A 144,179-nucleotide genomic window follows, 5' to 3' on the forward strand; every position below is an offset into this window, starting at 1 on the left:
AATGACTAAAGCCTAGATACAAAAAGAATTCCTATAAGCAGTGGTGTGCTGAAAAGTGTTTAACAGCTTCTCCAGACCCAAGAAAGTCCTGATTTGTAGCATTTGCTGACCTTCATGACGTAAATACTCCCGTGTGACCAATTTCAAGCCACCAACATGAGGTCACGAAGCGAAGCGCAGAGATGGGAAGAGATGGGCACCCTTGGTTCCCATGAGCCAGTATAAGTATCTTCATCACAAAAGTCAGTAAGAAAAGAAAAATCGCCCAACAGGAAAATGTGCAAAAGACTTGAGAAGGCCATTACAAAGCCATAAAAGAGAAAACCTGAATGAACAATAAATATGAAAAGATGCTTAACCGTGTTACTGGTAAGAGAGATGCAAATTAAAACCACATTAAGATACCATTTCACACCCTCCAGATGGAGAGAAGTCTGTGAGTTTGGCAATACAGTGTTGGTAATGTTGAGCAATAGGAACTCTCACCCACTGCTGGTGGAGCCTGAGCTGGTACCCAGCACTGAGTCACAGTGTGGCATTACCTAGAAGAGGCGAACTGTGCATACTCTGAGGCCCAGCACTTTCTCTCCTCTAAATATACTGTACAGATATATGTATATTTCCTTCAAATACATATATACACACAGCCACTGGAGAAATTCTTGCCCATGTGTCCCATAGGGTTCATGGGAGCACTGTTAACAATAGGGAAAAAAAAGGGATAACAATCTGTATGCTCTTCAGCAATACATTAAATAAATAAACTGTAGTATGTAGACACGATGGGATATGATTTCACAACAGTGAAAATGAAGGAATTCTAGATAGCTAAGTGCATTAACAGAGATAAATTCCAAAAAAACTCATGGAGAGTGAGCATCACAAAAGAATACATATAATTAAATTGCAATAATATAAAGTTTATTATATATGCGAATAAAAGAGCAAAGATGTTTATCACCAGACTAGAGACCGTGGTTTCCTCTGGGAGGGGAGGGCCTATTCCAAGCTACCAGAAATATTCTATTCCTAAACTGGATGCAAGTACAGAGGTATTCACTGTACCATTATTACGTAAACAGTACATTGGCATTGCACGGATTCTTCCACATGCTTACTTCACATGTTGTTATAGCAAAAGGGGTGTGTGTGTGTGTGTGTGTGTGTGTGTGTGTAATCACAGTATAGCATGACCAGTGTGACAACTGGAGGAAGACCAGGATACATGGCAGCAGAGAAGGGGTACCTGTCCTACCAGAGGTGGGAGCAGGTGTGAGAGAAGGCTTCCAAACTGCAAACTGAGATGTGAATCCTAGATAGGAATTAGCCAAGTCAGGAGAAGTGGGGCATCTCTCAGATAGAAAGAAGATCCTGTGCAAAGGTCCAGAGGTCCTACCTAGCTGGTAGGTAGAACTGCAGTCTATCTTGTTCCACTTTCTTTAATCCCTGCCTCCCACTCCCTGACCTAAAACATACATGCCTGCATGAGAGACCAGAACCCTATGACAGACCCCAAAGGGAGCTACCTATGCCAAAGGAGAGAGACCAATGGGATGGACAGAGCAGGAACTTAAGCAACTGAAGTGCTCAGAGTCATTAAGGGAACATATTGGGAACACAAGCTCAAAGGCAGTTATGAAGGTGAACCAACTGGAGATGTTGGATGAGAAAAATATACTTGTTCAAATGGATTGAAAGATCTCACTGAGGGACACTTCCAGAAAGCATCAGGAGGGATAAGGGGGTAAAACAGAGGGGGAAAGTTAAGAGGTGTGGAAAATAGAAAAAGAAGTGTCCCCATCCCATACCAGGCAGAGGTCCTGGAAAGAGAAAGAGGAGTGAATGGGGAGAAAATATTTGAAGGAATGCTGACAGAGAAGATCCAAGAATGAAAGACGTAAGACTTTACATGGAAGTATTTGTCAAGTGTCAAACAGACCAACCCCAGAAGAGTTAGAATTCAGGGGTAAAAAGTGGTTACAGAGAGGCAAGAGTGCCCTCAGACCACTCAAGGCCGCATGAGAGGTTCAGTCCAGTCCAACATCAGGTCAGTGGCGAGGGACACACAGACAGGACAGTACAGCAGACAGGAGGTGCGATAGGGACACACAGGTGCCCATGAGAAAGGGAAGAATCAGGATAAGACCCACAGCCAGATACCATGAATGTGTACCACAAAAGTTCATACACTTGATATGATACTTTGTATTTTTTTAAATCTCCCAATAGTTGTAAATAAACATGTCTGTGAGAGGGGCTGGGGCACCTAAGGAGCTGGGTTAGAGACAAGAGTGAAAGGGGAATGAATGCCAACACCATCCAGTACTGAAGGGGGCCTGGTGTGGGCTGGTGATGGTGAGGAGGGGGCCAGGAAGGACAGAGGAGGGGGTGGGGAGCACTCCATGAACAGAGGAGTGCTTGAGTTTGTATGCCTGAAAGCCACTAATCACAAAAAATGAAGTGCAATCACAATAGAAATAGGTCTTATAACCTCTAGACCAGCAGGGAAGGGAAAGAGAATAAGAAAACTTAATCCACTAGGGACAAAGGAAAAAAAAAACACTAAAAAAAATATGGTAAATAGAAAATAAGACAGTAAAAGTAATTTGGAATATATCACTAAAAAACAGATTCTCTGGCTAGATTTTTTTAAAAAATTTTAAAGCTTATTTATTAATTTTGAGAGAAGGGTAGGGACAGAGAGAGAGAGGGAGAGAGAAAATCCCAAGCAGGCTCCCAGGGGTCAGCACAGAGCCAGACGAGGGGTTCAAACCCATGAATGGTGAGATAGTAACCTGAATGGAAATCAAGAGTTGGGTACTTAAATGACTGAGCCACCCAGGCGCCTCTGAAATGCACAATTTTTAAGTTTGACATACTGGGCAGATACAGAACTCTGCAACCAATGTGTTACACATTCACATTTTCTTAGCACAGATGGAATGTTTATAATAATATTGACCGTGTAGTTGGCCACAAAGAAAGCTTCAACAAATACCAAAGATAATATACAGAACATGCTTTCTCATCAAGACACAATAATATTAGAAGTCAATCACAGGACAGGACCCAGATCCAGATACATCTGGAAACCAAAATAATTCATGGGCCAAAGGAAACATGATAATGGAAAATACAAAAGACATAAGCCAAGCAATAATAGAAGCAACAGATATTGACTCTCATGGGATACAGGTAAAATGGCACTGGAGGGAGATTTATAACCTTAGGTGCTACATTAAGGAAAAGATAGAATGAAAATTAATGAGCTCTCTGTTCCACACCAGATGTTAGGGAAAAATGCACAGAATAAGCCAGGGAAGAAATTGGAGACAGAAGAGGGTGGGTGGATCAGGAGAAGGGAGAGCCCAGTGAGGCCCAGGAGCAGGTGTGGGGCTGGGCACCGTGCTGGCTCCCATCATCTAGCCTGTCTCCCTACCTCTTGGACGGTGCTGGGCCTCATGGGAATATGGGTCTCGGTGCCCCTTTGGCCTGCTACTCCCTCTCTGGCCCTCCCTCAACCCCCCATTTTTCTCTAACCTTGGCCTCCTCATCCTATTGTGGCCAACGTCTTAGCAGAGCCCATGCCAGCTCTTTCTGCCCATCCCTTGACTACCACTAACTCCCTGACTCTTGTGAGCCCAGAGCGGTGCCAAGGTCCAGCTCAGGGTGGTCAGCCAGAGAGGAGGCTTATCTAGCAAGATAAATTCAGCATCTCCAAACTTAACTGAGATCAGTGCCATGTCCCACATATCACTCTTGTGTCCCGAGGAATCCACTGGGGAAACCAATGTCTACATCCACTGTCTCCACTGGTTCATACTGATCTCCTCGTGAAGCAGCGAATTGGCAAAGCTGAAGGACACCCTTTCATTTGTTGTCCCTCCATGGCTCTCCTGATCCGTGGATCCAACACAGAGCTGCTCAGCTCCCCTGGGAGAATGGATCCCATCTACCCAGCCCTGGACAGCTAAGCCCAGGCCATGACTCTAGGCAGGGCCCTTGCCTCACCCAACACCCATTGGGTCCTGAGTCCCTGGTCTTGCCTCCTCCATGCCTCCCCTCCCTCAATGCAGCCCAGCTTAAAACCCTATCTTCTATCACCAGAACCCTCCTGACTTACCCCTGACTTCCCTTGCCCATTATCTTTGAGTGCAGCCACGAGAGCTTTCAGAAGTGCAATGTGACCCTGTGGGCCCGTGGATCAAATCTCTCAGTGGCTCCACACCACCTACAAGGGTCAAGTCTAGGCTCCTGGGTGTGTTTGTCACCCTTTGAGACCAGCCTGCTCTCCTGGCCTCTCCTCTTACACCCACAACTTCCTCCTGGGAAGACCAGCAGTCCCAATTGGGCCAGGATGGAACACTTTAGTGGCCCGTAGGAAGCTTTGGTGATAAAGGTGGGGAAGTCCTGGCCAGAAAGATGAGCTGGTCACTATGTCCCTGTCCCCTGGTCTCATGCTAGTTGTTGCCCCCTTTCCTTCCAGGCCTGCTCTCCCTGCTCCAGGACCCACTCAGGGAAGCTTGGTGCCCACCCCACCATGGGGGCAAGGCTCCTGTGTGCTCTTGCATCCCTGAGAACTCAGCACTCATCTCCATAAGTTTGGGCTCCTGGGGAAGGGACCACAATTGTTAACTGCATCCCCATCTAGCTGGCCTGTGGGCACAGGGAGGTATTCACTTACAGCTTATTTAAGAGGCACTTAGATGGGGCGCCTGAGTGGCTTAGTCAGTTGAACATCCAACACTTGATTTCAGCTCAGGTTATGATCTGGTCATGGGATCGAGCTCCATGTTGGGCTGTGTGCTGAGTGTGGAGCTTGCTTAAGTTCTCTCTCTCTTCCTCTCCCTCTGCTCCTCCCCCTCTAATGGAAGAAGAAGGAAGAAGAAGGAAGCAGGAGGAAGCAGAAGGAAGAAGGAAGAAGAAGAAGAAGAAGAAGAAGAAGAAGAAGAAGAAGCAGCAACAGCAGCAGCACTTAGATGGATCTGGTATGTCTCTGACCTCAGCCCTCAGTCTCTCTTGAGGGAAGCGGAACCATAGAGAACAGGGTAAAGATCAGTGCTGGGTTCACACAATTCACACACACAGAGAGGAAGAGGGCGATGTGGGAAAAGGGACAATGGTGATGCCTCTGGAGGAGGCTCTTAGACTGGGCTATGGAGTACGACTGCTGCCCCTGAGGGCCTGAGGAGGTGTGAAGACTGAGGGAGGAGCCCCAATGTCTTAGGGTCTGCCCTGAGTCCCTGGGCATGGGTGGACATACAGAGGACAGGGCCGCCTGCCTTGTCAGTGGGCGCAGTGACTCAGAGCTCCAGGAAGTAGTCTGGTGGGAAGTAGAACAGGGGAACTAGACATAGGGTTTGCATCTAAGGGGCCTCATCCTCTCCCTCTTGCCCTGGTCGCAGCCAAGGACAGTCCTGAATGGAGCCTGTGGTCAGTACAGAGGGCCCCTTGTTCCCTGCAGAGAGGAAGCATGTTCCCCCAACTCCAGACACCACTGTCCTCTGACATGAGAATGCCGCCAGCCATCCCAGAGGACACTGACCTTCAGTTCCTGCCACAGGCCCACCCACCGCTATTTCCAGCAGCCCAAGGACCACCTCCAGCTGTCACCACTTAACTAGTGAAAGAGGCATGGGGGCTTTGTAGGAGGAACAAGAGCTGTCCCATGAACCTCCCAGGGTTGATCATGGGCCAAGGGTGGGCCAGTCCCTAGGTGATGCCAATCAAGGTGGCCATTGGGCTCATCTCCAAGCACTACAGCTGCCCTAGGGGTCTCTGTTTCCCATTGGCCAAGGCCAAAGATCCCTCACCTGGCCCTCAGTGTGGCTCACACTCCCAACACCCACTGGGGCAAGGCAGACCGCAGGTAACACTGTGGGGGAGCCAGGTAAAGGAGCAGAACCTAGCACAGGCTGGGTCCTCTGAGGTTGGTGGGGGTGGAGTGTGATATTATCACGTGGAGAGGAACATGGAAGACACTGCAGGGATGGCAGGCTGAGCAGGTTGCTCCAGGCCCTCAGAGTCCCCAGGCCAGAGTCCCAGGCCCTGTTAGGGCCTCGGTGCACACCTGCCCTTCCCTGGGTGGTTTCTGCCCTCAGTGTCTTCTGTAAGATGGAAAGATGTAAGACTCTGAAGCTGAGCTCTGGCTGCCTGGCCCAGTGAGAGGTGGGTGTTGCTGGGAGCTGGCAGCTCTCTAATCCCCTATGGTTCCATGGAACTGCTGAGCTACCCCCACCTTCCCACTGGGACCCCCTCTCCGAGGGGTGAGCCATGCCCACAGTGCTCTGGCCTCGGTGCCCTGTGCAGGAGAGTGTCCGTCCATAGCTCTCACTGCCATGGCCCTGCCGTTGTCCAAATAGGGCCCACCCTCTGCGTGTCTCTACTCACCCACCAACTGACAGGCATATCCCACAGGTACCAAGCCCTATGAGGACAGAGAGGTGGCTGGTCCACCCCTCCAACCCTGGACCAGGGCCCAACAGGGCACCTGTTCATTGAGTATTTGTTAGATGAAAAGCGAATGATTAGTACTTAGAAAGCCTTTCTATTTAATTCCAACAGGGATATTTCATCTATTTGTTTTGATTGTTCCCATGACTGGCTGGGCTATATTGACCACCTTCATATCTATATTAGTCGGTGTAATAATGAAAAAGAGGTTTATTATGAGGAACTGGTTCATGCAATTACGGAGACTGAGTCCCACAATCTGTCATCAGGAGAGTCAGTGGTCTGGTTCTATTTGGAGTCCAAAGTCCTGAGAATCAGGGAGCCAATGGAGTAAGCCCCAGTCTAAGGGCAGGAGAAGACATGTCCCTCCACTTTTTGCTCTAGTCAGGCCTTTGACTTTATAAGGCCCCCTCACACTAGGAAAGGCAATCTGCTTTACTCAGTCTACCAATTCAAATGCTAATCTCTCCTGGAAGCACAGACACACCCAGAAATAATGTTTAATCTGGGTTCCCCGTGGCCCACTCAAGTCGAAGTATAAAATTAACCATCATGATATCTTGGTTAACCACACTCATGCATCACGCCTGGTCGAGTGTCTTGGTGAGACAGGCTGCTGGAATCTCAGGCACATCGACAACCAGAAGGACCCTTCGTCTATCAATCCAAATGCACCACACGTCCTAGGCTCAGGTGGCCCTGAGATAGGACAGCTTTGAGAGAAGAAGCCACGCAACTCGCTAGTGGGAAACTGCAGTGTGAACCCAGGTCCAGCCAGCTTCAAAGCCAAGGCTCCCAATTGCCGGTCCACTGACTCTCAAGGGACACACCAGCCCGGTCACCTGATGAGACTGTGCCAGGCACCGCAGAGCCCTGTGCGTGGGGGAGGTGACACACACCAGGGAACTCCAGTGAGTCTTCTTGAAGCCTGCGGCTGGGGGCTTAAATACACTTTCCACCTCTATTTATCTGAATGAACTTATGGCAATTCACAACAGGACACAAACATAAGAAAGCTGAAAACCACCACAGCTAGACAATGGCTGTGTGTTTACATAACTATATCACACAAATACCTATTTGTTGCCACACGTAGGCACACATATGCGTGTCATCCAACAGCCCTGCGCACACAGGCCGGCCAGGTCTTCTACCGGAAATGGTGCGGGCACAGCCTTCCGAACCACTGGGAACATGACCATCAGCATCCGACTTGCTTTGCATTTGGAAAATGTATTTGATGGGAAGGTCCAGGGAAAGCAAATGGCAGTATGAGGCTTCAATGATTTCTTAAGGACATGTTGCTAAATGATTTAATCCCTTCCTGAGACACTGCCCATGAATTGATGACCTCTGCTTTTCCTTTCTCCAGTCTGATGAGCAATGGCTTTTCTGACAGGCCAGTAAATTTCTCCCGTTGCTTTTGCTAAGAAAAATTTTTTTAAAGATGATGAGGAGAAAGTGCTTTATTGCAAAGCACTCTGCACCCCACCCCCTTTCCTCGCAGAGCCTGAAGACACAGTGGAAGGAAGGACAGGCCGGTGGCAGTGCTCCCAAGCTGAGCTGAGTCCTGCTAAATTAAAACAAATGAAGGCGACTTCCAGATGGTGACTCACACACAAAGGAGGCCGGAGACAAGGGGACGGCTGGCTGCCTTCCCGAGATTTGCCCAGGCTCTGCCACGAGGCAGGAAGGGAGCACCTCCCAGCTTCCCTCCCACCCCACCCCACCCCACTAAAGCACCCTGACACTCCATATTCACATCTGAAGGAGGCCCGGGGTTCCCAGAGGGAATCCTCACTTGTCTGCCAGAGCCTGGGGTCTGACCAGCCAACAAACACATTCAGTCTGACAACCACCTACTGTGCCTTTCTGGAGGCCAGGCAATAGCCAGCCTGTGCCTGTGGGGACACCTCTACTGGGAAGTCCTCGGGATGCCCCTCCAGGAAGTGCTGTGCAGAGGTCTGGAAACTGATTGCAGCAGGAAGCAAGGGAAAGCTTCTGGAGTGCATTATCAGCGGGACTGACAAGTGATCAAGGCACCCCAAGGGGATAGCACGGTGGGCAGGAAGCTGAGGAGATGCTGGATGTGAGGGTCTGCCGAATGGGAAGAGCTGGGAGGGGTCTTGCTGAACACCTGTGGTACAGCCCCTTCCCTACCTCTGACTGCACAAAACCCTCTGCAGGGGGCGGAGTGAGTGCTCCCATCACACCCCAGGGCAGCCTAGAACCAGGTCTCTAGGGGCTCACAAAGCACTTACCAGCGTAGAGGGTAGCATGTGGTCACTGAGGAACACATCCTTGGGGACCTCCCTTCTCAGGTATGGGTGGGTCTTGGAGACCCCCACAGCCCAGGGAAAGAGAGGTTGTGGACACCTCCAAGGCCTGAGTTGGGCGCTCGCCTATCTTGGTCCATCAGATCCAAGGCTGGCGCCCTGCCAGTAACCCTTGTCCAGGTGTTGGACTTGTCCCAGCTCCCAGGCCTCTGGAGCCCAAGTGAGAATAAAACACAACGCAGTGTCCAGGTACAGGCCTCAAATGCACAAGCTATGCCCCCAAAGCCCACTCCCAGCCAGGCCTGGCAGCCTCTTGGGATGGTGTCCAAACTCAGGGTGAGGAAATACAACCAGTCGGTTCTCTTCCACCAGCAAAATCAGGACCATGACTTGACTAGGAAACAATCTGAACTTCTGAGAAAAAAAAAAAAAAAAAAAAAAAAAAAAAAAAAAAAAAACTAAAAGAAGGAAAACAGGCTAGAAAGGTATTTATATTAAACATGACAATCTTAGAGCTACTATTGCATTTAAAAATTCCCTCAAGCATCAATTCCCTCACCAAGTCCTTGACTGATAAAGGTGCCATGAGTATAACAGATAGTTCATGAGGAGGAAACACAAAAAGCAAAAACAAACAAAAGAGAAAACAAAAAGTAGAGCAAACTGTTCAACCACAGAGAAACCAAAGAATGTCAGACGGAGCAATAGGTGCAGTCCTGTAGCAAATTAACGTCCTCATGGCAAACCCAACAGTGACAAGTTAGGGGTACGGGAGCAGGCGATGTGGGGCCGGTGGCCTGGGAACTGGCCGGGTCCTTCAGGCCAGCGCCCCACACTACCTGCATTCAAATGCTCACATTCTCGGGGCGCCTGGGTGGCGCAGTCGGTTAAGCGTCCGACTTCAGCCAGGTCACGATCTCGCGGTCCGTGAGTTCGAGCCCCGCGTCAGGCTCTGGGCTGATGGCTCAGAGCCTGGAGCCTGTTTCCGATTCTGTGTCTCCCTCTCTCTCTGCCCCTCCCCCGTTCATGCTCTGTCTCCCTCTGTCCCAAAAATAAATAAACGTTGAAAAAAAAAAATTCAAATGCTCACATTCTGGTGCGGCGGCTTCACATTTGGGAGATGACCCCATGGAAATGATTTAAGAGAAGGAAAAAGCTGCATGCATTCACAGGCTCACAGGGTGAGACATGAGCGCATGAAGAGCTTGAGTCTTCTTTCTGGTGCAAGGTCAGCGAGCAAAGCACAACACAGACACATTCAACACTGCCTCAGGTGCACGCCGAGACATCCCAGAAATATGAAAGCAGCGAAGACTGAATAAGGGGCACGGGGCTGTAGATGGGTTCTCCCTCCTGCACTTGTGAGGTGCATTGATGCTAACTTGCAACACTTCTGTTTATCTCAAGCATCCGTGTAATATGACATGCTGAGATGTCACCGTAGGTGCATGTTCCTTGACACTTGCTTCCTAGCTGCCACCTGAGGCCTCAGTCCCATGTCCCCCTTGCCAGCCCATATGTGAAACTCATCCTCAGCAGAGAGCCTTTCCAGGACACTGCTTTCTCACTCTTTATGCTCCACCTCTCTCTAGAAATGATGTCACACAATCAGCAATAATGGGAAATATGTACAAAAGTTAAACAACAGGGTCCCGGGGTGAAGAGGGGAAAGGGACCAGGGCCTGTGCCAAAGAACCAGACCAAGGAAAGTAGGGCTGGAGTTGAGCATAAAACTGAGCTTCCTGTAAGCCAAGGTGAAAAGGAAAATAGGATCTAATATAAACTCTCTTTTTCCAGGACAAAAAGACATAATCATTTTCAGGGAAAGACCAGTGTTTTCCTAGCCCTATTCCAGGAGACCTATTACTGTGTGTTTGCTCTTTTAAAGGTCCTGAAGACATTTCAGGGTTTCCAATGGTTTCCCAGCTAATACAGAAACATTCTTTGTGTGACTTGATCTCACCCCAGCCTCATCAAAATGCTATGTCAAGTTCGGGTTGGCTGACACATTTCTGTGGGAACTCTGTAAGGTAATCAAGACAGGTCACTTTCTGAATGAATCTAAAAGTGAATGCTGTCAGAAATGGATGGCAATCTTGGCTACCACCCCTGGTTTCCTGACACAGCTTTATTTTTTGTTCCATGAGAAGCATGAATATAAGGGAGGAATGAAATGACAAGAGCAGCAAACGGCACTCAGGCTCCTGGGCCAGAAGGTGGGTGGACGTCTGCCTCTCAGGGATCCTGGTCCCTTCTGAGGCACAGAAGTCCTTGCTGCCATGTGGCCTGAAGATGCCCAGAGGACTCAGGTATGCAAGCAGGAGGGAGAGGGGCTGACAGGACCCGGCTCAGCCCTGCAGAGGGAGGGCAGGGGCCCAGGAAGACCTGTTTCCAACCCCAGCCTCACTTCTAGTAGGCTGTGTCATCTGGGACAAGGCACCTGTGCCAGTCACCGAGCCTCCTGGAACCCCATTTCCTCCTGTGTCGCCAGGGGACAATGGAGCATAACCGGCAAGATTATTTTAGGCATTTGAGGGCATGTGAAGCTCCTGGCACACAGTAGCTCTCAACACATGTTAACGGTATTTTTTTTCTAATTTCCTGGATTACTCTGACACACAGAAAGAGCAAGCATCCCACTGCAAATTGCAGGTGGGGAGCTCTCAGGAGTATTAAATAGGAAAGGGAGGAAAGTTGCAGGTGGGCCTTGAATGGGGAGGAAATTAATGACCATGTGGCTGTGTCATCATTACCCTCCTCGCCATTATCTCCCCCACATCCAAGGCCCTGGTACTATGCATAGTCGGTTTATGGAGAATTCTGCTGAAGCCATGAGGTCTGTCTGGGGACCCGCAGCCCAGGGGGCAGATCCAGGCCCAGAGCCCAGTCTCTAAGAAGCCCCTCAGGGACAACTGATATCGCTGGGCATCTCCTTGCTGACAGCTCCACTCACAAAAACCACAGGGTGCTGGCCAGAGGGTATAGGAGTGAAGAGGCCAGGTTAATTCAGAAGGAACTACACTTGACCCCACGTGGAGGGGGCGCGTGGAACAGGTGAGGCCTTCTGTGTCCTCAAGAGCCACACCTAGCCACTCAGATGCACTTAGAGGAGGGAGTGGTTCTTCTGACCACCAACTGAGAAACCTGCCCTCCCCACAGGGACCAGTCTCCTGCAGCATCCTCACCTTCAACTATAGTCCCTGCCTCACTTGGGAAACTCAGGCCCTCAAGTCAGTTCCAGACCCTGACCACTGGCCACCATGCACCATCCCCAACACCCCCACTCACCCAGCCCAAACTCTGCCTGGAAGGCCCTGTCCCCATGTTTTCAAACTGACACTGAGTTGCCTCTGAGATCAGTCCTGGGTGCAGCCTGGAGAGGGCTGGAGGGGGTGCAGGACAACCAAGGAACAAGATGCACCCCCTACCCTGCCTGTATCTATTTCCTGGAATATTTGACCTCATTAGTTCCCTCACCCCAACTCCCAGGGTCTGTTGATAACACACTCTAGGCAATCCTGGGGAGAGAACCCATGAGAATTAATACAACTCCTTGGTTCTGATTACAGCTTATTACCATAATGGAGAGAATTTCTGGCCTCTCCCCAAATTTCCTCTGCCCGAAAAATTTTCAATTAAGAGCCTAACCTTAATAGAAAATGGCTGTTTTCTGGAACGTTCTCCAAAGTGCTGATTCCTCATTGATGAATACTTTTTCTAAACAGATGAAGGTTCTCAATGATTCTGAATAAAATCAGAGCCAAGGACCTCACTCAAAGAAGGGAGGAATGTGACAGCAAGACATTCCAGTGAGCCTGCCACACACCCCTCCCCTCCACTGTGGGCACTGGTGTGGTCAGTGGAGGGTTTCTGAGTCCCTTCTAGCCTGGAGAGAAGCTGTGAGCAGAAGAACAGTGTGGATGTCCCAGGAGCCAGGCCTGCCTGCCAGCAAAGCAGCTGAAGTCTTGAGGAAACTTCCTGATTGCATTACCGAGGTGGCACCACCAGGACATAATCAAATCTCCCTGGAGAACGTGGCTTCCAGAAGGGCTGTTGCTCACACGTGGCAGAATCGGGGCAACAAGGGCCAGACACAGCAGATGAGGGAAGTCCCATGCTCAGGACCCAGGGAAGGAGGTTGGATGGGCCACCTCACTGGGGCTTGCAGGTGGCACAGGGCCACTGAGCAGTGCCGGTCACCCAGCCCTGGGAGGCAGCCTTTCCCAGCCCTCACATGTGCAGGCACCTGGCACTTGAAGGCCCAGTTCCCCACCCAGTGGCCCCACGCCATCGCCCTCCTAGTTTTACAGGTAAGCAGGGGTGCCTAGAAAAGCTGCATGCTGCGGGTGGGGAGAGGTGCCCTCTCATAGCAGAGCATGGGCACCTTGCTCAGGGAAATGAGCTCTGGATCAGAGGAAGGAGAAAGCCAGCTGTCCTTCCAACTCCCCCTTCCCACCTCCAGCCTGTCTGCACCTCGGTGGGACAGGAGCAATCATACCTGCTTGTCAAAATTGCTGTGAGGAACACAGAAAACTCAGGCACAGAGATGATATGATTTGGGACTGTGGTTATAAGTGTCAGAGCTCCTTGGGCTGCCTCACCTACTGGCTAAGAGACCCTGGGGAGTCTATTTGACCTCCCTGGGGCTCAGTTTCCTTGCCCAAGAAATAATCATAGGGTTGTTCTAAGGTTCAAGAATATATGTAAGGCACTAAACCCAGCGACTGCCTAGAAAAAGCACCCAGAAGATGGTAGTGGACAGTGCCAGGTTTAGAAAAAGACAAGATCACTCCCACCGGAGTGAGTGCTGGGGCATGGCTGGTGATCTCAAAGCCTGTTCCCTCCCTTTGCAGTTTCAGCACTCTCAGGGCACGACTCCTACTAACCCAACCACAGAAGACTAAGGGATACACTCAAGGCCAACATCCTACAACGATGCCCCCTGGTTTCTTTTCTAAGAATATGTTTATAATAACTTCCAGGGCAGCTAAATATATTCCTATGTCCTGGACCATGGAAAGTAAGTGTATATGAGAGTTTCTCAACATAGGTTTGTTGAGCAAAAGTTCAAATGCAGGGATGAAGGAACACACCTAGAGACCATGGCACAGAGCAGCCCGGTTGACTTGCTGATGCACACGGGGGCAGCTCACTGTGGGCCTCCACACCCAGCAGGACTCCTAACTTCCCTGTCCTGTCCAGCACAGCCTCTGTCACCTAGGCCAGCCTCGTCCTGCCCCCAGCCCCCTTCATACCTCTTCTCTTCCCTCTTGCCAGCTTCTGCCCGAGGACTCCAGGACTCCTCTGCTGATGCCCACGGCTTCCTGCGGTCTGCTCCCACACCTCCAAGCCTCACACCTCCCAGAATGCCCACCTGAGTTCTCAGACAGGGCTCAGCTATGGAGCCTGAATGTGAAGCCGGCTCTGCCAGAGGGCCTCTCTGTGCCCGTCTCCTCATCTGTTTGATGAGGTTGACCTCACCCCAGACTCACAGAGGAGTCTAGGCTTGGCATACAGAATGCACTCAGTAGCCGCGGCTGGCACAGCACAGAAGGGCTGAGTGCCCAATGAATACTTGGTGACTGAGAAGTATACACTGAGTGCCCAATGAACACTTGGCATACCCTGAAGCCATGAGATCTGTCTGGGGACCCTCAGCTCAGGGGGCAGATCCAGGCCCAGAGCCAAGTCTCTAAGAAGCCCATACATACACTGAGTGCCCAAGGAATACTTGGTGACTGAGGAGAGTATTGCTTCTTACAAGAGGAGGAAAGGAAAGAGGACCAGAGATGCTGGGATAGGTTTTGAGTGTGGCCTTGAAGGATGGGCAAGCAGGCAGGGGGATTGTAGTTCAAGGAGCAGAGACAAGAGGTTGTGGTGTACGTGTGCGTGCATGTGTGTGTGCGTGCGTGGGTGTGCACATGTGCTGGGGCTGAGTGCCCTGTGAAGCTCACAGAACGAGATCTCTCTAGAACTTCACCCTGAGCCTAAAGCCAGTGGATGGGCATTCATGGCTCTTTACTGGCAATCAGGCCATGTGCCAGGCCCCGTGGAAACCCTGAAGACAAGACATGGTGGCAGTCTGCCTCCCCAGAGCCAGGAGAGCCGGTCAGCTCCTGTACCTCAGGGAAGCCCAGGGGCCGAGGGGCCGACGGAGCCCCCCGAGCCCCGGGTGGACCCAAGCAGGCTTCTGGTGGTGTGCCTGTTAGGATTGGACAGGAAGAGGGCTGGGGAGGGGGCGGAGGAGACGGGAGAGGGGAGGATGGAAATGGTGAGCCGTTGGTCTTGCTACTCAGCCTCTGTGAGCTGGGGTGAGAGTCGTGCTTCCACCTCTAGTAAGAGGGCTGAGAGGAAGTGCCTATAAAGCTCCTGAAACTGGGCTCAGCACGTGGATAGCTCCCCACCCATGCTGGGGGCAATGGGGAGGATGGTGAAGAGGGTTGGGATGGCAACGGCAGTACAGCAGAGAGCAAGAGTGGCTGCCTGTAGTGAGTGCAGGATGCTGACGACAACGGAATGGCCGGTCCCGGGGGACTCCAGCAATGGCAGTATCAGGACTAAGTGCCACCACTGAAGAAAGATCCGAGCATTCAAATTAAGCAGGTAAGCCAAGAGTACTTAGAAGCACACCTATCCACGATTGCAGCTATGGAAACACGAGCAGGCCTGAAAAAAACATGGAAGGGTCTAAGCAAGTTCATGTCGGTCCTTCGGCTTTGGGCTTAGGGGTTGGGATGCTTCTCTCTTCCCCAAACCTGTTTGTGCTGCTTGTGCCCAGGACAGTCTCAGGGCCCCTGTGATTTCAAATGTTCTGTGTCACCAGTGTTTCTCTCTCTGACTCAGGGAGCCTAGATGTGCAAGGCGCCCATATCTCACAGGAATTTCTGGGGGGCAGGGGCAAAAGTAGCCCCCCACCTCACCTATCAGTGTGTTCCGCGTGGCCCCCATCCAGAGGCCCTGTGGTCAGCAACTTATCCACCCCTCCCTGTCTCCACTCCCTCACCTCTGCTTCCTGGGATCTCTCTCAAGTTAAACACTTGATCATAAGACTTTTATGTTTTCCTCTCTTTCTCTTTTACATATAAAGTGCTAGAATTTATTTTGTGGTGTGAGGAGTGACTTTATGTTTTTTCAACGCACTAACTAGTTGTCCCAAGCACACTCGTTGAATAGCTCATCTCTCTCCCGTTTCAGTGGGGCCTGGAAGCAGCACCACCATTGTCATACGCCCGCTGGTCCATCCCCGCCGTGGGCCCCCGTGTGGAGCCCTGTTCCATCCCCTGAGCACAACTCTGTGACAGCCTCCTTCCCAGGGAACAGCCTCCACCGAGGTGCCAAGATGCCTGTGCGTTTCTGATGCCTCTGAGTCCCACTCGTGCAAGCACCCTCTCCTTCTCCTCCCTTATGCTCCCCCCACCTCTCCTGAGGCAGAGGACTGCCCTAGGCCTTCCCACAGTACTCCCTTCTCTGTACTGTAAAGGGGCTCCCTGGGCCTCTCTCTTAAAACACGACCCCCAGGATGCATCTGGCTCTCAGCTTCTGTCTTGGACACCAAAGTCCTGGTATCAGCTGCCTGCTGGGACTCTCTCCTTCACTCCTCAACTCCATCCTTGGGGGCTTTAATACACATTTGCAAGTGCACACACTCACACAGGCACATACGTGCAAACACATGCACGCATTCATGCACACGTTCCCACACGCATGCGTGAACACACACAGTTATGCTAAAAAAATATATTTTATGTAGAAGAACCTCAGGCTCAAAGATGTGCCCAAAGTCACACAAGTAACTACCGAGTTGTGGGACTCGGGTCTCTAGTGCTTTTAGCTCTACTCTGGGTGTTTTTAAATAACAGATTTACAAAATACAGGATTCCATGTTAGGGAAATAAAGTGAAAGAATCCACATTATGCAGTCAGGCTGAGAGTATAAATGCTAAATAAGCAATAACTGTAGTGAGTAATAATTATTATTGTCATTGTCAGCCATTGGCCTGGAACAGAGACCAGGGCTAACCACTCCTGCCCTATCAGGCGGAGGAGGAGCCTGGAGCCCACCTGCTGTCCCTCTGCATTTGTTTGTCGTTGGCGCCCCCTTCTGGCCTCTGCATGTAACTCCTGGTGATGAGCGACGGTAGGTGAGCCCAAGCATAGCAGTGCCCTTACCCCAGGACACCAGACCCCCACGGTCGCTCAGACAGGTGGGATGGTCCTCCACCTTTATCCCCTAGGATCATGAGAGAAACGAGTCTTCCGCACTGCTAGGAGCTGAGGCTGTCTCCTGTCTGAACACAAACCACACACTCTCTTGCACTCTCCCTCCCACCTGGGAGGGTCCCCTAGACTTACACCTGACTTGGCACTTACTACCATCATAAAAGCACATGGTCACAGAGCTACGGTGACCTCATTTGTTGACTGTATAGATGGGGAAACTAAGACCCCAAAATACATTTGCTGACCGTCCACCATGGCCAGGTGTTAGGGCAGCAAGGAACATGCCATTTGTGGTCATTTTCTGGTCCAGAAAACAGTACCCTGGGACCAGTAAGGACCTCCTCCAGGACCTTAGCATCCACTGGGAAAAGCAGGTGTCTCAACAAACAGATCCAATAAAGTGTTATGAGGATAGGATGGACACCTTCTCAGAGCCCATGGGAACCAGGACCCAGCAGTCAAGGGCTGGTAGAGGGGACTCCAGGGCTGAGTGTGAAACACAAGATGTTATTGGAGATCACGAAACAAGTAGGGCACAATGGGCAGGGAGAAGGGTTCTGAGGCTTGGGTGGGAGGAGAAGCATGGCAAAGTCCTCCTGGAAGAAGGCTGGGAATTAACAGGATGGTAGACCGATCTCCCTTTCCCCCAATCCCCACACATGCATCCAGGAAAGGCAGGAGCAGCCATCACCTAACACTGGGCCAGGCGCACTCCCACAGCTCTGCCAGTGTTAACCCCCAGAGCCATGCTTTAATATATCTAGTACTCCCATTGTACAGATGAGGCACAAGGAGATTTAGTAACCTGCTTAAGGCCATACAACTTAATGGCGAAGGCAGGATTTAAAACAGGCAGACTGGCTCCAATACCCTTTAAAAAAAAAAATTGTGGTCAAATATACATGAAACTTTCCATTTTGGGCATTTTCTTTTAAAAAAAATTTTTAATGTTTATTTTTGAAAGAGACAGAGAGAGACAGAGTGAGAGTGGGGGAGGGACAGAGAGAGAGGGAGACACAGAATCCGAAACAGGCTCCAGGCTCTGAGCTGTCAGCACGGAGCCCAACACGGGGCTCGAACCCAAAACCCATGAGATCATGACCTGAGCCAAAGTCAGATGCTTAACCAACTGAGCCACCGAGGCGCCCCTAGGCATTTTCAAATGTACAATTCAGCAGTATTATTAAGTAAATCCACACTGTTCTGCATTCATCCCAACCATCCATCTCCAGGACTTCTTCATCTTCCCAAACTGAAACTCCAAGCCCATTAAACTACAGATCCCCGTTCTCCCTCCCCATAGGCCCTGGCAAACACCATTCTACTTTTTGTCTCTATGAATTTGCCTATTCTAGGTATCTCCTGTGAATGGACTCGTGTACTATTTGTCCTCTTGTGTCTGGCTTAGTTTACTAAACACAATATCCTCAGGGTTCATCCATGTTGTAGTATGTCAGAGTTTCCTTCCTTTTTTAAAGGCTGGATAATATTCTATTATCTAGATACACCACATTATATTCATCCATTGATCCACTGTTGGACACTTAGGCGGTGTCCACCCTTTGGCTAGCGAACATGGGTGTGCAAATATCCTCGCTTTCAAAGACTCCACGCTCTTAGCGCCAAGCAGAATCGGCGCCCGTAAACCACAGGGAAAATGGGTGTCAGTGTGGAAGGGCAGAGAGTGAGAGGTGAGAGAGCCAGACAAGATCTGGTGCAAGAGAGACAGGTGGCCCAGAGAGCCACCACGAAAGGAGGGAAGACTGCCAGGGAACAGGTGTGGGGCCTACCTCCCAGAGCACCCTCCAGTCAGAACAGCAGCAGCCCCAAAGGTGGGGGCGGGTCTTGGCATCTTGTGGAAGGCTGTCCTCTTCACTCCTGCTCCGCCCATCTTCACACAGTGGACTGGCCAGTAGCCCAGGCCAGGTGGAAGGCAGCTGACCAGCAAAATCTATCATGAAGCAGAGGAGGGGGTGGTATCTCAGCTGTAACAACAAACAGAGACAGGACCCCCTCCAACCCAGGGCAAATGTACCTCGCTATGCAACTAATGGCTAACTGCACTCACTATGCTCTCCAAAACAGGGGAGCGCTTACCTGGCAAGGCACAACAAGAGCAAATGAAAGTGTTCCAGGTCTGGACAAACAGATCTCTAGCGTCTCTCCACTCCCTTCAGCCTAAGCAAACAGAAACACCATGGATACGTTAAAAGATTCATTAACTCCAGGGCGCCTGGCTGGCTCAGCCAGCAGAGCATGTGACTCTTGATCCCAGGGTTGTGAGTTCAAGCCTCCCATTAGGCATGGAGCCTATTTAACAAAACAAAACAAAACACAAAAAAAGTTAAAAGATTCACTAGCTCCAAAGATCTGGGGCATTTAAAACAAATAAGGCTGTTAGAAAACAAGAGACTATCTCTAACTTGTATTTCAGAAATAAATGAACTTCTATCCAACAGAGAATATGTGTTCTCATCAAGCTCCTGTAGAGTATTTGGAAACATTGACACTGTGCTGAATGAGCAAAGAAACCTCAGCTCATTCCACAAACCACAGTGTCTTACCAGGCTCAATAAAATTAGAAACAATATGAAGACAATGTCAAAAATACATTTTGGAAACAAAATTAATTTCCACAATGGAAATTATAAAACATTTGGAACTCAATGACAATAAAATGTTCATATACAAATTATGGCATTCAATGAAATTGGAATTTATTGAGAAATTTTTACCATCGAATGAATTTGTAATAAACAGGATGAAAGGGACAGAGGAGAAAGCTGAAGGCAAAAGGCCGATGGATTAAAAAGAAAATGAAAAACTAAGATGAAAACCACTTTAGAAACAGACTACTATAAGAGCATGACTTATCAAAACCTGTGGGATATTTCCAAAGAATATTCAGGGAAAAATGAAGAGCCTTAAGTATATATGCATCACCCTAATACTAAAAGAAAGATATAGCTAAGCAAGTAACACAAGATTTCTAAAAAAGGAATAAACAAGAAATAAAGTAATTTACCTTAAACACAACCATATAGGGGCGCCTGGGTGGCTGAGTTGGTTGGGCATCAGACTTCAGCTTGTGAACTCCCGGTTCATGAGTTCGAGCCCCATATTGGGCTCTGTGCTGACAGCTCAGAGCCTGGAGCCTGCTTCCTATTCTGTGTGTGTGTGTCTCTCTCTGCCCCTCCTCCACTCGTGCTCTCTCTCTCTCTCAAAAATAAACATTTTTAAAAAACATAATAAAACTAGACTTGATAAATAAAATCCAAAACTGGTTCCTTGAAAAGATCATTAAAATAAGCAATCCTCTGGTAACTCAAGCAAAAGAAAAAAGGAAAAGGTAGAAATCTGAAAACATTAGGTTAAAAAGTGACATGACTCCATATATTAAGGAGATATTTTAAACCACAAGAAGATAGTAGACACAGCCTCATTCTGGTTGATTTTATCTGGAAGCAGTGAAAGATTTTCTTGGAATGCATAAATCACCAAAATTGGCTTAACAGGAGGCAGAAAACCTGAAAATAACAAGAAACATAGAACAAACTAAGCAGGTAATGAAGGTATTACAGGGGCTCCTTCAGCCTCCAGAGACGGAATTGTCGTTATGGAGATTACCAAAGCACAGGAAAAAATGGGAAGCTCCCCAGTTCTTTCTATGAGATTAACAAACTTTCTACAGGAACACACACACACACACACACACACACACACACACACACACAAGCCTGCACACCTGAGCACACACGTACACATGTATGCACGCATATGCGCAAACACAGGTACACAATGCAATGATATAGAAACGTCCCCCAAGACGCTTATAATGGCTAAAAATAGAAAGTTTCCAAACAAAACAATTCTATGTGCCTGTTTTTTAAAAAACTGGAGACCACATGAAGGAAAATGGTATATAAATGTGTCTAAAGGAGAGCTAGAAGATATACATGAGAACAGCAAGGTCAGCTGTGGGGAGGATAATGAGATGAGAGATTTGGGAGGGAATTACAGAGGAGATTGGTTCTGTTTATGTTATTCCTATATTGGGGGAATGTTTACAAACTACATATATTTATATATTACTTCAAAAAAATTAATGAAATTAAATGTAAACCAATCCATAAAAGTAAATGAAACCAATAATTAATAACTTGTAATATTAACTTGAAAAGGAAAGTAACAGTTTAAACAATTACTAATTATTTTTAGGCTAAAGCATAAAAATTAAAAGTTAGGAAACACAGAAAGACCTTTCACAATAGGAGAATATTTAAAATAGAAGGTCATGTTTTTAATATATTTTTTAAATGTTTATTTATTTAGTTTTGAGAGAGAGAGAGAGAGAGAGAGCAGCACCCATGAGTGGGAGAGGGGCAGGGAGGGGGTGGGGGAAGAAGACCCAAAGCGGGCTCTGTGCTGGGAGCAGAGAGCCTGATGGGGCCTGAACCAACCACGAGGTCATGACCTGAGCTAAAGTTGGATGCTTAACCGAGCCACCCAGGTGACCCCAAGGTCATTTTTTAAATTAAAGAGGTAGGAATGGCTCACCCAAACAGGATACAAAACCTCAAAGCCATAGAGGAAAATATTAGATATGATTGTATGGACATTTGAAACCTTTATATAAAGAAAAGCATCAGGGACTTGTCGAAAGACAAGTGTCATATTAAGGAAAAAATATTTGTAAGATTTATAAGCAATCATAGGATTTATATCCAAAATATATAAGGAGCTTTTACAAAATTAATACAGCAAAATAACCCAACAAAAAAAAAAATGAGCAAATGATATGCACAAATCACAGGTTATGAGAATGACCAATAAACACTAGAAAACATGCTGCAGCCTTCTGGTTATCTAATAAAAATGCAAATTTAAACAATAATGACATATTTCTTGTGCTTACCAGACTGGCAAAAATTAAAAGTATTGAACACATTTATCACTGGCAGGAATTGGGAAAATTCTGTTATTTTTTAGGTAATTCCTCTTTATCTATTGATCTCTTCCTCTCCTTCTGGCGTTCATATTAGATGAAAGTGAACACTTCTTCTCACCTCTCTCTGTAACTCTCTACCTCCTTGGCCCCTTCCTCATCTTTTCCAGAAGAGCCCCAACTTGATTCATTCATTTTTTTTCTTCTGCTCTTTAACCTTCCCATCAAGTTCATCGTTTCAGCACTTAAATTGTTCATACCCAATATCCCCAGCTGGTACTTCTTCATAACTGCCTCATCAAGCCTCCTGTTTCCAATATCCTCCTGGGGATATTCATTATGCTCATGTAAATGCTCTTCCTGTCTTGCCTATTTATCTGCTCCCTCTGGTGTTCAGTTTGTGGTCTTTTCCTCTCTGGGTTTACTCTTCTCATGCTCTGCCTCCCCTGAGACTTCTCATGGGTTTTTAGCTTAGGATCTAGGCTCTATCAATTAAGTATCCTGTTTGTGACATCTCCAAGGTTTGGGTTCACAGGATACAGCTAGCAACCCATCTTAATCACCTTATTAGGATCCAGAAGCAAATTTATAAACAAAAATCTTAACATCAGATCTTTTCATGGCTAAAGGAAATGGACGCCTGAAGGTATTGCTGGTAGGATATGAAGCGTTGCGCCCTTTGAGGGGCAGATTTTGTGGCAGCATATCCCAAATGCCTAAAAACTTGATTGGATGTACCATGACAAGATGGTGTAGATTTGCCTGTCTCTGCTCCTTCCCTGTAAATATCACTAACTGTGCTAGAAATAATCTAACAGACAATCATAAAAGGACTATGGAAGAGGAAGGCAGACTGGCTGGAAGCCAAACTTGAGGAATGACTTGAGGGATAAGTTCCTGGGTTTTCTTTTTACTTCCCATTGTCTTAGCCCATTTGGGCTGCCATGACAAAAACACCATAAACTAGGTGGCTTGAACAACAGAAGTTTCTCACAGTTCTGGAGGCTGGGAAATTTAAGATGAAGGCACTGGAAGAAGGTGGGGGGAGGGAGGAAGGGGAGGGAAGGAAGGAAAGGCAAAGGAAGGGAAGGGACTAGGTAAATGTTCTTAGACTTGACACCAAAAGTATAATCCATAAAAGGAAAATTTGATAAATTGGACTACATCAGAATTAATTTTTTGTTGCTCTGCAAAAGATCCTGTTAAGATGATAAAAAGACAAATTACAGACTAAGATAAAATATTTGTAAATCATGTACCTAAGAACCTGTGCCTAGAATATAAGGAACCCTCAGAGCTCAACATGAAACAAATGAAATTGAAACTGTTCAAAAGAAATGAACAGATATTTGATCAAAGAGGATATATAGATAGCAAATATGGACATGAAAGGATGGTCAACATCATTAGCCATTAGGGAAGTGGAAAGCTAAAAAGGAGAGCCCTGGGAAATAGGAAAGTACCAGGGAAATCATGGAGTGGAAGGAGTTCAGGACAGTGAGTGCAGGAAGCTGTTTATGAGCTCCTGTGCTCCCTCTTGAGCTGTGGATGCATAGACCTGACCCTAAACAGCATATTACTGACTTTGAGAATGGACCTAAGAGATCAATATCCAGGCGACGTTGTACAATGTACAGGCCACTACATAATGCACATGTGAAACTGACCCAAATAACACCACCACAGCTTTGCACATGGAACTGACAACTGTCAGAACTCACAGAAGGCTGGTTGGGACTTGCAGCTAAACAGTGCTTACAGGGACATGTTTGGCATTAAAATGCTTATATTAGAAGCGAAGAAAGGTCTCAGGTCATTAATCTGAACTTCAACCTTAAGACATTACAGAAGAAGAGCAGAATAAAATCAAGGCAAACACAAGAAAAGAAATAATAAAGAGCAAAAACCAGTGAAATTGAAAATAGCAAAAGAATGGAGAAAATCAATAAAACCAAAAACTCATTCTTTAAAAAAATCAATAAAATTAATAAACCCCTAGAAAGACTGACAAACAACAAAAGTAGAGAAAACTCAAATTACCAATATCAAGAATAAAGGAGGTGGTATCACTATAGAACTCAAAGATAATAAAATGATGGTAAGGGAATCCTACACATAACTTTATGACCACAAATTGGGCAACTTAGGTTAAATAAATTAATTCCATTTCATAATCTACCAAAATTCACTCAAGATGAAATAATCTGAATAGCCCTATAACTATTAAATATACCAATTCATTGTTAAAAAAAATTTTTAAAAAATCTCTAGGCCTAGGTGGTTTCACTGCCAAAGTCTATCAAACATTTAAAGAAATAACACCAACTCCACTTAATCACTTCCAGAAAATAAAAAGGAAGAGAACATTTCCCAACTCATTTTATAAAGCCAGCATTACTCTCATAGATACCATCATCAGATAAAGACACAAAAACTCTACAAATCCATATCCCTTACAAACACAGGTGCAAAAATACTCAACAAAACATCAGTATATCAAATATAACAACATAGTAAAAGAAAAATATGCCATAGCCAAGTGAAGTTTATCCCAAAAATGCAATGTTGGTTCACTATTTGAAAAATAAATCCATGTAATCCACCATATGACAATCTAAAGATGAAAACCACATGATTATATAAGTTGGTACAGAAAAATCACTTGGCAAAATTCAACACCTATTCATGATAAAAATTCCCAGCTAACTACACACAGAAAGGAATTTCCTCACACTGAGAAAGGGGATCTACAAAAAAATTGGGAACAAGGCAAGGATGTCCACAGTTACCACTCCCAATTCCACACTATATGAGAAGTCCTAGTCAGTACAAAATATCAAGAAAAAAAAAGCATACAGTTGGAAAGCAATAACAACTGTCCCTAGTATAAAACCCTAAGGAATCAACCAAAAATAACTACCAAAGACCTAGAATAATAAATGGGGCTAGTAAAGCTGAAGGATATAAGTTCAACACACAAAAATCAATCATTTTTCTAAAAACTAGCAGTGACCAAATGAAAACTAGTATTTAAATAATTAATATTACCTGCAATGGCTCCTAATTATTATAAAACTAGACATAAAACCAATAAAACATGGATGGGATATGTAGACTGAAAACTATAAAATGGTAATAGAAGAAATCAAAGAATCCCTAAGTAAATGGAGAGAGATGCCACGATCACAGACTGGAGGACTCAACAGAGCAAAATTGTCAATTCTCTCCAAACTGATCCGTAGATTTTAATGCAATTAAAGTCATGGCAGGGGTTTTTTTTTTTGTTTGTTTTTTGTTTTTGTTTTTGTTTTTTTTTTTATAAATAGAGGCAAGCTTATTAAAATTTACACCAAAAGGGAAGGGTCCTAGAATAGCTACAACAATTTTGAAAAAGAGGAACATAGAAGAATCCCACTACACCATTTTGAGACTTAATATAAAGCTAAAATAATCAGTTGTGTGGCAAAGGGTTAGACATATCGATCAGTGGAACAGAATAGAGAACCCAGGAATATACCCTCAATATACCCTGGATTTTGACAAGGATGCAAAGGTATTTCAATGAAGAGTGGATAGTCATTCAACAAGTAGTACCAGAAAAACTGGTTGTCTCTAAGTTAAAAAACGAAAACAAAAAAGCCACCCCAATCCAAATCTTACACCTTATCCAAAAGTTTACTCAAAATGAAAATCATAAAGCTATAAAACTTTGAGACCAGGAGAAAATCTTCATGAGCTAGGGTTAGGAAAAGAGTTCTTAGTCATGATAACAAATATACAATCCCTAAAAGAAAAAAAATTAGTAAATGTTAAAAACTTTGTAAGACACTGCTAAGAAAATGAAAAGACAGCTCTATCAAGAGAAAATGTTTGCAAATCACATAGCTGACAAAGGACTTACTCAAAAATGTATAAAGAACTCTCTAAATCAACATTAAGAAAACAAATAATCCAGGAGAGGGGCCAAGATAGCAGAACAGCATGGAAGTTTTTTTGCATCTCTCATCCTTGAAATACAGCCAGATCAACACTAAACCTCCCTGCACACCTAGAAAACTGATTTGAGGATTAACACAACAATCTGCACAACCTGAACCACAGAACTCAGCAGGTATGCAGCAAGGAAAGGTGAACTGGAGGAGAAAGCCACAGAGGGCAAGGAGCTGTTTTGCTTGTGGAGAGAGGACAGAGACGGGGAGAGTACGGGAAAAGCACCCCTCCCCCCCCCCCCAAAAGCAGCTGGAAAGAAAGTAGAAAAGTGGAAACAGCCGCAGGGACCAAACAAAAAAGGGAGACAGGAGAAAGTAGAGGGTTTAAATTCCATTAAGATTCTATAAACAGGGGGAGTGCAGAGTCAGAAACTCTCCAGCTTGATACCTGGCAGAGCTCTGGTGGGAAGGGAGAATGCTCAGGAGCAGACGGTGAGGTCCAAGGGGTCCTCAGGCCACACGGGGAGAGGTAGCTCCCCTGTGGGGAGGACATTTGGTAAAGGCTATGCTGTCACAGCAAAGGTCCCAGCGGACCCTGGAGAACAACCACATTCACTGGTGCTAGGACAAGGATGTTAAGGGAGAAGCCTGGTGCCAGATGTGTGTTGTGATTTACCATAATCCCTGAAACACTGCTGTTACACAATCGTGTGAACTTTTTCTGGGGTGGGCTGGCACCCAGGCGCAGTCTCTGGGCCCTGGCAGTAGCACAGTCTCATGAACATTCCTGGGGGAAGACCAGCACCCAGCCATTGCTCAGTGAGACCCTCCCCCAGAGGGTCAGAACGGGTCAAAGTGGCAGTCCCTCAGAAGTGAGGGGTTGGGAAATATAGCCACATCTGAGATAAAACTCAGGAAGGTGGTGCTGCCTGGCAACCTGATGGCTTGGTCACGGATGGTGTAAAAGCCGGGAGTGGATGGAAGCCAGAGAAAAGGGCAGGGTGCGTGATTGCTGGTTGGGGAGAACAGAGTTCCAAAACTAGAGACTGGTAGCTGGGTGACGCCATTTTCACCCCTCCTACACATCAGCATACATACCTACATGTGCCACAACAATACACCCCAGTAAGCTAAGCAGTGCCATCTAGTGGAGAACGGAGCCGTTACACTAAGCCCCGTCCAACTGGGCCAACCTTGCTCTTCAGGAAGGAACACCACAAGTCTTTCCGCCTGCTTGGTTTACGAACTATAAAGTGCTTCATAGTTTGACCTGTAGGGGAAACCAATGTAATTTCAATCATGCTTAAGTCTGTTTGCTGGTCCATCTATTCAATTTCTTTTTTCACTTTTCTTATTCTTGAATACAGGAAGAGAAAAAATTTATCTTTATTTTCCATTTTTATTGAAAATATTTTTAATTTTTTTCTACATTTTTACTTTTTTGTAAATTTTTCAAATTCTATTTTACTTCCATCATTTCATTTTATCCTATTTCATTATATTCATTTTTTTCAAATTTTCAAACATTCTTCTTTTTTTTTGCTTTTCTTATCTTTCCCTTTATTCTCTAATCTATCAATCTCCTTTCAGCAACCAGACCAAAATACACCTAGGATCTAGCATCCTTTATTTGATTTTTTGTGTTTTCAATTTTTTAATTTTAATTTTTTATCTTATTAATTCCTTTTCTTCCTTCCAAATGATGAAACAGGAATTCACCCCAAAAGAAAGAACAGGAAGAAATGACAGCCAGGGACTTAATCAATACAGATACAGGCAAGATGTCTGAATCACAATTTAGAGTCATGATAATAAGAATACTAGCTGGGGTTGAAAACAGATTAGAATCCCTTTCTGTGGAGATAAAAGCTAGTCAGGATGAAATTAAAAATGCTATAACTGAGCTGCTATCTCGAATGGTACCACAGCAGCAAGGATGGATGAAGCAGAGCAGCAAATCAGCAATGTAGAGGACAAACTTACGGAGAACAATGAAGCAGAAAAAAAAAAGAGGGAGACTAAGGCAAAAGAGCACGATTTAAGAATTAGAGAAATCAGTGACTCATTAAAAAGGAACAACAACAGAATCATAGGGGTCTCAGAAGATGAAGAGAGAGAAAAAGGAGTAGAAGGGTTATATGAGCAAATCATAGCAGAAAACTTTCTAACCTGGGGAAAGACCCAGACATCAAATTCAGGAAGCACAGAGGACTCCGATTAGATTCAACAAAAACTGATCAGGGCATATCATAGATCAAATTCACAAAATACTCAGGCAAGGAAAGAATCATGAAAGCAGCAAGGGTAAAAAAATCCTTAACCTACAAGGGAAAACAGATCAGGTTTGTAGCAGACCTATCCACAGAAACTTGGCAGGCCAGAAAGGAGTGGCAGGATATATTCAATGTGCTGAATTGAAAAATATGAGCCAAGAATTAATTCTTTATCTAGGAAGTCTGTCATTCAAAATAGAAGGAGAGATAAAACGTTTCCCAGACAAACAAAAATTAAAGGAGTTCCTGACCACTAAACCAGCCCTGCAAGAAATTTTAAGGGGGACTCTCTAAGGGAAGAAAAGATGGAAAGTACAAAAAAGACCAAAAACAACAAAGACTAGAAAGAACCAGAGAATACCACCAGAAACTCCAACTCCACAGGCAACACAATGGCAATAAATTCATATATTTCAGTATTCACTTTAAACATCAATGGACTAAATGCTCTAATCAAAAGACACAGGATAATAGAATGGATAAGAAAACAAGATCCATCTATATGCTGTTTACAAGAGACCCACTTTAGACTTAAAGACACCTTCAGATTGAAAGTAAGGGGATGGAGAACAATCTATCATGCTAATGGTCACCCAAAGAAAGCCAGAGTAGCCATACTTATATCAGACAAACTAGACTTTAAAATAAAGACTGTAACAAGAGATGAAGAAGGGCATTATATCATAATTAAGGGGTCTATCCACCAAGAAGACCTAACAGTTGTAAACATTTATGCTCCAAATGTGATAGCACCCAAATATATAAATCAATTAATCACAACATAAAGAAACTCATTGATAATACCATAATAGTAGGGAACTTCAACACCCCACTTGCAGCAATGGACAGATCATCTAAACAGAAAACCAACAAGGAAACAATAGCTTTGAATGACACACTGGACTGGATGGACTTAACAGATATATTCAGAACATTTCATCCTAAAGCAGCAGAATACACATTCTTCTCCAGTGCACATGGAATGTTCTCCAAAATAGATCACATACTGGGACACAAATCAGCCTTCAACAAATACAAAAAGATCGAGATCACACCACACATATTTTCATATCACAACGCTATGAAACTCAAAATTGATCACAAGAAAAAATGTGGAAAGATAACAAATACTTGAAGACTAAAAACCATCCTACTAAAGAATGAATGGGCCAACCAAGAAGTTAAAGAGGAAATTAAAAAGTACAAAGAAGCCAATGAAAATGATAACACCACAGCCCAATACCTCTGAGAGACAGCAAAGGTGGTCAAAAGAGGGAAGTATATACCAATCCAGGTCTTCCTGAAGAAGGAAGAAAGGTATCAGATACACAACCTAATCTTATACCTTTAAGAGCTGGAAAAAGAACAGCAAATAAAACCCCAAACCAGCAGAAGACAGGAAATAATAAAGATTAGAACAGAAATCAATGCTATCAAAACCAAAACCAAAACCGAACAGATCAACGAAACCAGAAGCTGGTTCATTGAAAGAATTAACAAAATTGATAAACCCCTAGCCAATTTGATCAAAAAGAAAAAAGGAAAGGACCCAAGTAAATAAAATCAAGAATGAAAGAGGAGAGATCACAACCAACACAGCAGAAATACAAACAATAATAAGAGAATATTACAAGCAATTATATGCCCATAAAATGGATAACCTGGAAGAAATGGACAAATTCCTAGAAAGAGAAAATTTGAACAGACCGATAAGCAGTAAAGAAATTGAATTCATAATCAAAATCTCCCAAAAAACAAGGATCCAGGGCCAGATAACTTTTCAGGATAATTCTACCAAACATTTAAAGAAGAGTTAACACCTATTCTCTTGAAGCTGTTCCAAAAAATAGAAACAGAAGGAAAACTCCCAAACACTTTCGATTCCAAAACCAAAGACCCCACTAAAAAGGAGAACTATAGACCAATTTCCTTGATGAACATGGATGCAAAAATCCTCAACAAGATACTAGCCAACTGGATCCAACAATACATTAAAAAAATTATTCACCACGACCAAGTGGATTTATACCTCAGATCCAGGGCTGGTTCAATATCCGCAAAGCAATCAACGTGATTCATCACATCAATAAAAGAAAGGACAAGAACCACATGATCCTCTCAATAGATGCAGAGAAAGCATTTGACAAAATACAGTATCCTTTCTTGATAAAAACCCTCAATAGAGTAAGGATAGAAGGATCATACCTCAAGATCATAAAAGCCATATATGTAAGACCCAATGCTAATATCATCCTCAATGGGGAAAAACTGAGTGATTTCCCCCTAAGGTCAGGAACAAGACAGGGATGTTCACTCTCACCACTGTTATTCAACATAGTATTGTAAGTCTTAGCCTCAGCAATTAGGCAACACAAAGAAATAAAAGGCATCCAAATCAGCCAGGAGAGGTCAAACTTCCACTCTTTGCAGATGACATGATACTCTATATGGAAAACACAAAATATTCCACCAAAAAAATGCTAGAACTGATCCATGAATTCAACAAAGTTGCAGGATATAAAATCAATGCACAGAAATCAGTTGCATTCCTACACACCAATAATGAAGCAACAGAAAGAGAAATCAAGGAATCAATCCCATTTATAATTGCACCAAAAACCATAAAATACCTAGGAATAAGTCTAACCAAAGAGGTAAAAATCTATACACTGAAAACTACAGAAAGCTTATGAAAGAAATTGAAGAAGACACACACAAAAAAGGAAAAATACTCCATGCTCCTGGATAGGAAGAACAAATATTGTTAAATGTCAAAACTACCCAAAGCAATCTACATATTCAACACAATCCCTAACAAAATAACACCAGCATTCATCACAGAGCTAGACCAAACAATCCTAAAATTTGTATGGAACCAGAAAAGACCCCAAATAGCCAAAGCAATCTTGAAAAAGAAAACTAAAGCTGGAGGCATCACAATCCCGGACTTCAAGATGTATTACAAAGCTGTAATCATCAAGACAGTATGGTAGTGGCACAAAAACAGACACTCAGATCAGTGGAACAGAATAGAAAACCCAGAAATGGACCCACAAACGTATGGCCAACTAATCTTTGATAAAGCAGGAAAGAATATCCAATGGAATAAAGACAGTCTCTTCAGCAAATGATGCTGGGGAAAACTGGACAGCAACATGCAGAAAAATGAACCTGGACCACTTTCTTACACCATACACAAAAATAAACTCAAAATGGATGAAAGACCTCAATGTAAGACAGGAAACCATCAAAATCCTCAAGGAGAAAGCAGGCAAAAACCTCTTTGATCTTGCCTGCAGCAACTTCTTACTCAACATTTCTCTGGAGATAAGGGAAACGAAAGTAAAAATGAACTATTGGGACTTCATCAAAATAAAAAGCTTCTGCACAGTGAAGGAAACAATCAGCAAAACTAAAAGGCAACTGATGGAATGGGAAAAGATATTTGCAAACGACATATCAGATAAAGGGTTAGTATCCAAAATCTATAGAGAGCTTATCAAACTCGATACCCAAAAAACAAATAATCCAGTGAAGAAATGGGCAAAAGCCATGAATCGACACTTCTCCAAAGACATCCAGATGGCCAACCGACACATGAAAAAATGCTCAACATCACTCAAAATACGAATCAAAACCACAATGAGCTACTACCTCACACCAATCAGAATGACTAACATTAACAACTGAGGCAACAACAGGTGTTGGTGAGGATGCAGAGAAAGAGGATCTCTTTTGCACTGCTGGTGGGAATGCAAACTGGTGCAGCCACTCTGGAAAACAGTATGGAGGTTCCTCAAAAAATTAAAATAGAACTACCCTATGACCCAGCAATTGTACTACTAGGTATTTATCCAAGGGATACAGGTGTGCTGTTTTGAAGGGACACATGCACCCCCATGTTTATAGCAGCACTATCGACAATAGCCAAAGTATGGAAAGAGCCCAAATGTCCATTGATGGATGAATGGATAACGAAGATGTGGTATATATATCCAATGGAATATTACTTGGCAATCAAAAAGAATGAAATCTTGCCATTTGCAACTGCATGGATGGAACTGGAGGGTATTATGCTAAGTGAAATTTGTCAATTGAAGAAAGACAAGTATCACATGATTTCACTCATATGAGGATTTTAAGATACAAAACAGATGGACAAAGGGAAGAGAAGAAAAATAATATAAAAACAGGGAGGGGGACAAAACAGAAGAGACTCATAAATATAGGGAACAAACAACGGGTTGCTGGAGGGGTTGTGGGAGGGGGGATGGGCTAAATGGCTAAGGGGCATTAAGGAATCTACTCCTAAAAATCATTGTTGCACCATTTGCTAACTTGGATGTAAATTATAGAAAATAAATAATTAGATTAAAAAAAAAATCCAGGGGTTCCTGGGTGGCTCAGTCGGTTGAGCATCCAACTTTGGCTCAGGTCATGATCTCACGGTCCATGATTTCAAGCCCTGCATCAGGCTCACTGCTGCCAGTGCAGAGCCCGCTTTGGACCCTCCGTCCCCTTCTTTCTGCCCTTCCCTGGCTCACATGCTCTGAAAATAAATTAAAACATTAAGAAAAAAACACATCCAAATAAAAAGCAGGCAAAGGCTTGAACCTAAAGTTCACTAAAGAGGTCACTGTATATGAAAGGCAAGTAAGAGATCCTCTTTCTCCACAGTACCCAGTAGAATGGCTAATGTAAAAAGCACTGGCAATACCAAGTGATGGTGAACAGGCAGAGTGCTAAAACTCTCTTTAATTGCTGGTGTGAATGCAAAAATGGAACAGCCACTCTGGAAGAGTCTGACAGCTACATTAGACCATATGACATACTCCAAGGTATTTACGCTGCAGTAATGAAATCTTATGTTCACACAAAAACCTCCACACAAATGTTTATAGCAGCTATATTCATAATTGTAAAAATAAATGGGAAAAACCACACTGTCCTTCCACTGGTGAATGGATGACCAGCTGTGGCCCATCTGTACAGTTGGATACTATTCAATAATCAAAAGGACAGCATCAACAATACACAGAAGAATTGGGATGAATTTCAAAGGTACGATGCTCAGCAAAAGTAACCGATTACAAGAAATTACGTACTTCATGCTTCTACTTACACGACATTCTCAAAACAAAGCTATGGTGTGGAAAAATATGTCAGTAGGTAGCAGGGTGGGGTGGAGGACAGCTGGGAGGGCTACATTGTATGAGTAAGTGCTTGGGAGAGAGAGGACTGATTGGGATCTTAGTTGTGGTACTGGTGACATGAATCTATATACATGCTAAAATACAGAGACCTACACACCTCTTTAAAACGGGACCAGACAGGAAATCTAACTTTGAAAATCTGTTCTGTAGCAGTCACTTCGAATGTAATCTCATTAAATCCTCACAGACTGCACGATTGGTTTATTATCTCTATCTTGCGGACAAGGAACCTGAAGATACTCAGAGATACTCATGAACTTGTGCAGAGTCACATCACAGTGAGTGGTGTGGACACTGGAGTCCACTACCCAGACCCTTCCTCCACCTCAGCTCCTGGGATGGTCAAGCCTGCCCACAGAAAAGACGGGCTGTCCTATTTGTTGATGTCACTTACATGTCTGGCTTCTATGCACAGCTGTGCTTGGCTGGACCTGCTCAGCTCTAGTCACGTGAACTGCAGCAGGATCCCTTGGGCTTCTTGGGCTGCTCTGCATATGCGGGTTGGACTTGGTGATTTTGAGGTATGTGATAATATTGACCTAATGGGAAGAATGCTGGACTAAGACCCACCTGTGTTCAATTTTGACTCCTCCCTAGGTAACTCCATCCACTTCCAGGAAGGTGTTGCTGTCTCTTAGCAATGCATTTTAAGCCCAGATAGGTTGTCAACCTGAGCTTCAGACAGTATTCCTAACTACCTCTTCAGACGTATCTATATGGCTGTCCCACAGGTACCATTTCCTAAAACCAAGTTCCTCACTACCCAGCAGCCCAGACAGCAAAATCCTCAGTGTAAGCCAGACACCTAGGAATCAGGGGGGTCTCCTGAAAACCCCTGGCTCCCCACAACTCTCAGATCCAACATACCTCCCGTGTTACATCCTAAAGCTCTAGCATCTACCTCTTCTCCATCTCTGTACCACCTTCCTGCCTCAGCCTACTTCCAAGACTTATCCCTGGATTCCCTCCAAATTAGTCTCTACCCAGCAGTAATGGGAATTTTTCAAAAATACAAATCTGGCCATATTGTCCCAACTAAGTATCCTCCAAGGGCTTTCCAGTATCTTGGGATAAAGATAGTAACTTAATGTAGCTTCGTTGCCTGTCTCTCCATTTCCTTCTCTATCTTCCCCTGCAGCTTCCTGCAACCCTGTGTCCAACCTGGCTTCAAATACAGCGGCTTGCAGGTATCGAGCTGCGTTGTACCCAAGGCCTTTGGACGTACATTTCTATTGGCTGACACACTCTTCCCCTTCCCAGTCCTACCTTTTGCCAAGTTAACCTGCTTCCTTTAAGGAAGCCTTTCCTGACCTTCTACACTGTAGAGCCACACTGTCCTCAATGTAGCCACTGGCCATGCAGTCCATCAAGCAACTGAAATGCATGACTGCTGCTGAGAACTGGACATTTTGTTTTGTTTAATTTTAATTAATTTCAACTTAAAAACCAGTACCAAGTTCGGTCATATTTAAAACAACGAGGGGGTATGAATCTTGTTTTTTAAACTATAAACTTAATGAAATCTAAATACAGATCAAGTATTTCCACAAAATTTAGCATCTGAATTGAGAGGCACTGTAAAAGTAAAGTGCATACGAAATTTCAAAGACTCCACAAAAAATAGAAATGTCAAATATCTCATTACATAAAAACACAGGCTGTATGTTATAATGATAACAGATATAATGGCTTAAAAGTAAGAATACTAAAGTTCGTTTCACCTGTTTCCTTTTCCCTTGCATTAGTCAATGTGGTAGCATCATATTTCTATCAGATGCAGAGGGCATCATCCAGAGCAGGCATGGATGGCCCTCCAGGCTGAGGTTCTCACTGCCTACCCTCAGTGGAGGGCAGAAGGTCTCGTGGGCTGGGATGGGTATCCTTGATTTGAGCCAGCCTTGTGCACCAGGCCAGTCTTCAGTTCTCTCTTCCGTTAGAAGCCCACCGAAAGGAAAAGAAATTTAAACGTTTATTTATTTTTGGGACAGAGAGAGACAGAGCATGAACGGGGGAGGGACAGAGAGAGAGTGGGAGACACAGAATCGGAAACAGGCTCCAGGCTCCGAGCCATCAGCCCAGAGCCTGACGCGGGGCTCGAACTCACGGACCGCGAGATCATGACCTGGCTGAAGTCGGACGCTTAACCGACTGCGCCACCCAGGCGCCCCAAGAAATTTAAGATGATGGTAAAATAGCTCCACCTAGGTAACAAGTTCCCTACCAGGATATCATTACGCGGTTACCTTTGCCAGAAATTAGTTTGTAAGGCACATTATCACATTCAAGTGCTCCCACCTGAGACTGGCAAGCCACCTTGGGTCTCGGGCAGGTAAAGTGTGCTCCACAAGGCAAAGGGAGGAGGCAGAAAGCTCGGCGGCAGCCCCCCTTCTGTCCCCCTATATGCTTTGCTGCCAGGCCACAGCGTATTGGCAGTTATGGAAAAATCGAAGCACATTTAGTGATAGAGCAGGAATTTAATTAATTCATCCCTGCACTTATTGTACTCCTGTAAGATGCCTGGCACCAATAGCATTCGGTTCTGGATACACCATAGTGAGCAGCACAGGTGGTCACCTCAGAAGGGAGTAGTTTAGGGCTTGGATCTCCAGATCCTTATTACACTCTTAAAAATGACTGAAGGACTTCAAAGAGTTTTTCTTCAAGTGGGTTGTATCTATCAATTTTTACCACGTAAGAAATGAAAGCTGAGAAAATTTTAAAATATTTTTTTTATTAATTTGTTTTAACAGATCAAAACTAGCCTCATATATGGTGACATAAATTAATAGAAGCAGCTGGATTCTTCTATGTGCAGTCAGGTCAGCCTGTTGCGCTATTACCCATCACATGGCCTCTGGGAAACAGCTGTGCACTGAACCACACACTCCTTTCTAACATTTGAAAGCTGAGTTTTCAAGTTAATATTTTTTCCCCTTTGGAGGACGCATCATGAGGATGGCAGAATCAGCAATTTATCCACAATCATCAAGCATTCATCCCTGATGAAAACTATTAAGCCAAAATTAAGTATTTTAGTAATATTTTTGTAGCACAAAAAATGAAAACTAAGGTAAGAGGAATGTGAAGGAATCTACAAAACCATAAATAATATTGCTTTAAATCTTGACACAACCTAGGCTCTGAGAATGAATGGGCGTCCTATCAGCTGAGTCTCCATTTCTCTTCTCAAAGGCACGGTCTGGCCAACATATCCAACAAAGGGGTCTTCCTTGGGCTCCAGTGCCCTGCTGTCATTTACAGGTACTGTAGTATTTGAAACCATCCACCTCTGCAGATGCAAAGACTATCTGTTTAAAGCTCATTTTGATGGCTCCCCAGACCCCTTCAGGCTGGACTTCTGATTTCTCCTTTCTTTTTGACCCTGAATTCGGAAGAGCTTCTTCCTGAGGTCCTTCTGTCGCTTCAGTTTCTCTTCTTCCTCCTTCTGCTTCACCTTGAAGTGTTCTTTATTGTGCAAATGCCGTTGTTCCTTGGCCTTCTTCATCTTCTGACTGTGCACCGTACTTAGAGCATCCAGCAGTGCAAGGATCTGACAAGGACAAAACCCATGAGCATCAGAATACTCTTACATCATGCTTTCCTTCGAAGTTTCCAGGGGCCTAAACACCTCAGCTGATGTATCAAAACTAGAAGCAATCCATGATCCAAATGAACATTAACCTAGGAAAAATTTACCCTGAACTAGGACATCATAATTTGCATGGAAGCAGAAATAGGAGCGTATCTAGAGCAAAATACTTAAATAACGGCTTTCACCACAAAACCACCTTTGTTAATCACTCTGGATACTATGGACAACTACGATACAGTGATTTGCCAGCTGGATGCTTCCATTACTCCCCATTAAAATGTGTAAGACACAGCATGACTAAACAAAAGGGAAATGGACTCTGGCCTCTCCTCTAAATTTTGGTGCTAGTGCCTTGAGTAAGTCTGACCCTTACCCTTTCCCAATGAAAAATGAGAATGCAGTAGAAGCACCACATGTGCTACTTGAAAGTGCTATTTTCACATCTAAATGCAAGATGCAGGAAGCCATTATCGACAGTACCTTCCTTTCATGAGGTTCCCGTATGACGGCTGGTCTCCGCCTGTCCTTCGGTATCTTGCCTGCCTTTGCTTGGGTCTTGGGCTTGTTCTTAAATGGCAGGGCCTTCTGCAAGGCTTTTGGAATGTGCAGTGAATTAAAATGTTTCTTTTGCCTCATGATTGGCTGAAAAGAAAAATAAAGACAGTGATGTATTTGAATGATGCTCTATATGCATTTAAAACTTGCCTAAAATCTTCTCAGTGAATTGACTTTTCCATATGATCAGTAACACCAGAGCCTGCTGATCATCAGAAATGAGGATTCAGGGGCGCCTGGGTGGCGCAGTCGGTTAAGCGTCCGACTTCAGCCAGGTCACGATCTCGCGGTCCGTGAGTTCGAGCCCCGCGTCAGGCTCTGGGCTGATGGCTCAGAGCCTGGAGCCTGCTTCCGATTCTGTGTCTCCCTCTCTCTCTGCCCCTCCCCCGTTCATGCTCTGTCTCTCTCTGTCCCAAAAATAAATAAACGTTGAAAAAAAAAAATTAAAAAAAAAAATTAAAAAAAAAAAGAAATGAGGATTCAATTGTCTATCAAATATGGATTGCCTCAATGGATGTATATTTCTCTGTTGCAAAACAGAGAAATACATAGAATATATTTATAGTTCTTCCAAAAAAACAACTGTGTCCATGTCTATGGTATGAACTATGGGGATCTCAACAGAGCAGATGAACAGATCCAAAGTTTCTTTTAATGGAAAACCCACGCCTTATATTGGGGGCACTGAGGTAGTTTCTTGAATCTGAAGAAGAATAATCTAGCTGTTCATCTTCAGTCAACCTCTGTGAATTTAAGGTCATAGTTCTTCCGCCAATCAGCAGCAGCTGAAGTGTCCCCATCCCTGACTGCCATTAAAAAGTTTAACTTTATTCTGTTTCTAATGGAAAGCCAGCTGAGAAAAAGGAGATTAAAATGACAGATAAAGGCCAAACACCCTCTGCATTCAATTTTTACAGGAGTCTAATTTCTCTGCTTAAATTGAGATGATCAAAATTCTTAGCTGCCTCAAAAATACTAATCAGTTGAAAGTCTTGCCCTAGGTCTTTACCAAGGCCAACATCAACTATATAGAGAATATTTCTGCCGCGTCTTTAAATTTACTATGAAAGACATCATCCATGATAATATTCAAAATTCCTCTATTTAGGAACCTAAAATGCTTAGAATGAAGGAACTTGGAGAAGTCACATTCTGAAAAAAAGACTAAGCATCATAAGCTAGACAACAGGTACCACATCCTGTAATACATTTTAACAGAAATTCACATAACATAATTCAAAACTGTATTATTAACTATTTCTTTAAAAAAGTAATGACTGGGAAACTTCTGTTTCTGGCAGAATGGCAGACTGATATCCTGAACTACTCTCTTATTACAAAACAATTAAATACCCAGCATTAAAATAAATCTTTTCAAATGCATTAACGTGTGAAGAAAATAATAAAAGTTCTCCAAGACCAAAATCCAAATGAAATGGGATTTTGACAGGCACTGAGAACTTAAAATAAAAAAAATAGTGATGACGCCAACTACTGGCAACTATTGGTGGTGGGAATCTAACCTGGTATGGCTCCAGAATACTACAAGCATCATCCAGTGAAGCTGAACACATGCATACCCTATACCTGGCAATCCTAACCTGGGGGTCTATGTAAAAGAAATGTGCGCATATGTATATCAAACAAGTCACACATAAGTATTCAGGGTAGCATTTATAATGGCCCAAAAATGGAAATAATGTCCATCAATGGATAAAACTGACATTGTCACATAATACAATTCTACTTGACAGTAACAAATGAATGCCTGCTATACAAAGAACACGAATGAGTCTCATAAAACCGAATGAAAGAAAACAGGCAAAATAGTTTATGCTGTATTTTATAAAACTCAAAAAACAGGCAGAAATAATTTACCTGTCAGGAGTCAAGATAGTGGCTATCTTTGAGGTGGAGATGGGGTATTGACTAGCAGTCATAAGGGAGGCTTTTGTTGTGCTGGTAATTCTATTGCTTGATCCAGGTGACAGCAATTTTGGGTGTGTTAAAATTCATGAGCTGTATGCTTATGATCTGTGTAGTTTTCTGTATGCATGTTAACACTTCACTACAAAGTTTATTAAAACTTTCAAAAAAACCCACCCACATTGCTTCAATAACAATTAGCACATTAGTGTTTTTAAAAGTAATACATGTATATGGCAGGAAAAAAACAGTTCAAAAGAGTATACAGTGAAAAGTCTGTCTCCTTTCCAACCCACGAAAACTATTACCACTTTCCTGCATTCTTGCCAAAATACTCTATGAATATACAACATGTTCATTCAAATTTAACATTAGATTTCCTACTTGAAAATTCAAAACATTCAAAAACATTATGTACAAAGCATCTGGATGACCCCCATCTACAGAGCACATGTTTGACCATACCTTATACAAAGAATCCTTGTTGGGCTTTAGTCGGACACCATGGGCAAGCCGGAGTTGACCGGTGGTCCGCATTCCTGACCAGGTGTCTTTCTCACCAACTGGTTTCAACAAAGAAGTCACTGGGTTATAGAAGGCTGGAATGGAGACGGGATACCAAGTCCTCATGAAGACAATATCTGGAAAGAGAGGTAATTTACTTTAACATTTTCAAAAGAAAATTCGTAACGATCCTGTCAAACAAATGAACATTCACCCCAAACTTCTCTAGTTAGTTGCATGGTATTTGAAGAGAGACTTCACCAAGTAAAATTTTAAATATCACAAAACTCTTACTGGGTCTGAATCACATGGCTCCACACACAGCATGACTTAGTACACCGCCTAAGATGCTCCAACTGGGGAGAGCTGGAGCTGATTCCAATTTTCTAAAACCTAAACTACAGCCTTGAATCCACACCGGCTAGAAATCAACAGTGAACGGTAACATGCTGTTATGATTACACCACGATTATATTTACCACTCATCAACAACTTATCCTCAAAGCTGGCCCGGAAAGCTCCTTCTGGAGCCCGAAGTGCTTTCTTGATCTGTCCCCTTATGCCACTGACAGTTCGAATCACAGCACCTTCAAATTTGGCCACTTCCAAAGCAGAATTAAACATTCCCTACAGGTATAAGAAAAAAAAAAAAACCCACATAACACAAAATCAGATACGTTACTTCCTAGTTTATAAATAAATCCTTGGTTAAAAAAACAACTCATTTAATGGTGATAAAATAATCAAAATGTATTTTCCCCACTACGAGTGAACTACTACGTCAAAAGGAATACAACTCTATTTCATTTTCCCCAAAATAATATTAAGATTCTACTGTAGGTCATTAGCATGCTCATCACTGATATCTCTGTAGAAGAAAAGATCAAAAAGATATGTACTAGACTGAACAGCCCTATATAGCCTCTGCTGTCATCTCACAGGGCTGGACTGCAGCTCATATCCTATGACTTAGGTGCACGTGCTCAGGAAATAATGAGTGTTGGATAAATGCTGGTGATATTATTACTTTATATAAAGAATATTTTATGATCTTAACACTGCATTTTTAATGGAAACACCCTACTAATAAAATTTTCAATAAATGCCACTCAAACCACCCTCCCACGTTACACTGCAGAACAGAGCGTCCGTTTCTCTGTACCCCTGGCCAACAAGTATTTTACAAAATACTTGGTCTATTTTTCTACCGAGCTATTTAACAAACCTATGATTTTCCCCTTTTCTTAACACAAAACAAAAGGACAGGAAACAAAACCCAGTGAATGAGATTATATATTTTCACTATTAGCTCTGTCACAGTCTCACATGGAATAAGGAATAGCCTCAATTAGTAAATATCTCTGTTAACTTGATCTTAAACTTTTCTGAGCATACTTAAGTAACACAGAAACCAATATAAAGAAGTAAGCCAGTATCAAAGACCAAGTTTATAAAAGATTTCAATACTCTTTTGAATGCATCAGACTGTATTTTAGAAGTATTTCATTCCTTCTTTCACAAAATATACATTCATAAACGTGAATATACAGATATACGGACCTTAATGAATGATGTATTCTTGAAAATTTTATATGGAAAACCAGTTAGCTTTAATTTCTTCACAATTTTTATGGATTTATCCAGATCAAGGACAACTCCTGTGGCAGCTATCCGGAAATCAGGCTGGGAAGAACCCCCAAAATTTGAATACAGGAGTAACATCAAGGAGAAAAACTACAATTCTATGATGCAATAAATTACCATAGTGCATTTCACTTACAATCAACTAAGAACAAGAAAGAATATGTGAACATGCAAAGCAATTATTTTAGCAAAAACAATGTGAAACTATAATACATGTAATAAGCCAAACTAATGATGATGTCTTGAATATTCTCCACAGGGTGATTTCATAATCACGTAATTTCACAACAATGACTGATTCAGAATGGAAAGCAATATGAAAACCTGGTTACAATGTTTAAGAAATTAAATTTTAGACCACCAAGGCAGATTCCATCTGCTCATTGTTCAATTTTTATGTCAAACTGGGCCAATAAAACCTGCTCTGATTGATCAAACGAAGACTATGTGAACATACTCTGCTAAACAAGCAGTACCAAGGGGTAGTCTTATGTCTACCTGGCATCCGGTATATCCCTAGAGCCGAGTACAATGCTTAGTACATGGTGAGCACCACTTAAATATTTTTAGAAAAATAAGTCCAAAAAATGCATACAAATATAAAATGTTATCAGTACCATTATAATTCTTCTACCTCTCCCTTCTCCATTCCCACACCTTACTTAAAAAGACACAGGAAAACTAAAAGCAAAGAGAAGCTTACTATAAATACTAAAAACATGTCACTTGCAACTTAAAGTTTCATGTACATATTCCATATTTAAGATATATTCCTCAAACATAATCTGGAAAATAAAACATTCAAGATATTTACCATTATGCCACTAACAGACTGTACTGCCAAGAACCCAGTTCCCTGTGGAGTAATAGGACCTTAAAGAAAATAGAAAAAAAAAAAAAAAAAGAAATACAGTGAATCACAAATTTTGGATTCTACTTTAAATATGTACTCCAATCCAAAAAAAAGAGAAAGAAAAATCTTATGAATTGAGACTTAATGGAGAAAAGCAAAACTATAACAATAACGAGTAAACAGTTTAAATCAATCTACAAGCAAGTTATTCTAGTAGTGTATTACCCCAAAAAGTTGCTCCACAATGCATGTGCTGTGGAGTGTACTTTAGAAGCCTCTGTCTCCCATTGTGGTCTTCGATGTAATAGAGTGGAATGGTCTGAAACCTCCTCCACCCCACAGAGAAAATGATTGGATCTCGGGACTTGAGGATTTTCTTATACCAACGATGTTTCTTCAGACGCATCTGAGGGGAGAAGAGATTTCAATTTCAATAAGATTATTGGTGGAAGTACATCCAAAGAACCCCAATTGTCAAGCAAAGGGTACCTACCTGTACATATCCGACATTGCCTTCGCTATTGCCCAAACCACCCAAAATCATTGGGTAATGGGGGTCGAAGTTAAGCACAAATTCACAGGGGACATTTTCTATCTCAATTCGAACATACATCCCAGGTCGAAAACCCTCATATTGAACTCTGGCTTCATCATCTTGATCTTCAAATTCTGCTCGATTAAGCTATATATGGGGGGGGGGGGGGGGGGACAATAAAAAAAAACACATAGCTGTTACCTTAATAAATGTAAGGTTAACATTTTTAAGACAAGCAATTTCTCAATAGAGGAACATGGACAGAATCATTTACACTTTTCCTTATTAAAAATAACATGCACTCTTATCTTTACGGTTTGTTTTCTTCTTTGCTACTCCAAGCACAGCAAACGCAAAAACTCTGAAAGCAGCCCTTCATGCTGGTCAGCGAACACTCTTAACTTCTTTCTTTTCTTACTCTGCAAACAATTGTTTCACACTTTTCCTTTCTTTGAATATCCAGTATCTCCTCCCTCATTCTCACTCTCAGCTGCTGTTTCTTAATTCACTCAGGATCTAAGTAGTCTAAAAGAACTTCCACAGTCAACTCCTCTACCAGGGTTTACACCCCCATTCAGCCTTTTATTATAGCTTGTTATCATTATATCTATAACTTATTATATTACTGCAATTAATTGAAATTAAAAATTTTAAATTCAGTCCCCCAGTCATTGCAAGTGATCAGTATCAACACGTGGCTCGTGGCTACAATGCAAGACAGCACAGATATACATTTCCATTATCACAGAAAGTTCTACTGGGCAGCCGTTATAGCTTATTTATCCGTGCCTCTATTCAATGCCAAACTTCACTTGCAATACTAGCTATCATTCACTTTTATTCCAACAGGTCTTGCCTGTTATTTCTCCTGTCTTAACACCTTCTTTTGACTCTTTCTCCAACTATTGCCCCATTTCTGTGCTTCTCTCTGAAGTAAAATGGCCCAAAATTTTTCTACAGTCATGGCCTCCAGCCTCTGCTCCCATTCTTTTGAATCCTCCCCAAACTGATCTTTAACCCACACTCCATAACAATGCTTACCAAAATCATGTAAGGCCTCCACATTCCCAACCCAGTTGTCAATCCTGTCTTCATCACAGTTAACACATCAGCAGGATTTAAGATAACGTATCCCTCTTTCCACAGCGGTTTCTAGCATACCTCATGTTCTCTTAGATGTCTTCTATCTCCTGAGCGCTGCTCAATCCCACTGCTGCTTCCTCCTCTCCAGCTGGACTCTTACAATGGAGCAGCCACTGTCAGTCCCCGTCCTCTCTCCTGTCTCCATGCTCACTCCTCAGGTCATCCCATCCATTGTATGGCTTTAAGTAGCATCTAGATGCTGAGGGCTGTACATCTGAGTCCCTGGCCCCAACCTCTTTCCAGAGCTCCTCACTGACTACTTGATGCTCCACTTGTCTGGGACAGATCTCAAACCAAACAGCTCTAAACTTCACCTTCCTGGACAAACCTGCACCAACTAGAGGCTTTCCTATCTTACTGACAACTCGACTTCCAGTAAGTCATCCTTGTTTCCTCTCACACACCCCACACTCAATCTACCTTTAATCCACCTTTCAAAAGTATACCCAGAATTTGACTCTCTTTTTCCTCCATGCCACATACCGCCCCACCCCACGGTGTGAGTCACCTTAATCTTTAATCTTACTGAACTCTTGCCACAGCAATGCTTTCAAAGGTAAGCAGGTCACACATATCTCTTCTCTGTTCAAAACCCCCATTGATCCCCATTTCACTCAGCATAAAAAATTCAAAGTCCTTTACAACGGCCTACAAGATTCTAGGTGATTTTAAGTAATAAATGAATTGAAGCAAAGACTTCAGAACTAGCTTTACATGTCTTAGTTACTTCTATCAAAGGTCAGTACAGACTTGGAACCTACACATTAATGGCTAACCAGGAGGTACTTGAATAGATGAAGGCCTAGGTTGGGCAAAACCTGCTGACCACATTTTTACAAATCACATTATTTAACCTGTATAAGATGTATTAGGGTATATTCTAGCTTAAAGGCATTCTTGGTACCCCCCACCCTTGTCAAAGCGCAATTCAAACACTCGCCATCACCTGCACACACATCTTTGTGTGTCCTTCAGAGTGAGTTCATCAGCTCAATCTGTTTAGCATAGCAGGTAGGAGGGCCAGATTATCTCCTTTTCAGCATTCTACATGCTCCCTTTATCTCCACATCTGACCTGACACTTGAAATATCCTGTGAACTCTGCCCAAGGTGAGTATTTAGAAAAGCTTCCCTGGAGAGCATTGGTACATGCATAAGACTGGTATGTGCAAGAATCACCTGCCCATTCAAATTATTTAATTATGGTTCCAGGGAGCAGTAATCAGAATGCTACAGCAATGCTTGTATTTAAATAAATAAATCACTACACTGTGAGATCCTCAACAGTTGCAGCCTATCTTAGCCATTTTTGCTACCTCAATGCTTGGTACAAAATAGACACTGGTATCTTTCTGGTCCATTTCTGACTGAAGAAACTATCAGATGATCACATGAATAAACACTCATCTGCAGCTTGACCCAAGAGTCCAAACAGGAGGTGCAGAAGCAGGTCAGGGAGTAGAGACCTAAACAAAATTACATATTCACAATACTGTACTATAGCCTTGAAATGAAGCTGATAAGAACCAAGTTTTCTTACCTGTGCTTGTTTATGCATTTCTCCTTTAAGATCATCAAAATATGTGCTTTCTCCTTCATCATATTCTGCATCAAACATCTCCTTCAATTTTCTCTTTTTATCCAAATGCTTTTTCTTGGCACTTTCCTCTGCATTGGGGTCAATTTCTTCCTTAACTTCTTCTACATCTTCAATCTTAAATTTCCATAAGAGAAACAGTTGTAAAAGTTTGTGGAGATCTTTTCTTTAAACATTAAAGCAGATTTTTAAAGTTCTTTTTTTTTTATGTTTATTTTATTTCTTTTTTTTTTTTTCAACGTTTATTTATTTTTGGGACAGAGAGAGACAGAGCATGAACGGGGGAGGGGCAGAGAGAGAGGGAGACACAGAATCGGAAACAGGCTCCAGGCTCCGAGCCATCAGCCCAGAGCCCGACGCGGGGCTCAAACTCACGGACCGCGAGATCGTGACCTGGCTGAAGTCGGACGCTTAACCGACTGCGCCACCCAGGCGCCCCATGTTTATTTTATTTCTTTTGAGAGAGAGAGAGAGAGAGAGAGAGAGAACAAGCAGGAGAGGCAGAGACAGAGGGAGAGAGTGGGTCCCAAGCAGGCTCCACAGTTAGCACATAGCCAGCACGAACCATGAGATCATGACCTTGGCTGAAATCAAGAGTCAGATGCTTAACCAACTGAGCCCTTCAGGCGCCCCAGATTTTTAAAGTTCTATCCGAGCTGCAAAAATCTTGGTTGTGATCATCATGAAACAAAACAAAAAAACAAAACAAAACAAAACACAGACTTTGGCTCTAAAAAACATGTACTGCTACAAGAGGCATTTAGGCATCTGCAGCACAATAAACTGTCACTCCTTAATCTGGCTGGAATGCCAAATATAAATAAAAATAACAAGTATTCCCACCCAGATGCTCCCCAGAAATTGTTCTAAAGAAATATTGGGGAGAATAGGGATTTAATTATTTTAAATGGTACTTAAATTTAAGAAGAAGAGAATGATGGCAAAAGGAATGGTAGAGAGAGAGAGACAGTGACTTGGGAGATAAACTTCTATGACTGAAGAATTATAATGATAACAAGAGGTAGTAGGTGTCACCCAAAAGATTAAGAATAACTAACAACTTTGATCTATTCACAACCTCCACATTTTTAGGAAGGAATCCATCCACTCTGTAATCTACACAGATAGTAAGTAAGATGTGCATTTCTTTTTAATGATAATTTTTTTTTAACGTTTATTTATTTTTGAGACAGAGAGAGACAGAGCATGAACGGGGGAGGGGCAGAGAGAGAGAGACACAGAATCGGAAACAGGCTCCAGGCTCTGAGCCATCAGCCCAGAGCCCGATGAGGGGCTCGAACTCACGGACCATGAGATCGCAACCTGAGCTGAAGTCGGACACTTAACCGACTGAGCCACCCAGGCGCCCCAAGATATACATTTCTTTTTTTTTTTTTTTTTTTTTTCAACGTTTTTTTATTTATTTTTTTGGGACAGAGAGAGACAGAGCATGAACGGGGGAGGGGCAGAGAGAGAGGGAGACACAGAATCGGAAACAGGCTCCAGGCTCTGAGCCATCAGCCCAGAGCCTGACGCGGGGCTCAAACTCATGGACCGCGAGATCGTGACCTGGCTGAAGTCGGACGCTTAACCGACTGCGCCACCCAGGCGCCCCAAGATATACATTTCTTAATATGGGCCTCTCTCAGAACATAATGACCACAGATCAAGGACCATAATTCACAGCCAGCCACGGCAAAGTCATACCTGAGTATCTGGGTCTGGTTTTCCCTTGTGTACATCCCCTGTTTCCAGGTCTTCAAAGTCACCATAGAGCTCTTCTGGAAAAAGAACATCCAAATAAATCCTCTGTGAATAGGGCCAGCAAGTGACACTCTAGCATTACCACATGCACTGTGCACTCTGAAGCCCACACCTCATTTTTACCCTTCTTATTGCTACACAACCCAGGAGAATCCTATACATACATAGCCTTCTTTTTCTTGTTAAATTATCAGTATTTCATTACCTGTTTAAATTTTTATTTAATGTTTATTTTATTTTTTTTTTAATTTTTTTTTTTTAATGTTTTATTCATTTTTGAGACAGAGAGAACAGAGCATGAACGGGGGAGGGGCAGAGAGAGAGGGAGACACAGAATCGGAAGCAGGCTCCAGGCTCTGAGCCATCAGCCCAGAGCCCGACGCGGGGCTCGAACTCACGGACCGCGAGATCGTGACCTGGCTGAAGTCGGACGCTTAACCGACTGCGCCACCCAGGCGCCCCTTAATGTTTATTTTTGAGAGAGAGACAGAGAGACAGAGCTTGAGTAGGGAAGGGCCAGAGAGAGACTGAGACACAGAATCTGAAGCAGGCTCCAGGCTCCAAGCTGTCAGCACAGAGCCTGATGCGGGGCTCAAACTCACGAACTGTGAGATCATGAACTGAGCTGAAATCGGACACTTAACCGACTGAGCCACCCAGGCACCACTTTCATCACCTGTTTAGATGAAGCAAATGGACACCCGCATTTCCTTACTTTACTTCAATAGCTCACTTAACCAAGAGCGATCTTTCTAACACACGTGATAAACACTCTGTAGCAGAGACGCACACAGAGACGCGTGGATTACCCTGCAGGTGAGTCCCCAAGACCAACAGTAACCCAAAAGTGACATGAAAAAAACATGGCTTGATTAATAAATCCCACATGGGAAAAAGAGTCTGAAAGTAAGATCAACACAGCACAATGAGTGACATATCTAGGAAAAGTCTCAGATTACATAAAATACAGCCTTTAGAGTAAGACTGGTAGCTAAAACAGTGCCAAACCACATGAAAAGCTCATTAATTCATTCATCCTTTTGTTTTCGGAACTCTAAGTTTAGCTCTGGGTCCTATCCTTAAAAGAAAAAGATACTGAAACTCCTTCAGGAAACAGTATTTAGATAAAACATTTTCATATAAAAAAGAGGCAAAGAACCAAAGAGCCAAGGAAGATACAATAGATGAGAAGATTCCATTTGTAATAAAAACAAAAAAAGGATAAAATACTTAGTAATGAGCCTAAAGAGAAATGTGCTGGAACTTTATTTTAAAAATTTAAAAAAGCGTTAATATGCTACCAAGGAACACATGGAATAACATTAGCTAACACTTTCAAGTGCTGTATATACCAGGCACTACTCTAAGTGTTTTATATGTCTTAACTACATTCTTCAACATGACCTAATTAAGTAGGTGTTATTAATGTTATCTACCAAACAAATATAGATTACCATATATTTGAAAAAGATGACTCAATATCAGGAAGCTGTCAATTCTCCCTTCACCAGTTATAATAAAAACCACCACCAAGAAAAAGACCACTTATGGAATGGGAGAAGATATTTGCAAATGACATATCCAATAAAGGGTTAGTATCCAAAATATATAAAGAACTTATACAACTCAACACCCAAGAAAACAAATAATCCAATTAAACGTGGGCAGAAGATATGAATAGACATTTCTACAAAGACAAACAGATGGCCAAAAGACACATGAAATGATGCTCAATATCACTTATCATCAGGGAAATGCAAATCAAAAACCATAATATCACCCTACACCTGTCAGAATGGCTAAAATCAACAACACAAGAAACAAGTGTTGGTGAGGATGTATAAAAAAAGGAACCTCTTGCACTGCTGGTGGGAATGCAAGCTAGAAAGACAAAAAATTTAAAATAGAACTACCATATGATCCAGTAACCATACTACTGGGTATTTACCCAAAGAATATGAAAATACTAATTCAAAAGGAATATGCATTCCTTTGTTTATTGTAGCATTATTTACAACAGCCAAGTTATGGAAGCAGCCCAAGTGCCTATCAATAGATGTATATAAAGAAGATGTGGTATAAATATACAACGGAATATTATTCAGCCATAAAAAAGAATGAAATATTGCCATATGTAACACCATGAATGAATCTAGAGAGCACAATGCTAAGTGAAATAAGTCAGAGAAAGGCAAATACCATATGATTTCACTCATGTGTGAAATTTAGGAAACAAAACAAATGAATAAAGGGGGAAAAAGAGACAAACCAAAAGCCAGACTCTTAACTAGAGAGAACAAATAGATGGTTACCAGAGGGGAGGTGAGTGGGAGGTAAGTGAAAAGGGTGAAGGAGATTAAGTGCATACTTACCATGGTGAGCACTGAATAATATACAGAATTGTTGAATCACTACATTGTACACCCGAAACTAATATAACACTGTATGTTAACCATACTGGAATTAAAATGCAAACAAAACAAAACACCACCAAGGATTTCTGGTCTGGAAAAGTATAGACATTTTCTTCTGTTCCTCCCAACTAAGTATAACCAACTCCAGAAATAACACAAGAGCCTAAGGAAAACCAAAGTACTCTGAAAGGTAGAAAGAAACAGAGAGCTGGCAAGGGTCCCCAGGACCAGAGGAATGACATAATGACCAGTAGCTCACTACACCCACAGAAAGGCAACTCAGAGCCACTGTTTCCCAACCTCCAAGCTAGCAACCGAAGGTAGACCAGATAGACTCATTTCCTACCCCAGACAAATTTGGATCTCAGCAACACTGGACAAACGAGGAAGCACTGGCAAAGAAGTGCTTTGAGAGCCCCACTAACAATAAGTGATGAGAAGTGTTCACCTTCCCTGAAGAGCTTGAATCTCCTTTCCTCCACACCAAGATATACTAGGTGGCCAAGCGCTATTGGCAAAGGGACATTCTGCCAGGCCTGAGAGTCTCCTCCCTCATCTAAAAACAATGTGTGCCCAGGCAGGACCAGCAAAGATCCTCCTACAGCAAGCAAACTTGCCCCACAAGCCAAGACAACCTTCCCCTACCTAGCCAAACCAGGGGGCCCAGACTGAGGAAGCTCCTCTGTCCTCTCAAACAGCACCTGCAGAGAGACCAATGGCATAAGATAAACTAAGCAGATCAAAATAGCACCACAAAGGCTCTAAAATTAAATTGTCATTAGAACCACAGTCCACAAAGTACACCAGGACATGCACACTAAACCCAAACAGGATGACTGCCTGCCAAAATAAAAAAATTACACAGGACCAAGTGTCTCCTAACATAATAACCTAAATGTGCAGGACACAATAGAAAATCACTTTGTCATACTCAAAACTGGGAAAATTATAAGTATAATGTGAAAAGACAACTGACTGACACCAACACTAAAATGAATCAGATGTTGAAACTATCTAAAATCTTACAGAAGCCATTACAAAAATGCTTCATCAAGCAACTACAAATCTTATGGCAACAACCCAAAAACTGAAAATCTCAGCAAAGAAACTGAAGAACCAAACAAATTATAGAACTGAAAAATGCAATGAAAGAAATTTAAAAGCTTGCTAGATGGGATCAATAGTAAGAGTGGAGATGACCGAGGACAGAACCAGAGAATCTGAGGCTAGATCAACAGAATTCACCTAGTCTGAACAACATAGAGGGAAATAACCAAAAAACAAATGAATAGAGCCTCACGGACCTGTCGGACAGAAACAAAAGATCCACCACTTATGAGATCTCACAAGGATACTGGGGTTGAAAGAAATAATGATTGAAGCTTCTCAAATTTGGTAAAAGATATAAACTTACAGATTCAAGAAGCTGAGAAAATTTCAAACAGAGTAAATCCAATGACATCTATACCAAACTTCTGAAAACTGAAAGCAAAGATAAAATCTCGAGAGCAGCTAGAAAGAAATGACAGATTACCTGTAGAGGTACACCATCAAAATGACAGTGCTTTTCTCCTCTGAAATCATGAAGGCCAGAGGAAGTGGTACAATATTTTTTATGTGCTGAAGAAAAGAACGCTTTGCTATGAATTCTACATCCAGTGAAACTACCCTTTTGAAATAGAGGGGGAAAAGACATTCTCAGATGGAGAACTACAGGAATTTGTCACTAGCAGACCTCCCTTGAAAAATGGCTGAAGAAAGTTCTTAAACAGTAAGGAAATTATAAAAGGAGAAATCTGGGACCATCAGGAAAAAAAGAAAAAACAAACAACAGAAATAAAGAGACATACAACAAACTAGCCTTCTTGAGTTTTTAAAATCATATTCAATGATTGAAAAAAATTATAACATTAATATTCAAGCCAAAAATATTTAAATGTAGGAAAGATAAAGGGACCTAAATGGAAAAAAGGTTTCCATATATCACCCAAAATGGTAAAATGTTGGCACTAGTAGGCTACTATATTACAATGAGCAACCACTACAAAAACTATACAAAAAGATACTCTCAAAAACATTGAAAACATATCAAGATAGAGGGAAGAAAATGAAAACAGAAGAAAAACAGAAAAAAAATAAAAAACTAAAGCCAGAGTAAACAAACAACAAAATCAGGGCACCTGGGTGGTATAGTCAGTTGAACATCCGACTCTTGATTTTGGCTCAGGCCGTGATCCCAGGGTTGTGGGATCCAGCCCTATATAGAGGCTCCACACTCACTGTGGAGCCTGCTTGAAATTCTCTCTCTCCCTCTGCCCCTCTCCCCGACTCGCATGCTCTCTCTCTCTCAAGAAAAAAAATAAAATACCAGACTTAAGCAATTACATATCAGTAAGTACCTTAAATGTAAATGGCATAATGTACCAATCAAAATACAGACAAATACAGAGAGGACAGAAACACATAAAACTATTATATACGCTATTTACAAGAAACTCCTTTCAGATTTAACGACCCAAGTAAGCTGCAAATAATGGAGAAATATATACCATGCAACTCATCTTTTAAAAAAAGCAAGAATGGTTATATTAATATGTCATAAAATAAACTTCGGAGCAAAGAAGAGGATCAGGGCCAAAGAAGGACTTAACTGAACTCTAAGACCTAAAATTTCATGTGCTGCCTTGACATCTTTGAGCCTCACAGGGTCTCAAAGACTTAGCTGTGAGCAGGCCTGCCAGCCATGTTCCTGCCCTACAAGAAAGGCTCCCCACCCTGTTAGTTCTTTTTCAGTTGGACCACCTGCACCCTACCTACTCCTCAGCCTAATACATTTCACTTCACCTCTCTGCCAGCCCACGAATTTATTCAAACACATTAATTACATCACCTCAAGGGAACCAATCGTCATCCTATGCTATTTAGGTGCAAAGCCTGCCTCCCAAAGCCCCCTGGTTGTTCAATCCCTGTGTGGCATGCAGTGTTCTCTTCCCTCAGGCTGTGAGCATATGTGACTGATAAACTGTTGTCAATCACATCTGTCCACTGTCAGGTGCTGTGTGTTTGGCCTTCTCGGTAACCCTAGAGCGGGAATCTCTCCCTCACCAATGGGATAAATAGGAGGTGACCATAATACATGGCAATAAAAGGATCAATCTACCATAAAGACATAATAATCCTAAATGTGTGTGCATCAAACAGAACCTCAAATATAAAAAGCAAAAATTGACAGAGCTGCAAGAGATAGGTAAGTCCAGAATTATACTTGGAAACTTCAACATCCTCCTCTCAGCAACTGATAAAACTAGTCAGAAAATCACCAAAGATGGAGCACCTGGGTGGCTCAGTCAGTTAAGTGTCTGGTCATGGTTCAGGTCATGATCTTGTGATTGGAGACTTCAAGCCCCACATCGGGCTCTCTGCTGTCAGCGCAGAGCCCACTTCAGATCCTCTGTCTTCCTCTCTCTCTGATCTTCCCACACTCACTCTCTCTCCCTCTCTCTCTCAAAAATAAACTTTTAAAAAATCACCAAAGATATAGAAAACTTAAACAATACAACCAACCTAACAGAATCTGACATATATAGAACACTATACCCAACAATTTTTAAAGTCCCCACAGAACATCTACCAACACAGGGCACAGTCTGGGTAATAAAGTGAATCTAAACAAATGTAAAAGATTTGAAATGGTAAGGGGATGTTCTTATAATATAACGTAATTAAATTGAAAATCAGTAACAGAAAGAAGAAAATTTCTAAACATTTTGTAGTTAAATAACACACTAAATAATGCATGAGTCAAAGAGAAGTCTCAAAGGAAATTCATGAAAATGAAAATACAACATAAGAAAATTTGGGCAAAACAACTAAGCAATGCTGAGAGAGTAATTTACAGCACTAAATGCTCACAGCAGAAATGAGAAAAGGTCTTACACCAATAATCTAAGAAGACTGAAAAGTACAAAATAACCTAACACAAGCAAAGAACAGAAATAATAAAGATATGAGCAGAAACCAACAAAATTAAAAACTGGAACACAGATATGAAACCAAAACCTGATTATTTGAAAAAAAATCAACAAAATTAATAAACCTTACTGACAAAGAAAAAGGAGGACACAAATCACCAGTATCAAGAATGAAATGGGGGGCATGTGGGTGGCTCAGTCAGTCAGCTAAACATCCAACTGGCAATTTCGGCTCAGGTCATGATCTCACAGTTTGTGAGTTCAAGCCCCATGTCGGGCTCCACACTGGCAATGCAGAGCCTGCTTGGGATTCTCTGTCTCCCTCTCTCATTGCCCCTCCCCTGCTCGTGCTCTCTTGCTCTCTCAAAATAAATAAACTTAAAACAAACAAACAAACAAAAAACAGAACAAAATGGGATTATCACAACAGATTCTGCAGCTATTGAAAGGTTATTGGATGAACACTAGGATTACTACCCACTCATAATACCCAAGCTAGCTTCTTGGAGAAGGCACTTAATGAAACTTCCACTTCCCCAAAGCCTTCGAAATCCCTTGAAAACCAGATAGCAAAATTTGGACAAGATGGAATAAACTAAATTATTTAAAGTATCATATAACTATTAATGAAATAAAATTTGTCATTATAACTGCCAAGAAAGAAATCTCCAGGCCCTGACCTTTTCACTAGAGATTATACCAAATACTTAAAAAATTACATTCTAATTCTATACAATCTCTCCCAGGAAACAGAAAATTGGGAATACTTTGCAACTCATTTTATGAAGCCAGTATTATTCCAATACCCAAACTAAATGAAGATGGTACCAAAAAAAAAAAAAAAAAACCCAAAAACAAAAAACCAACAACACTATAGACCAGTATTCCATAAACTTAGATGCAAAATCCCTTCACAAAATACTATCAAATAGGAGCGCCTGGGTGGCTCAGTCGGTTAAGCGTCCGACTTCGGCTCAGGTCACGATCTCGTGGTCCGTGAGTTCGAGCCCCGCGTCAGGCTCTGGGCTGATGGCTCGGAGCCTGGAGCCTGCTTCCGATTCTGTGTCTCCCTCTCTCTCTGCCCCTCCCCCGTTCATGCTCTGTCTCTCTCTGTCCCAAAAATAAATAAACGTTAAAAAAAAAAAAATACTATCAAATAAAGTTCAAAAACATATACAAAGAATTATATATTGGGGTGCCTGGGTGGCTTAGTTAGGCATCTGACTTCAGTTCACGTCATGATCTCATGGTTTGTGGGTTCGAGCCCCATGTCGGGCTTGATGTGGACTCAGAGCCTGGAGCCTGATTCGAGTTCTGCATCTCCCTTTTTCTCTGCCCTTCCCCTGCTTGTGCCTTTTTCTCTCTCTCTCAAAAATAAATATAAATAAATAAACCTTAAAAAAAAAAAAAAGAATTATATATCATGACCAAGTGGGATTTATTCCAGTATGCAAAGCTGGTTCAAAATTCAAAAACTGGGGCACCTGGGTGTCTCAGTCAGTTAAGTGTCCAACTTTTGGTTTTAGCTCTGGTCATGATCCCGGTTTGTGAGTTCGAGCCCTGAGTCAGGCTCCGTGCTGGTAGTGTACAGCCTGCTTGGGATTCTCTCTCTCCCTCTCAAAATAAGCAAATAATCTTAAAAAATTCAAAAATTAATCAATGTAATTTACTGTATCAAAATTCATACATGAAAAAAATTCATATATGAATAAAATTCATATGATATCAACTGACACTGAAAGGCATTTGAAAAAATTTACTACCCATTCATAATTAAAAAAAAAAAAGAAAAAGCACCTCCCAGTATACCAGGAATAGAGAGAAATGGAACACATAAAGAGCATCTAGAGAAAAAACAAACTAACATCATACATAACAGTGAAAACCATTGGGAAAAAGGCAGAATTTCCTCTTAGCACTAATCCTAGTCATTACATATAAAAAAATTAAAAATATAAATATATTTAATATACATATAATTATAATTGCACTGCTGGTATTTACCCAAAAAATATAGAAACACTAATTCAAAAGGTACACGCACCCCATGTTTATTGCAGCGTTATCTACAATAGCCAAATTATAGAAGCAGCCCAAGTGTCCACTGACAGATAAATGGATAAAGAAGATATATGTATATGTGTGTGTATATATATATATATATATACACACACACACATACATACACACACACATACATACACACACACAATGGAATATTATTCAGCCGTCAAAAGAATGAAATCTTGCCATCTGCAACAACATAGATGGATCTAGAGAGTACAATACTAAACAAAGTAAGTCAGAGGAAGATAAATATGATTTCACTCATATGTGGAATTTAAGAAACAAAACAAATAAGCAAAGGAAAAGAGAGACAAACCAAGAAACAGACTCTTAGTGATAGAGAACAAACAGATAGTTACCAGAGGTGAGGTAACTAGGGGGAGAGGGATTAAAGAGTACACTTACTATGATAAATAAATAAACAAAATGATTATTAATAAATAAAAATAAACGGCACACAGGTTGAAAAGAAACAAATGATACTGTCCCTATTTGTAGATAACACAATTGTCTATGTAGAAAATCCCAAGCAATCTACAACAAAAATCCTCTCACAACTAATAAGTGAGTTCAGCAAAATAAGATAAACACACAAAAATCAATCAAAATGAAATACTAAAGTATAAACTTATCAAAATATATTCATTATCAGGATGCTGAAAATTACAAAATACTTATGAAGGAAATTAAAGACAAATAAATGGAGAGACATACCATGCTCCTGGATTAGAATACTCAAAATAGTAAAGATTCTCCCCAGTTAATCTATAGGTTTAATGCAATTCCTATCAAAATCCCAGCAGGTTTTCTGTAGACACAGACAAGATTATAAAATTTATACACAAAGTCACAGGCCCAAAGATAAACCAATCTTGAAAAAGAAGAATAAAGTGAGAGGAATCATTCTACCCACTATTAATGTTTACTACATAATCACAGTAACCAAGATATGGGTGGTACGGGTGGAAGGACTGCACATGAATCAATGGAACCCAGAAATAAACCCAACGATGCTCAACTAATTTTTTTACAAAGGTGCAAAAACAAATAAATGAAAGAAAAAATGCTGGAGGAATATACACCTCAGGCAAACACATAACCTTTAACCTAAACCTCACACTTTATAAAGAAATCAAGATAGATCACTATCATACATGGAAAAGAACAGTTTAAAACTTTTGGAAAACATAGGCACCTGGGTGGCTCAGTCAGTTAAGCTTCTGACTCTTGATTTCAGCTCAGGCCACGGTCTTATGGTTTTGTGAGTTTGAGCCCTGCGTTGGCTCTGTGCACTGACCACACGCAGAGTCTGCTTGGGACTCTCCCTCTCCTCCCTTTCTCTCTGTCCCTTTCCTGTTCACGCTCTCTCTCTGTCTCTCTCAAAATGAATAAACAAGCTTAAAAAAAAAAATAGGAGAAAAGCTTCAGGATCTAGGAATAGAAAATAATTCCTGGACTTGACATTATTCCTAAAAGTGAAAAAATGATAAACTGGACCTCATCAAAATTAAAAAGTTTTGCTCTGTGAAAGGAACTATATTAAGAAAATGAAAAGAGGGGAGGAGGGAAGATGGCAGCGTAGGAGGACGCTGGGCTTACCGTGCGTCCTGCTGATCAATTAGATTCCACCTACACCTGCCTAAATAACCCAGAAAACCGCCAGAGGATTAGCAGAACGGAGTCGCCGGAGCCAAGCGCAGACGAGAGGCCCACGGAAGAGGGTAGGAAGGGCAGCGAGGCGGTGCATGCTCCACGGACTGGCGGGAGGGAGCCTGGGCGGAGGGGCGGCTCGCCGGCCAAGCAGAGCCCCGGAGTCTGGCCTGCAAAAGCGGAGGGGCCTGACGGACTGTGTTCCGACAGCAAGCGCGACTTAGCGTCTGGGAGGTCATAAGTTAACAGCTCTGCTCGGAAAGCGGGAAGGCTGGAGGACAAAGGGAGGAAGAGCTGCTGAGCCCCCGGACGACAGAGCTCAGTTTGGTGGGGAACAAAGGCGCTCGCCAGCGCCATCTCCCCTGCCCATCCCTCAGCCAAAATCCCAAAGAGAACCAGTTCCTGCCAGGGAACTTGCTCGCTCCACGCAAACACCCAACTCTGTGCTTCTGCGGAGCCAAACCTCCGGCAGCGGATCTGACTCCCTCCCGCTGCCACAGGGCCCCTCCTGAAGTGGATCACCTAAGGAGAAGCGAGCTAAGCCTGCCCCTCCAGCCCCTGTGCACCTTGCATACCCACCCCAGCTAATACGCCAGATCCCCAGCATCACAAGCCTGGCAGTGTGCAAATAGCCCAGACGGGCCACGCCACCCCACAGTGAATCCCGCCCCTAGGAGAGGGGAAGAGAAGGCACACACCAGTTTGACTGTGGCCCCAGCGGTGGGCTGGGGGCAGACATCAGGTCTGACTGCGGCTCCGCCCACCAACTCCAGTTATACACCACAGCACAGGGGAAGTGCCCTGCAGGTCCTCACCACGCCAGGGACTATCCAAAATGACCAAGCGGAAGAATTCCCCTCAGAAGAATCTCCAGGAAATAACAACAGCTAATGAGCTGATCAAAAAGGATTTAAATAACATAACAGAAAGTGAATTTAGAATAATAGTCATAAAATTAATCACCGGGCTTGAAAACAGTATACAGGACAGCAGAGAATCCCTTGCTACAGAGATCAAGGGACTAAGGAACAGTCATGAGGAGCTGAAAAACGCTTTAAATGAAATGCAAAACAAAATGGAAACCACCACAGCTCGGATTGAAGAGGCAGAGGAGAGAATAGGTGAACTAGAAGATAAAGTTATGGAAAAAGAGGAAGCTGAGAGAAAGAGAGATAAAAAAATCCAGGAGTATGAGGGGAAAATTAGAGAACTAAGTGATACACTAAAAAGAAATAATATACGCATAATTGGTATCCCAGAGGAGGAAGAGAGAGGGAAAGGTGCTGAAGGGGTACTTGAAGAAATAATAGCTGAGAACTTCCCTGAACTGGGGAAGGAAAAAGGCATTGAAATCCAAGAGGCACAGAGAACTCCCTTCAGACGGAACTTGAATCGATCTTCTGCACGACATATCATAGTGAAACTGGCAAAATACAAGGATAAAGAGAAAATTCTGAAAGCAGCAAGGGGTAAACGTGCCCTCACATATAAAGGGAGACCTATAAGACTCGTGACGGATCTCTCTTTTGAAACTTGGCAGGCCAGAAAGAATTGGCACGAGATTTTCAGTGTGCTAGACAGAAAAAATATGCAGCCGAGAATCCTTTATCCAGCAAGTCTGTCATTTAGAATAGAAGGAGAGATAAAGGTCTTCCCAAACAAACAAAAACTGAAGGAATTTGTCACCACTAAACCAGCCCTACAAGAGATCCTAAGGGGGACCCTGTGAGACAAAGTACCAGAGACATCACTACAAGCATAAAACATACAGACATCACAATGACTCTAAACCCGTATCTTTCTATAATAACACTGAATGTAAATGGATTAAATGCGCCAACCAAAAGACATAGGGTATCAGAATGGATAAAAAAACAAGACCCATCTATTTGCTGTCTACAAGAGACTCATTTTAGACCTGAGGACACCTTTAGATTGAGAGTGAGGGGATGGAGAACTATTTATCATGCTACCGGAAGCCAAAAGAAAGCTGGAGTAGCCATACTTATATCAGACAAACTAGACTTTAAATTAAAGGCTGTAACAAGAGATGAAGAAGGACATTATATAATAGTTACAGGGTCTATCCATCAGGAAGAGCTAACAATTATAAATGTCTATGCGCCAAATACCGGAGCCCCCAAATATATAAAACAACTACTCATAAACATAAGCAACCTTATTGATAAGAATGTGGTAATTGCAGGGGACTTTAACACCCCACTTACAGAAATGGATAGATCATCTAGACACACGATCAATAAAGAAACAAGGGCCCTGAATGAGACATTGGATCAGATGGACTTGACAGATATATTTAGAACTCTGCATCCCAAAACAACAGAATATACTTTCTTCTCGAGTGCACATGGAACATTCTCCAAGATAGATCATATACTGGGTCACAAAACAGCCCTCCATAAGTTTACCAGAATTGAAATTATACCATGCATACTTTCAGACCACAATGCTATGAAGCTTGAAATCAACCACAGAAAAAAGTCTGGAAAACCTCCAAAAGCATGGAGGTTAAAGAACACCCTACTAACGAATGAGTGGGTCAACCAGGCAATTAGAGAAGAAATTAAAAAATATATGGAAACAAATGAAAATGAAAATACAACAATCCAAACGCTTTGGGACGCAGCAAAGGCAGTCCTGAGAGGAAAATACATTGCAATCCAGGCCTATCTCAAGAAACAAGAAAAATCCCAAATACAAAATCTAACAGCACACCTAAAGGAAATAGAAGCAGAACAGCAAAGACACCCCAAACCCAGCAGAAGAGAAATAATAAAGATCAGAGCAGAAATAAACAATATAGAGTCTAAAAAAACTGTAGAGCAGATCAACGAAACCAAGAGTTGGTTTTTTGAAAAAATAAACAAAATTGACAAACCTCTAGCCAGGCTTCTCAAAAAGAAAAGAGAGATGACCCAAATAGATAAAATCATGAATGAAAATGGAATTATTACAACCAATCCCTCAGAGATACAAACAATTATCAGGGAATACTATGAAAAATTATATGCCAACAAATTGGACAACCTGGAAGAAATGGACAAATTCCTGAACACCCACGCTCTTCCAAAACTCAATCAGGAGGAAATAGAAAGCTTGAACAGACCCATAACCAGCGAAGAAATTGAATCGGTTATCAAAAATCTCCCAACAAATAAGAGTCCAGGACCAGATGGCTTCCCAGGGGAGTTCTACCAGACGTTTAAAGCAGAGATAATACCTATCCTTCTCAAGCTATTCCAAGAAATAGAAAGGGAAGGAAAACTTCCAGACTCATTCTATGAAGCCAGTATTACTTTGATTCCTAAACCAGACAGAGACCCAGTAAAAAAAGAGAACTACAGGCCAATATCCCTGATGAATATGGATGCAAAAATTCTCAATAAGATACTAGCAAATCGAATTCAACGGCATATAAAAAGAATTATTCACCATGATCAAGTGGGATTCATTCCTGGGATGCAGGGCTGGTTCAACATTCGCAAATCAATCAACGTGATACATCACATTAGCAAAAAAAGCGAGAAGAACCATATGATCCTGTCAATCGATGCAGAAAAGGCCTTTGACAAAATCCAGCACCCTTTCTTAATAAAAACCCTTGAGAAAGTCGGGATAGAAGGAACATACTTAAAGATCATAAAAGCCATTTATGAAAAGCCCACAGCTAACATCATCCTCAACGGGGAAAAACTGAGAGCTTTTTCCCTGAGATCAGGAACACGACAGGGATGCCCACTCTCACCGCTGTTATTTAACATAGTGCTGGAAGTTCTAGCATCAGCAATCAGACAACAAAAGGAAATCAAAGGCATCAAAATTGGCAAAGATGAAGTCAAGCTTTCGCTTTTTGCAGATGACATGATATTATACATGGAAAATCCGATAGACTCCACCAAAAGTCTGCTAGAATTGATACATGAATTCAGCAAAGTTGCAGGATACAAAATCAATGTACAGAAATCAGTTGCATTCTTATACACTAACAATGAAGCAACAGAAAGACAAATAAAGAAACTGATCCCATTCACAAGTGCACCAAGAAGCATAAAATACCTAGGAATAAATCTAACCAAAGATGTAAAGGATCTGTATGCTGAAAACTATAGAAAGCTTACGAAGGAAATTGAAGAAGATACAAAGAAATGGAAAAACATTCCGTGCTCATGGATTGGAAAAATAAATATTGTCAAAATGTCAATACTACCCAAAGCTATCTACACATTCAATGCAATCCCAATCAAAATTGCACCAGCATTCTTCTCGAAACTAGAACAAGCAATCCTAAAATTCATATGGAACCACAAAAGGCCCCGAATAGCCAAAGGAATTTTGAAGAAGAAGACCAAAGTAGGAGGCATCACAATCCCAGACTTTAGCCTCTACTACAAAGCTGTCATTATCAAGACAGCATGGTATTGGCACAAAAACAGACACATAGACCAATGGAATAGAATAGAAACCCCAGAACTAGACCCACAAACGTATGGTCAACTCATCTTTGACAAAGCAGGAAAGAACATCCAATGGAAAAAAGACAGCCTCTTTAACAAATGGTGCTGGGAGAACTGGACAGCAACATGCAGAAGGTTGAAACTAGACCACTTTCTCACACCATTCACAAAAATAAACTCAAAATGGATAAAGGACCTGAATGTGAGACAGGAAACCATCAAAACCTTAGAGGAGAAAGCAGGAAAAGACCTCTCTGACCTCAGCCGTAGCAATCTCTTACTCGACACATCCCCAAAGGCAAGGGAATTAAAAGCAAAAGTGAATTACTGGGACCTTATGAAGATAAAAAGCTTCTGCACAGCAAAGGAAACAACCAACAAAACTAAAAGGCAACCAACGGAATGGGAAAAGATATTTGCAAATGACATATCGGACAAAGGGCTAGTATCCAGAATCTATAAAGAGCTCACCAAACTCCACACCCGAAAAACAAATAACCCAGTGAAGAAATGGGCAGAAAACATGAATAGACACTTCTCTAAAGAAGACATCCGGATGGCCAACAGGCACATGAAAAGATGTTCAGCGTCGCTCCTTATCAGGGAAATACAAATCAAAACCACACTCAGGTATCACCTCACGCCAGTCAGAGTGGCCAAAATGAACAAATCAGGAGACTATAGATGCTGGAGAGGATGTGGAGAAACGGGAACCCTCCTGCACTGTTGGTGGGAATGCAAATTGGTGCAGCCGCTCTGGAAAGCAGTGTGGAGGTTCCTCAGAAAATTAAAAATAGACCTACCCTATGACCCAGCAATAGCACTGCTAGGAATTTATCCAAGGGATACAGGAGTACTGATGCATAGGGGCACTTGTACCCCAATGTTTATAGCCAAATAAACAATAGCCAAATTATGGAAAGAGCCTAAATGTCCATCAACTGATGAATGGATAAAGAAATTGTGGTTTATATACACAATGGAATACTACGTGGCAATGAGAAAAAATGAAATATGGCCTTTTGTAGCAACGTGGATGGAACTGGAGAGTGTGATGCTAAGTGAAATAAGCCATACAGAGAAAGACAGATACCATATGGTTTCACTCTTATGTGGATCCTGAGAAACGTAACAGGAACCCATGGGGGAGGGGGAGGAAAAAAGAAAAAAAAAAAAAAAAAAAAAGAGGTTAGAGTGGGAGAGAGCCAAAGCATAAGAGACTGTTAAAAACTGAGAACAAACTGAAGGTTGATGGGGGGTGGGAGGGAGGAGAGGGTGGGTGATGGGTATTGAGGAGGGCACCTTTTGGGATGAGCACTGGGTGTTTTATGGAAACCAATTTGGACAATAAATTTCATATATTATAAAAAAAAAAAAAAAAGAAAGAAAATGAAAAGATAAGCTACACACCAGGAGAAAACATCTGCAAACCACATATCCAATAATGGAATAAAATACATAAAGAACTCTCAATATTCAACAGTAAAAAAAAAAAAAAATCCAGTGAGAAAAAGGGCAAAAGACATCCACAAATATTTTGTAAAAGAATACATTGCAAATTATAAAATGCAGCAAAAATGGCAAAATGCTCAACATCATTAGCCATCAGGGAAATATAAAATGAAACCACAGTGAAACATCACTATCAGATTAGCTAAAATAAATAATAGGACACTGAATACTGGCAAGGATGTGAAGAAACTGGATCATTCATATATTGCTGGTGGAAATACAAAACAGCCCAACTACTCTGGCAGTTTCCTATAAAGCTAAGTATGCAATTACCATACAGCCCAGCAACTGTATTCTTAGGCATTCATCCCAGAAAAATAGGAAGTTTATATTTATATAAAAATCTGTACACAAATGTTCATAGCAGTTCAATTCTCAAAAGTCAAAAACTAGAAACAACCCAGATGTACTTCAGTGGGTGAATGGTTAAACAAAATGCTACATCCTTATCAGGGAATATTACTCTGCAATAAAAAGGAATGAACTACAGTCACATGGAACAACTTGGATGGACCTCTCTAGGAACTATGATGAACAGGAAAAAAAAAATCAATCATAAAAAGTTACATATTCTATGATTCTATTTAACATTCTTAAAAATTATAAAACTGTAGAAATGAAAAACAGGTAAGTGGCTGATGGGTCAGAACTTGGGGACAGGTGACAGAAAGGAACTAAATGTATTTATAAGAGTAATACAAGGTATCCTTATGGTGATGGAAATGTTCTGTCTGGTAACTGTGTGTAGACACATAAACCTACACGAACTAAATACAGAGAACTAAACACACACACAAACAACACATATGAGCATAAGTAAAACTGGGGAAATCTATATAAGATCAGCAGATGTTATCAACGTTAATATACAGGTTGTGGTCTTATACTATACAATACCCAATACAAGATACAAGAAATCTATCTGTATGAAATATATATTAAAAAAGCTATGCATTATAAATGAGTGATTTGGCATGGTTGCAGGATAGGAGATTAATATACAAAAATCAGCCATTTCGTGTAATAACAAATAAGTGCCAACTAAAATTAAAATATCATTTAAATATTAATAACAATACAAAATATTTAGGAATACATTTGTTAAGAAATAAGTGAGAACAGCATCCTAAAAGCACTGCTAAAAGAAATTAAAAAACAGAGGCACCTGAGTGGCTCAACTGGTTACCAGCTGACTTCGGCTCAGGTCACGATCTCATGGTTCGTGAGGTCGAGCCCCGTGGTCGGGCTCTGTGCTGACAGCTCAGAACCTGGAACCCGCTTTGGATTCTGTGTCTCCCTCTCTCTCTGCCCCTCCCCCACTCACACTCCGTGCTTCTCTCAAAAATAAACACTAAAAAAAATTAAAAAACAAAATAAATGGAGAGATTTACTTATGTTCACAGATCAGAAAATTCAATATTGTTAAAATGTCAATTTCCCCAAAATTGTTTTACAAATTCCACAAAATCCCAATCAAAACTGCAGGGTTTTTTTCTGGTAGCAATGGGTAAGCTCATCCTAAAACTTAAATGGAAGTGCAAGGGACCCAAAATCGCCAGAACAACTTTGGAAAAAGAATAAAATTTGAAGACTTAAATTACCTAATTTCAAGATTAATTATAAAGCTGTAATAGTGCAGGGACACCTGGGTGGCTTAGTCGGTGAAGCATCCAACTCTTGGTTTCAAGCTCAGGTTATGATCTCATGGTTCGTGGGTTTGAGCCCTGTGTCAGGCTCTACACTGCCAGTGCAGAGTCTGCTTGGGATTCTCTCTCTCTCCCTCTCTCTGCCCCTCCCCTGCTCGTGTTCTCATTCTCTCTCTCTCTCTCAACATAATAAACTTTAAAAATAAATAAATAAAAATAAGTTAAGCTATATATAACAGTGCAGTATTGCTATAAAAATAAACAAATATATGAATGGAACAGAGCCCAGAAATCTTGCCCATATATGGTCAACCAATGAAAAGCAATTCATTGTGGGTAAAGGACAGTCTTCAACAAATAGTGCTGGAAAAAGTGGATATCCATAAGCAAAAATAAAAGGAAACCTTGATCCATACCTAATACCATATAAAAAATTAACTCAAAATGGATCACAGAACTAAATGTAAACCTAAAACTGTAAGAGTCATAGAAGAAAATATACAACCTTGAGTGGGGCAAAGATTTCTTAAATACATTATCAAAAGCACAGTCCATTAAAAAAAATATGGCCTTCATCAAAATCAAAAACTTTTGTTCTGCAAAAGACACTGCTGAAAATATGAAAAAACAGGGGTGGCTGGGTGGCTCAGTTGGTATAGCATCCAACTTCAGCTCAGGTCATGATCTCATGCTTCGTGAGTTCAAGCCCCACATCAGGCTCTGTGCTGACAGCTCAGAACCTGGAGCCTGCTTTGGATTCTGTGTCTCCCTCTCTCTCTCCTTCTCTCAAAAATAAACATTAAAAAAAAATTTTTTTTTTAGGGGCGCCTGGGTGGCTCAGTTGGTTAAGCGTCTGACTTCAGCTCAGGTCAGGATCTTGCGGTTCATGAGTCTGGGCCCCACACTGGGCTCTGTGCTGACAGCTCAGAGCCTGAAGCTTTGCTTTGGATTCTGTGTCTCCCTGTCTCTCTGCCCCTCCTCTGCTCGCACTCTGTCTCTCTCTCTCAAAAAAATTAACATTAAAAAAAATTAAAAATTTTTTTTAAATATGAAAATACAAACTACACACTGGGCAAAAATAATTAAAATCACAAGTGATAAATGAGTTAAAGAAATTAAATAGATTAAAATACTGGACAAGAGGTTTGACATTCACCAAAGAAGAAACAGATGGAAAATAAGCACACAAAAATGCTCAATATCATTAGCCATTAGGAAAATACACAATAAAACCATGAGGTATCATTCTATACCTAAAACTAAAAAGACTGTATCAAGTATTGGCAAGGATGTAGAATAACTGGAAGTCTCATAAAGTGCTAATGGCAATACCAAATGATACAATCACTTGGAAAAACAATTTGGCTATTTCTTAAAAAATTAAACATACATCTGCCATATCCATTTAACCCACTGTGAGACATGTACTCAAGAGAAATCAAAGCAGTTGTTCATGCAAAAACTTGTGTAAGAATGTTCACAGTAGCTTTATTTGCAATAGCCAAAGCCCAGAAATAACCTAAATGTCCACCAACAGGTGAACAGATAAACTGCAGTGCATCATACAATGGAATATTACTCACTAATGAAAAGAAATTAGGTATTCAGCAATAAAAAGGGATGAAGATGCAAGAGCATGAACATATGTCAAAATAACTATGCTGAGTAGAAGTTAGCCAGAAAAGGGTACATCCTGTATGATTCCATTTATATAAAATTCTAGAGGGTACAAATTACTGTATAGTGACAGAAAGCAGGTGAGTGGTTAAAAGCACTCAAACACACAAAAATGAAGAAGGATAAATATCCTTTAAAGAATAATTTGCAAATCAGAAATATATATATATATATGTATATATATCCCATTAGAAAAGTGAGCAAAGAACACAAAGAATTCACCGAAGAAATGCCATACCCAACGCATCTGAAAGAAATATTCTCATTTACTGGTAATCAAAAGAATGCCAGTTATAAATTTAAGAAACAATTTTCCTTTATCAAACTGCCAAAAATAACATTTTTTTATGGGTGGTATTCAATATTGAATGAAAGCAGTAAAATGTTAAGTACTAAGATACACTGCTTATGGGCACATAAGTAAGAACAACTTTCTGAAAAAGCTTTTGGCAGTTGTGGTCCATAGAAATCACTCAATAATTCTAACTTTTATGAATCTAACTTATGAAAATAAAAAATGTGATCCAAGAGTTATTTCAAGGTGGGCCAGTGTAGAGCTAATTATAATACAGGCAAAGTAAATTGCTTAAAAGACAAACTGTGGGGGCGCCTGGGTGGCGCAGTCGGTTGAGCGTCCGACTTCAGCCAGGTCACGATCTCGCGGTCCGTGAGTTTGAGCCCCGCGTCGGGCTCTGGGCTGATGGCTCAGAGCCTGGAGCCTGTTTCCGATTCTGTGTCTCCCTCTCTCTCTGCCCCTCCCCCGTTCATGCTCTGTCTCTCTCTGTCCCAAAAATAAAATAAACGTTGGAAAAAAAAAAAAAAAAAATGACAAACTGTGAACTGAATTAGGATATGATAGAATAAAATCGCAAACATGAAACCTTTGAAAAAATTTAACAACACAGTGTATATAAAGTAGAATTATAACTAGAAAAATTTTAAATTTATAAAAAACTAGAAGGAAAAAAATCTCAAAAAATTAATAAAGGTTTTTTTAACATAGACGGAGATTATGGTATGACACGAACTTTGTATTCTAAATGTTCTACAATGTATAGTACCTTCATCATTAAAAGAAAATGTTATTTGAGTACATTTTTCACACACACACAAATCCATTTTTAACAAACACATGATAAAAGTTATGGAAAGCTTCTTACTTTTCTTCAAGGTCCATATCTAATAAGTCAGTTAACCAAGGGAAGAAAGTAAGATCACGATAAAAAGAGGAACCAGAATACTACCCATAAACTCCTCTGTCAGCATTCCCCAAAGCATATCACGTTTGCCTATTATTTCCAACTGTTAAAGATATGGAATAAAACAAAGTACAGATAACAGTCTTCTCTGAAGAATACTGTCCTTTACTTACCATCTTCTGCTAAGATCTTGGCTGCATCTTTATCATCTTCCCACTTCCCAGTCACAAAGCAATCTCTGATACTGTTCATGACCTTACACAAAAAAGTCAACACTTAGCTGACATGCTCCAATTACTCAACAAAACAAGTGCTATTAAGAAACAGTAGCAGGTGAAAACTTGCCTTTAAATACTTTTCAAGACACATTTTTTTGGAAATTCTCATTTCAAGTTGGGTGAATGAGATAACCTTATCTTTGATGTAGTAGTATAACCACAGAGATAAAAACTTAAGTGTCTTAACATTAAACAATGGTTGGAGAAGTGCTATTAGCCCACTGACCTTGTAAGTAAACAGATATTTACCAATGCAACTGATTTTCAAAGTTCATTAGTGTTCCTAAGGCAATGCAGTTAGATAGCATTCAGGAAGTTGGTCTTACTATTTGTTAATCCAGACTTATTATGGTTATTTGAAAATTCAACTCTTTGGCCAATGATAATATTCTGACAATGGCATAATGTCTTATATGAGCACAACAGGGCAAAAAGTACTGATGAGGATCCCAGTCTCGGACCTGCTGGATCATCTAGTATATACATGTAGTAGATTCTGGGTACCCCTCTTAAATACAGTAAAGCCTTGTACATAACTCTCTGTTTCACAGTCTGTTTCCTGGGGAACCTAAGATAGCACATGTCATTTACTACCAAGGCTTCAAAAAGCACACTTATAGAAATCTTCAGACAGGTCCTGGCTTTCACCTCAATCACATTCTGGTCATGAATCATGTTTTTCATACACAACCTCACTCTCAAAGAGTAGCCTTGAGGCTAGCATGATTACAATGGATACAGAATCAAATTCGTTAGCGTTGGTGGTATAGTGGTGAGCATACCTGCCTTCCAGAATCAAATTTGTTCATTTACTCATTCCTTCATGCCTATAATCACTCACCAAATATTTAAAGAAAATCTGCTCTGTGCTCAGAAGCTTTGCAGGGCACTGAAGGATGAAAAACTGTTAGAAGAAAATCCTTACTTTCATGAAGATTAACAACTGACTTAGGGAAACCAAAGACCGAAAAATAAAAAAAGAGACCTTTGGTGATAAAAACACTAAACAAACTAAAAGTAGAAGGGAACTTCCTCCACCTGATCAAAAGCATCCATAAAAAAACCCCACAGCTAGCATCACACTAAATGGTGAAAACTGAGGGCTTTCCCCCTAAGATGAGAAGTAAGACAAGGATGTCTCCTCTGACCACTTCTATTCAACACTGTACTAGACGTTCTAGACCGGACAATTAGGCAAGAGACTGAAATAAATGCATCTAGTTTAGAAAGGAAAACTACCTCTACCCACAAATGATATGATCCCATATATAGAAAATCCTAAGGAATCTACTGAAAAACTATCAGAATAAATGAGTTCAGCAAGGTTGCAAAATACAAGATCAATATAACAACAATAAATTTTGTTTCTATACACCAGCAATGAGCAATCCAAAAATGAAATTGAGAGAATAGCTCCTTTTGCAATGGTATTGAAAACAATACTAGGAATAAATTCAACAAAAGAAGGTCAGAGCTTATACCCTGACAACTAAAAAACGTTCTTAAAAGAAATGAAAGAGCAGGGGTGCCTGGGTGGTTCAGTCAGTTAAGTGTCCGACTTTGGCTCAGGTCAAGATCTCACAGTTCATGAGTTTGAGCCACGTGTCAGGCTCTGTGCTGACAGCTTGGAGCCTGGAGCTTGCTTCAGATTCTGTGTCTCCCTCTCTCTCTCGCTCTCTGCCCCTCCCCGTTCACAATCTCTCTCTCTCAAAAATAAATAAACATTAAAAAAATAAAAAAAAATGAAATAAAATGAAAGAGCCAAATAAATGGAAAGGCAGCCCATGTTAATGTAACGGAAGACTGAATATTGTTAAGATATCAATACTATCCAAAGTGATCTACAGATTCAATGCAATCCCTATTAGAATCCCACTTGGCTTCTTTGGAGAAATGGAAAAGCTGACTCAAAAATACAGAAAACACAAAGGATCCAGAATAGGCAAAACAATCTTAAAAAAGAAAAATAAAGCTGGAGAACTCATGCTTTCCAATTTCAAAACTTACACAAAGCATTAGTAATCAAACAGTAAGGTACTGGCATAAAGAAAAATAGAAGTCAGTGAAATATAATTAAGAGTCCATAAATAAGCCCATGTATCCATGGTGAAGTGATTTACACTCACGGTGCCAAGACAAGGCAATCGGGAAAGAATAGTTTTTTCAACAAATGGTGCTAGGACAATTGGATATCCACATGCAAAAGAATGAAGTTGAACTTTTCTCACACCAAATACTAACATTAACTTGAAATGGATCAATGACTTAAATATAAGAACCAAACTATAAAACTCTTAGATGAAAACATAGGAGTAAACCTTCATGATCTTGCATTTGGCAACTTTTTTTTAGATAGGATACCAAACATAGAAACAACAGAAACATAAACAAGTTAAACCTCATCAAAATTTAAAACACTGCACTTCAAAGGGCACAGAAAAGACAACCTACAGAATGGGAGAAAATATTTGTAAATCACATACCTGACAAGTTGAATATATAAACAACTCTTACAACTCAATGACAAAAAGACAATGCAATTTTTTAAATGGCCAAACAGTAAGAATAGACATTTCTTTAAATGGCTAGTAAGCACATGAAAAGATGCCTGGGATGCTCAGGTAGCTCAGTTGGTTAAGCATTCAATGACCGGTTTTGGCTCAGGTCATGATCTCATGGTTTGTGGGTTTGAATCCCGTGTCAGGCTGTGCGCTGACAGTGCAGAGCCTGCTTGGGATTCTCTCTCCCTCTCTCTCCCTTGCTCATGCTCTATCTCTCTCTCAAAATAAATAAATAAACATTAAAAAAAAAAAAAAAAAAAAAGATGTCCAGCATCATAAGCTATCAGGGAAAGGCAAATCAAAGCTGCAATGAGATACTACTTCACACCTATAGAATGGCTATAATAATAATTAAAAAATATATATGCAGGGGCGCCTGGGTGGAAGCATCCGACTTCAGCCAGGTCACGATCTCGCGGTCCGTGAGTTCGAGCCCCACGTCGGGCTCTGGGCTGATGGCTCAGAGCCTGGAGCCTGTTTCCGATTCTGTGTCTCCCTCTCTCTCTGCCCCTCCCCCGTTCATGCTCTGTCTCTCTCTGTCCCAAAAATAAATAAACGTTGGAAAAAAAAAAATATATATATATATGTGCAGATAATAACAAGTGTTGGTGAGGATGTGAGAAATCAGAAGCCACACACACTGCTGGTGAGAATGTAAACCTACGTAGCCACTTTTGAAAAGAGAAATGGGGAAACATGAGGAAAACAACTTTGTTTTCAGTAATCATATTAATAGTAATACATGTAATGTTATTCTGACACTGTTTTGTACATAGGTGGGGTAAAGCAAATTAGTAATTTTCTAATTTCATCATCTTCAAAGTCAAATGGAATTAATTCTCTAGTGGAAAAACAAAGATACACATGTAAGATAAAAGAGGTTAAATAAGAACTCTGCAGGTCTGCATCTGAATTGGATTCTCCTAGCTCTGGTCACTGAAAGGCCTAGAAACAATGACCAATCCATAGCAGTGTGTATTCCTATGCCTAGACTGTGATGCTGAGATGCCATTTTCCTCTAAAAGGAATCAGGACTTCTTATGGCTGCTTCCAAGTCTGGCATCAGAAGTGTACGAGACGATGCTGCAACACCTCATCAGATCAGGCAGAAACAAAGCAATCAAAGACTACTAGGATCATGTCAAAAGAATCCAGGAACCCACTGGCCAGATATGGGATAAATATGAAAGAGTATCAAAAAGGATAACAAGTTCAGTGGAAGGAAACACTCAATGATATTAAATTCTATGAGCTGAAAATGATACTAAAAAAAAAAAGTCACTTTTGGAGAATCATTCTGAAAACTAACAAAAAGAATCAAATATTCATCCTGCTTGTATAGAAATGGGTAAGCAAATAGATGAGGGGAAGTTTCCCTTTAGCGGGGTATTCCAGCTAATAAATTAAGAGCAATTTGAACAGAATATCACCATTTTATATCCTTAATAAATTAATGGATCTAGCTAGGCATTGAGGCTCAACAGATTTTAAAATCGTAAGATGATTTTATGTGCCTCCTAAAAACAAACACCACAATCTATGGAGCAGTCTTGACAAAACAACAAAAATCAAACCTAAATCTAATCAAATTCTAGATGTGCTGTCCATAGGGTAGCTGTAACCACATGGTTATGTACATTCTAATTAATTAAGATTAAATAAAACTAAAATAAAATTAAAAACTTAGTTCTTCTGTCTCATTGGCTACATTTAACAGTCACAAGCAGCCACACTGGACAGCTCAATGATGTACAGATCATTTCCATCATCACAGACAGTTCTATTGGTATTGTTCTGTACCATTTTATAGGAAATACAGAGGAGAGGAGCCTCATAAACTGCACTTAAGGATGTAATGCAATCCACAGAAACCAAAATATGAGAAACTCTACACATCAAACACTTAGTTTCTTAAATGAATAAAATGTAAGAGGAAAAAAAAAAAAAGAGATGTGTGCAGGGGATTTGCAGATTAAGAGATTGAAAAGGCATAGTGAGAAATAAACCAAAAAAATCTGATAAAACTAATTTATGGTGTTTATTAATGCAAACTTGAAGGATGAAATTATGAAGAAAAGAAGGAAATGATTATCATAAAAGTCATGGTTCCTTCTGCAGGGAGGACTATGACTGGGACACACACATGGGTTACAGGTGTAACCTCATCTAATCCATTAACTTAGATGGTTGTTTTTATGTGGTTTTCTATAATCTGTATGAAGTTTTACTTCAAAAAAAAATTTACATAAAATCTCTTAAAGTGCCTAAGTGCTACTCAGTGAATTATATTAGGAATATGATAGTGATTGGGCCTCTCTTGAGAAGTGATATTTAAGCTAAACTGAATGATCAAAAGAAGCCAGCCTTAAGAACATCAGAACATTCCAGAAGAGAAAACTGAGGGTTTTCTAAGATGGGATTAAGCCTGTTAAGTTTGAGAACTTAATGAATTCCGGTGTGACTAAAGAATAGTGAACAGGGAAAGAAAATTTACCAGTGTCACGGATTTGTTTGCTTACAAATGGTAGAAATTATAAATGTTAACTCAGGGTCATGAGGTATATCCTAGTTATAAAACACAAAATATTTCAAATATATGAAAACTTATGTGCAATGCTTCAAAATAAAGATTAACACTACCATCCACATTTTCCTTTTCTCCATAACACATGCACATAGTCTACCTAAACCCAAAACACATTATTGCTTAGGATGCATAAAATAAGTAGTCCAGTATCTGGGGGAATGTCCTATTATCTTACAAAAATGAGGAGCCAATAACAAATAGGCAATACTGAAATCACATAATCTTCTTTTAGAGCAATTCCTTAGATGTCTCTTAAGTCAAACATATTATTTCAGCCTTACCTCCTCTAAATCCCAATCATGGGGCGCCTCCACATGAAATCTGGAGCAGTCCAAAGAATCAAGCTTGTGCTTACATTCTCTTGAAGGCTGGCTGACACGGAACAATCCTCCGAGTTCCTCCCTGGTATCACCATCTTCTTCTTCATTGTCCTCTGTCACTGAAGAGACACCATGACGAAAAAGTGAGAAGAAATCTTCACCCTAAAGGACTGAGGGTCCCTGTTTGTGGTAGGTATGGCGGTGCCCCTGAGTGCATCAGCTATAGGCAGAGAAAAGGCCAGGGAACTACTGCTCACAATGTCTGGAGGACTTAGGCCCTCCTGCAAGAAAGCAACAAAGAATCCAGTAAGGAGATATAATATTGGGGACTGGGAAAGGAAAGGACACTTAAAGGCAAGCTTTTAACCAGCATAAAGCGATTCTCTTGAAGACTGCTGAGTCTCTAATCACCAACAGTACTTAGGCAAAACCTGAAGGGAAATCAGTACACACCAACCCTTTGATTCAATGCTCTGCTCCTATACACTCCTTTGGCATTGTTCTAACCACACAGTAACTGGTGACCACAATACAAAATGCACCACTTTGTTCTTTTCTGGCACTCAATTCTACCCCAAAAAAATCCCATGAAGGACCTTGTATAGAGGGTACAAAATGACATAATAGAGAGTACTCTCATCAACAGTTTTATGGCAAACCTGTGAGCTGATGATTAAAAACATCTGCCACATACAAAGTATGACAGTCAGGGATATCATACAGATATCAAAAGGACCACCCAAATCCTTCAGTCAACTTCATCTCCTTTCCAGAAAATTGTCTAAGAAACTAAAACGTTTCTGGATCTGAACTAGAGCTCTTACCTGTCCCATAAATAAGCTTTCGAAGGTTTGGAGTTGCCTGTTGCTGCCTCAGAAAGGCCTCAGCTGCCTTTCTGGAAAGGTCTTCCTTCCACTTGAGAGCGCCTGAAAGGACCAACACCAACATCAGTTAAGTCTGTTTATTTGTCCTCTCTGTATTCATCCTGAAATCCTATGAGGTGCAATATTTGAACAGTTAACAAAATCTCCAAAAGAGCAGACTCCCAAATGTAGACATTCTTTTTTTAATTTTTTTAATGTTTATTTATTTTTGAGAGAGAGAGCTAGATCATGACAGGGGAAGGGCAAAGTGAGAGGGAGGCACAGAATCTGAAGCAGGCTCCAGGCTCTGAGCTGTCAGCACAGAGCCTGATACGGGGCTCAAACCCACACACCACTAGATCATGATCTGAGCCAAAGTCAGATACCCAACAGACTGAGCCACCCAGGTGCCCCTGTAGACGTTCTATTGGTAGAATATTTTCAGTGCCAAGTTTATACCAACAGCTACATTAAATTTAAGCACACCTGAAGTTTCTGTGGAATAGTTATTTTCTTCCTTGTAATCTTCTTCCTCTTTGAGTAAGTCTTCTACATCACTGGTCTCATCAATTAAGTTCTCTGACCCCAGTCTCTGACCACTGGCCACTTTAGAAGACTCTGGAAACTTTTTCTTAATAGCCTCTTCATTTTCTGAGTCCTCGTCCTCTGTACTGAGAGAGGAGCTTTCTTCAGTTTCATCCCCAGATGCAAATGCCTCTTCAGCTGTGCAATGACCTGAATCTGAAGTGGTGAGGGTTGCTTTTCTGATTGTCAAAGGATTCTCCAGATTCAAACTGTCACTCAAACCATTAGTTTGTAAAAGTCCTGGTTTACCACGGTCTCCAACAACCCTAGATTCTAAACTATCCCTCTCTCCTGAAGTGGAATCCTCTTCTTCACTGCTTTCATCAGCTTCCTCTGCGTCTCCTTCTTCCTCTGAACTCCTCTCAAGGTCATCATCACTATCAGCAAATGCTGGCAAATCCACCTCATTGTCTTCTTCCATCTCCTCAAGTCTCTGCCGTTTGACACCTTTACCCACCATATACATTTTATTAGTCATTTCAGCATCTGCTTCCTCTTCCGATTCATCAGCACTAGAGCCATTTTCCAACCTGTCGCCTTCAGACATCTCTTCATCATCTTCTTCATCACTATCTCCAGACTCATCTTCCTCATCTCCAAAAATGGCTTTCCGACGCACTCGACCGGTTTCCAAATCTATCTGCCTTTCTTCTTTTGGCATCCAGTGTCTATATTACCAAGTAAACACAAAATAACTCAATTTGTACAGTAACTGGCTACTCTAGGAATGGCAAATCAATAATTATGCACAGAAATAGAAAATAATATCATGGAATGGTTATAAATAACACAGCATAGAAAGGAATGATTTGATAAAAACTAGAATATATGATATGCAAACTCATGCACAGTTCCCTAACACCTCCCTTCAAACGAACTTACAGAGAATCAAAAGGTAAACTTCAAAAACAAAAATTCTGGCATTAGGGAAAAAGTGCTCCAAAGGGAAGTGACTGTTTAATCAATCTTTTAGAAGACTGGTCTTTTTTTTTTTTTTAAGTAAAAAAAAAAAGTTATTTTTGAGAGAGAAAAGAGCATGAGTAGTAGAAGGGAAGAGAGAGAAGGACACACAGAACCTGAAGCAGGCTCTAGGCTCTGAGCCACCAGCACAGAGCCCAATGCAGGGTTCAAACTCACAGAACCATGAGATCATGACCTGAGCCGAAGTCAGACACTTACCCAACTGAGCCATTCAGGCATCCCAAGACTGACCATTTTCAAGCTCAAAATAGATGGTCCTTAAATGACTGACTCCAGATCCAAGGCAAGGAAAGTACAAAGTAAGCCTGGAACACATCCTGTTGTGTCAAAAGCAGTGCTCAAAGGCTAACAGGGAAGTGCCAAAAGGACAGGAGACAGACTGAAGGGACCATATAGGCATGAAAAAAGAATGATAGCAATGGGATAATAACAAATGGAATTTTTTAAAAAGTCAATTAGTCAACAGTGTTATTAAATAAAAAGGTAGAAGAGCTTCCTGTTAAAGAATGACAGCTAACGAATGTAAAAAGAATAACGTATTAAGAATATTGTACTTACCTACCATGCTATACCATCTGCTAGTTAGAGCAGATGAATGTTTCCAAAAAATTTTCCTTTGTTTGCATACATTTATAATAAATTCTAACCTAGATAATTTCAATCATTTTCAGACTGATTTTTTATTGGGAGTCATACATAAGTCACTACAATAAAACCAGAACATTCACTATGTATAAGATATACAAATTCCCAACCCAGACTGAAAATAATTCACATAAGCTAGATATTAGTGGATACTGACCCAGAAGATAATATAAAACAATTTAAAGAAAACTTTTAGAGACAAGATATGTAGCTTCTCAACAGCCACCTGAACGAGCTTCCTTACTCTGCCTGTACTAGTATTTGGCCACAAAGAGAAAGCCAAGTGGCCTCAGGTCTCCTAAGAAACCAAAAGCAACCTACAGAAAACATTTTGTGACATCTGAGGAGTATTCTGGGTCTGCTAAAAACTGAATCTTGTATAATATTTCAAGAATACCTCCACGTAATGTCACATAACTGAAAAGCCCTCAGAAACATATGTACATATAAAGCAGAGCAAACAAAACAAAACCAGCTTGGAATGCATCCCACCAAAATGTGTACTGATGGCAGAATTATGGGTGATATAATCTTATAATTATAGGTAACATATTTTTTATGAAAAACAGGAAAATGGTAAACTTACCCTTGATTATCTATATCCTCAGATCCCAGTGGTTTAGAATCAGAAAAAAGTGTCACTCTACTTGAAGCCATCTTGGCATCAATAGTGGAATGGGTGGAAATGAGGCTCTGTACCAGTTCATGGGTGGGCCTCACCTCGTCCTGTCAAGGCCACCAAGAAAGGGAAAGTGAGGAATATACAAGGATTCTGAAGAGAGACACACTGGTTTCAATCAGTTTCTCAAAATTATCCTAAACATAGTTCCTAAAATCACTTCTTACTGCCTCAAAAATAAATAAAAAGATAAAAAATAAAGAAAATTCTTATAACCAAGTCTAAAATTGACCTCTGTCTTCATTAAACCTTTCCCAGTTCATGGAGTATACAACCTGATAACCTAAATACTTAGCTACACAAACCGTAAGTGCCAATGCTACAGAAAATATTTATTCTGGCCCAATAAAACCCCTCTGCAGAATAAAGAAATGAAAATCTGGAGTCCATTAAAAAAAATTCTGTCTTTTGGTCCCAAATTTTCATCTCAAGGAATTTACTGCATAAAAAGATCCCTCCCAATAAGCAAAACTGCATAATCGGGGGTACTAAGTGAGGCAATGTTCAAACCAAGGGAATCTAGGGGTGGCCCCCCACCCCCCGCCACAGACTGCCAAGGGTTGGTTCAATAAACAAGGTTTATCCATACAGCAAAATATCACACAGCTCTAAAAAAAGACCAAAGCAGCTCTACAAATACTAACAGGGAACAATGGAATCACATATTCTTTGGTGCCCCCCTAAAGTTGCAAAAGCATTTAAAGTTGAAGCCCATATAATATTACTTCTCTCTGTCTCACAGACACCCCTACACACAAAGACCATATATGTACACAAATACATGGTATTGACATGTAATAATCTAAATATACATAATATAATCTAGATAAATATATGTTTAGAGAGAAAAATAAAAAAAGAGAAAGACCAAAGAGAGCTAAAAAACATACTGATATTGTGCAGGCATACTCCAGAGATACTGTGGGTACAGTTCTAAACTACCACAATAAAATGAGTCAAATGAATTTTTTGGTTTTCCAGTGCATATAAGAGTTAATGTTTATACTATACTGTAGTCTATTAAGTGTGCAATAGTATTATGTCTAAAAAAGCAACGTGCATACTTTAATTAAAAATACTTTATTGCTAAAAAACGCTAATCATTATTTGAGCTTTCAGTAAGCGATAATCACTTATCACAGATCACTGTAACAAACATAATAATGAAAACAATCGTTAGAATTGCCATAATGTGACACAGAGACACAAAGTGAGCAAATGCTGTTGGAAAAAATGGCACCAACAGACTTGTTTGAAGACTTGTTTGAAGGGTTGCCACAAACCTTCAATTTGTAAAAAAGGCAAATTTTTGGCAAAATGCAATAAAGCAAAGCACAATTAAAATGAGGTATGCTTGTATAGAGAGAGACGGGAAGTACAAGTACAAACCGCATGCAGTGTTCACACTAGAAGACCTAGGATCCCCTGTGTGTACTGGCAACAGAATGGAGGACATGACTTTTAGTTTCTCCTTGGTAAAACTACATCATCTGTATATTTACAACACGCATTGTGGTTTTTACCATAATTACAAATAGAGATAAAAAAGCTTCAGTATGTAAAAGCTGACTACATCACTTCCTGTGACTTTCCTCTCACCGATTCCTGGAAGCCATGGCTGCCACCAAGATCAACATAGACCGCATCTTTGTCATACAGCACACCACCAACTCCAGACAGCGGCGCATAAACCAACTTCTCTTTCTCATTTAAACAGCGCTTCTTTTGTTGTTCAGGAAGCGCACAGGGGTCTGGGAGGAAACTGACATCACTCACAGCAAAATCTCCTACACCTGGAAGACAGATACAGAAAGATGGCTTCACCTATAGGCGTATCAACTGTTGGCAAAAAATGGCCCACAGTTGGAAGGCTTCAACCACAAGGGTATCATCTGACACTGGTCCTGTGCCTCTCTAGCTACCTGACACCATCAGAGCAGAGGGATTTGGTCAACTCAACACCTTTGTGAGCTGAGGCAGAGTCAGGTTAGTCTTAAAACTTCTAGCAATGTAGCTCTATCTTGCTTGGCCATTTTTCAGCTTTCCTGAGAAATGAAGCAAGCCATCCTAATGGTTCTACAAATAAGGTATATTTTATAACAAAACGATACCTGGCATGTGAATTTGGCTTTTACTTTTCAAGTGTGCTCCTCTTAAATAACCATAAAGAGATACTTTTCGGTCACACTTGATATTTTTTCGAATATCTTCTGGGTTTGTCAAATCTTCCATCCTAGAAAAATAAAAACCAATCACATAGCAGAAATAAATGTCAAAGTTCTTGTACCTCCCTTCACATGTCAAAGATGGATCAAATTCACTAGTTCACTAAACATATTGTTTAGAAAATTATAGAAAATACAGAAAAAATGAAGCACAGTTCACCATCTACCAGAGGAAAAGAAGCAAACAAATGATTGTATTGCTCTTAGGCTTTATGTGATATACGTTCTGTGAATAAGACACCAGAAATGGGAAATAATGTGCAACAGGGGTCAAGAAGAGATTAGAACATATCCAGAAAACCCCTTCATGGAAGAAGATTAAGCTTTAACCTGAGTTTTTTGGTGTGCCTTGAATTCTGGCAAGTGGAGAAAAGGGATTCCAGGCTGAGAAGACAATTTGAAAAAAGGCATAAAGGAAAGAAAGCACAGGACATATCTGGGTGACTGGAGCACAATGATTCAAAGACAGTTATCCCTGAAAATTAAGGTTCAAAAAGCAGGATAGGACCACATCTTATAGCCTTAAATGCTCCAAAATCCTCACATTTTTCTAAATGTTTCATACTTTACTCCTGAAGCCACAGCACCTTTTAGGTAATGATACAAAGAAGTAGATCTCTTCCACCAACTACAATGCCCCCTTACTATTAAAAAATAAGCACAAAGTAAGCTCTATTAGTGCTCTTTTTCTAACCTTTGTAGCTTTGAAATATATGCGCCAGGAAGAAAAACTTCACATGCAGTTTTTACCTGTCTGCCAGGATATAGGGATGAGAGGTCTGCCACGTAAGAGGCCTAAACTTCATAACTGTAATAAAACGGCCCAGATTGTGAATTTCTTGGTTTTGATATTCTCCATGTACCATTCCAGAAAGGTAGAACAGCTTAGCACCCTAAACATTAAAAAAGCAAAAAATTAAATTTCAATTAAATTCTTGTCAATACTACATCAAAATAAAGATGTGTAAATAAGACGCAATCCTAAGGGAGACTTCTGGCATGCCACTTCTCAATGTTTCCTGAACTTCTCTGCCTCTTTCAGGACTCATCTTGTTAAGGCTTAGTACAGTCAGAACTACAAATACATTTAGCTTCAAGACTGCTCTCCAGCCAAGCAGTGGTGTCTGGAGTATTGCATGGAGAGGGCAGTGAGGCTCCTAGACACATGAAAAATTCTATGACGCTGAGCCACAGCAGTATGCAGGGGAGGGTGGAGTGGCGATATGTATGCACTGTAGTTGCTGGTCCTATAATTAGGAGAAACTTCTGACAAACTCTTTTAAACAATCACAAATGTAAAATACTTAGAGCCAGATACTGCCTGGTGCTGGGGGGCTACAGAGTAAAAGAGATACACCAAAAGATCTGAAATACAGACTATTTTGAGAAAAAATTGACATATAAGAACAGATATATAAAGGAAATTCCAAAGGTGAATCCTGAAGGGATGTTTGTTAAGCTCTCCTACTCCTCCTATTTTTTTTTTAAGACTATAGTGTTAGTATTCAAAAACTAATTCTCTTCCTACCGGGTAAACTTCTGTCCAGAACCGGTGTTTTAATCGCTTCTTTGTCTTCTTCAGTTGTTTATTATACTTAAAGGAATCTAAGTGAGTGAGAACGCCCATAATTTTAGGAAAGCCATGTACTTGACAGATGTTTAGAAACTCAAATGTTTCCATTTCAAAACCAAAGCTGGCATCTATAAGCATCAGAACCTAAAAACAGAAAACACAATTACTCAAGGAAACTACCCAAAATAGACCATAAGCAAACTATGGTCCGTGAACAAAATCTGAGCCATGACCTATTTTATAACTAAAGTTTTATTGGAACACAGCCACATTAATGTATTTATGTATTGTCTACCCCTGTGTCTGCACTCCAACTACAAAGTAAGTAGTTGTAAGAGAAAGTATGACCCGCAAAGCTTAAGATATTTACCATCTGGCCCTTTACAGAAAAAGTTTGCCAACTCCTATTCTAGACTAAATCAAAGCATTACTTAGGGATCATCATGACAGAGAAAATACTACCCTCTGACATTCCCCAAAAGGCAACCATGAGGCAATAACCACCACAATATAAATTTCCACTTCAAGAATTTGGATATATTAGAAAAAACTCAGAAAAAGCTATGTCTAACTTGCCCCTCACCTGGAAAATTCCTCACTTCAAGAAATAAAGTTTTGTGTAAGGTATTTTTAAGCCAAATAACAGGTCTGTAACAGGAAAACCAAATAACAGATCTCTGACATCCAGAAAATGGGACAAAGTGGTAATCAATGAAAAATAGCAAAAATATAAGAAAATCAAACATTTTTGTTTCAGTCTTCTAACAGAGGAAAAAAAAAGTTGCTGGGAGATATACAGGAGAACTCTTCTATGTTAATTTGTATCATGCAATTGCTCAGACACTAAAAAAAGCTTCCAGTTTAGAATTAATCCAAAAATAGTAAAGTTATGAATGCTAAGAAAATAGAAGCATGTAAGACAATCTTTAAAATTTTGACTCTTCTGGGGCACCTGGGTGGCTCAGTCAGTTAAGTACCTGACTCTTGATTTTGGCTCAGGTCATGATCTTACAGTTTGTGAGTTCGAGCCCCATGTTGGGCTCTGTACTGGCAGTGTGGAGCCTGCTTGGGATTCTCTGTCTCCCTTACTCTCTGCCCCTCCCCTGCTGGCTCTCTCTCTCTTAAAAACAAATATACATTAAAAAAATAATAATAAAATTTTGACTCTTCAAACATGCAAAATAACTTCAGAGCTGATTCTTCTAGAAGTAAGAAACTTCCAGTTTTAACAACATATTAAAGACATCTCTGTTCTCACCTTTTTGTAGCTAATTCACAAAACCACACACACAAAACCAGAAAAACTTATCTTTGGTTAAATTAAGGAACAGTCATAATCCTAAAGCACAAAATACATGAAGGTGGGCCACCAAGCACTACAAGAAAATGCAGCCACCACTGCAGACCGCAGGCCAAGCTGGCGCAGTTCTTCCTCGCCACTGGACCAGGCTGAAGGTGAGTGAGCCTGCAGTGGAGTATCACCACATCCCATCTGACACCATAGCGTGCCAAGGGGCAAGCGGTTCGTTGTCAAATGACAAGAATAGGTAGCAAACAGTCCTTTAGTGGACAATCTTGTCAACTAAAGATAAATGAAGCCTGTACTATTCCTTCAATGCACACACGTGCACATATACATAAATCCATGTACTGTATGTGTCTTTGCTGGGACTTAGGAGGCTTTATGACAGACAACCCAGAGCAGAGCAATCAACATAAGACAAGTTAAATAAATTATGGTACATACAACGAAATACTTAAAAAGAATGAAGTTGAGCTATAGTACTTACATACCTTTAAGACACATTAAATGAAAAAAAGCAAAGTACAGAACAGTGTATATACTAAACAGTGTGTGCTTTAAAAGGGTTGCATGTATATTTCCATACATATCTAGAAGAATACTGCTTTGAGGGAAACTGAGAGACCAGGGGTCAGAGCAGGAAAAACACGCATTGTACCCTGTAGTATAGTTTGAATATTTACCAAATACATGGGTTCCTAAATCTTAAAAAAAGATGTATATGAAAAATATCTTTCTTAATATGTGTATGCTTTTTGTACTTAGGGATTTGGTATATTTTACACGAAAAACAAACCAATGGAAAAAAAAACAAACAAAAAACAATGACTTATACGCGAATCTACTTTAATCATTTCAAAAACACAAGATTTAATATGTTTATACTATTTTTTACCGACAATAACACTTATTTTTATTAATAGTAGCATTATATTAATAGTAGCATTCAAAATTTGAATGGTATTTAGTTTTCTGATATAATGGCACAGCTATAGCATTCACATTAAATTACTTTTTATTTTCTATTTTAGAAGACTTCCTAGGCCACAGGATAAAATCTGTAGCTCTCGGTCACCAAGCAGCTTTCCAGAAATTGTTGAACCAAAAACAAACAAAAAGAGGCCTCTGTTACTCCAATCTTCCTAATCAATACGGCCTTACGTTTTTTTTTAATTGAATTTATTTTTGTTAATTTAAAATGTAACTAGGAACACTTGGTTGAGCGTCCAACTCTGGATTTCAGCTCAAGTCGTGATTTCACGGTTCATGGGTTCAAGCCCTGCATCGGGCTCTGCGCTGACAGCTCGGAGCCTGCTTGGGATTCTCTCTCTCTCTCTCTCTCTCTCTCTCTCTCTCTCTGCCCGTCCCCTGCTCATGCTTGCTCTCTCTCTCAAAATAAATAAGTAATCTTAAAAAAAAAGTTAATGAACACTACCACTAAATGTAATCAAAGCTACACAATTTCCATATGCTGCATACTATCTAGATTTTTTATTATAAATTCTGACAACTTCTCAAAGGCAACTCATGTACTTATTTTGTCACAATCATTAAGAACGGAAGTTCTGGGGGCACCTGGGTGGCTGAGTCAATTAAGCGTCTGACTCTTGATTTCAGCTCAGGTCATGATCTCATGGTTCATGGGTTTAAGCCCTGCATCAGGCTCTGTTCTCACAGCTCGGAGCCTGCTTAGGATTCTCTCTCTCCATCTCTCTTTGCCCCTCCCCTGATCATGCTTGCTCTCTCTCTCTCAAAATAAACAAACAAACTTCAAAGAAAAAAGAACTTAATGAACATTACCATTAAATGCAATCAAAGCTACACAATTTCCATATGCTGCATACTGTCTAGATTTTTTATCATAAATTCTGACAACTTCTCCAAGGCAACTCATGTACTTATTTTGTCATAATCATTAAGAATGGAGGTTCTGGGGGCACCTGGGTGGCTCAGTCAATTAAGCATCTGACTCTTGATTTCAGCTCAGGTTATGATCTCATGGTTTGTGGTTTCGAGCCCTGTGTTGGGCTCTGTGCTGACAGTGCAGAGCCTGCTTAGGATTCTCTCTCTCCCTCTCTCTCTGCCCCACTCCCAACTCACTTGGGCGTGCGCTCTCTCTCTCTCTCTCTCTGTCTCTCTCTCAAAATAAATAAATAAATTAAAAAAAAAAAAACTAAAAAGAAAAAAGAACAAAGGTTCTGGCACCATCAAGAGCAGAGTCCCCATCCTCAGACAAACTACTTAACTTCTAGGACCTCCATTTCATCCTATGTAAACTAGAGAAAATACCTACTTACCTCCAGGGCATACTGGGGGATTAGATGAGCTAAATTTCCAGAAAGGTGTTAGCACAGTGCCTCATAAGAGTCCAAGAAATAGTATTTACTATTATATATTTGTATGCCAGTATGTCTATCTGTATATCTTAATTAGCAATGATCATTAAATGTTTTCTCTGTATTTGCTTTTAGATTTGAGAATACATTTCAATGTGCATATTCCATTTTTATTATAATATCATCATCATCAATTTAAACACATCTATGGTATCCCTGATTAGACTCATCATTCCTTTAATAATCATAAGCCTTTCTTTCCTTCAACATAAGATATAAAATAATCTACCACACTGTTGTTAAGTCCTCCTCAGAAATTCAGACTGTCCCTACTGACTTACCAAATCTGCCACTTTAGCCAGATCAATCATCATATTAATGTCACACCCACATTCAATGATGGTAAGTCTGCGCTTTTTACCTATAAAAGACAAAAAGTTTCCTTCTAAAAAAATCTTGGAAAAATGTAGCTATTAACGCTAATTACTATTTTAAATTGTATCCAGTAAAGTACCATACACACTTACAGAAAGTATGCCAGAAGTTCAATTTTATGAGAGAAAACTAATAAATGCCACCTTCGTTTTCTTGCTATCTATATTCTTTAATTATAAATAATACCAGAAGTCTATGTACAAGAATAAAGTGCTCAAATAGGGAAAATTCTGACTGGAATGGACAGACAAGAAAGCTTCATGCTGACCGTGATCCTGCTGTTCAGCAGCAGGCCAACATTTCGTTCTTTATCAAACTTTCTCATGTTCTCACTATAGCTAAAAACATCCTCAAACCTAACGTAACAGAATCTTCATGGAACAATCGTTATTTCTAAATTAAAAGAAATCAGTCTGCTACTCTTGATCTCGGAGTCAAGAGTCTGAGCCCCAAGTTGGAGTTAGAGATTACTTAAAAAAAAAATTAGGGTGCCTGGGTGGCTCAATTATGAAGCATCTGATTTCAGCTCAGGTCATGACCTCACAGTTTGTGAGTTCAAGCCCTGCTGTAGGTGAGCACGAGCCCCACATCGGATGAGCACAAGCCCAGCTTCAGGTGAGCTCGAACCCCACTTCTAGTGAACATGAGCCCCACTCTGGGTGAGCCCTGCTCCTCTCTCTCACTATCCCTTGTGGGATTCTCCCCCCGTGCCTCTCTCTCTCTCTCTGCACCTCACTCACTTGTGCCCTCTTTCTCTCTCAAAAAGAAAAAAAAAAAAAAAAAAATGGGGCACCTGGCTGATTTAGCCAGAGCATGCAACTCTTGATCTCAGAGTCATGAGTTCAAGCCCCACAATGGGGGTAGAGTTTACTTAAAAAAAAAAACAAAACAAAACAAAAAAAAAAAAAAAAAACAAAACAGAAAGAAAGAAAACAAAATCAGTTAAAATGATAGACATGCCTTTAAGATAAAGAAAAGTCTCAATCCAACTACATTACTGCTACAGTAAGAATTTCAGAAGCACCTAGCTGGCTCAGTAGGTGGAGTGTGCGACTCTTGATCTCAGGGTTGTGAGTTTGAGCCCCATGTTGGGTAAAGAGATTACTTAAAAATAAAATCTTTAAAACACCAACGCCACTAACAACAAAGAAATCTTAGATTCTTCCATTGACATTTTGGGAATTTGTTTCACTTTCCCTCAAACAGAAATGTCACCATCTCCCAGAGCAGGCAGATTCTCACAGAAAAAGAGAAGAAAACTCCCTCACTTCCCTAACAATGTGGCTTCATGAGGGCAAGCAGGTATGCCTGACATACTAGAGATACTCACTCCCTGTTAAAAGAAGGTGGTCACCAGGACCAACCCAGGGTGCCCAGGCCTGCCAAACCTTTCATAGATAGCAAATCCATGTAGCAGTGAGAATAGGGTATACATCTACATCATTATTATTTTTGGGAATCTATCCTTTTCTGAAGCTACAGTCAACTCAGCACAAGAGAAGTAATATGAAGTGACAATATTACTTTAACATTTAGAAATGTTCAACAAAGCCAAGCCTGTCCCTCAGACAAAATATGCCATATCAGCCTGGGGTAGCATGCTCCTACCTGACACGATCGTAACAGGGCCTCTGATCTCTGTCAGTTTCTGCCTAGTGAAGTTCCGAATTAGGCACTGGATCAAAGTGCTCTTTCCAACTTTTGGAGGCCCCATCACCACTACCACTATTGGTGGGGGCTCTAATGGAGTTCGATCAACCACCGGAATGTGATGCTTTTTGGTCTTCAAATCCTGAGTCCTATTTGTAACAAGAAAAAAAAAAGTAAATCCACTTTCAAAATATGAAGGACATCATCCTTATAAATAAAGATTTTTAAAAAGACAGCAGAACAGACAACATGGATACAACTAATTGGTTAACTTCTAGGCCCAATCCAAATGACCCCTTCAGTAAATACATAACAAACTGACTTCGACAATACAAAGTACTGAAAACTACACACAACTTAAATCTAATTGTTTTACTAGATGACTGTAATAGTTTAAAAAAAAAAAAAGGTAAACATGCAGGCAGAAGATCACAATGAATAGCAGCAGAGGCTTTCAAGTTAAATTTGGCTCTCCTATAAGGAGAATTTAATTCAGCAATGTTTAAAGTACACTGCCTCGCATATAATAAGGACTCATTAAATAAAGCTACTTATTACTATGAGTTATATGAAACAAATTCAGAAAAAAACACAAGCACACCTATTACTACAGAACAAACAAATTCTATAAAGAAAAACTCAGAAGCTTTTCTCTTGGCAAAAAAAAAAGCCAATCAACAGGTTGATACTGGAGGCAAAGTGGCTTCCACAGGGAAGACTACATGTTCCCATTTTAGTAAAAGGAATATCACATGTATCTTCATGTCCTTCAAAGTTGTTACAGACTCAGGAATCCAAGCATCATCTGGGGAGGCGCCTTGGTGGCTCAGTCGGTTAAGTGTCCGACTCTTGGTTTCAGCTCAGGTCATGATCTCACAGCTTTGTGGGTTCGAGCCCCACATCAGGCTCTGCCCTGGCAGTGTGGGGCCAGCTTGGGATTCTCTCTGTCTCTCTCTCTCTCTCTGCCCCTCCCTCACTTGTGCTGTCTCTGTCTCTCTCAATATAAATAAATAAAACCTTAAAAATAAATAAGAATAAAAAGGATAAATGGAAAAACAGCTAGACCCCAGCTAAACATACCTGTGAAAGGATCGAGCCATCCGCACAGCAGACTGTACTGCAAAGGCTTTGGGGTTTCTCTTCCGGGCATCTTCCTCATCTCCAATTTGGAGATCCTGCAGATGCCGTTTCTTCTTCTTCTCAGCTTTGGGCCCACTGTTTTTCTTTCTGTGTTTCTTCTGGTCCTTAGTCTCCATAGTGGCTTTTTACCAATTCACAAGTAACTCTAACCTACATTGATGAGGCAGGGATGGGGGAAGCATTTTACAATCCAGACAACACCCAAGGAAAAAGAGTAAATTTCATTTATTTCTTTAGGAAGAGATATGTGTTCACACAAGGATAGAAACTGCTTAATACTATCCCTAATTTCATTTCTCTGTTATGCTAGAATTAGATCTGTTACTTCTGCTTAAATTACTTTTTATTCATCTTAAGTGTCTATTATCAGTACTGCCCATTTCTTCAATGATGCAAATACTCCATTATATCTATACTTTCACACTGGCCACTAACCACATGTGGCTTTGAGAATTTAAAATGTATCCAGTGAAACTGAAACATTGAAAATGTATATAATTTTAGTTAATTCCATTCTAAATTTAAATAGCCATATGTGACTAGTAGTTACCATACTGGACAGCTCAGTACCTAATATCAATTGGACTAATGAAGTGGTTTCCAAACTTAAAGTATTTTGAAGACATTTTCTTTTTAAAACTTAAAGCATTTTAATGAACCTCCAACATGATAGCAGTTGTTACTTTCTAGTACCTGTTGATACTGTAAAATTTTTAAATTATAATAATCACGTATATACATTTAAACAAAAACAGTAACATCTACATGTGTAAGATATGGCTGGCTGTGGAGGATGCCTGGAGACCACACGGATTTGCAGAAACCCTTACAAAGATTTCTGAGCATCCCGGGAATTCATAGCCCATTAATTGAGAACCACCAGATTTAGTGAGCTTTTTAAGGAAACCAGGCTGTATACAATCTGAGCGCTTGGTTAATTAAAACAAAAAGTCTCTTCACTCAGTTAAGGCACTGAATTAATTTACTTGTGTCTGCCTATGATGTACGAGGCATTTTGCCAGGAGGGGACGACAGCTGTTACCTGACTAGCAAAGGAAATCCAAACCACTATCTTCCATGCCACGCAGTAAGGGCGAAGTCAGAAGGCTGTACTAAGGCGATCAGAGATTTCCCACGGGCACGCACCAGCGCAAACAGAAAGTCCACGTATATACCAGCATAACGTCAAGAAACACTACCCAGGAGTGAGGGGAGCCGAGTTCAGGGAACGCTTTGAAACTAAACAGCTGTGTGATTTCGGGGCATTATTTTTCTTCTCTACTTTGTTTTGGTCCCGAACTTGTACTGACACTTTTCGCACTTTCAGGACGGGGTGGGGGGAGGCGGAGAGGGATGGGAAAAGCACAACTGGGAATCAACAGATGTAGCTCAGGTCTGAGCCACCTGCTAGGATTACCCCGCCAAGAAAAAACTTCTCACTTCTCCTTGTCACCTCCCCACTCTGTGCCGACTCTCCGCACGAATTCATTCAGCCATTCCCAACGACCTCGCAGCAAGTCTCCGGCAGGTACGACGTGTGACTCTCCACCTGAGCGCCTGAGGCGCTCTTTGGGGGCAAAGACTGTCCTGAAGGACCTCGCCAAGTGCGACTAGCAAAGCTCTTAGAACCCCAGGTCCCGGGACCCCACCACCGCCGCCTCCCCTAACCCGCGGCCGTTACCGGGTTCACAACTGCTTCTTCTCAAGTCCGCATGGACAGCGCCGGAAACGGAAATGCGCCCTACGCGCGGACTAAACACGCCGGCAGGAAACAAAGAGGCAAAAGAAAGAGACCGACGCAAGGGCGAGTCTGGGAAAAGCCTGAAGGAAGGCTCCTGATTGGCTGAGGAGGGGCGCAGGAGACGACTGCGCGCTGCGATCCAACCTGAAGCCACTCCCCGCGCCGCCGCGCTTCCTGTCTGGCGGGGACAGCCGCCGCGCTGCAAATACTGGGATTCAGGGTCCCATGCGTCCGGCTCGCCCGGTACCCCCGGAGGCTGTGCTGACAGTGCGGCCTGGAGTTCGTTCGTTGGTGCAGGATGAAAGACGAAGTAATATATTTTGTCCTGGTCAACCGGAGTCACGGCACCCGTCCCCTCTAAATGCCAATGGCATCGCGTCCCTCCGTGGCCTAATGGAATATCCCACGGTTGGGAGTCTCTCTGACATATTTGCCTGCCCTTCCTTAAAGATGACAAGAGCTGGAGGCGCCTGGGTGGCTCAGTCGGTTAAGCGTCCGACTTCAGCTCAGGTTATGATCTCACAGTCCGTAAGTTCAAGCCCTGCGTTGGGCTCTGTGCTGACAGCTTAGATCCTGGATCCTGCTTCAGATTCTGTGTCTCGTCTCTCTCTGCCCCTCCCCTCCTCATGCTCTGTCTCTCTGTGTCGCAAAAATAAATAAAAACATTTAAAAAAATTTTTTTTAAGATAACAAGGGCTGACCATTTCTCGGACTTTTTTTTTTTTTTTAATGTTTTATTTATTCTTGAGAGAGACAGAGTACACGCGGGGGAGGGGCAGGGCGAGAGAGGGACACCCAATCCTAGCAGGCTCCAGGCTCTGAGCTGTCAGCACAGACCTCATAAGCCGTGAGATCACAACCTGAGCCGAAGTCCACGCCCAACCGATTGAGCCACCCAGGAGCCCCTCTGGGACTTCTTTAGTGCTGTAATTCCCGGGTTTTGCCAGCACCGACAGACTCAGGGAAGTGACAAACATCATCAGTTTTTACTGGACCATTCCCATCATCATAAAATATGCAGCTATTTCTCTCCTCTTCCAAAACAAACTCCTCTCGGTTCCATTTTCTGTAACAGACACCACACCTTTTCTCCGTGCCCCCTTGTAGCAAAATTTCACAAAAGAATTGTCAATATGTTCTCCAGTTTCTCTCCTCCTATTCTCTATTAGATTCTCTGCGCCCAGCACACCACCAACAATCTTGGCTGCTCCTTCTCAGTAGCCTTTGCTGAAGATTCTTCCACTCCTACCTGACATGCTTAAGTTAAAGACAACCCACAGGGCTCAGCCTTTGGTCTTCTTTTGTGTCTATACTTATTTCCTAGGTGATCTCATTCTGTGGTGTGATTTTATATGTCACCTGTATCAGTTAACGTATTGTATCTCGGCTACAAATTCATTCTTCATTGCCTACTTCGCAAACATTTTTCCTTTGACGCTGGCATATATGTTAAATTTTGTCAGTAGAGGGCAGTGGAGAGACCTTGTAGGAGCAAGCTTTCCGGTCCTGCTCTGCTCCTTGGTCAGGATTCTGTAGATGGGTCATTTCTCCAGGGCCAGCTCCTCCAGTATGTGGTGGCCAGCAGTGCCCCACTCTTTCTCCACGTTCCTCCACCTCTTGGCATTTTTGTCATGGAGTGACTCCCCTGAGACACTTACCTTTTCCGTAGCACCCGGAGAGGGATTTCCAAGTTCCAGTGGTGCAGCATCATAGGGACCACCCTGACACCAGTGGGCCATGGCCATACCCCTTCAATGAGGTCTAGCTCTCCACAGATGGAGGTTGGGGGTGAGAAGTGGGATTGTTCCTGAGCCTTCTATCTCTGTCCTAGGGAAGTAGCTACTCCTCAAATCTGCTATTATTAATATTCTTTAGAGTTCTCTTCTTACTAGCCCATACCCCATTGCTCCAATCCCCTGTTGTAGCTAGTTTTAATGTAAACTTTCCCTGTTCAAATTACAGTGTAGTTTCTCTTTCCTAATTAGACCTTTAAAATACACCATCATTTGCCAATAACTCCCATATTTATATCAATGACTCAGACCTCTTTCTTGAACCCCAGCTGCCTCCCTCACATATCTATTTGGATGTATAATAGACATTTCAAATGTAACATGCCCAAAGAAAACCCATGATCTCTCTCAAACTGGCCGTCCAGTTTTTTATCTCAGTTGATGACTGTTCTAGCCATGAAGTTCATTAGGCCCAACACTTCAGACACATCCTTGTCTGCTCTCTTTTTCTAGCCTCCATATCCAACCTATCGGGAAATTCCTATTAACTCTACTTTCAAAATGCAACCGCAGGGCACCTGAGTGGCTCAGTCAGTTAAACGTCCGACTTTTGATTTTGGCTCAGGTCAGGATCTCTTGGTTCATGAGACTGAGCCCCAAGTAGGGCTCTGCACTGACTGTGTGGAGCCTGCTTGGGATTCTCTCTCCCCCTCTCTCTCTGCCCCTTCTCTGCTGTCTCTCTCTCTCTAAGATAAATAAATAAATTTAAAAAAATTTTTTGAAAAAGAAAGACATGTACAAGAGTGTTCATAGCATTGTCCAAACTGGGAAAAAGCCAAAGTCCATCAGCAAAAGCATGAATAAACTATAGTATATTGATACAATGGAATAATATGTAACAATGAAAATAAACTACCATGAGCAACAATATAGACGATATTTAGCAAAAGAAGCCAGACACAAAGGAAAACATATATGTTCCTATTTATATAGTCTGAAACTAGGCAGAATTGACATATGGCAATGGAAGTCAGGATAATTGTTCCTTTTGTAGAAGAGGGGAATATATGAGTGGGAGGGGCCTTGCAGGCAGCTCTGGAGTGCCTAGTAGTGTTCTGTTTCTTCATCTGGTGCTAGTTTCTGGGTTGTTGACTTTGTAATTATTGAGCCATACACTTGGGCTTTGTGTACTTTCGGAATGTATATTCTATTCATGTTTACAAGTCATGTATTTTTTTAGTCAATAAATTGCCATTTTAGGTTCTTTGCCCATTTTTCTTTCCCTTTAATACTTAATTATGGATTAAGATTCCCCATTTATATTTAGGAACCTTCCAGAGATTGCTGAGGGGCTCTTACAGAAAGTGGTTCTTAGCCTACTGGGGGCAATAGATCCCTTGGAGAATTTTATGCATGTCCAGAAAAATTCACTTGTTCACCCTCATATACAGTTGTTAAAATTTCACACATTTCTGGACCCACGAAAGCCTACCACAGCCCAGATTAAGGTTTTCCAAAGTCTACTTCTAAAATTCTCAGGAGTTCTCCTACAGGAAGAGGAGCAGGTATCCATCCCTGGACAGGCCTTCTGGGCAGTGGGCCAGGCATGAGGCAGGGTATCCCTAGCTCACAGGGGAAGACCTGGGAGAATGGACAACAGTAAGTGAGGTCCTTATTCATGTCATCTTATTGAGGTCAGGTTGTTCAACTTCACGGAAACAGCTAAGGTTGAGCATGGCTTCACTGGATGATTTCTGGGCCAGTTCTTGTCAGTGGGATGACTGTGTTCAAAGTTTACCATGAGCACGCTATGGTCAGGCAGGGACACCCAGACAAAGTGCCACCAGCTCAGGTTGTGTGGCCACCAGCTCAGTCTCTACGGCAGCATAAAGGTGCTGTGCACGAAGGACAAAACCATCTCTACTTTGTGGGTCTTCCATTTGCAAGAAAAGGACTTGTATCCCTGGTAAGGAGAAGTGCTCAGGGTGATAGAAGTCAGTACAGGACAAGCACTACTCCTTGGGACTCCCTACTTGTAAACTCAAGACAAGCTTCATGAAAGCAATTTCAAAAACAGGGTGGAGGACTTGGGGAGGTGGATGGAATTGGAAGAGCTGATGGCCACAGTGAGTAAGAGGATGCTCTAGGGCCATGGTCTTCAAATCTAGCACACACTAGAATCTCCTGTGGGGCTCGTTAAAACTTAGATTGACAGGGGTGCCTGGGTGGCTCAGTCGGTTGAGCATCTGACTTCAGCTCAGGTCACGATCTCACGGTTTGTGGGTTCGAGCTCCGCGTCAGGCTCTGTGCTGACAGCTCAGAGCATGGAGCCTGCTTCAGATTCTGTGTCTCCCTCTCTCTCTGCCCCTAACCCACTCGCATTCTGTCTCTGTCTCTCTCAAAAATAAATAAACGTTAAAAAAAATTAAAAAAAAACAAACAAACATAGATTGACAGTCCCATTGGAGTTCTGATTCAGAAGTGCTTGGGTAGGGCCTGAGGATTTGCATTTTAAGAAGTTCCCAGGTGAAGCTGATGCTGCTGGTCCTGGGACCAGCATTGAGAGCCACCAGTCTACAGAATTTCGGGTTTCCAGGAGTCCCTGCCTTTATGGATGTGTTGCCTATGCTGTTGATCTTGGAGACTCAGGTCCTGCCCATAATTGTGGCTTACCAAATCCTTCTCTATGGCACAAAGGATGACCAGGAGCCAGTAAGAACCATTTCCTGGATGCAGCAGAAGCCAGCCAAATGCTCCTAGCTGCACAACTCATCTTTCAGTGGCCTCGGCCTTCTCTCCTCTCAGTTGCACCTGCTGGGGAATGAGGTGTGGATCTGGCCTCCCTAATAAGCCCTGTCATTCACTGTGGGAGGAGGTCACGCAGCTGCACTGGCCTCAGGTCCTAAGTTGTCAGGTAGGTGAGGGCAGGCAGGTGCTCACAAGAGCTGTGCACACTCATACACAGTCAGGGTCAGACACCTGGACACGCACCATGACTCAGGCCACAGGGGGCAGGTCCAGCAGCTCTAGGGGTCCAATTCTCCTCTGCGGTCCTTAGTTAAGCAGCATATCCAGTTTGTAGAGAGAAGAGCAAGACTAAGAGAGTCTGAACACCCCTTTGTTCTTCAGTACTATAACCCTGAGCTCTCTTGCTTAACCCAGAGCCCTTGCTTTCTCCAGCGAGCTGCCCACCAGGGCACACCGTGAGAAGTGCTAGGATGGGAGGACTCAGGGCAAAGTCACCTGCCAGAGTGTGTGCGAGGTGGCATCAGGCCTGCTGCCTCTGGGAGCCTGGATGAATCTAAAGGAAAGAGAGAGGTGGGCCATGACCAGTCAGGTGGAGCTGTGCATCTTGGCCATGGCCCCACCAGGCCCCTGCTCCCCCTTTTCATCCTAATAATATCCATGAATGCCCACTGGGTACCAGGCTCTGATGATCTAGAAGCCATAGGGACAGCCCTGCCTTTAGGGACCCCACAGCCTTGTTGAAAAGAGCAGACACATTATGGATACCTACAAAAATGAAGTGGAAATAAATCAAGAGAGAAAACCACCACTTATTTGGGGAGCACCCAGGAGGGACATCCAGGTGTGCCCTTCCAGCTGCTTCATTCCTCTGAGAAGCAGCCTAGGGCCCCTTGGCCTCTGATCAGGTGCATGTAGGTCTGAAGCAGAGCACATTTTATGCGGTGAAGGCCTGCCAGCTTGCTCTTCAACACTAAATTTCACCACCTGAGGAGAGCTCAGGCATCATACATAGTCCTTGGAGACATGAGCTCAGAAGATTGGATTCCCAAATATATTTTATATATGTATATATAACTGATATATTAAAAAAATCAATGATATATTAATATATATGTTCTATTAATATAAAAAAAATCAATGATATATTAATATATATGTTCTATTATTACTTCCCATTACATTTCACATATTACCAGACCAATTTTGTATGTTCCACTTTTTTATGCTTTCCTTTTGCCTGACTGACCTTGACTCTTGATATTTTATTTTGTAAATTACAGTGACTGTTTTTAGACTCATTGTACTTAAGGGGGTAGTCATCAGAATCATCTGAGGAGCTTTTTTTTTTTTTCTTTTCTTTTGACAACCCATGTGTCTCTTTGTCTCTTTTATCTGAAATTCTCATTAAAATAGTCTAGGGTACAGCTCAGTCTTGGTTATTTAAATTATATATCCCCCAGGTCATTGAGATATGCACATCTAATTTAGAAGAAAAACAATCACATTCTGTAATAGAGCATCTTTAAATATTTCCTAAACATCCTTATCATCAATTTCTCTCACCCACGCAATAAGAATAATAACCTTTGACAAATTTTTATGAAAAGCTAATTCTTTGTTCTCTTGTATTTTACAGTACTATCCTTCAATTTCCTGTTCTCTCTTAATTTACATTGGGCTGTTACATTCCATATTTTAGTTCTATTGTTTCCTTTAAAATATTTCTTTTGTAGTTTGGCATTGTGAAGCCTTCCAAACTAGCACACTTTACTTAGACTTATTAGCACACACTTTCTCCCATTAATGGTTTCATTGGTTTGCTGACATAATGCTAGCCCCATCCCATGTTTATGTCATTGGCTTTTCAAACATAATGTTTCTCATTAAACAATTATTCTGTTTGTTTATGTGTCATTTCTTTTGAGTCATTGGATGTCTGAGAAAATCTTGGTTTCTCCTATGAAGGACAATCTATTGAATTAAAAAAAATTGATGTTTGGTTTATTTGTTCTTCTTCAGGAAAACATTTGGGCTATACCATAAGTATTGCTACTAAAATGTTTGCCTTGCAAACAAATACAAGTGATGTATTTAAAGAAAAAAATGTGAAAATAATGGAAAACTGGAACTATGATTTGTTTAGGTGTGAAATTCTATGTCAAATTTTCCCACACCATTATTATCTTGTTTTTCTTAAAGCTTATTTTATTTTGAGAGAGAGAGAGAAAGAGAATCTCAAGCAGGCCCCACGCTGTCAGCACAGAACCCAATGTGGGGCTCCATCTCATGGACCGTGAGATGATGACCTGAGCTGAAATCAAGTGTCAGATGCTTAACCAACTGAGCCACCCAGGTGCCCCTCACACTTTTATAGTTCTTAATGAGATGGTTACACTGGCTCCCAAATTCTCTGCAGTTCATGTAGGGACATTTGTCCAGCTTTGGGACTGTGTACTTCTTTTGTCCACTTTTCATGTCTGGGAGTTCCCCCCACTACATGTTGTGCTTTCCTGAGATGAAGTCGGAGCCAGCATTCCCAGATGTCCTTGCAGCTGGTGTGGCTAGACTGTGGGCTGAGGCTGCAGCCCTAATGCTGGGGTGTCCTCACCTGAGACTAATGTTGGTGGTGGGGGAGAGCCACAGACTGCAAAGAATCTTCTGGCAGCCGTGGCAACACAAGTGTTGGCCAGACCTGAATCTCTACCTCTCCTAATGATAAATATTTACAATTAATTTCAAAAACTGTATAAATACGGATACAGTGACAGCCTTAGTAAAATACGGGAAACAAGACTTTTTCTCTGTAGCTAAGAAAAAATGCACAAAACCAATTTAGTAGATTCCTATTTAGACCATATAGAATTATAAATGCACACCTGGTACCCAGCTTCTTCTTAGCCCTAAATACATGAGTCAAATACAATCTAATCACCTAGAAAACTTGGAGAACATCTCTTGCCCTTCTCTTACCTTGGGGTGTTAAAGGGAGAAGTTAGGGTTAGGTGTTGAATGACTCAGGAGTGACAGTCTGGCTCCTTCAGTTGAGTGTGATTTTTTTCTCTTATCCATTTAGGTCACAACTACATTCTCCTGCTATGGTTTAAAAGCTAAAACATAAGGTAAGGTGGGTAGGGATAGTGTTATTTTCATCTCTCTATCCCTAACTGTTCTTAGAACATTCATTATATATGAATATCTATGAACAAAATCTCCACCTTCTGAAAAATCTTTTCACATAATTATTGATCACAGGCTCATGTAGCTAAGGTGTGATAACCTTTCTAGTGTCAATCCTCTCCAGAGCTGAAATGCTAGAACCCCAGGACCCCAGCACAAAACTTTATTTTCCCCCTTAAAATGACCACATAATATTGTGCTTAAAAAAATTTATACTTGCCAATTAGAAAATAGAATCTAAGTAAAGACATCAAAGAGGAGATTTCCATGGGCATGAAATTACATGGCATCTGCAATGGAAGTTAGGCCCCCAACTTGCATCTACCCTGTGTTACTTGCTTCCCAATACACATTCTCTTCTTCACCAGACACCACTATTTTTAAAAAAAATTTTAATGTTTATTTAAACATTAATTTATATAATTAATTTATATATTAATTTATATAATTTAAACATTATATAAACAAAATTTATTTTGATAGCTTTGTGCAACCCAAGATCACAAACACTTCCTTCTTTGTTTTCTTCTGTAAGTTTTATACTTTTAGGTTTAACACTTAAGTCTGTATCCATTTTTATCTAACTTTTATTTTGTAAAAGGTAAAGATCTAAGGGTTTTTTGCATAAGAATATCTAAATGTTCCAACACCATTTGTGGAAAATACTACCCTTTCTCCATTGAACTGCCTTTGCATTTTGCTCATACAGTTCTCCATATATACTCTGGTCTATTTCTGCACTCTGTTTTCTGTCCAAGTAATATACTTGCCAACATTTATGCCACTACCACCCTGTCTTGATTGATGTAGCTTTACAAAACTCGAAACCAGGAAATCTTTTCATTTATTTTTTAATGTTTATTTATTTTTTTAAAGAGAAAGACAGTGAGCAGGGGAGGGGCAGAGAGAGAGGGAGACACAGAATCTGAAGCAGGCTCCAGGCTCTGAGCTGTCAGCACAGAGCCTGATGTGGGGTTCAAACTCACAAACCTGAGATCATGACCTGAGCAGAAGTCGGATGTATAAACCAACTGAGCTAGCCAGGCATCCCTCGAAACAAGGAAATCTTAATCCTCTTTGTTCTTGTTTTTCAAAGTTGTTTTCATTATTCTAGGCCCTTTACATTTCCATATGAATTTTAGAATCAGCTTCTCAATTTCTATTTTTTTACAAAAGCCTGCTGAAGCAGATGGACAAGGGCCTATAATGGCAGCTGCCAGCAGCTCTTTGCTCTGATTCACAGCAGGTATAGCAATGACCTCCCTCCCTACCCCTCTCCCAACTGACCTCTACCCTGGCCAGCACAGGGCCACCCTCCCCCTAGCTGTAGGCATCTCACCCTGGGCCCTGGTAGCAGAAGGGACCTGGGACCTAGGAGAAACATGAGACTTTCTCAGAGGGAGTGGGTAAAGGAGAGGGCGCTGTGATAGGCCCTAAGCTGTCCCAGACACAACAGTACTCCATCTGGGGATGGTGCCCTATATCCAGCTCTAGTGGGTTTGTCTGAAGATAGAATGGAAACACTCAGAGGTGGAAATGGGCCACGCTGCAAACCCAGATAGCATTTTTGCAAGGAGAAAGAAAAGACCAAGAAAACTTGAAGTACTTAGAATAAAGGTGTTAGCATGTGCACTAAAACAAGAAAGGGTAAAATATCACAAATTAAAATATGGCACAAAACTGAGCCATGATGGTTTGAAAATGCTATCTTTTGAATCAGAACAAACCAAAGATACAGAGGCTCCCATAGAACCTCAGAAGATCCAGTTAGAGTGGAAGCAAGGCAGCCAGCTGTTATGATAACATCTTCAGGAAGCAGGTTACACAGATACATTCTATGTACAGTGTCAGCAGGTAAGGTCACTACTTGGACAAGTTCAGAACCAAATGGAAGAATGGACTCACCTGAATGGAGGTGAGTCTTCTAAGCAAAAGGGACAAATCCAAGTGGTGTTCCTGAGACACCGTTTCTTAGAAAATGCTGATGAGAGTGATGAAGAAGACGATAATGGCATGACTGAAGGCATCCCAGAAAGAAAAGACAAATGTCAAATGAATAAACACAAAATAGGTAATGAAGGTTTTGCTACTGACCTAATGATCCTGATTCTGAGGAAGAACTGAAAGAATCTGATTTTTTAGGGACTGCTGAAGACGGTGATGGAGCTGAAGAAACTTGAGGTGCAGGGGAGGGCACAGAACCGGCTGAACCAATCACGTTTCTACCTGGAGGCGGCTAGTCATTTTTTAATGGGTTCTGATGCTAAGCGTACTGGACTTTGGAGACCTTGCAGACTTGCCAGTAATAAATCATGCAGACTATGGTTACGGCTTGTCTGTCTGTCAATAAAGATGCCTTTCAAAAGACATGGAACCCCAAGTATACACTATGGAAGCATTTTGATGGAGTACAGGCATTTGCTTTTCATCCTGTGGAACTTGTGCTGGTCACTGCCTCTGAGGACCTCTTTGAAACTTTGGAACTTAAACACACACACACACACACACACACACACACACACACACACACAACAAAACGGCTCCAGCCCCAAAGAGTGCTTCTTTAGATGTAGAGCCTAACTACACATTTAGGGTCCACACTGGCCATGTTCTGTCATTAGCTATTAGTTCTAATGGAGAACAGTGGTATAGTGGTAGTAATGATGCAACCATCTGGGGGTAGAATATGCCTAGCCCGAATGTGGATCCATGATACATATAAACCAAATGTTTTAGCTGGCACTTTAATTGCTTATACAGATGCTGTTTGGGGTCTTGCTTATACTGGAATAAAGAAAAAAAAAAGTCAGTTATGTCTTTCTTGTTCAGCAGGTGGCACTGTTAAGTTGTGGAATCTGGAAGAAAAATTGCCAGGTATTTGCACTTACAATAGAGACAAGGCGGGTGTAATACTTAATATCGGTTCACTCTCCAGCTGGGATCCAGTTCATGTGGTGACCTCTTTCAACACTGGCAGAACAGTTAATTTATGATTTAGAAATATCAGTCATTGGTGATGATTTCATCACAGATAGATTCTGGTTTACAATTCAATAAACACATTAACAGAGTAGTAAATCATCCCATACTTCCTGTTACAAAAACTGCTAATGAAGATAGATACATCCATCAAATTTTTCACAATATAAAATGGGTAAAATGATCCATTCTATGGTAGTTCCTTTGCATGCTGTTACAAGTCTAGCAGTAGATCCTGATGGAATCTATTTAATGTCTAGAGCCATGGTTGTTTCATTAGATTGTGGAATTTAGACAGCACATAGGAAGATACTTGGTAAATCAACATGTTATACTGCTTGCCATCCATCAAAAGCATGCATTGCCAGTGCAGAGGCTGATACCCTTGACAAAGTATTTGTATGAATCAACAAAAAGTTGCATCACAACAACAGATGTGCTTAGACAGAAAGAGGATTTTTTTGTTGTTGTCAACTACTGGATTTTCTGTATAGATGATCATGTTTCTGTGAAGATTGTATTACTTATACAATGTGGATGCGTTCGGTTTCTTCTCTGCATTATTGTACTAACTAAAATCTCTGGTACAATGTTCAATGGAAGTGATGAGAACAAATATCCTTTTGTTGTACTGATCTTTGGAGAAGAGCATTCACTCTCTCACATTTAATGTGGTGGTAACTGTACATTTTCATAGGTTTCTATTGTTTCTTTTTCCCCCCTCTTGCTCCTTACCTTTGTGCCTTGGTGATCTTCCGTGGTGGTATGCTCTGATTCCTTTACCTTTTCTACTCTAGGCAGAATCTACTCTAGGTTTTTGCTTTGTGCTTATCATAAAACATCTTGTAGATATTATAGTCCATTTACACTGGTAGCAGCCTATCTTCAATTCCATACAAAAAGTCTACCCTTTTATTCTCTTTTGTTTTTATATCAAAATTTCCCTTTTATGTTGTATATTCGTTAACAAGTTACAGTAGCTATAGTTAATTTTAATATGCTTTTCCTTTAATCTTTATACTATAGTTAAGCGATTAACACATCATATTACAGAATTAGAGTTTTCTAAATCTCCCTATATATTTACCTTTATCAGTATGTTATATATTTTCATGTTTTCATGTTAATTAGTGTCTTTTCACTTTAGTTTGAAGATCTCCTTTCCCCATTTCTTGTAAGGCAGGTCTAGTGGTAATGAACTCCCTCAGCTTTTGTTTATATGGGAAATTCTTTGCTTCTGCTTCATTTTTGAAGGATATCTTTGCCCAATAGAATGTTTTTAACTGGTAATTTTGTTCTTTCAGCACTTGGAATATATCTGCTGAAAATCTAATCTTTTTTTCTCTAGCTGCTTTTAGGGTCTCTCTCTTTGAATTCTGACAGTTTAATTATAACGTGTCTTGGAGAAGATTGTTTGGAATTGAAATAATGGGCTAATGTATTAGCTTTATGAACTTGGATATCCAAGTCTCTCTGAAGATTTGGGAAGTTCTCAGTCATTATTCTCCTTAAATAAGCTTTATGCTCCCTTTCCCTCTTTTCTTCTTCTGAAACCCCAGTTCTGTTATTGGTTCTTTTGATGGTTTCCCAAGGATCGCATAGGCTTTCTCGGCTCTTTTTCATTCTTTTTCTTTGTTCTCTGACTGGGTTATTTCAAAGTGCCTGTCCTCTGGCTTCTGCCTGACCTGCTCTGCTGTTGATGTTCTCTATTGTATTTTTTATTTCATTCATTGAATTCTGCAGTTCCGGAACTGGTTTGGTCCTTTTTATTTTTTGTTAAATTTCTCAATTTGTTCATGTGAGAAATTGAATTTTGTTGAATTGTCTGTGTTTTCTTCTAGTTCATTGAGTTTCTTCAAAACAGCTCTTTTGAATTCTGTCTCTGGTAGACTGCAGATCTCCATGTCTTTGGGTTTGGTATTGGAGGATTATTATGATCGTTTGGTGATGTCATGTTTCCTTGATTCTTCATATTCCTTGGAGGGTTTTTGTTTTTGCTTTTTTGCATTGCTGTGTTTGCATTTGAAGTAGCAGTCATCTCCTCTGATCTTTACTAGCTGCCTTTGGATGAGAGATACTTTTTGTAGGTCCTGGTTATATTCTGGAACTTTCCCTAATCTTGTATGAACGTATCTGTTCCACACATCTTTCTCCCTCTTGTGGTAGAATTCTGAAGCATGTAGATTTCCTCTTCATCTTATAACTCACCAAGTCAGCTGATGGTAACCTCTTTAGTTTTCCCAAAGATGGCCGAAGAACTTAAATTTGTGGTTTCTCCCTTACCTGCAGACATTGGTTTGTTTTCTGCATATACTCCATCCCCTGATCTTGCTCTTGCTACTGCCCTTGGAAGTCCACATAGGAGCTGGCTGCAAGTGGGGAAAGGTGTGGGTTTGGCACCTGGGGCATTAGTGGTGCCCACACACCAGTAGAGGGGATCTCAGGTGGCACTTTCCCAGCGATTCATGAGTGGGCTTCCTGCTGAAGTCTAGAATGCAGTCAGTAGGAATTGCATCCCTTTCATGCCTTTTAATATTCTTAGCTGCATCTTTACAGATCTCCTCCCCCCCATCCCCCACCCCCATCTTGGAACTCCAGCTTTAATACTCTGGGTGATGTTGGGAGAGATGGGTTTCTGTAGCAGCATCCCACACAGCTGGGGAAGTTGGGCATTCACTCTCTCCTCTCTCTTTTCTCCCATGGAAGGGATCCCCAGCCTTTTTCTCTAAGCACTGCTGCCTTGAGGAAAGAGATGAGGTAGGAAAGCTCCTCTTACTAGTATGTCCAAAGTCACTTGTCGTTTTGTTTTGGTTTTGGCGCAAGGGAGTACTGGGATTTCTCCTCCTGAGACCTGGACTTATACAAAGGATGTCTCATCAGTGGGTGTCTGCCCAATTAAGTGCATTCCAGGTGTTCCTGGACTGCAGCCAACAGGCATTTAATACCATTTCACAGGCTCCTCTCAGTTCCACAGCCCATATGGGGATCTGTCTGCTTATTATGCGGAGCACAGGTGGGTAAGATACCTCCTGGGTCCCTTGGAAGATTGTACTGGATCTCACAGTTCCCACAAAGGTACTTTTGGTCATGGATAGATGCTGAAACTTAGGTGTTGAAAGAGGGATGAACACAAGGGATGTCTTAGGCTGTCATGATAACATTCAGTCCCCTGTATTTTTTCTTTTAATTGTGAAAAAATTTTGCAACTTCAGGAAAGTTCAGTACAAAAATTCATGCATATATTTTACTCAGAGACCAAATTCAAGTTTTACCAACTGTTCTAATAATGCTCTTTTAAGAAGGATCCTTCAAGTGCCATGCAGTTTACTCAGGTGTCCAATCTTTCTAGTCTCCATCAATCTGAGACAGTTCCTCAATTTCCTGGACTTTGATTACCTTGGCGCTTTTGAGGATTATAAGCCAGTCACTTTGTAGAATATACTTCAATTTTGAAGTAGAATGTACTTCAATTTTGCTTGGCCTAGTATTTTCTCATGAGTAGACCCAGGTTATCCCTTGGCTGAACTGCCACTGAAATATTGTTTTCTCACTGTATCCACTCAGGTATACATGATGTTGATCACAAGGGGCCCATGATGTAGATTAAACCATTTCTGATAGGGTTAACTTTGATCACTTGATTAAGATGTTGTCTGCCATGTTTTCCTGAGTTATCTTTTTCATCTTTTATAATTAATAAATGTTTTGTAGGGAGATACTTTGAGACCATTTGATTCCTCATCCATTTTCATCCACTAGTTTTAGTATCTACTGATATTTGCCTGAAGTAATCATTCCTGTGATGATAACGAAAAGTTAATTTCTCAGTTCCATTATCTCCTTCTACATTTATTGATATTATTCTGTAAGTAAAAACATGTTCTTCTCCCCATTAATTCATTTATTAGTATAGACTCATGGACCCCTAATTTGCTCAGTGTTGTACGATCACATTATTTCAATTCTTATATTGTCCCAGATTCTGTCAGTGGAAGTCCCTTTAAGCCATGTTCTTAAGCCATGTCCTTTTGACACAGTTCCATTATTCTTTAGCACTTGCTCCCTCTTACACACAAAAAATGTTCCAGGCTCATCTTGTAATTTCCCTGACCCAGTCCTGGAATCAGCTATTTCTCCAAGAACCCTGGTTCCTTTTAGTGAAGAATGGTATTCAGAAACCAGAATGCAGGAACTAGCTAGGTCTATTACACTGTTGCTGCTACTGTGCCATTTCAGTGGCCAGAGCTAAGAAATGTATGTGATTGCATACACCCACGTATGCACTTCTGTTTATTTATTATATTAATATTGGAAACCATAAATTCATGTTGGTAGCAATGCAACACCACAGTGTTTATTCCAATCTCCTTTATCTGTAAACGAAACTCTTATTCTGTTCAAAGGAGCCTCATGCAACAGAAATCCTGCCTAATACATATTCCCAAAAGTAAATCCTATTTCATAAATCACTTTTTAATGCTTACAAGTAAAATGTAAGGTATTACAAAGGTATTAGCCTTTGAGATTTGTAATTTTTATTAGATTCATTTTCTCTTTCAATTTTCTCCATATTTGTAACCTAATTGGGCTCTCTATGATAGTTTACTCAGAAATTCCCTCTGAAACTTACATTTTTAAAATACACTTTCCAAGTCTTCTTTTTTGCCTTCCCAAAGGCATTTTTGAACAGATACTGAGTTTTTCACATACAGAATTTGATATTTCTGTCAAATATCCTTAAATGTTGTACTACTCCTACTGATTTTGAAAAATCGCACCCCATCATGATTCCTTATAAGTGACTGATTTTCTTTGTTTGGAAACTTAGAAGACTCTCGTCTTGAAGTTAAAAATTTTTATTATGATCTATTCATTGTAATCTTCTTAATTAATCCTAACCAGTACACAGTGCCTCCATAACTTTTATCTCTGAGAGAACTGTAATGAATAAGCAAATACTGAACATACATTTTTCATTTGATCCAGTGCCACGACTCATAAATATTTACACAAGTTAAATGAAAATCTGTGTCCACAAAAAGCTTTCTATGTTAATGTTCATAGGAGGTTTATTCATAATAGATGGAAGTTGAAAATAAATGAAATGACCTTCCACAGGCGAATGGATAAACAGGTTGTGGTACATCCATACAATGTAGTACTACTCAGCAATAAAAAAAAATAACAAACTACTGATGCATGCAATAACACGGATGAATCTCAAAAGCATTTGTGTAGACATAAACGATTAAATAATCCATGATTCCATTTATATGACCTTTGAGCAATGGTGAAGCTGCGGGGGTAGAAAACAGGTGAATGGCTGCCAGTCTGTCTTAAGCATGGAGATAGATACACAATTACATATATTTGTCAACTCATCCAACAGTACACATTTAAAATGGTGAATTCAATTTTATGTAAAATTATACCTCACTAACCCTTATTTCAACAAGGTCTGTCGTTTTCCCTTTGCATGTTCTTTTCTCCTTTGCTAAAGATGAACAGATCCATAGAATTATGGGTTAAAGGACTTACTCTATAATAAAAAGCATTATAAAGCCATATTAAAGCCATATTAAAGAGAACATTACCTTTGGCATAAGCATAAACAAATAATTTAGTGAAACAGAAGGCAGAAATGGATCATGGTACACAGGGGATGTTAACATTTGTTGGCTTAATAATGAAACAAGAACAAGACAGTGTGCATCTTTGCAATATGCAGAAAAAGGGAGTCAAGCACAGACTGGTTTTGTGCAACATCAAGATTCCATCTGCCTCTTAAATGTTTCTCTCCACATGTTAACTATTTTCCTTCATGCAGACACTTTCTCATGGCTGCTGAAGTCCCAAGGTCACCAGCCCACAGAACATGATGTTCTCCTATTACAAAAGTCCCAGGTAGGGCTCTTACTCACCCATTTGGATCAAATGTCCTTCCCAGAAATAAATGTTAAGCCAAGAATGTTTGGGAGATCTATTAGCTCCTGGGTCACGAGGGCAACTTGGTTACTAAAAAAATAAAGGGATGGAGTCCTGAGCAAAAATATTCCCTAAAAATGATAATTTAGCACCTGATAAAGATAGTACTTCAAACTTCAATCACACAGTGTTGAGAACTGATTATTCATTTGGGAAAACATTAGATCCTTATCTCACACCATATCTAATCAAGCAATAACACAGAGACAGATCAATGGACAAATTTAACTTAATGTTCATTTCACATATTTTTAATGTAAGACACACGATGTAATGATTTTCCAAGTACTTCTCTTGTGCAGATGCAATGAAAGCTCAATGAATTAAACACTTGTTTCATATAACAGAATAACAAATAGCTTTATTTCTTTTTTTTTTAAGTATTTTTTAAATGTTTATATCTTTATTTTGAAAGAGAGAGAAAGAGAATGTGAGCAGAGGAGAGGCAGGGGGGCTGGATCTCACAACTGTGAGATCATGACCTGAGCCGAAATCAAGAGTAGAACACTTAACCAACTGAGCCACCCAGGCGTCCCAAATCGCTTTATTTCTAATGGTTAGGCTCACTACATGGAGATTTACAGCACTGAAAAACAGCCACCCCTGAATCAGTTTCTCATAAGAACATATTCTCCCGAGGCTGATTAATATTCATGTTAATCAGTTATACCTCTTCAAAAAGGTATTCCTGTAAGCTGATTAAACTACCTTCAGCTCTAAGAAACAGAAAATCTCAACTCAACTCAGGTATAATTAGAAAAAAAAATATACCTCATATAAAGAAGCTCCAGGAGTGGTTAATTCACCTGCTCAAAAGACACTGTTGACCCAACTCCTTCCCAGCTTTGTATTCTGCCATCCTCAAATACTACCTTAGGATCAAAAGATATAATTGCATGTCACATCCAGTCATAAAAATATCCAGCAAAATCAAAGGCCTTTTATATCAAATGTCTGTTAACGACTGGGGAATCCTGTTCCCCCATATTTCACTGAATATTATTTTAAAGTTTTTCCCCTGCCAGAGCTGGGTCAGATGCTTATTTCCTTTTCTCTTTAAAACTACCTTTTTAGGGGCGCCTGAGTGGCTCAGTCGGTTGAGCATCCGACTTCGGCCCAGGTCATGATCTCGCGGTTCGTGAGTTTGAGCCCCACATCAGGCTCTGTGCTGACAGCTCAGAGCCTGGAGCCTGTTTCAGATTCTGTGTCCCCCTCTCTCTCTGCCCCACCCCTGCTTGTGCTCTGTCTCTCTGTCTTTCAAAAATGAATAAACATAAAATTTTTTTTTAATTTTAAAACTACCTTTTTAACTTTATTTTGAGAGAGAGTGTAGGGGCAGAGAGAAAGGGAGAGAGAGAATCCCAAGTAGGCTCCGTGCTCATAGCACAAAGCCCAACATGGGGCTCAAACTCACAATCTGCAAGATCATGACCTGAGCCAAAACCAAGAGTCGGATGCTTCACCGACTGAGCCACCCTGGTGCCCTCAGATGCTTATTTCAACGTTTATTTATTTTTCAGACAGAGAGAGACAGAGCATGAACGGGGGAGGGGCAGAGAGAGAGGGAGACACAGAATCGGAAACAGGCTCCAGGCTCTGAGCGGTCAGCACAGAGCCTGATGCGGGGCTCAAACTCATGGACCACAAGATCACGACCTGAGCCGAAGTCAGACGCTCAACCGACTGAGCCACCCAGGCGCCCCTCAGATGCTTATTTCAAATGAATCATTAATCAGGACACATTTTTCAAAATTAGGTTAGACCATAAGGATCTAATGTATAACATGGGACTAGAGTTAATAACACTGTATACTGTATAAATGAAATTTGCAGAGAGTGGAATGTAAATGTTCTCACCAAAAAAAGGGGTGGTGGTAAATATGTGAGGTGATAGTTGTGTTAATTAACTTGATGGGGGAATCCTTTTACAATGTATACTTAAATCATCACATTATACATTTTAAATATCTTACAATTTTATTTGTCAATTATACTTCAATAAGCTGGGCAAAAATTAGGTTAGATCAATCATTATTTGTTTCCTGAATCATACAGAGGGAGGTGGACAATGAAACAAAAACAACTGGTCTGCTGGCATGGAGTGAGGGACAGCTGTTGAGTAGATAATCAAAAGCCTATAAAAGTTCCAACAAATCTATTGCTACTCATATAGTAGCTACCATTTGTAACATTCTATACAATGGTCTAGTACATTATATTTATTAATTTACCAAATCCTCACTGGAACTCCATGTGGTAGGGTAATGTCATTATAATCATTTTGCAAATAAGGAAACTGAGGAACAATGTTCAGGGGTTTGCCCCAGGCCACACAACTAATATGCAGTAGAACTGGGAACTTGAGCCTAGGAAGTCTAGTTTCCAGAGTCCACTAGATCAGGGGCCAGCAAGCTTGGCTAAATCTGGCCAAGTCTGTTTTTCAATGGCCCGTGAGCTAAGAATGATTTTTACATTTTTAACGGGTTGTAAAAGAAAAAAAAATGTTAACAGAAAGCATATGTAGCCTGTAAGGCTAAAGTATTTACTATATGGGCTTTTACAGAAAACGTTTGCCAACTCTTGCACCATATGTCATGGTTGTTAATACTAGGAAGTAAAGGCAAAGAACAATATATGGCATGCTACTGTACAAATAGTTCCCAGGCTACATCTAAGTTAGGTTTGGCATATTCAAACCTATTTAGGTTCCCCAATTAAACATTTCAGGATATTCAAAGATGGGGTTGTTTTCTTTCTTCCTTTCTCTCTCTTTCTTTCTTTAATGTTTATTTATTTTAGAGAGAGAGAGACAGAGCATCAGCATGGGTGGGGCTTTGTGCTATGAGCACAGAGCCTACTTGGGATTCTCTCTCTCCCTTTGTTTCTGCCTCTACACTCTCTCTCAAAATAAATAAAGTTAAAAAGGTACTTTTAAAATTTTTAAAAATTTTTCTATGTTTATTCATTTTTGAAAGACAGAGAGAGACACAGCACAAGAGAGAGAGGAGACACAGAATCCGAAGCAGGCTCCAGGCTCTGAACTGTCAGCACAGAGCCCGAAGTGGGGCTCAAACTCACCAACTGTGAGATCATGACCTGAGCCAAAGTTGGATGCTCAACGGACTGAGCCACCCAGATGCCCCAAAGATGGGGTTGTTGTCTCAATGAGCACATTTTATGGTGGTAAGTACAATGAGCTTACTGTTCACAGTGGCTTCCTTACATTCAGATTTGCGCTAAATGTAAAAAATGTGTACTTGGCCTTTGTATTTCCTGTGACAACTTAAACATTTTTTTCCTAAAAATTTTTAATGTTTACTTCTGAGAGAGAGAGAGAGAGAGCGGGGAACAGGAGAGGGAGAGAGGGAGACAGAATCCAAAGCAGATTCCAGGCTCTGAGCTGTCAGCAGAGAGCCTGATACAGGGTCCAAACCCACAAACCACAAGATCGTGACCTGAGCCAAAGTCAGATGCTTAACTGACCGAGCTATCCAGGTGCCCCAAACATTTTTTCCTAAAGAAAAAAAATTTATCTGAATTTTCTTTTCTTTTTTTAAATTTGTGTTTATTTATTTTTGAGAGAGAAATAGTACAAGCAGGGGAGGGGCAGAAAGAGAGGGAGACAGAGGATCCAAAGCAGGTTCCATGCTGTCAGCACAGAGCCCCGTGTGGGGCTTGAACCCACGAGCCATGAGATCATGACCTAAGCCGATGTTGGATGCTTAACTGAGTCACCCAGGCGCCCCTCTCTGTATTTTCTAAATTCAGTTTCCCTCAGTAATAATTCTCTGAAATCTAATAAATTATGTTTTGTTGAAAACTTTCAGAAAACCATGTATTTATAAGGTTTCAGTCTACTATTATTTACCTGAGGTTCAATGAGATAATAACCTTTTCAGAAAGGCTTTTCTAAATTTGTTGTGATCTCTAGGTTTCTCAGTTTGGATTCTCCGGTGACAGTAAGTTTCATTTATGGATTAGGTTTCTAAACATCAAGGTGACGTTTCTACTCTTGTGTGAGTTCACTAACACACAGTGTGTGCTGACCCCTCAACAGAAGGCTTTCTACATCCTACCCCCTAGAGAGGAGAGAACACGAAGAAATGCCATGGGGGCCTTTATGTGTCAGACCTACAAGTGAATTACCTCATTATGCTCACATCCCATTGGCTAGCTCTCATGCATACTGTCCTACCTGGATGCAACAGTAGCTGAGAGATAAAGACTTGCTCTGTGTCCAGTTTGGTAAAAGCATTGCCAGGTATCTATTGTGTGTGAGTTCTATGAAGGCTGACTTCTGGTAGGACTTCCCACATTCATTACAACCACAGGGAGGGAGGGATACGGACATATCCATATGGATATACTGTCGGGCCAACAGTTCTGAGTTACAGCAAGATGGTTTCACACATCCATCTTTACAGTGTTTCTCTTCTATGTGTATTCTCTGATGTGTGGCGAGATTTGGTTTGTGGCTGAAGGTCTTCCCACATTCATACATTTATATAGGGTTTCTCCCCTGAGTGAATTCTCTTACGTTTAATGAGGGTCGAACTAGCATAGAAAGATTTTCCACATTCGTTGCATTCAAAGGGCTTCTCTCCCATGTGTGTTCACTGATGTACATTGAGGGATGCCTTCTGGCAAAATATTCTCCCACATTCTTTACATTCATAGGGTTTCTCCCCTGTGTGAATCGTCTGATGTTGAATAAGTTGGGACTTCTGGCAAAATGCCTTCCCACATTTGTTACATTCAAAGGGTTTCTCCCCAGTATGAATCCTCTGATGTTTACTGAGGGTTGACTTCTCAGAAAAGGTTTTCCTACATTCTACACATTCATAAGGTTTCTCCCCTGTGTGAGTTCTCTTTTTTTTTTTTTAATTTTTTTTTTTCAACATTTTTGGGACAGAGAGAGACAGAGCATGAATGGGGGAGGGGCAGAGAGAGAGGGAGACACAGAATCGGAAACAGGCTCCAGGCTCTGAGCCATCAGCCCAGAGCCTGACACGGGGCTCGAACTCATGGACCGCGAGATCGTGACCTGGCTGAAGTCGGACGCTTAACCAACTGCGCCACCCAGGCGCCCCAAGTTCTCTGATGTTTAAGAAGAACTGACTTCCCACAGAAGGTCTTCCTACATTCATTGCATTCATGTATTCTCTCCCCTGTATGAAGTCTTTGATGTTTACTGAGGGTTGACTTCATATAATACATTTTCCCATGTTCACTACATTCATAAGACTTCTCCCCTTAGGTGTATTCTCTCCTGTATATTGAGTTTTGACTTTATACTGAAGGATTTGTCCACTCATTACATTTACAAGGTTTTTCTCCTGTGTGAGATCTCTGATGTACAGTCAGGTCTGACTTTTGGGAGAAAGATTTTCCACATTGACTACATTTTAAGGCTTCTCCCCTGTGTGTGTTCTCTGATGTTGATGGAGGGCTGAGTTCTGGTAGAAAGTTTTCCCACATTTAACACATTCATAGGTCTCTCTCTTGTATGAATTCTTTGATGTACAGTGATGGCTGGCTTATGGTAAAAGGGTTTCCCACATTCATTACATTCATAGGGTTTTTCTCCTGTGTGTGTTCTCAGATGTACGATGAGGTTTGACTTACGGAGGAAGGTTTTCCCACAGACATCACACTCGTGGTATTTCTCACCCATGTGAATTCTATGACATTTCTTCCAAAGGACTGACTTATCACAGGTTTCTCCACATGCCTTAAATTTATAGGGATTCTTCCTTGAGTAAATTATCTGGCCTAACATGCGGTTTGACTCACCCCTGAAAGTTTTCTCACATTCATTATAATCACGGAATTTCTCCCCTGTGTGAGTTCCTTTACGTGTAATGAAGAGATCATTATTGTGGAAGGCTTTAATGCATTCACTATATTCAAACAGTTGCTCTGCAATGTGAATCTTTTGTTGCCAAATAAAATCCTCATTATGATAGAAGATGCTCTCATTTTTATTAAATTCATTGAACTTCTTTCTAGTTATGAGTTTCCTCATGATTAATATCCGGAAGCAATTTCTCACGCCCATTGGCATCATCGGATTTCTTTCCTGAATAGTTTCTATTACTGGTGGGTAACTCTGACATATTTTTTAAACCAATTCCATCTAGATTATATTTACTAGACATTTTCCTGGAAGGAATAGATTAAATGTTTTCCTTAATACATTTTCTCTCTGTGTAATCACTTTTTTGTTATTGATAAATGCATCTTGCCATAAATGTCTGTCTTGGTTTTCTTTGCTCTCTACCATGCCATCAACTAGAAATAAGAAAAACATACCTTATGCATCTGAAACTAGTTCTTAAAATTGGGCTAACACACAAATATCTTTCATATACCCAACTCTTTGCTTTCAGACCCAGTCTTTTGGGATAAAAGCAATACCAAATAAATATTTTCCATTCCCCGTACTTTGCTGAGGAGCAGGGAAAGAGGTGACAATAAACCAATCAGTCAAACCTATTGTGGTGGAAGAAGGGAAAGTAAGACTGGCAATGAATGCACACACATTTATTTGGTCCTTCACAAAAGTACATTTCAAACTGGATAGAAGGGGTAAAATAAACATAAATAGAAAATAAAGGATTCAGTAACAGTGGATGGATTACAACGAGCAGAATTCACAGTAATATATGCTCAATAAAAAATTATATAGTAAATATGACATGGAAAATAGGTAGACAAGAGTGTTGTTTGAAGAAGTTACCAGAGGAAACAAAGTGTTCAGAGGAGATGAATTAGAGTCTAGGTGCTAACTTTGTTAATCCTGACTTCAAGAAGAGAGCCAGAATTCCATCATTCTGCACACTCTATTACCTTGAACCTAGTTTATGGCACTGTCATTTTTCCTAACTGGTCTCCTTACTTCTACTCTCTTCTCTCATGGCGATCAGCTTCCTACATCTCTCTCCTGCTAATATAAATTCTGTGAGATCAAGGGACTTATTTCACCACTGCTCTATCCCTTTCATTTAAAACACGACTGGCATGGAGCAAGTGTTCAGTTAATATTGGTTAAACTAATCTATTAATTCCTGACAACAAAAGAAGTCCTTGAAAATGAAGGGAATATGGGAAGCTGAGAATGCTAGAGTAAGGAGACTCACCAACATAAAATATCTTTTAAGACACAGGAATGAATTTTAAGGTACAAGTAGAAGGGAGTAAACTCTTCAAAAGGCAAACAAAAAAGAGAACATCAATGTGTAAGAGTACATCTGTGGTGAATTTAGATATCTGAGGTATGCGGGTTAAACATCCTTAGTCACTTCTAAACAGAGTCTCTTGAAAGAGGGTCTTAAAAACACTCCAAAGATGCCTATACCTGAAACAACAACCTGGAATCTAATTTCCCTGGATTGCTCACGTAGGTAACACTGGCTTGCAAATTCCTCCTCTAATATCCATGACGCTTCTTGCTCTAACTTGAAGATCTCCTCTGGTTTGGTAATGGAATGTCCTGATAATGGAAAACAATATGGGACATAGGAAAAGCTGCCTGGCTTTAGGAATGCAGAAGAAAAAACAAAGTCCAGCTGTAGGTTCTACACACTGAAGGGACCCATTGGAATCTTTCAATGGGGAGGTGAAAACACAACAATATTGCTGGTGTCCAAACCTAAATATCATTAAACTCTACAAAAGACCCATATGCTTTGGTCACAACAGAAGGACATGCGTGATGCTGTTGCTCAGAAAAGCTTTGCTTACCCAGTGAGATGAAGATGCCATAGTTCTCCAACATCACATCCCTGTACAAGGTCCTCTGATCAGGGTCAAGTTGACCCCACTCCTCCTGGGTAAAGTTCACAGTCACATCCTCAAATGAAATTGATCCCTGTAACACACATATCTGATTAATCAGAAGTGCTCAAAACTGTATGACAGAGGAGGAACTAATTCTTCACCATGTTCACTACTGAGTTTACTAAAAAAAGTTTATTTAGGAGATTTACCATATTGCCTGTTTTGTTTTATATGTGGTGAGAGAAACAAATATAAGAAGAAATACATACTCATATACATGAAAGTGTCCTCGTTTCTGGAGACACTAAAATACATAAAACACTGTTTCTTCTACTCTCAGGAAGCTTACAATCTAGTATGGATACAGACAGGATTAAATAATACCATAAGATCCGGAGAGAACTGAATTTGGGGCTTTAATGATATAAAATGCCCTAATCTGTGGTAATTTGGCATTGTTCATTTAGACAAGAGTTCTCCAGAGTATTTGGTGACTCACTCTTCTACGGAGGAAAACTTTTTTTTTTTTTTTAACGTTTTTATTTATTTTTGGGACAGAGAGAGACAGAGCATGAACGGGGGACGGGCAGAGAGAGAGGGAGACACAGAATCGGAAACAGGCTCCAGGCTCCGAGCCATCAGCCCAGAGCCTGACACGGGGCTCGAACTCCCGGACCGTGAGATCGTGACCTGGCTGAAGTCGGACGCTCAACCGACTGCGCCACCCAGGCGCCCCAAGGGAGGAAAACTTTTAAGCATCAAACTGCCACAAATTTGTGGCAATATATAGGTATGTCTGAATGTTGATGGGCTACTCTACAGGTAGTCCATTCTTTGCATGGTCCTGACATGCACGAATTTCAGTTACCACAATTTATTTAGTTAAGTAACAACAGTCCCCAACAACATGATGAGATTTCAGTTACTATGGTAACTGTGAGTAATCACATCAAATATAAACTTCACTGCTGGCTCTTCAATTCACAAATCACTACATAAATAACAGACACACATCATGAACAATGATCAATCACATCATTTCTTTCAAAGTCTGCCAGTGACTGACCACTGCACATCTGTTATTCAGTTCACACACAGCAAAACACACAAAAACACCTGTTGCCTCCTTGTCTCCTAGCAATATGGCATTTTCCAAAAATGGTTAAATGGTTTGCAAAAGGGAACTGGCCAACAGTGATGAAAGAGCAGCAAAGAAATGAGAAGTGATTACAGAAGTGAAATTCAAATTAAATATAGAGTTTTAGAAGAAATACCTGACTGTGGGAATTTTAACAATGTTTCCATTTGAGACATTCTTGATCTACAACCAAAGATCTTACTGAAGGAGTACTCAGTACTAAATATTACAGTATTTCTTTCATTTTTATATACGTTTATAACCAACAGAAAGATTTTTAATGTTTTCACAAATATTTTTGAAGACTGCAGAACAGCTACCATTTTCCCCACTGATTAAGCCTGCTTTGCATGGTTTCAGTGTATATGCCCATTTTTGTAGCCCCACACTACAGTGCAAAGTGAGAACTGTCTATGTGCTACACGTAGATATCCGCATACGTTCAGAATATAGTACATATAGCCACCAAATTCATCTAAGCTCAAAGTGGGCTGTGTGCTGATTGACTGGCTGAAGAATTAACTGAAGGATTATCAGAACACTCTGGGCATTTGTCACTCTGTATAATCACAGCTGAGGGCTGAAGGATAAAACATTAAAAACAAAAATGTTTTAGGTAAATGCTTCAGGGACTCTGGCAATGACCAAATCAGCCAGAAAGAAAATGGGTACTGGTTTTGTTTTAAGGCAGGTCTTTGATGAGATAGGTCATGATGGTCTAACTCCATGGTATGAACAATATGTACTTCAGAAATCAATAGTCCCTTAAAGTTGCCTATATACTCCCTGCTGATAAACTGAAAGGAAATTCACCAGGTTATATCTTTCCAACAACTTCCTTTACAGATCCCTGAAGTCAGTTCTTTCATTGATGAGAGAAAATAGATAAAGGAATAGCATTCTACATTTCTGAATAAACTCACAATAACCAATAGCTACCTACATGAATCAAACCAAATCTTCACACATAAACATAAATGGACAATGAAGGTTTCACTAGAAATTTAAGAACCAGTAACACAAAAGACATGCACCAGATGAAGTGAAAAAGAAACTATGAAGAAAACAAAACTATGTAATTATTATGATTCCAAGAATAGGAAACGACTGTTTTTAAAGACACTGGAGATTAACAGTATTTAAAAGAACATCACTTCACCTTACACCCCAAACAAAAGTATTGATGAGGCTGTGGAAAAACTGGAACGCTTGTGCATGTTGGTGGGAATATAAAATGGCATAGCTAATACACAAAAGAGTACGGTGTGTCCTCAAAAACTTAACAATATAATTTACTAATTCTCCCATAACAAAAGTGCCTACCACACACTGGATGGCTTGGGCAAAGAAATTTATTTTCTCATTGTGCTGGAGGCTGGAAGCCCAACATCAGGATGTTAGTTCACTGACCTCCTCTTGTCTCTAGACATTTTAATCCAACTACCTTTGAGATTAGAGAGAATAACCAGGTAGTTTAGTCATATCTAACAAACGATTTTTAAAAACCTATCATATTAAAAACTAATTCAGATCATTTCTATAACACAGGAGATGTGCGAGGAAAGGACAGCAAAATATGTAAAAGGTCAGGTCACATCTAGAAAACGGAAATTCTTGATGTTGATGGAAAAAATACAAATACAAACCTATGTTAAATGTTTCCAAGAGAACCAATGGAAAAAAACAGAACCCTGAATTTCCAAACCACTAGAAGGGAGATATATAATCGACAGAGAAAAATTAAAGAAAGGAAAGAGGGTGGGATAAATAAAAATACAAATAAAAAAGGAAGGACTAAAACTAAACATCATCAGTGACCATAAAAAATGTGAATGAGGGAAAATTCCCAATATAAAAGGAAATCTCAGGTCATGCACAAAAATAATCCAGCCAAGTACTGTTGACTAGTCACATGATCATAAAATAAGTCTGTCTATATTTATACACGTATTTATTTATATACATACCACACACATATCGATACATATGTGTATATTTATACAAAGTACATGCATACAATATAGAAAATAGATCAGCACCTCACTCATACCTTTCCTTTTTTTTAATGTTTTTTTATTTCGAGAGAGACAGCACACGTGCGTGAGTGGGGGAGGGGCAGAGAGAAAGGGAGACAATCCCAAGCAGGCTCTGCACTGTCAGCACAGAGCCTGATGCAGAGCTTGATCTCACGAACCATGAGATGATGACCCGATCCAAAATCAAGAGTCGGCGCTCATCCAACTGAGCCACCCAGGCGTCCTGTTACTCATACCTTTCTTACAGGACTTGTGACGGTTAGTCTGACGTGTCAATTTGGTAGGCTATAGTACCCAGTTATTTAATAAAACATTTACTATGGTGGCTCAGGCAATTGAGCATCCGGCTCTTGATTTCGGCTCGAGTCGTGATCTCACCGTTTCATGAGTTTGAGCCCCATGTTGGGCTCTGTGCTGATGGCACAGAGCCTGCTTGGGATTCTCTCTCTCTCTCTCTCTCTCTCTCTCTCTCCTTCTCTCTCTGCCCCTCTCCTACTTGCACTGCCTCTGTCTCTCTCCAAATAAATAGACTTAAAAAAAAAAGTAACACTTACCTAGGTGATACTCTGAAGGTATTTTGTAGATGTGGTTAATATCTCAATCAATTGACTTTAAGTAAAGAAGATTACCCTCAATTGGGTGGGCTTCATCCAAATAGTTAAAGCCCTTTATGAACAAAAACTAAAGTTTTCCCAAAAAGAAGGAACTCTGCCTCAAGACTGCAGGATTAACTCCTGAGTTTCCAGCCTGCTGGTTTGCCCTTCAAATTTTAGACTCACCAGCCCCCACAACCACATGAGCCAATTCCATAAAATGAATGTAACACGTGTATTTATATGTGCATATGTATTATATGATACAAGTACAGGCACATCCTATTGGTTCTGTTTCTCTGGAGAACACTGATTGATACAGGCTTACAAAATACTTTTCTTCATCTTAGTTTTTTCTCCATTCTATCTCCTACCTCTCTCCCAAAAGCCACCAGAAGGTGAAAGAGATGGGGAATGGAATCTCTTCTAAAAGTTTAAGCAAGAGCACACCCCTGACAACACCTTGATGTCAGAATTCTAGCCTCCAGAACTGTGAAAGGATAAATTTCTGTTGTTTTAAGCTACCAAATTTGTGGTAACTTATATAGCATCCACAGGAAACTAATATTCCCACTCTCTGCAAAAACCCAATAGAAAACCAAGTTTGCTTTGCTCAGTGAGAATATATATCACCAGCGATAGCTCTCACTTAAACAGGCACAAAATTCAGCTTTTGAATTTCAAATTGAGTGGTTGTTCATCCTTTGATATGGTTAAAAAAAACCATGGAGTATGATTCTCAGTCAAGAAAAATAATAAGGTAAGAATTATAATGGAACAAAGATAATCACGTGAAGCTAAGCTTTGCTAAAAGGCAACAGGAAGAGGGGCAATTCTGTGAAGCAGACAAAAGTAATTATCAATTTCAATCAGCTAAATTATGCTTTGACCTGCTGTTCTCTGTGCCCATTAAAGAACAACCAGAAGTGAAGATGATGGGCAGCATTCATTTCAGGCTTGTTGACTGAGGTTGTCAACTACCTTAATTTCATGAAGACAAAGAAAATTTTTTTTTTTTTTTCCAGATTTCAGGCCAGGAAATCTTTGTGTTCCATGAAGAATTACTCTTGTTTATTTCTGTGGTCAAAGCAAAGCATTTCCCTTTTGGACAGAGTATCATATTTGCACATAGTTATTATAAAAAGTACCATTACATAATACAATGTGTAATATATATGTTAATATAAAACAATTATAATTATGTCTACAAAACTAACATCCTGACCTTTCCTTGCTTCGGATCTGTTAATTCCATGTATTCCTTGATAGTTTTTATCATTTTTATCTTTGATTGTTTTAATGCAGTGGAAAACAATGTGAAAAATGAAAAAAAAAAAAAAAGCTCACCCGGGATTTGTTCTTTTTCTGTTCCTTTTGGGAAAGTATAGAGAAGGTTGAATGTATAGCTATAGAAGAAGAAAACAGTAGAAGGTCATGTGAGATTTGGCTGCTACAGACTTTTGAGATTCAGCTCCTAAAACCCTATGCCCACCAGGTGGTTAAATACCACCCTGTAGAAAAAAGTTCTTTGGCCTCTGAGAAGAATCAGCAAGAACCATGTGCAGGTAGAATTCACATGTGTGACTCTGACAGGAACTGTAGAGCTTGGCTGAGCAATTTTTCACGGGGTTTACTTCCAAATGATTTATTAATTTCAGTTTTCATTTAGAACCAATCCAGAACTAACTTAACAACTATTATATCAGAAGGCAAATCATTATTTTTCATCAATGTTTTAGGAAAAATACTCAAGCTATTTGTTTACTTATATTCCTGAGTTGCTTACCCTTAGAGTCAGAGAAATCACTCTGCAGAAAAGGATGGTGTTGCTTTAAGACAGGTCTACTTTAAAAACTGTTTCTAACTAAGTTGTAACAGACTTGGTGGGTGACTTACCTCATGGACAGTTTTCTGGTCCCGGTACTGACACTAACAAATTGGGTGACTCTGGGCAGATTACTTACACACTCAGAGTCAAGGTTTCCAGCTTTGAAATTAAGCACACAGAGGACCCTACTCTGTGACTCTGTAAAGGCAGGGTAGAAGGAGCAGCAGCATACCTCGAGAGGGCACATAAAATGAGGGACATACATCTCAAAATCTAGAAAACGTGAGTGGAGGTTGGAGGCAGGGCATGTTTATTAAAGGCTGGTGATAGAATTCCTTCAGTTGTGCCTGGTGATCTCTCCCTGCAGACCATGCAGACACGAAACCTCTAATGAATTAATATTTCCCATGCAGGCTGCCCCTCACCCACCACTCTCAGTGCTCCACTCACCTATCTTTTCTGAAACTTGGTCCCAACCTTTCACCATCACGGTGAGGCCCTCTGGATGTGGTGATAGTGAAACACTGCTCCTTCTGAGAAAAATAAAGAACGGCTACTTCAGACTACGCAAACCTAGGACCTGCTCGTTTCTAGCAGTTTCCTGCCTCTGCTCTAAAGACTGTGGCAAGAAGTCTGAAGTCAGAGGAGTGATCTTCAAGGTAGGATTCCTATTCCTGGGGCTTCTTCCTTCTTACTTAACAAAAGCTGCTTTTTTCCAAGGGGGCTGGAACCTAGGCTTAAAGGACAAAATCATTTTATTTAGAAGTTTCATGCAGGGATCCAAATCACACAGAACTTATCTGCCTAAACTCTAAGGCCACTGAGGATGCTGAATGTTGGACAATGCAAACGGCCAACAACAGTTAATGCCACCTGACCCAAGGGTTCCTAGATGTCAAGAAATCCCAAAATACATGATCATAAGGTGAGATTCAGCTTATACACTTTAGGGTTGTTTCCTTGGGAGCTGAGAAAAGTGCTGTGAGAAGTACGATGCCGGTTTTAGAGAGGGTTGTCTACGTGGGCTGTGAGTTCTTGAGTACTTCACTGGAGTCCTCCGAGCCTCAGTTTCCTTGTTTGCCAAAACAGAAAACAGTTACATAAAGGCTGTTCGTAGCATTAAATAAAGTTTAGCCAATTAAAAAAACACACAGTATCTCCCAAATAACTTAACAGCTAATATTAACTAAGCTCTTGTTCCGTCTGTTAAAAACTTCATACGTATTTTCAAAACGTAGGTAAAAAAACAGAATCCTCAGGACAACCCCACGTGGCACGTAATACCCTTGTTTCACAGAGGAGGCAACCACGTAGCTCTGTCATCTCGCCTGCAGTAACTGACTTAACAGCCGCTCCACCAGGATCCAAAGCTCACGCCCCCTTCCCGCAACTGCGCAGACACGGCGGCCCCACGCTGGACACCGCCCCCTCTGCAGACAGAAGCGCCCACCCTGGCAGTCCGTCCCGGAGGCCGCCCCCGCCCCCGCCCGCCTTTGGCTGACCCACGTGCCGGGGGTCTCGCCGCGGGGCTCCTCCCCCCCCTCCCCCCCACCGCCGCCGCCCCGCTGGTCTTTGCCCACCCAGCCTGGGCGCACCCGCCGCTCGCGCAGCGCCAGCGCCCCGAGCGCTGCAGGATTTCCTCAGCCGGGAGTGGAGACGCTAGGAAGACACCTGAAGACCGAAATACACATGCGCACAATGAGCCTCAGGCGACTCTTTCCCCGAACCTGCGCTGTGCGAGGCAAGGAAACCTAGGACTACGTTTCCCATAAACCCTGGCCCCACGCCCCGTCTGAAGAGTTTTCCTTGAAGACCAGAGGTCGCTTTCAGGGGCTGGGTGGGCCCGATTCTTTCTGGGCCGCGGGACGCTGCAAAATCATGCAGGGTGATGCGACGTTGTTGAAGAAATCTTGTTTAAGAGAATAAACTGTAAAGGACACGTTGGGGACCACTAGGGAACCGTGAGCTATGTGGTTAAAATATAAACAGGTTAATTTTGTCCATTGTAACAAGTAGAATAGTATTTCCTTGTCTTCAAATTCATGTCCATCAGGAGCCTCAGAATGTGACTTTATTTTTTAATATGATCATCGCAGATGTCATTAATTAAATTAAAATGAGATCGTGCCAGATTAGGGCGGACCCTAATCCAATGTCTGGTGTCCTTATAAGAAAATAGAGGAAATAGAGGCCTCGTGCACAGGGAGACAGATTGGAGGGAGGTGCCTGTAAGCCAGTGGGTGTCAAAAGATTGCCAGAAAACATCAGAAGCTAGGAGAGAAGAATGGTACAGATTCCCTCTTAGAACCTCTATTAGGAAACAACCCTGCTGACACCTTAATTTTGAAGCTGGCATCCACCTTTTTAGTTGAGATGAAAAAATGAACACTAGGGGTCATATTGTCCCCAGGCACAGCTGGACCAGCCAGCCTGGGGCTCAGTGGGTTAAGTAGGGGACTTCAGCTTAGGTCATGATCTCACAGTGCTTGCTCTGGCAGTGCGGAGCCTGCTTGGGATTCTCTCTCTCTCCCTGCCCCTCCACTGCTCTGCTGTCTCTCTAAAAATAAATAAACTAAAAAAACAAAAAACAAAAAACTCCACTGGCTTTTCTTTTTCTTTCTTTCTTTTTTTAATGGAGAAGTCTATCCTCAAATGCATACGGAATTGCAAGGGGCTCCAATACAGTCTTGAAACAAAAGAACAAAGTTGGAGACACACTTCCTGATTTCAAAATTTACTACAAAGTTACAGTAATCAAAGCAGTGTGCTACTAGCATAAGAACAGACACACAGACCAATGAAATAGAGATAAACTCATGCTTCTATAGACCACTGATTTTCTACACAGGTGCCAAGGCTGTTCAATGAACGAGGAAAGCTCAGTGTTTCCAACGAATGGTGTTGAGACAACTCGATTTCCACATGCAAAAGAATGAAGCTGGCCCCTCCCTCACAATATTTAATAAAATTAACTCAAAATGAATAAATGACCTAAATATGATATAAAACCATAACACTTTTAGAAGAAAACAGAGTTGAATCCTTGTGGCTTTGGATATGGCAATGCATTCTTAGATATGACACCAAAAGTACAACCAGCCAAAGGAAAACATTAATCGATGCCATCAAACTCAAAAACTTTTCTGCATCAATGACACTATGAATAAAATTGAAAAGACAGCCCACAATTTAATGTTTCCAAGCACTTGGCTTACATAACCAAAAACAGATCAAGAATGAATGAGCTGGTATTAGCTGGTGCCATGGAAAAATAATCACAATCTCTCACCCAATTTTTACCCCTAAGCCAGTTCTGAGACAATTTTTGGTGGAAGGAAAGGAAGGATTGTCTTGGGGGTTCCCAATGCCACAGTAATATATATATGATAGCTAGTCCCTTAATCTTTTCCTCAAAGAAATCTCCATCCATTTACCAGAGCAACAGTATACTGGCAAAAGAGGAATATCTAGATCTTTGAAATGTTTATATTCATAGTCTGAGCTGATACAAGGAGACCCAAAATGCCATCATTGAGCTTGTTAGGTTGTGACCATACAGAGTCCTCATCCAAGTCCATCTTAAAATCCAAAGAGTATACAGAAATGCTTGAGTGAATAACTGAAAGCAATACACTCAGCAGCTGATAGAACTCTCACACTGCCTTGCTGACTTATGGAGTAAGAGCCATTACTGAAGGAAAGGTGTGTCAAGTGGTACCCGTTACAACTATTTTCCTTTGCCTGGCTAAATCAGCAAATCAAAGTCAACATGGATCCCAGAATGTTAATAATCATAGCAGATGTGGTATCTTACTTGAAAAAATTAAGTGTCTCGAGCTTAATATGCAGCTATTACATTGCAAAAGCATTCTTTCCAATTCCCCTAAAGAAGGAGACTTGAAGCCAATTCATCTTATTCTGGGATGGGTAGCTGTACCTGTTCAATCTTGCCCTAATCATGTTTACTCTCCTGTTCTCTGTTACACCAGACACAGTCTTCAGTCAGTTCCACAAAACATCATCCTGGCCCACTATACTGATGATAAGTTAATGAAACCTGATGAGTAGGAAGTGGTAAGTACTCTGCTTAACCTGATAAGACAGATATTCTGTATAGAAGATAAAGATCATACATCAGAGGTTTGGGTGTCTGGGACAAGGATGAATATTCCCCTCAATTCAAGTTCTTACACAACTTGCAACTCCCACCAAGAGAGAAAGTACTAGGAAGTTCCACTTACACCTTGGAAAAGCACCTACAAGACTCTGCTCCATCCCATTTGTTGGGTGGCTTGGAAGGATGCCTATTTTGACTCAGGCACAGGGCAACAAAAGGTTTCAGCAGGTTCCATCTGTTGGTCTTAATCCAATGGTGTGAGTATTCTCAATGGTAAAACATGACGCTATGTAGAGCTTCTGGCAAGCCAAGATAAGCAATCACACTGCAGACCTCTAGGATTCTGGAGCAAAGCCATGCCCCTTGCAGCAAAGAACCTCTCATTGTTTTAAAAGCAGCTCTTGGGGTGCCTGGGTGGCTCAGTTGGCTAAGTATCCAACTTCGGTTCAGGTCATGATCTCACGGTAGGTGGGTTCAAGCCCCATGTCAGGCTCTGTGCTGACAGCTCAGAGTCTGGAGCCTGCTTCAGATTCTGTGTTTCCCTCTCTCTCTGCCCCTCCCCTGCTCATGCTCTGTGTCTCTCTGTCCCTCAAAAATAAGTAAACGTTTAAAAAGTTAACAATAAATAAATAATAAATAAACTAAAAGCACCTCTTACATGCTATTGGATCCTAGCAAAAACTGAGCAGCTAACTATGGCAATCTATAATTCTGTGATTAGAGCTTCTCATCATGTGGAGACATTGTCAGACCCACCAAGTCACAAAACAGGTGGGGACATAACAGCATTTATTGTGCAAAAGAAATGTTGCATTGGGAATTGGGCCTGAGTAGACACAGACAAGTCAAGTAATTTGTTACATAAACAGGTGACTCATGGCAGTTTCCTGGGTTGTACAAATGTCTCTACTTCAGTTCACATCTAACACTATATGAGACTGTTCTCTGTGACCAACTATCAGAGGAAAAACCCCAGGCCTGTTTCCTTCATGTTGGTGTCTTTTCTGGCCACTCCAATTCCACTCAGAAGTATTTCCGAAAGGCAGTGGTGAGAAGGGTATCATCCTAGTAAGTAGCATTTTAAATTGTACACTTGTTCATCACCTTTGTGGCAGGAAAAGTGATCAGAGGTAGGGATATATTCATACTGTTGAAGACTAGCAAATGGTTTGACCAGTTGGAGCAAGACTGGAAGACTGGAGCCAAGGAGGTCTGGGAAAAAAGTACATGGCCGGATATATGGTGTTGGGCACAAAGTGTACAGATCTTTGAGACTTTGTCAATGTCAATCAGAGAGCAGCTACCACGGAAGAGCAATGAGCATTAGGGTAGATGGAATCATTCACCCAGGGTATGTCGCCCTCAGCCCCCTTAGTCCAAAAATGGAGTAATTGTAGCTGGGATGGACACTATTCATGGGCCTGGAATTATGAGTTTTATCTATGCATTATTTGTGTTTATATTTACCATTTACTACTAAACAGCTGACCTTTCAGAAGTGGAAACCAATGCAGAGCACTCAGTACAGTACCATTTCTTGCAGAGATTCTTTTAGCAGATACTTTGGCAGGCAGATTTCACTGGAGTCCTTCCATCCTAAAAGGGCAATAATTTTTCCTATTTGAGATTTGAATATATTCTGATTATGGGTTTGTTTTTCATGCCCTGGATGCCTCTGTGTCTAATGTCATTCCCAAATCATGTGGGGAAGGGTGGATATCCAGGTTGACAAAGCAGGGAAATAACGTGGAATGACTTGTAGAGTAGGCAACCTAGTCCTAGTATTCGTTTCAAGGAATTCCAGTAAAAATTAGGAAGGGGGACTGGGGTGGCTCAGTTGGTTAAGTGTCCGGCTTCGGCTCAGGTCATGATCTCAAAGTCTATGAGTTCGAGCTTTGTGTTGGGCTCTGTGCTGACAGCTCAGAGCCTGGAGCCTGCTTTGGATTCTGTGTCTCCCTCTCTCTCTGCCCCTTCCCTACTCATGCTCTCTCTCTCTCTTTCTCTCTCTCTTCCCCTCTCTCTCTCTCTCTCTCTCTCAAAATAAATAAGCATTAAAAATTTTTTTAATTAGGAAAACAAGAGGAAAATGTACTATATGCAATATATAACTATATTGTAAAAGATAAAACTACACAGAATTTTGGGGTTGTATAGTTTTGATGCTACACGTGTTTATTATACATAATAGCCATTCCATTGAAAAATAAAAGGAGTATTAAAGATCAGTTTAGCTGTTTTAAATAGTACTACTTTTTATTTTGTAAACTTCAAGGTATAATATAGTTTACAGCTACTTTCTCTCATAAAATTCATTTTGTAGTGGGGCGCCTGGGTGGCGCAGTCGGTTGAGCGTCCGACTTCAGCCAGGTCACGATCTCGCGGTCCGTGAGTTTGAGCCCCGCATCGGGCTCTGGGCTGATGGCTCAGAGCCTGGAGCCTGCTTCCGATTCTGTGTCTCCCTCTCTCTCTGCCCCTCCCCCGTTCATGCTCTGTCTCTCTCTGTCCCAAAAATAAATAAACGTTGAAAAAAAAAATAATCTTTAAAAAAAAAATTCATTTTGTAGTATTAACAATTGTACCCCCAGAATTGCTTATTTTATGTAAATTTTGATTTACCTGAACTGAATAAATGAAGAGATTAAAAGAGAGAATATTGTTGTAATGATGATTCTCCCCAAATTTAATGAAAGATTAAATCCAATCTCTACTAAAACTTCTCTAGGCTTCTTGTGGAAATTGACAAGCTGACTCTAAACTTAAATGCAAATTCAAAGGATCTAGAATAGCCAAAACAATACTGAAAAAAGGAAAAATTTGGAGGACTTACACGACCTGATTTCAAATGTACTATAAAGCTACAATAATCAACCAAGTATGGTACTGGCATAAGTACAGGCATACAGATCAATGGAATTTAATTGAGAGTTCACAAGTAAACTCTTATTGCACAGGATGCTGGGAGTCAATGGTCAACTGAATTTTGACACAGGTGCCGAGGCCATTCTAGGGAAAATTAAGTTCTGTGCTAAGACAAATGAGATATCCATAACTACTGCTGGGACAATTGTATATTCACATACATAAAAATGAACTTAGACTCTAATAAAGCATGATAAACAAAGAGTAAAGCAAATGGACCAAAGACCTAAATATAAGAGCTTGAAGTATAAAATGTACAGAAGAAAATGTAGGAGAAAAAACTTTGTGACCTTTCCAAAGAATTCTTAGACAAGACACCGAAGGCACAATCCATACAAGAAAAAATTGATAAGCTGGATTTTTGTTAAAGTTAAAAACTACCGTATTTCAAAAGACAGTATTAAGACAAAAGATAATCTACAAATTGGGAGAAAATATTTACAAATCATCTCTCTGATAAAAGTCTTCTAACCAGAATATATAGACTTAAAACTCAATAAGGCAAACAACTCTATTAAAAAAATGTGCAAGACTTGAATAAGACATTTCACCAAAGAAATACAGAAATGGCTAACTAGCAAATGCAAAGGTACCAGATCCCATTGGTCATTGGGGAAATGCAAATTAAAACTACAAGATACTAGTTCAGCCCTACTAGAATGATTATTAGAAAGACAGGTGATAATACCAAATGATGGTGAGGACGAGAGAAACTGGAACACCACATGAATGAACCTACAAAAACCAAGTTAGTTAAATAAAAGAAGTTAGACCTAAAGGACCACACATTTATATGGAACATCTTGTTCCAGAAAACAGTTATGTATAAAGACAGAAAGCCTATCAGTGTTGGTTGATGGCAGAGTAAAGACAGACAGAGTATTGATTCAACAGAATATTTCTGGGTGATAAAAATGTCCTAAGATTGGACTGTAATGAGACATGCACAACTCTAAAAATATACCAAAAACCACGAAATTGTACATATGGTAGGTGAATGTTATGGTATGTAAATTATACCTCAATGAAGCTGTTTTTTAAAAGCCAATGGAAATGCCTCCTAGGAACAAATTCCTCTCTATAGATTAATTTTTCAGATTCTGTAAGCTTACTTTTAGGTGGAGAGAGCAACCATTTCCGGGAGGACTCAAAGGTAAAGCATCTACCAAATACTGGTGTCAGCTAAAATGGTGTCTTATGGTAATCCAAATAGACAAGCCACTTTAAGAAGAGTGTGTTTGGCTATCACCTTCTCAGTACCTGAGGACAATAAAGATCTCTTTCTCTCTCAGGTAAGATGTAAATATAATTGCAGAACACCAGACAACTTATTAAGTTATTCATTTCTTACACTAGGGCATCAAAAGTGGAAAATCATAAAACTATACAAAGCTGCTGGCAATTAGCACCTCTGTGTTTCTTTACTGTAGGAAGTTTCCTCCAACAAAATCTGAAAATAATCTTTTGAGTAATGTCAAAAATCTACATATCCCTTTTGGAATCTTATTAGGCACTCAGCATGGGACAGCTCAAACCAGGACTCTACAACACCCACTGAATTGGGTTAGGAGCCTATAGGAACAGACTATCATCAGCCTGTATTCATCTCTTTACAGGTGGATGCTGACAAATTTTATGCAGATGGTAAAAAAAGTTATATATTTCCCAGTGAACAAATATTTGCTCTAGACTAGAACAAAAAGAAATTCCTCAGATTAATTTACTAAGAATCCCTTAAATTATAGGACACTCTCAGCACTTAAACTATGGAAGCAGGAAGTAGATAAACTAGAAGCCTTATCTTTTCTTTCTATTGTGCTTAAAGCTACCTTGACCAATACCCCCAGTATTTACTGGGTTGGAAATTTGTAGCAGGATGCTGCTTATCACTTATCATGGGGTTTTCGTGTTTTATATATAGCTTTCTGGCCAGTGAACTTCCTTTTTTCTTTCAAGCTGGCTCCAGATTTGCTCCTGTGCTAAATTACCTGTAAATATTCTAGATAGGAACCGTTAGAAATACCAATTAATTAATAGAAATGACAGAAAATGAAAGTGCTCAAACTAAGCAAAGGTTGCCACTGCAATTTTGCAAGATTCACTTTAAAATATTTTAAGTGATCATTATCATTTTGGTGGTAATGATCTCACAACTACAACTACCATGAGGAATTGATACTATATTTTTTTCATTGTACCAAAAAGATAAGTGGTAAAAATGATCAAGGTATTTTACCTTGTCAAGACACACATTCTAAAGGACTAAATGCTAATTCAACAGCACTGGCTTCCTCACCTGTCAATCCTATAAAACCCTGCTCATTTCCACCCAAAACTGGAATATTCACACTTGTACAATCTTCCTCAGGACTGTAAGTTCCACTTTTCCTTTTTTTTTTTTTAAGTTTATTTATTTATTTTGAGAGTGAGAGAGAGCGCAAGCAGGGAAGGGGCAGAGAGAGAGGGAGAGAGAGAATTCCAGGCCGGTTCCACACTGTCAGTACAGAGCCCAACAAACCGTGAGATCATGACCTGAACCAAAGTCAAGAATGAGTCGGTCACTCAACTGACTGAGCCACCCAGGTGCCCCTAAGTTCTACATTTTATTAACTGTTATCCGGTACTAGTTCATACGGCTTCTTACGACCAAAAAAAAAAAAAAAAAGGATGTTTTAATTCTGGGGGCGGGGGGGGGGGGAGAGCTCTGTCTTCAGAGAGCTCTTGAAAATGTACAGTATAAATATATTGTGACTCTAACAAAGACTCAGATTCTCATCTTGGGCCTGAAAGCTGGGCTATGTATTCCTCTTGTATTTTGTTGTTTCTTTCTGTAGTATGTCAGTAGTCATTTATTCTGTGAAATGAAATTTAATCAGTGAATGCACTGATAAAAGATTTTGCATAAATGTCTAGGAGGTTCAACACAATTATCAGTTTCAGGGATATGCAATCCCTGTCTTTTCTGTGTGGTGCATTTTTGTTTTTCATATACTAATTAAAGAAGTGGAGATCAGTCTCTGTCTTTTCTGTTGAACTTGAAATAGCCACCATACTAATGGAAGTGAGACAGATATCCTTCCCATTTTTATCATATTCATTAATTTCAGTAGACATTTCTTCAAGCTTAATATTGAAAAGTGACTTTCCACATACATCACATCCATCAATCACCTTTCTTACCCAGTTTCTATTACCAATCATTAACTCTGAAATATGTTTCAAACTTTTCTCCTGTGAGTCACATTTATAGTGGACTGTTCTTGAACCTATAGGATTCATACCCATGTTAACTGCTTTCCCACATGAAGTATTTTTCTCATTAATCAGTGTTTGTTTGTTTGTTTGTTTTGATTAATATAAGTTGCCTGGATCGATGGTCTTGGATGTTCTGGCCTCTCCAGACTTTTTCTGGAATAAAGGAAAATTAATCACATCTGATGAATTATATTGGTTATGACTTGGCTCTCTAATTGTACTTAAATGTGGTTGAGTTTTGGCTTCAAGACCAGTCTCCCAGAAGAAAAGGCAAATTCCTCATAACTGGTGATGTTCCACCTATTGATCAATCAATCTATGGAAAAGAACCTTTTGCAGCATCAAAAAAGGAGATAAGACAATAAAATACAAGTACCTTCAGTATTGTCCAAATGTGACCTTTAACATTGAGTAAGAAATATGTAGACCAAGTGGTGATCCTTGCATCAAGGCCAAATTAATAGATTTATTTTGAATGCTGATTTCATTATTTTAGTTCATCAGTGCTGATTAATACTGAATCTACGCTAATCATGAATTCCTATTTCTTCCCTTTACAATATTCTAACTTACTGGGGTTTTTTCAAAGTCTTGCTTTATAATAATCTTCTTAACTCAAGGTAATATCTTAGTTCACACATCTGTAATTTCTATTAATTTTAGGAGGGAAGAAAAAAGGTTTTTTCCTCAACTGGCTCCTCTACCAACTAATTAGATAATCACTGAATATATAGTTCTGGTACGCATAAACATGAGGAAGAGGGGAAAAAAGGCACTTATCTAGAAAAATCATAAGTAAGTTGAGAGAAAGAAACTCATGAATCAACACACATAAGTCTTGGCAGAACACCTATGTGCAAGTGGAAAACAAGGAGGGAGAAAACAATAACGTCTGATGCTAATAAACAATAACCATATTTAATACTAATTCACACTTAATTTGTTTAATCCTCAGAAGCCTTTCAGATAGGTTCTCTTACTGTCCCCATTTTACAGATGAGGAAACTAAGGCATATAAAGATTAAGTAGCTTGTCTAAAGTCATACATCTAGAGTGGTAAGGAACAGTTTCTTGAAAACAGTTAGGATTTGAGCATAAAATTAAAGGTTTAAAGTTTCTAGGGAGGCAAAACGCAGTCCAATAAAAGATCTAGATATGTTTCAGGATATTTAAAAATACAGATTAAATGGAATTTAGGATAAGTTTTGGGAAAATAGAGAAAAATAAAATTTGGACAGGAAACATAAGGCTATCATGATAGTCCTTATTTTAAAAAAAAAGTTGTAGGGGCACCTGGGTGGCTCAGTCATTTAAGCGTTCGACCTCAGCTGAGGTCATGATCTCACAGTTCATGAGTTCAAGCCCCACGTTGGGCTCTGTGCTGACAGCTCAGAGCCTGGAAACTGTTTCAGATTCTGTATCTCCCTCTCTCTACTCCTCCCCTGCTTGCACTCTGTCTCTCTCTCTCAAAAATAAATAAACATAAAACAAAGTTGTAGATTTCAGAACTATATAGTAAGTACCAGATTTATCTTCTCAGGTTAGTATCAAGATAAAGGTCACAATTTTGGTAATCAAATCTGACAAACACAAATAAGAATTCACCTATGTGACAATATGGTTCTGGTCGAAGTTCATGATAACTGAGCACACTGGGGGAACTGAAAGCGTAATAATAACAAGATACTGAGATAAAATGTATGAGAAGATGGGAGAGATGAAAATTTCAGGATGACTCAATCCATGCAAACGGGAGAACAACAGAGCCCAGTGACTAAAAGGAGAATTTGGAAAGTGAATAGACATTGTAAAATGGAAAGTTAATGACTTCAGTTTCTGACATTCAGAGGATGAAGCAAGTAGGACTTCTTGCTGGAAGTGACCTTCCAACAGGCCAAATGCTGCTCTGTGAGGCAGAAGTAAAGTATACTAGAGACGACAGGCAGCACAGAACAGTTTTAACGAGCATGGTCTCTAGTGCTAGGTAACTTGGGTATGAAATCAAGGAGCACCACTTATTTACTGGAGGACGTTGGGCATGGAATTTAATCTCCTGGGACTTCAGCTCATTTATCCACAGAAATAATAATAGTATATGTCCCAGGGGACGGTTGTGAGAAGTAGATGAATTAATACATGTGAACTGCTTAGAACGGTGCCTTGCGCATCACAGGCTGTAACACAAGTGTTGACTACGATGATTGTAATTTTGCCACCAGTTTTGGAGCCATGAACATAAAGACAGGTGACGCCTTAAAAATTGATTAATAGATTCGAAACATCTAGGAAGAGTAGGAGGTATGAAACAAAGTCTTTTAAAAAATCCTAGATTGGGGTGCCTGGGTGGCTCAGTCAGTTAAGCGTCCGACTTCGGCTCAGGTCATGATCTCACAGTTCGTGGGTTTGAGCCCCGCGTCGGGCTCTGTGCTGACAGCTCAGAGCCTGGAGCCTGCTTCACATTCTGTGTCTCCCTCTCTCTCTGCCCCTTCCCTGCTCATGCTCTGTCTCTCTCTGTCTCAAAAATAAATAAACATTAAAAATTAATTAATTAATTAATTAATTAATTAAAAATCCTAGATTGAGTGGAAGGATTGCATAAATCAAGATTTATTGATTTAATTAATATTTCCTGTATGCCAGCAGTGTGATGAGCCCTGGTGCTGGGTGGTAAACTAGACAAACTGCAGAAGGATAAATATTTACAGAAGGTGAATGTGACCAAATTAGTTCTACTTACCAAAAACAAGTTTAGGTGTATTATAGAGGGAATATTGAGCACTACCAAATAAAGCACAAAGGTACACAGGCGATTATCATTCTGGGCCAAAAACCCAATGGCTGTGAAATCTTAGCAGCAGGGACAAAAGAGAAAATGGATAGTGAGTCTGAACACAGAAAAACATGAGGCACTTCACCATGAAAGGATAGAAGGAAGGAGTAGAGTTATGTGATGGAGCACAGATGTTTGTAAATCACTAGACGTTTAGTTATTCCTAAAGAAACTGGGGTGCCTGGGTGGCTCGGTTGGTTAAGCGTCCAACTTCGGCTCAAGTCGTGATCTCACAGTTTGTGGGTTCGAGCCCCACGCCAGGTTCTGTGCTGACAGCTCCGAGCCTGGAGCTTGCTTTGGATTCTGTGTCTCCTTCTCTCTCTGCCCCTCCCCCGCTCATACTCTCTCTGTCTCTCTCAAAAATAAATAAACATTTAAAAAAACTTGGGGCGCCTGGGTGGCTCAGTCGGTTGAGCATCCAACTTCAGCTCAGGTCATGATCTGAAAAACTTAAAAAAACTTAAAAAAAGAGACAATCTGGAAAGCCTGATTTTTATATATTTATATATATATTATATATATATCTATCTATATAATTTGAGTATAGTTGACATGAGTTGAATTGTTTTTATTGCTATATATATATATATTTATATATTTTCTAAGAGAACCACCTTTTCTAGAATTTTAAATCTGAAATCCAGGGGTTGCCTGGGTGGCTCAGTCAGTTGAGTATCCGACTCTTGATTTAGGCTCAGGTCATGATCCCAGGGTCGTGGGATCGAGCTGTGCATCAGGTTACCTGCTAAGCATGGAGCCTGCTTAGGATTCTCTCTCCTTCTCTCTCTGTCTCTGTCTCTCTCCTTCTGCCCCCTCCCTCGTGCACACACACACACACTCTCTCTCTTTCTCTCTCTCAAAAAAAAGTAAAAATAAAAATAAAAACAATTCAAGTCTTTAGAGGTATGACATGTTTCATCAACTCAGAATGGAAATTCATGCTCTAGGAAGTTACTTGGGAAACCCTACTTACCCACTGAAACCAGTTTGCTGTAGTTCTCCAGCATCACATCCCTGCACAGGATCTTCTGAGCTGAGTCCAGCCACTGCCACTCCACCTGGGTGAAACTGACTGACACATCCTTGAATGATACTAATCCCTGTAAAAACAGTACATTCTGTTTAATCTGAATTAACCACTGAGGAATGTGCAAAATGTTTGCTGCATGCATTGATAGAGCTTATAAAAAAATTCTATTTGATGCATATAATGCATCTGTTTTCATTTTTAGGGGAGAAATAAATACTGTATTAGAAATATCTTGTCACTATACTAATTGCTAGGGGGCGGGGAAGGCCTATTGAGCTTTCTATACCTGTATACAGAAACACTCTTGTTGCTGTGAAAAATCAAGATGTGTTTGTTCCTGTTCTCAATAACATTCTGGTAGATATGCAAACACCTTTACAATAAGGTACTACAGGAGCTAGGTTAGAAATGTTCACAAGGTATATAGCGTAGACAGAAAGAGGGAAAAGTCAGTTCCATTCATGTTACTAGGTCGGTGCTATGAGGCTGAAAATCTTTGCAAGAATAGGCATTAGCCTCCACATGGTAAAATGCACGAAGTATTTTAAAAGTTAAGTATAGGGGAAAGCAAATAGCATAGTGTGTTAGATGAACAGGATGAGCAGATATGGTAAGAAAAAGATACTCAACAGGTATTCAGGGGCCAGATATGGAATAATTTTGGACAAGTTCCTATATATCGATGGTTTCCAAATACCCTTTGATCATCTCCATCATTTCAAATGATACTATGTGTACTTATGTATATAAGTACATATAATGACAATCCAAGCATTATTTCTTAATTATTTTCTTAATTTTAGATAAAAATAAAATGCAAATTGTAACACATTTTTCAGAGACCCTGGTAGGATAGCTTTGCACACTTCCTGAGATGTCTACCTTCCTTTCTGGAGACCCCCATTCCAGAAAACATGAAACCAGTGAAGAGATGTGAATAAGCCCTGGATGATCCAGATAAATCTGGATTTCAGATTTAACATTCTAGAAAAGGTGGTTCTCTTAGAAAATATATAAATCAGGCTCAATAATGCTATTTTTTAAATGGGAAGATGTCAAACTTACAGAAAAGATGCAAATAAAATATGCACAGAGAACACCCATATGCCCAGACTCACTTATTGTTAACATGTGACTCCATTTATCGTTTGCATGTATTCTCTTCCTGTCTACATACAAACACAAAAATAAGAAAATACGCACACACAATTTTTTTTTCTGTGCCATTTTGAAGGTGAAATTATACACATCATGGCTTTTTACTCCTAAATAATTCAGGGTGTATATATAACCATAGCAATTATCAAATTCAGTACATTTAACATTAGCATGGTACTTTTATCTAAGTAACCTTTCTTGTGCCAGTTTTGCTAGTTGACCCAATAACCTCTTTTACAGCATGTTCCCCCTTCCAGTACAGATCTAGCCTAGTGTCCATGCATTTTGTTGTCATGTCTTTTTTAGCTTCCTTTAATCTGGAACATTTCCATATCTTCTATCTTTAGACATAGGCATCTTTGAAAAATACGGTTCTCCACTCTTTTTTTTTAAAAAAAATTAGCATATTCACTATTGGTTTGCCTGATATTTCCTCATGGTTAGATTTAGGTTATGTGATCTAGACTGGGAAGTCCATAGGTGATGTTTCATGTTTCCTTCACAGGTACCCATCCGTGGCATATGCTGTCATCTGTCCCTCAATGGAAATGCTAATTCTCATCATCCAGGCAATGAGTTGTTTGATCTCTCCACTGTGTAATTACTGCCTTTTTATCTCCCTGAGAACAAATAAGCAGTCTGTGGGGAGATTTTAAGACCATGTAAATCCCTTAATCCTCATTAGACTGTCTCCTACGTTTAGCATCAGTTGAGGATTCTCGCCTGCTGCGATCTCTACTGTGACAGATATAAAATGCTGCTTTTCTAACTCCTACGTTTCCTCCACATTTACCAGTTAGCTCTTAGCATTCTACCATAAGCAAGAAGCCTCTCTTCAGCGCCATTTATTTAAGTATAGACTCATGAATTTCTATTTTCTTCCAATGGTTTACAATTGATTACTGTACTTAATTATTTTGGTCTTCACATTGTCCCAGATTTGGCCAGTAAAAGCCCCTTCAAGCTGACATGCCAGCATGATTACTTTAAGTGCTTCTCTACTTTCTGGCATAAAATGATGTTCCACACTCATCTTATATACACCCTGCCCAGCCCTGGAATCAGCCATTTCTCTAAAGAGTGAGCCCTGGTTCCTTTTAGTGGGGAATGGTATTAGACACTAAGCTCTAGACCATACATGTATGCCATGATATGGTTTTTATTTCTAACTTTCTAATTCGGATTTTCAAACCTGAAAAAAAAAGTTGAAAAACACATAAAATGGACACTTGAATTATCATCACCTAAATCCTTTTTTGCAGTATTTGCTTTACCTCTTCCTATATATAATTGTATCTTTTGCTGTATCATTTGAAACCTGCAGCTATCATGACAGTTCACTCTTCCATATTTCAGCATGTATTTCCTAACAATAAGGCCATGTTCTCATACACCACATTCACACCTAAAGAAACTAAAATTAATTCAATTAAATTGTCTAAAACACAATCCTTATTTAAATTTCTCAAGTGCTTCAAAACAGTTCCTCAATCCAGAATTCAATCAATTCTCACACATCCCATTTGGTTCCTATGATTCTTCCATCTTCTCTAACCTAAAAAAGCCTCTCTACCGTTTTTGTTTACTTTGATTTTTTTTTAAAGAATCCAGGCCAGTTGCCTTATAGAATATCCCATTCTCTGGATTTGTCTGATTGTTTATGATTAAATGCAGAGCAACTTCTTATCTTTTGGACAAAAAAACAAGAGATGATATCACATGCCTCTTATTGCAACATATAGGGGAACTAAACATCCCATTGTCCTTCTCTTGGTGAAATTTAGTATGATCGTTTGGTTAAAGTGGTGGTCACCAGCTCTCTCCTTTGTAAAGGCATATTTTCCCAGTAACTGATGAGAAATCCATGGGCAGCAAAGCAATATTTTGAGGCCATATAATTATCCTGTTCACTTTCAACCTTTCAATCAGTGGTTTTAGTATCAATGGATGATTCCTGCCAAATTAATTATTGCCCTAAGGCTTACAAAATGGTGATTTTTTTTACCCTCTCTCTTCCATATTTGTTAGTTGGCTTTTTTTTTTTTTTTTTTTTTTAAGTAAAGAAGAGATTCCCCCTTCCTCTTATATCTTTTTCTCTCTTCTGGATCACTAGAAACTCATGGACATTTTTTTGGTCACTGTGTTATAATAACCAGTCACTCTTTTTGGTGCTAAGCTACTCCAATTTGGTCAATGATGGGGTTCTGTGTCCTTTTATGAATCCTTTCAGTACATCTTGTTTCTAGCATAAAATTATATTCCAGAATTAATTTATACTTTACATGTTCCAGAGTTAGATTTCTTTCAGTGGAAAAAAGAGTATTTGGAAACCAAGATTTGGCTATTAGGTATGCAACAGATGGGCTAGTGCTTCTAGGCCCTTGCAGAAGCCAGAGCCAAAAAAAATTCATTTTTTAAAATATCATGAGTGGATATTGATTCCTCCGATTCATATCCAACAACATTTTCCCATTCAATATCTGTAATTCCCTTCTAATATAACCTGGTTTCTAAGCACTTCAATATATTTACCCATTGAACTGATACAAAGTAGTTTTAGAAATTATAGTACCAATCCAGTACCAATAACAGATCTACTAAGTTAAAGATTTCTTTGCAGTTCTTAACTTTTTATTTTTAAATAATTTTAGACTCTGTGAAAAGTTGTATATATTGTAGAGTTCTTGTATACCCTTCACCCAGTTTTCCCAATGTTAAGATCTTAATTAACATATATATTGGGGTGCCTGGGTGGCGCAGTCGGTTAAGCGTCCGACTTCAGCCAGGTCACGATCTCGCAGTCCATGAGTTCGAGCCCCGCGTCAGGCTCTGGGCTGATGGCTCAGAGCCTGGAGCCTGTTTCTGATTCTGTGTCTCCCTCTCTCTCTGCCCCTCCCCCCGTTCATGCTCTGTCTCTCTCTGTCCCAAAAATAAATAAACGTTGAAAAAAAAAATTAAAATAAAAAACATATATATTTACTAAAATTAAGAAATTAACCTTGGTGTGTTATTAACCCTCCCCTGCTTGTGCATGCTCTCTGTCTCTCGCTCTCTCTCTCTCAAAATAAATAAATAAACTTAAAAAAAAGTATTTAAAGGGTTGACATGTATATCTCTCCCCAACCCCATGTCACTACAAATGGCTATGGTGTGGTACATTAACACTACAGACATCAGAAACACAACAAACCAGGGGGTGGGATTCTCCTAAGAGAACTAGTTGTTAAACATTTACCAGCACACCACTGACAGTATCCTGAAGACATAAAATATTGCCTAGCTAAAAGCAATGCTCAGTTGACAGCTAAAGAACTAAGGGATAAAACTGACTTCCAGCAGAAGTACAAAATGATACAACCACTGTTCAGGGCAATTTTGTAGTATCTATGAAAATTATGAGATGGCCTAATTTTGACCTAAGACCCAGTTATTCTAATTCTAGAAAATTTTTCCTTAAGTTTCACACATACGAAATTACATTTACATAAGGTTATTCAATGAAACATTGCTAGTATCAGCAAAAAACTATACATACATATCCTTCAACAGCAAACTGGTTAAATAATCAATGATAGAGGCACCTGGGTGGCTCAGTCAGTTGAGTGCCCAACTCTTGATTTTGGCTCAGGTCATGATCTCATGGTTTGTGGGATCAAGTCCCATGTCAGGCTCTGTGTTAGCAATGCAGAGTGTGCTTGGGATTCTCTCTCTCCCACTCTCTCTGCCTCTCCTTGCTCGTGCACTCTCTCTTTCTCTCTCTCTCTCTCTCATTCGATCAAAATAAATCAATAATTGTTTAATTAAAAAAATCGATGACCAATACATACAGTGGAAACCATGCAGCTATACACGATGAGAAGCAGAAGTAATAAGAAGCAGAGTCAGGACTTCCAAAAATTCCTCCATAAAATAAATAAGAAAACTAGCAAAATTCTAAGAATCAGCTTTTTTTAAAGTTTGAAACTAACCACAGTCTTGCGTAAATCCAGGGAGCATTCATTCAATAAACACTGCTGGTTTGAGGTTTGTGAGGTTTGTGGCATTTTAACTCGTTCCATTTGCATCCTTTACCATCCAGCTCCACGGGAGGCTTGAAAACAAACAGCTTGTAATCACGGTGAAAAGCAGCAACAAGGCAGCCACCAGAGAGGGCAGAAGAGGGATAGAGCTCTTTCAAAGCCTCATCCCCAGAGAACTGTCATTATTTACCTGTCTGATGGTTCCTTGGAAGACTCTACTGTCTTTAAGCTAGCTTGGAGCTTCCACAGTACAAACAGCCTTTTCTCCAGGGGACATGCTTGGAAAAGAATTAGAGGAAACTTATTAACTTCACAGCCACCTGAGGTGGTGAATAACAGTTGGAGCAAGCAAGAGGCTAATTTAAAAGCTAAAAAAGGAAAATCTCATAATGCCCATAGGAACTTTGAAAGCTTCAACGTATTCCTAGGAATCTAGAAAGCCACATACATGCCCAGGGACATGCACATGCTCAGGAAAGACCTAAGAAGACCCTAAGCTCTTATTCTCAGCTGACCTTGAAGCTCTGTACATGCAGGAAGTAAAGACTAAGGCAGAGTTGTCAACAGCACATCTGAGTGTTGAAGGTGTGTGCCACGAATGCACAGAGAGCACCTGGGCACAGAACAGGAGACTTATTAACTCTAAGCATTTGAGGAAATCTGGTAAATCATTAGCTGACTAACCTACTGAGTAGAGATTTCAGTGGCCACACATGATAAAGAATACAGACTTCACGCAATCAGTTTAGAAAACTCACTAAACAACATAACAATGACAGCAATAACAACAAACACTGGGGAGGGGAGACTCTGAAAGCTGCCAAGTAATATTATTTAAAATGTCTAATTTTCAACAAAAATTATGAGACAAGCAAAGAAACAAGGAATAGTATCTGACACAACAGAGGAAAAAAACAATTGATACAAATTGTCCCTAAGGAAGTGCAGATACCAGACTTGCTAGACAAAAGACTTTAAATCAGCTATTTTAAATATGTTCAAACTAAAGGGTAACCACGTCTAAAGAACTAAAGGAAAGTAATAGAACAATGTCTTACTATGTAGACAATATCAATAAAGAGATAAAAATTATTTAAAAAAAACAAAAAGATATTCTGGCATTGAAAAGTACAATAACCAGAAATTAGAAATTCATTAGAAGGGCACAAGATTTGATGTGGCAGAAGAAATAATGAACAAACTTCATTGAAGACAGAACAGGTCAACTGAATTTATCCAGTCTGAAGAACAGAAAGAAAACAATGAAAAATGTTGAACAGAGCCTCAGAGACCTGTGGGACATCGAGTATTCAAACATATGCATAATGCATATGCATATGCATAATGCATAAAAAATTAAAAATAGAACTACCCTATGATCCAGCAATTGCACTATTAGGTATTTACCCAAAGGATACAAAAATACAGATTCAAAGGGGTACATGCACCCCGATGTTTATAGCAGCATTAATCAACAATAGCCAAACTATGGAGAGAGCCCAATTGTCCATAGACTGATGAATGAATAAAAAAGAGGTGGTGTGTGTGTGTATATATATATATATGTACATATATATATATAACGGAATATTACTTAGCCTTCAAAAAAAGAAATTTTGCCATTTGCAACAACACAGATGGAGCCAGAATGCATTATGCTAAGCAAAATAAGTCGACCAGAGAAAAACAAATACCATATAACTTCACTCATATGTGGAATTTAAGAAACAAAACAGATGAATGTATGGGAAGAGAGAGAAAAAGAGAAGAAAGGGGAACAAACCACAAGAGACTCTTAACAATACAGAACAAACTCAGGGTTGATGGAGAGAGGTGGGTGGGAAATGGGCTACATGGGGGATGGGTATTAAGAAAGGCACTTGTTGTGATGAGCACTGGATGTTGTTATATAAGTGATGAATCACTGAATTCTACTTCTGAAGCCAATACTGCACTGTATATTAACTAACTAAAATATAAACAATTTAAAAAATGGTTAAATGAAGAAAATATATATGTATAATGGGAGACCCAGAAAGAGAAAAGAGGAAGGGACAGAAACAATAGCTGAAGAAATAATGGCCAACATCTTCCCAAATTTGATGTAAGATATGAATCTATACATCCACAAAGCTAAACAAACTACAAATAAAAGTTAAAAAAAATCAATTAACCACACACATCATAATCTGTTAAAGGTGAGAGACAGAATCTTGAAAGCAGCAAGACAAAAACAACTCATTGTGTACAATGGATCTTCAATAAGATTAACATCTAGTTTTGCTTCAGAAATCACAGAGGCAAGAATGCAGTAGAAAGAAAAAGACTATCAACCTAAACTATCCTTGAAAAATGGAGGCAAGGAAAGCCTGGGTGGCTCAGTCGGTTAAGCATCTGACTTTGGCTCAGGTCATGATCTTGTGGTTCATTAGTTCAAGCCCCACGTTGGGCTCTGTGCTGACAGCTCAGAGCCTGGAGCCTGCTTCAGATTCTGTGTCTCCCTCTCTGCCCCTCCACTGCTTACCCTCTGTCTCTCTCTCTCTCAAAAATAAATGAACATGAAAGAAAGAAAGAAAGAAAGAAAGAAAGAAAGAAAGAAAGAAAGAAAGAAAGAAAGAAAAATGGAGGAGAAATTTTAAAAATCCCTGGATAAACAAAAACTGAGAGAATTCATTGCCACCATCTCTGCCTCACAAAAGGTACTAAAAGGCGTTCTTCCGGCTGAAATAAAAGGACATTAGACAGCATCACAAATCCACATGAAGAAACAAAGAGCACTGGTAAAGGTAATACTATGTGAGTAAAAAATAGCATAAATGAATGTATTCTGTAATTTTTTGTGTCTCCTACCTGATTTAAAAGACACTTTGCAAAGAAAAAAATATAAATCTGTGTTGATGGCACACAATACGTGAAGATCTACAGGACAATAAAAGCACAAAGGAGGGGTAAAGGGATGAATAGAGCTATATAGGAATAGAGCTATATAGCATATTAAGTGTTTATATGCTATTGAAATTAAGTTGATATTAATCCAAATTTGATTTTTTTAATAGGTGAAATGTACTGTAAATCATTGTTTACTTTCCTGGTTAAAGAAAAAAACCTTATAGTCAATTCTCCACTCACAGGTAGAAGAGGAATAGAAAAAACTTGATTGTTTTTAATCTGGTGTTTATGTGTACCTTTCATTTCACACGTACAGTTTACTGGGTATTACTACCCACCACCAGCAGAATAGATACAAGTAAAACCAAATATCAGAAAGGAAAAAGTATTAACAAAAGGAAGCTCAAAAAGATGTCTTCAGGAGAGTGGCCAGGCTAGTCAGTAGGAGCAGACCGTGTGGAGTAAGGCTCTGCTGCTCTTCTCCTCCAACTCCTACAGCAGCTCATCAGTCTCATTCTCTATATCCTCCGTGTGCTGAATGCAATGGCACAACTCACAGATAAGGAATGCGTCCAGGGTGGCCTCTTTATGGTTGTCCTGGATGTCCACATTGGTTACATGCACTGGCTGGCAGGTATCTTGCTCTTTGGAATTCAGATCTTCCACCACCTGATTGTACACTCTCTCTTCACAGGTGAGAATCAGATCAAACAGTCTCTGCAGCTCTGAAACCTTTCTGGCCAGGGCTTGATCCTCTTATTTCTATCCAACAAATGTAAAATGCCATTCTGCATATAGAGTTCTTTGTCTTTCCTAAGGAGATTGTGGTACATCTGGTCATATGTAGTTTTGAAATTGTAAACTTTTGGCTTGTCAAGTGCCGGTCCTGGGAGCTTGACATGAGTTCCTGTTCCAAAGGACCAGAAACTGAATTTCTGTTTGCTGAGAATGTCGTGCACCTCCATGCTCCAGTTCTGGTTGCTCGAGCACACCACTGCCACAGACAGCAGCAACGATGGCATACTGGTGACTACACTGACCACAACACACCCATTCAGGGACTCCCACCCAGCCATGGCACTTCTGTGCAAGCCAATCCAAACCTGATTGTTAACAATTAAGATGTTAATTGTAAATCCCAGGGCAACCATCAAGAAAATAACTAAACATAGCAAAAGAAACGACAAGGGAATTAAAATGGTACACTAAAAGATATCTATTGAACAGAAAAGAAGGCAGTAATGGAGGAATAGAGGAACAAAAAAGCTGTAGACCACAAATAAGAAAACAACAGACCTAATCCTGCTCTATCAGGAATTACACTAAATGTAAATTGCTTAAACACTCTAATTAAAGGGCATAGTGGATATCACACTGGATAAAAAAACAAAACAAAAACGTGATAAATAGTGTCTGAAAGAGACTCACTAATAAATAGTGTCTGAAAGAGACTCACTTGAGATCCAAAGACATAAACAGAAAAAAGGATGGACAAAGATACACCATGATGAGAAAGACAGTCTCACGTGTGCAGTCTTTCAACCCCCACTCAGCTACATAAGAATGAGCCTTGGGTCTGGAACCTTCCTCACCAAGAGATAAAGAGACCACACAGCCTATATAAGGCATTCATCTTGTCAGAATATCTTTTATTTAATTGCTCCTCTGTTCTGATTAAGCATATACTAAATGCCCCTCTGGCACAACCTCAGCTTTCAGTATTCTGGATTCGACAGTAGTAGGGTTGGACTCCTGCTGTGGCATTAAGAGGTGTGTGCATAGGCCAACTGCCTTGCATCAGATGCTGGGGGCACCCACTAGCCTTGGGGGTCCAATCGCATATTATCAGAACTGATCTTGCTTTACCTCTTAAGTGTATAAAAGCACTGTTCCATCCAATGCTTGACTCCATTGTGTCTTCCTTGGTAACTCTGAAACCAAGATGCAGTGGCAGGAGTATTTAAATTTTTATTCCTGTACACTGGCATAATGATGATGTTTGCTATCTCCATCATGGTCAGTGTTGGCATTG

General features: G+C 40.6%; 1 protein-coding gene, 1 long non-coding RNA gene and 2 pseudogenes across 7 annotated transcripts in view; 1 reads left to right on the forward strand and 3 right to left on the reverse strand.

Moving 5' to 3' along the window:
* Positions 1-36,020: 36,020 nt before the first annotated feature.
* BMS1 (BMS1 ribosome biogenesis factor) lies at positions 36,021-99,596 on the reverse strand. 5 transcript variants are annotated; one of them, XM_045438160.1, is made up of 23 exons: positions 99,498-99,596; positions 88,134-88,343; positions 87,012-87,202; positions 85,310-85,389; positions 81,285-81,473; positions 80,507-80,649; positions 79,643-79,764; positions 79,131-79,324; positions 77,439-77,578; positions 75,128-75,894; positions 74,603-74,704; positions 73,740-73,897; positions 68,206-68,287; positions 47,365-47,438; positions 45,601-45,774; positions 42,877-43,065; positions 42,609-42,789; positions 42,345-42,403; positions 41,447-41,569; positions 40,366-40,513; positions 39,848-40,023; positions 37,382-37,543; positions 36,021-36,859 (listed from the first exon to the last, which is right to left on the reverse strand). In XM_045438160.1, exons 2-23 carry the CDS (start codon positions 88,307-88,309, stop codon positions 36,629-36,631), a joined length of 3,861 nt encoding a protein of 1,286 aa, XP_045294116.1. In that variant the 5' UTR covers positions 88,310-88,343; positions 99,498-99,596; the 3' UTR covers positions 36,021-36,628. The 5 variants fall into 5 exon arrangements, with proteins under 5 accessions (XP_045294116.1, XP_045294118.1, XP_045294114.1 ...); XM_045438162.1 differs by lacking the exon at positions 99,498-99,596 and adding an exon at positions 89,875-90,001 and having other exon boundaries at positions 47,365-47,435; XM_045438158.1 differs by lacking the exon at positions 99,498-99,596 and adding an exon at positions 89,875-90,000.
* Positions 93,478-102,231, forward strand: LOC123577303 (annotated as a pseudogene).
* Positions 102,232-133,871: 31,640 nt separating this feature from the next.
* LOC123576799 overlaps positions 133,872-144,179 on the reverse strand; it is a 16,512-nt gene continuing 6,204 nt past the window's right edge. The window contains exons 3-6 of one of the 2 annotated variants that reach the window (XR_006701589.1): positions 139,449-139,536; positions 139,208-139,329; positions 135,200-135,250; positions 133,872-134,151 (exon numbers count right to left, since the gene is read on the reverse strand). This is a non-coding gene — a long non-coding RNA (uncharacterized LOC123576799). The remainder of the gene's footprint in view (positions 134,152-135,199; positions 135,251-139,207; positions 139,330-139,448; positions 139,537-144,179) is intronic. The other variant, XR_006701590.1, reaches the window with a different exon arrangement.
* Positions 142,114-144,179, reverse strand: part of LOC123576798 — a 2,285-nt pseudogene continuing 219 nt past the window's right edge.

The sequence above is a fragment of the Leopardus geoffroyi genome, chromosome D2 (genome assembly GCF_018350155.1).
Source record: "Leopardus geoffroyi isolate Oge1 chromosome D2, O.geoffroyi_Oge1_pat1.0, whole genome shotgun sequence".
NCBI classification, from domain to species: Eukaryota; Metazoa; Chordata; class Mammalia; order Carnivora; family Felidae; genus Leopardus; species Leopardus geoffroyi.

Excerpts from the sequence above, each read along its gene's own strand:
- BMS1 (XM_045438160.1), bottom strand. The coding sequence starts at position 88,309 with ATGGAGACTAAGGACCAGAAGAAACACAGAAAGAAAAACAGTGGGCCC. Across the intron at positions 85,390-87,011 it reads CCCTGTTACGATCGTGTCAG|GTAAAAAGCGCAGACTTACC; the intron begins GTAGGAGCATGC and ends TGTCTTTTATAG. Across the intron at positions 42,404-42,608 it reads TTGTGGAGCAACTTTTTGGG|GTCCTATTACTCCACAGGGA; the intron begins GTAATACACTAC and ends ATTTTCTTTAAG.